Raw genomic sequence first — 122,193 nt, forward strand, 5'->3', positions numbered from 1 at the left:
GTATGCGTTATGTAAAAAGAGTTGTTTCTTTCAATACACATAATTTACGTTACTATTATTTGTTTTTCATCTCATGGTCTAATTTGCTCTACATGGCATTGACTGGTGTAAATGAGAATAATATCTATCTGCACTAAATCATATTTCACTTTAAAGGTTGACTTGCAACAAAATTCACATTACATTTATTTGGTATCACAAGATTCACCATGTCTTACTCGGTTGTGTTATAGGTGCAAAATATGTGGAAATGTGATTACAAGCTCTTAAAAACTCAAAAACGAAAAGCCTCTGTAGATTGGAATCTCTTTATTTATCTGACGTATTCATTACAGTTTGGATATTGTCTTGTCACGTGATGTTCTCAAGTGAGTTAAAAGGCCAATAAAAAGCTCAATATAAAACTTATCATAGCACTAGTTTATGACAAACACTTCGGGTTTTACCGAAGACCCCGTATTAAATATAGATGCTCGCTACTTTACAGTTTTGTTTCGGCTTGGTCTAATCGTCTAGATGTAATCTGATCATGTGACCCAATACTTCGCAAATAATTTTTGCAGCAATTTTCGATTATCACAGGTGACCAACAGGCTCGTCATGATTATCAGACAATGATATGTACTCCTTCGAGGTAAGGTTAAAAAATTTAATGAATTTTTACGGTAAGATATCACTGCTAGAAGTGACAGCATTACAATGACGATAAAACAGACGCGTAAGAACAATAGACATGGTTTTATTGAATGCGTGAAGTATATTTGTGAAAATATTTTGACGAATAAGGTTGCATGAAAGTGTAAACAGAAATCGTCTAGCACAACTACGTCACATTTGAGCCATTTTGGAAAGGGAATCCAAACTACAGCGGTGTCATGTGGCTGCGATTAACTGTTCGTTTTTGAGCTTTTAAGAGCTTGTAATCACATTCCTACATATTTTGCACCTACAATACAACAGAGTAAGACATGGTGAATCTTTTGATATCAAATCGGGCCTGTATTCACTGGTTGCAAGTTGGGGCGGCTAATATTAGGCGACTAGTTACGAACACCTGAAGGTGTTGAGAGGGGGCGGTGTAAGCCCCCAACAGGTTTCTCTTATGTAGGGCCTCAGCCGGGCCTCTCATGTGAAGTTTTAAAATTTTTTATCGGAAAGTATCAACATTTTTCTATTTTATGAGATTTGTTTTGTTTTAGGTGATGTGACTGACGAAACGTTTTTTAATTAAAATAGGCAAAACTTGACCGCAGTTTAAATGCTCAGAAAAAAGACATTTTTTTCTTTTGAGCGTTTTAACAAAGATCAATTTTGCCGATTTTATTTTAAGTTCATACGGAGGTTTCCACGCTTTCGATAGGACATGGCCAACCGGATGTTTGGTAAAACTTGATATTTTGCAAACCTTTATAAAGGTCGTTAACAAGAATATTTTTCCACTGGTGATGATAATAATGTTTCCTAAGAACTACTAAAAGTTGATGTTTGTCTCTATGGCTTGGAATAAAGTGATATTCTACAGCGATAAAAACCGTCTCCATAGCCGTTGGGCAAATAACTTTTCGAATAAACGATGTTGAGGTCGAGTTATCTGAAGCAATTTGTCATTGAGTGGGAACGGACCAAACAAATCCGTTCGAGTTAACCTTGTGTTTGAGATGAAATGTTACATTTATGCGAGGGCAAGTTATCCGAGTTTGACTGTACTTAGCCGTGGAAAGTTCCTAAAAAGCTGGGGCGGCTCAGCCGGCCAGCCGCCCCAGGGAATACAGGCCTGTATCAAATAACTGTAATGTGAATTTTGTTGCAAGTCAACCTTTAACTTTGTTGGAGAAAGGCATATACATATAAGAGATACGATGCTATCAGCCTTCTGTAGCTGAATAACACATTTGCTATCAATGAGAATATTATTTGAATTTGTAGAATTTATGTTTCTTTTATACTGAGTTGATCTAAAGACCTTATAAAAATAAGACAGAAGTAATGACATGCTTCTGTCATGTAGTGACAATGCTTGGTAGTGTTCTCATGCTCTCTAGAAACACACCACCAGGACTAGTTTTTTATAAGCTGCCTTGGGCGGTCCTAACACTTGTCTAGGGCTTCATCTGGAATTGTCAGATTAACCCGAAGGGATGCATTTTGCAACACGTCCAGTCTGACAGAGCCAGGTAGCCATTTCATTTGCCCGATGTGCAAAGGACAGAGGGGGATCTTTAATGTGCCCACATCGTCAGTGTGGTACATGGGGCCTCCAAGTTATGGTCTAGATCCGAAAGACCCAGCAATTTAGGGTTGAAAACTTGCTGAGGGCTTTTTTTCAGATTGGCATTAAGCAGAGCTCGAACCACCAACCCATTGGATGACAATCAAAGGCGCTACCACTACCCTGACACATTGACAATAAGACAGAACACAAGTGTATATAATTTTTTATAGCATACATGTATGTCTCCATAGTCACTGATTCCCTGCTTACTTGAAAATCATGAGTTTTTGGACTATGCCAGATAGACAGCAAGAAGGGATGCCACAATTTAAAGCATGAAATTTATATAAAATGTTTGTTGCATTTCTAAGTCAGTGTCCCAGCGAGTCATTGCTACTTTTTCACATATCAAAAGTAACAATACAAATTTTAATACAAATATATGAAATAAAGTGCCTGCTATAGATTATATTATTTGACTTTATTGTAATATGGTGCAGATTGTTTATCCCTATCTTATCATTTTGCTGTCAGAGTCTGAGACGGTTTTTAATTCTATTAGTTAGTGCTGCGAAAGAGCTTTTCATAGTAGAGAAAGTCAGCATATATGATTTATCGCTAACATATATATAGCTCACTAGAAAAACTGGTCACCATAATAATACAGGTAAAAAACACGCTAAAATACATGTACTTTATTTACAATCTAACAGCTTATTAATTTATGAAAATAAGTTTCAGAAAAATTAAATTGACAGCACAAACTAGTGTCAGGAACAGTGGAGCTTCTAATATATAGTAGCCAGAGATTTTCAGCTTTTGAAGCTTGAATATCTGAATATATCTGAATATATCTGAATATATGTATATTTCTTTTGTTTTCCATAGCTAGTACTATCTGCTCCAATTTCTTGTAGAGCTCTTGTATTTTAGTTTTACTTTACTATATTAACTTATAACATCATAGAACTTTAGTCATAATTATTACAACTAAAGTTTTACTATATTACACAATCAAAACAGCTTTAATCATTTATATAATTATTAGAACATGTGCATAACAATCTAGATGCCATGATTTTATAATGTTACATAGATCAAGCTAGTAAAATCAGGTTCTTGAAATACCCTATAACATATTTGTCTATTTACTGATCAGCATCCTGTTTTTCCATTGATTTAAATATTTTGCTTTCTGCATAAAACATATTATTTTCTAAACTTAACATACAAAAATTATTTGCTTCAAGGCGCTTGTCTGGGTTGTCAACTCACAATTAGGCTTGAGAAGACAATTGCAAGCATTGTTTAGGATTACGATCAGAAAAGGTAGGACAATCTTTAATTCTCATTTGCATTATGTTAAATTTTTATTTAATGCTTGTTAACAGTTTCCATATCCATTTCATTTTCAACTATTTGCACAGCTACTGTTTATCTGGATCAAAATGAAATTGCTCCCAGTTTTTCTCGAACATCCTAATAAAATTCTTTCGCTCTTTGTATTCATTGCACATGTGTATTTAACATTGGTTTTTGACTACATAGTTTAAAGCAATCGCCAGACATTTGACAATAAAATAGAAACGACCCAAAAAGTGATTATATCGCATCACAAAGAAGTTAGCTGTTAAATATTTGTCTTTGCGTAGACAGCGGTGAAGACACCATTCTCATAACTACTAAAGCGTTCGTAGCTTATCGTAGTTTAACTTTAGGGGTAAATATTGAAACGTCTTTAGACTCTGTTGAGCTCATATGGAAAGCTATTGGATGTTTTATACACTAAGTACTACAAGTAGTCATCTTATGCTGAATAGCATAGGGTAGTTCATATTGTCAGGGAGCATATGCATAGGCTCTTTTCTGGGTTTTGAATATTTTGTTCAAGTGAACCTGCATTGAATGAAAACAAAGATTTCATGGCCACAATATTAGCAACATTGATATTGGGACCTTGGGTTGAAAGGTTGCTTTTAGTAAATTTAACTTTAAATAGCTGTTTTAGATATACATACATTGTAAATGTATATATATATATATATATATATATATATGTATATATATATGCTAGCTGTGCTTCCCGGCATTGCCAGGGTATTAAAAATCAGTTTATAAACAATGAGAGGTAATGAGAATCGCCTGCGACTTGCTATTAGCCTGGCACATTGCCAATGGACATTTTGAGTAAGCTTACTAACAAGAGCCACTGCTTCTCATGACGCTGCGTCGTAACGGAAAGCAGCAGCATATTTACTCCCATATAGCGACATATATCACCTAGTGAATCCATCAAGCTCATGTGACTGAATTAGTAAGGTTTCTGCGTGCCCGCTTTGAACTCGTCAGCGCTTGCAGGCACGCTAGCAAATTTCCACTGTCCAATTTTAAAACCTAATGTTTCTATGAATCCTTCAACGACCATAATCATCGAGCTACAATGTTTTAATAATTTTACTAGTTCCAGCTGTATATAAGTAACCAAAACTGGTACAAACACTTTATCTGAAGATTTCTTTTACCAAGCATGAAACTAATAGTAGTCAAGTGTTTTATCTAAATTTATAGTCTGTTTTATTGATTTTATATAGATTATATATATATATTATTTTCCCTATATATGTAATAGAAGAAATGTTAGGAGTAAAGTGAATTTTTAGTAAAAGCACTACAAATCTGTTTCATGCGATGCACTATTTAGGCGCCGGTTTGACTAAAATGAAAAGTTGCATTGCGATGCAACTTTTCATTTTAGTCACACTGCGCCAGTTAGACAATTTATCAGCTGTTTAAAAACAACAGCATTGTATTTGTAGTTTTTATGACTAAATTTAATGATAAGAGAGATAACTCCTGTAGAACATTTGCATGACAATTTGTCCTGTGTTTGTACCAATTCTATGTTACAAGCTCTTGATCTCTTTTGACTGGCCGACTGTGGTAGACCACCATCTGAAGTTTTCTAGAACAAGTCCATTTGTTACAAATCAATTGTTGCAAAACCACATATAATTTAAAAGTATAGATTGTTCGCAGAATTGTTGGAATGGTAGCCATGTCCCGCTATGTCCTGCAGATAAATCGGCCTAATAACATGGATTTCTTGCCTGCATACGCGTACATAGCCTGTCTTCACAAACTGTTCTTTTTGCGGAGTTGTTCCACCGTCCGCGGTGTTGCGTTGCTCGCCCGCTCGACGGGGGACAACTCCACAAAAGCAACAGTGTGTCAAGACAGGCTAACGCGTACATCGTGTTTGATTTTACGTGAGCACGTGTTTTTGTTACCCGCTTCAAACGTTTGATGCTTGTCCAATCATATCCGATCTCGAAATTCGCTGCGAAACTACATCAACTTCCTTTCTAAATAATCTTCCAAAATGTCAAAGAGAGGTAAGTTAGTAATAAAATTTAAATCTCGTCTCATCTACTATGGTATTTAATATTTGCTCAAAACGTTGAAGTAGGCTGTTAAGTTGGTTTTTGCTGTTGAAACTACATGACATTTTTTGTATTTTTTCAAATTGAAAGAGCTACAAGTAGGTCTTTGAAGTAATTGTATACAGTTGGGCGACAAGGAACATGTCTATTTAATTTTGCACGATCTTCGATCTGATTGCTAGACATTACAATGGGCCGCTTGCATGGGGTTTCATGTAATCGTCATGTTAAATACTGTAATGTTTTGTGTGTGATATAATATAGGGCCTACGTGCGTGTAATTGTACTTGACATTATTTTTGTATCACTTTTGACCAGCAATTAGCCAACCCCCATCAGTGACTTGGTAAAAAATGATTATGTTCGTACAATCGCTAGAAATTTGTCTCGTTTTGGCTTTCCTCAAAAGTCTGGTTTTAAACTTGAAGCAATCAAAGATAGTAAAGTATAAATGTTCTGTTTATTGTGACAGTATTCTTTGTCAGCATGTTCTTCCACATGATCACCGTTAAGTGTACTAGCCAATTGATAACAAGATTTATATGTAATAATATAAAATTTAAATTTATGTACTGATATGTATCTACGAACACACGCCTAAACTGTTAATCTTAAAAAATTCAAATTCTCAGCTCTGCTTATATAGTACCTAGGAAACCAATTATCTAGTTTACCATGAACATGTATGTTTGCCATAAGTGGACAGTTGGTCCGAATGTTTAAATCTGCACTAAGTTTTATATGATCACCAAGCACTGAAATATTTGTCGAGTAATAGTAAATTGCAACTGAGTAATTGAAAATTGGCTTTGTGATATACTTTGTTCAAGTCTTTCTGGTAATATTTGTATAAGGGTTTTCCACGCACATTGGTGTGACAAAACTTCATGTTTTATTTATTGAAATAAAACAACAGCGGAACAGATTTGCTCGATGGAATTTTTTAATGTAACATGGTACCTTGTGGTCAAGGCCTTTAATTTGCTTGCAGGACGAGGAGGATCGGCCGGAGGAAAATTCAGGATAGCCCTGGGTTTACCAGTTGGTGCTGTTATGAATTGCGCCGACAACTCAGGTATGTAGAAGTCTAAAGTTGAAACTAGCCAATTGTAGTAGGTGTGTGTGAGGTTTAACTGTAGGATCTGTTGTTTTGGTGAATGTGGTTGAACTGCCAATAAAGACATCAACGGTGCTGATTATGTTTCTATCGGGTACTTTTAAATTTGAAATAATAGCATGTAATCGTCAACTTGCTAATTTTATACACCCACATGAACATTTTGGCTGCAGTGATTACATTGTTGCTGACCACTCTGTCAAAAGTGCTAAGTCCAACTACTTGTCTAATTGAATATTTATGCTAAAAGCTTACAAATATTGTTGTGGCACAAGCAGACAATTTACTGATGATACAACTACAAAATGTATGTGAAAAAGTCTATAAAAAGTAATTATATTTATGTATTCATCAACTTTTTCTTTGAGGCTGCATTGTTGTCTATCTGTTCCACCTTGTCTGAGATTTAAAATTGTAATCCTAAAGTTTACAACAGCCAAAAAATTCGGTTTTGCAGCCTTGGCTAACTTTGTATCAAATGATAATTAACATTGGTTCAAAGCGATTTTGTTAATATGATCGGGGTAGTTCTGGAACTAGCAATTCGTCTCGATAAGTATTCCTCCAAGCTATAAAACTGTAACGATTACCACTCGTGCTTTTACTAATGCCACGCATCTACTCTTATATGAATGGTCCTCATTTTTGATTTTTTTTATATATCAGTCTTATCAAACCTCTGCATATGAAGTTAATCCACGCCGAGATATACTTAGTACAGTGGAACCTCGGTTCTCGACCAATTCGGTTTTCGATCAGAGTTTTTTAGATTTGTTCTTCTCGGATCTCGAACATAAATTCGGTTCTCGACCAAACTGGAGCATGCGCATTGGAATTAGAACAGCTGCGGAAACAGCATGGAAACACTCATTTATAAATGGAGAAGCAATTTACGCTTCATAAATTCTTTACAAAAATGGTGGAACCATCTGGGACAACGTCTCCTCAACCGAAGAGATTTGCCAGGGAGATAACCCCTCTAGTCGAGTTACCCTAAATTGTTATGGAGGATTGTCTCTCAAAAATGTAAAATAAATGTGCTATTGCTGTTTATATTTTCTTTTTCTTACGATTTTTGATGTAACTGATCTGTTGCATTTTTTGCTGTTTCATTATCAATTTTTGGTATTGTATCTTAAAGGTTTACTTGCAACAAAATTCACATTACGGTTATTTGGTATCAAAAGATTCACCATGTCATACTCTGCTGTGATGTAGGATCAAAATATGTACAAATGTGATTACAAGCTCTTAAAAGCTCAAAAATGAACGATTAATCGCAGCCATTACGAAAGCACCGCAGAGTAGAATCTTTTTAATTTGCTGGCGTACTCCAGCCAACTTGGTTATTGTTTCGACACATGGTGTTATTACGTGAATTGAAAGGCCAATAATAACAGGCTCAATATAAAATGTCTCGTAGCACTAGTTCATGGCAAACACTTCAGGTTCTATCGAAAAGCCCGTATCAAATATAGATGCTCGCTATGTTACAGTTTAGTTTTGGCTTGGTCTAATAATCTAGTCGTAATCTGGTCATGTGACCCGTACATCTTGCCAAATAGCGTGAATAATTTCTGCAGTATTTTTCGCCTAACACATGTGACCAACAGGCTTGTCATGTTTATCAGAGGATGATACGCATTCCTTTGAGCTAAGGTTAAAAAATTAAATGAACTTTTATGGTGTGTTCTGAAATGTCAGTGCTCAAAGTGACACCGTTACAATTATGATGAAATAGATGCGTAAGGACAATAGACATGATTTTATTGAATGAGTGAAGTATATTTGTGAAAATATTTTGACGAATGAGGTTGCATGAAAGTGTAAACAGAAACCATCTTGTTCAACTATGTCCCATTTGAGCCGTTTTGGAAATGAATTCCAATCTACGGCGTTTTCATGATGGTTGTTATTGACTGTTCGTTTTTTAGCTTTTAAGAGCTTGTTATTTCATTTCTACATATTTGCACCTACAACACAGCAGAGTAAAACATGGTGAATCTTTTGATACCAAATAACTGTAATGTGAAATTTGTTGCAAGTAAACCTTTAACCTAGAATGTTTTCGATGTTTTAATAGCAAAACATACGAAATGTTTTCTTTTTGTGTTATTTTCATCATCATAGATACAAAATATTTTATTAAAAATAAACACGATCTATATCTACCCGTTTTTATTTATAGTATGTAGTACACAGTGCAGTTTTAACGTGTAAAATGTTGAAAAAATACTTACCGAAGTTGTTTTTCGCCTCGGAACGAATTAAAATTTACATACATTTATTCTAATGGAAAAATTGTTTCGGATCTTGAACAACTCGGTGTTTGAACAACCTTCTGGAACGGATTATGTTCGAGAACCGAGTTTTCACTGTTTGTTAAAACCGTCATTGAAAAGTGTATTTACTGCTGCTTTACTTGGAGACAGGAGAACATATGTGGTGGCTAAGTGATGTGTAGGTATTGAGGTAAAGGAAGCCATAGCGACACATGTCATAACCTACTCTAATGCTAACTAGGTGAAGTTTAAACCAACTTAATTTACACGTAACTGCTAAAACATCTTTGAATAAATAATTCTATACCAAAAAATATATGCAGCCAAATTAAAATTAGGTAGTAGCGTTTTGTCGATGGCCGCAACATCAAACAACAAGAAGTTAGATGCCATTTGCTGAAAAATTGACTGTTTCTCATATATTTTTTGCTGCTAACAGGCGCCAAGAACCTTTATGTAATCGCTGTTTTCGGCGTAAAATCCTGCCTTAACAGACTACCAGCTGCTGGTTCTGGTGATATGGTTCTAGCCACAGTAAAGAAGGGAAAGCCAGAGCTCAGGAAAAAAGGTGAATAGTTTTACTTCTGCTAACTCACATTCATAGGCTTTTCTGACTGATACAATTGTGATGTGACATCTTACCCTCATCATTCATTTGATTGTGTGTAAATAAAGTTATACATTGATCTGCTGCTACAATCCGCTTGTGAACTGGATGTTAATGCAAGTATTTCAATTGAATTAGTATTCTGGTATAAAATTGTTTCGTCAAGAATTTTACCAATTATGGTAAGTTTTGAGCAGAATGTGATAGTGTGATTCCACTGTCACACCTCTGTGCAACTGTGGTTAAGGTATGCGCTGATCTATCAGTGTAGCCTGCTACTTCTTTTGACAATAATACTTTTGTTAAAATCAGAAGTTTGCTAATACCTTCGCAGCATTTCTTTACATTTTTCTTAATAATATGAAGCCTGTCGTAGCTTGTTTTCTAGTTCGTTATTCTGTTAACTTTTCAAAATGATATATTTGGTGATTTTTGTCAAAACTTATCAATTGGGCTGCGACTCAGTTGGCTGTTAAATACATTTTCAAGTTGGTTAGGCCAGCGTATTTAGGTTGGTCATTCAGGCAGTCAGTTCATATAATTCAGGAATTCCGTGATTGGTAGCAGCATTCTATTAGTTAGCAATTTCCTGGTGTCTGACTGACAACATTTTATAATGTAAAACTAAACATTATATATTATATAGAAACCTATTATTTGTTACAAACCATAATTCAATAAAGCGCACCTGGCAATTTAGTACTGACTATTTCATGAAGTCAACTTGTATTTTTGTCACATGTGTATTCACCAAGAGTGTACTTTGTGCGTAATCAGCTATACGGTTTTGAGAGATCTATTGCAGATCATGTCGCAAACCTTCTTGTGTTGAATTCCACATAAAGCATTCTTTCAGATGTTGTAGTTGTGTAAGCAATCTCAGTTGAATCAAATAAGTCATTTTATCTTACATAGGTTTCTCACATATGAAAACTCAAAGCTATGAATAAAGAAAGATATTGTAAGAATGGCAGTAACGTTTTTGAGAATGGTTTTCAGTGCCATCCTGACGGCCTCTGTTGGTGTTGTGTTTAAAATTTCTTGCAATCGAAGCATGGCCATCACATAAAGTACAGAATAAAGATTGGTTTTAGTTTGAGATTTTGATCGCTGGTGTAATGTCGGTTGTAGTAAGCCTTTGCTCAACCTCCAAAAGGACTCAGTGTTTCGTTTCATTGTGAACCAATGTACACACTTGTATTGTTGGTGAAGAACAACTGAATACGAGTGTTTTTATACTTGTAGTAATGCCTGCTGTGGTGATCCGACAAAGAAAGTGTATTCGAAGGAAAGCTGGTCAATTTGTTTACTTTGAAGATAATGCTGGTGTCATAGTCAACAATAAGGGTGAAATGAAAGGTAAACTGTCAACATTTTCCTTGTAGTAGTACATCATTGTCTTGTCCCGTTTAAAACATAGCCTCGGTGGAATATGCATTACTTGACAAACCTCAAGCAATGGTGTCTATATTTTTATTATTGCGCATAAATATACTAATGCAGTAATGAACATACTAAAATAATCAAGCATCACATACAATAAAAATGTTCTTATTGGAATGATATGTAACCTCTCATTCTGCTCTTTTTGTTAGTTTTAACAGGAGTACAAATCCACCTTTTATGTTCCGTAAAGAATGTATCATGCCATATACACTACCAGCTCACTGAACTGTTAACATAATGTTCGGGAAAAAGTGTCTGAGAAGTTGACCTTTTTTCTCTAATGATTACTTCTAATTAGAACAGTCTCAGATTGACCTATCAGAGTGATTATTCTCGCTTATCTCGACTGAGATTGGTTTTTGTCCTGCCAGCATGGACTAAACTATTGTCACGTCATTCAGATTAATAAAAGAAACTTTAGTTATTGAAGTTGTAATTCTTGTTCACCTATTCATATGTGAATTGATCTGCCATTTGCCTGATGACACATCCATTAGTTGTCAACTATGCGTTATGACTAATGCTGATGAAATAGGTCATATATATTAAAATTGTTTTGGTTTATTTCTCTATTAATGTTGAATATATATCTTGTCATTGGTCTATCTAAGCAGTGAAATCATTGATCGCATGGTGATAGACCCTACTCGCTTTTTTTAGACTAAGTCATCAGCACATCTCTTATATCTTATAAAATCGGCCTTTTTTTAATTCATTTACGTTATTGTCAAATAATAGTCCGCGTGCAAGTAATATTTCTTCAAGACAGGCTCAAAATTGCTTTGCTTGCTTTAAGTTTTATAGTCGCTTGAATGCAAAAATTCTTATTCCATTTGCTGAACGCTAATTCTTATTACTTGATAAATGTGCAAATACTGAGCAGTTGGGACCGCCTTGACATGAGGATTCGTTACAATCATTTTTTACCAAGAACAACTGATTTGTCAGATTTCAACTAAAACAAGATTTCGGTTTGTTTCTTTTAATAAAGCATTTAGTTCTCAATGTTGTAAAGAGGTGCTTTTCATGCACTAAGTTAATGAAAGCTAATGGAAAAATATGTTGCGGTAAAGAAAAGCAGATTATGTCATTGACTTTATATCCTAATCTTTTCTAATGGTTGGGGAAGGCTCACTTACCGGAATTCATTAGATAATCCGCCACTCAAAAACTTTAGTTTCGATCAATGTCAAGTTTGCCGAATAATATTTTGCAATCATAGGCAAGGCGCTACAAAGTTGCAGCAAGGCAACGGTGTGGCCTCAACTAGCTTCAAAATGGCCGTAAATGACTAGATCAAACTAAAATGGTCTGCCACCAACATTCACTGATTCGGTAGTATTAGGTTTATTAAATCATTACCATTAAACAATTTATGCAAAATATTTTTTCTTGCAGGTTCCGCTATCACTGGACCGGTTGCAAAGGAATGTGCTGATCTATGGCCTAGGATCGCATCACACGCTGGTTCCATAGCCTAGTTTTCTCCAATTTATACACTTATTTTGTCACAATATACCATCTGACATACACGTTTGCCTTGTATTTCAATCAGACCATCATCGTTCAGATCTGTTTTGTTAGTCATCAAGGTACTATCATATATATAACAATTTGATTTGAAATTCGGAAAAGCCATTAATTGTGAAATGGTTTTTAATAGCTGAGAAGTCACATTGAGCCAATTTGAAACGGCCTTTCTCGTATGTGTTTCTCTAATGACACCAAAAATCAAACTTTTCACATCGCGACATTTTTTGTTGGCATACATAGCTTTATTATAAAAGTTAATCAAAATACATACAACTATGAAAAATGTACAACGTACTGGAAGGGGCCCATGATACTGCCATTAGTCCAGAGTGTACTACAAGAGAATGCATTTCTGGAACCAATAAATTAAAAAGTTTGTGACAGAACTGCAAATAAAGGAAATACAAAATAAACTCAATTTTGCATTTTACAACATTAACCTGGTACTTAGTAGTATATACTGCTAATGTACTACCTGAAAGCTAACCAAACATTTCCGGGCAAGTTATCAATAAGCTTACATGAGCCGGTGCTTCTACTAAAAATGGAGTTGCTTGCTCCATGACAACAATTACTAATCAGGTCATCGATGTAATCCAAAATATGTATTTAATTCTAACCTGAACAACAAAGTTGTAGTTGATTTATAATTATATTGCTTTAATTGTAGCTAAGTGACTGCATTATAACTAAGCATTTCAATGACTTCAAGTAATATTTGAAGAATACCACACCGGCTCATGGAAGCTATATGGTGAAGATGATTGTATCATTGGTAATTTCAGAGAGAGTGGCTGGCACGGGCAGTGATATTATCGCTGTCGATAATATATAATTGTATGTCAATATTTTAAAACTCGATGATGAGTATTAAACATTGCTAGGTAAAATGAGGTCCTGATATGAAAAACAACTCTACTACAGAATCTTCAGTTGGCCATAACAAATATGACATCATCTGTTTCCGAGTTCCTTCTCTCTTTCATTGCTTTTTTAGCAGCCATTAGCCTTTTTCTAGCCTCATCTCTCGCCTTGGCAGCGCCAGCAGGTTTGGTAGTACTAGTTTTGGCTTTGTTTTTGTTCTCTACAGCGACAGCATTTTGGTTTGAAATAAGCTTACAACAAATTGCATTAAAAATTGATCCAAAGCCTAAGATTAGCAAAAATCGAGGTTGTGTTGTGTTCTTGAGATGATGGACAAGCTTTAACAGTGAAAGCAATGCTCTTACAACACATAAGATCATGTTTGTGATGTTGTCACAAGTATTTTTACGCAAATATTAAATGCGGAGCTAAAAAATGTTATAGAATCAGAATATGCCTAGATCATACCAGAGCTAATAAAATAGAAAAAATGATTAACCTGCAAGGGTGCCAGCAATAGACTTGTTTCCTCGTGGAGAAGCAATTTTCTTTGGAAGATCCTATAAAAACATTTAAGTTTTTTTACTGCTGTTTTGCACATCACAATATAGCGAAGCTGTATAACAATAAAACAATGTGTCAGTTTGCTTATTCCTCATACTCACTGAGGCATTCGGGATCGATATCGGCATCCAACCATTACTTCGAAGAGTATCGATATCACTGAAGCTTGCCTCACAATTCTCTACTTGTATGTTAACTAAATCCCAGAAGCCAGCTAAATCTTGAGATGTAGTAGGGAAAGGTTCATCAGGCCCCTGTGTCTACAATCAGATTCCAGTTTTTAACTATTTAACACAGCCATCCATATATTTTCGAAAGCAGCGCAGGACCAGTGGTAGCCTGTCTTGACAAACTGTCGTTTTTGCGGAGTTGTCCCCCGTCGAGTGGAGCGAGCAAAACAACAGCTTGTCACAATACGCACTGCACCCGATGCATCAGCTGCACTGAAAGGGAGTTGTTCTCTTCCGTCTATGCGGCTTGGCTGCGATGTTATGTCGGTCGCTCCATTGGTAATCATAACGGATTTAGCCCAAAAATTTAGGTATAAAAAATAAGATACAAGCGTTTAACCGGAGACCAGTCTCTACGTTAAACTTTAGTAGAACATAAGAACTTAAGCAACAACAGCTACTAAACATGTTGTTATTTGTGCACTTAGTCAGTTTTATTTGTATTTTTGTATCAGTCAGTTTTATTTGTCCTTATTGATTTCATTTTTAATTAATTTTATTCTTAAGTTTGACTAAAGTTTACAACCGAGACTGGTCTTTGGTTAAACGTTACCATCTTAATTTTTTCTACATAAATTTTTGGGCTAAATCCGTTATGATTACCAATGGAGCGACCGACATAACATCGCAGCCAAGCCGCATAGACGGAAGAGAACAACTCCCTTTCAGTGCAGCTGATGCATCGGGTGCAGTGTGTATTGTGACAAGCTGTTGTTTTGCGCGCTCCGCTCGACGGGGGACAACTCCGCAAAAAAACAGTTTGTCAAGACAGGTTAGACCAGTGGCTACAATTGGCTCAGCTCATAGTCAAACAGAAAAATATCTTCCATACAAAGCTGGCTGATAGGTCAAAATTGTACTATTTCCATAAAACTTCTAATCAAATTAAGAGACACATGAAATCGCTAGTAAATGGCCAATCACTTATTACTAACTTATCATGAGTCTGTAACTCCAACATGCCAATTCGAAAGGCTGGCTTACAAGAACTTCAGAAAAGATGTATATATTATCAACTGGGTAGCACTGGTCATATGTTAACATGTGCGACGCAGAATGAATGACAAAAACAAGACTTTAGAGTTAGAGATCACAACACTAACCAAGTTCTTATTGCAGAGGTCCCTGAATTGTTTGAACTTTTTGTTGACAAGGAGATGAGCCTTTCCAGTAGCAGCACGAATCTGTCCACTGACTACAATAGCAGAAATGATCATTACCAATAATCGAATAGAATAACATCGTCTTCCCAACAGCAGATTCTAATGAACAATTGATATATCTACTGTAAAACCTCTAATTGAACACCACCTTTATTTGAATTCCACCTCCATTTGATTGCCACTTATGGGGGAGGGGTTGAAAAATAAAGCGCCATGACGTTCAAATAGAGGTTGTACGTTATATGTATATACTAGCTGCGCTACCCGGCATTGCCCAGGTAATAAAAAGGTCTGAACTGAAAATTTATTTGTATTTTACATATAACAACATTTCCCATGCTAACTTTCAAGCTTCATATAATGAGAATGGAGAGAAGTGTTTTGTGTAGTTGAAATAAATTAAGAGAAAAATAAAACCAACTGTGAAGTTTTTAAAACATTGTAAAACAACTGTAACTTTCAAACTATTAGCCTGGCACATTGCCAATGGAAAATTCCAGTAAGCTGCTAGGCTTTTAATGACGGTACTCCATGGACTCCATGACGTTGCGTCAGCATTGTTTTCCACTACAGTTATTCTACTAATAGCTATAGCCGGAATGCAGACAAACATACAGACATACTTTGAGAAATATATATATATATATATCAAGAGTTTGTCTTTTTGTTGGTCAAACTTGTGTCCTGCTATAGTGATTAAAATCTAGGAATCACAAATCCTTTTGGCATGGAATTTGATCTCGGAACCTCAAGGTCTAGAGGCAGCAAGCTTAACCATTAGACTACAATACCCAAGCATTAAATGATTGTTAAGACATTCATAACATCTATTAAAATACTCACACTTGGGCCAAAAACGCTTGGGGTCATTAACTAGCAAGGTTGACAGTTGCGCATAACAAAACGGTTATTAAGATGACGATTATTAAGATGTCGGCAAACTCAGCAATTGTTTTAGTAACTTTATTAGCTTATGAGGTAAGTTACTTAAATTCATTGGGTAATTATTTTATTACCCGTGCAATGCTGGTCATTCAGCTAGTTCTATGAATCAAAGTAAGCAACTAACTACAAATGATACTGACATGTAAAGGAGTTAAGATCTATCAAATAATGCCAAGACTGCCAACTTTCTAATGGTCCTTCCTGCTTAAAATAATTAAAATTGTTCAACCTCAGGTGTTAGGAAAGAGGAGCAACGTTAAAAAACATCAAAGAGTCAATTTATTCGAGTGTAGCCATAATACTAAATGGATTTTTGTGACTGTAAGGATGATGGCCTTATGGTATTCGCATTCGAACTTGCAAAAAACTGACAATCATATTAAAGAGCACACTCTGACCATTAGCTGTCGCAATAAAATGCTACCAGTAGATTCACTGTCATGTTGCCTGTGTTAGTATATGAACATTAGCCGAGATAGAATTTTTGGAATAAAATGATCAATTCATCATCTCTATTAAACTATTTCACGTGCTTACAAATACTGGATATGATTTAAAAAGATGGCCTGTATTGAAAACGAAAAAATATAATGTAAATTCATTGAATAGCTCGTAGTTCATTACAGCCTTTCTTACAAATTATAATAAACTTTCTTCACGCTACCATCTCTGTAACACATACTAAATAGCTGGGTTTGTAAAATACGTATACAAGTTTTATTATAAAGCAATAAAATTAATCAGTTATAAGGTTTGCGAAATACCACAACGTTGGTGTAACCTGGTAGACCGCTTAGCAGTTCTACACAGTTAAGAGATCGTACTCAGTAACAAAACACCTTTCTAAACAATTTTATACATTTGACTAAAGTCTAACACATGTAATAGTAGACTAGGTTCTGTGAATATAATGGACATGAAAAATGGCACGACTGGCAACGTGTCCGTAGACTTCCAACGATTAATTGAGAAATCATGTCAAGAGAAATGAAACTGATTTCCCTTTTAAACCTTCCAATGTTAAGTCTCTTACAACCACCTTCTAGAGACATGAAGGAGGACAAAACAACCAAAACAAAGAGTTGTGTTCACTTGGAAAAAGTGAGCTAGTCTCACCTTCTTCTGATAGTTCCTCCTGTTGTAAGTAGACTTCCACCTTCTCACACATGGACAGCAATTTTTGTTCTGCCAAGTCCGTTACATTTAGGAACCATTTGCCACTCTACAACAGAGCAATATAACAACAATATATACAACAGGTAAATATAATAATGCCTATGCAAGCAAGCTACTCGAGTATCAGGTAAGTGAGGTGACGAACCTATAGAGATTTGGGACAGAAATAGTAAATGGGAACTTTCTGATACAGGTTTAAATGGAGGATTCCTGATAAAAATGATCTACGGGTATGCATATTGTCAGACCGCTATAAGATTGATACTCAGTTTTAGCGGAGCAACGATATTATGAGAAGTTTGCACTTTTGCAATTGAGTGTAACAACTTTTTGGTATACGTACTCTCGTAAAACAAAAGCGTTGATGAACAATATAACTATTATCAGGAACAGCACTCATTTCAATAATACTCCCAAGTCAACATCTATTTTGAAAGTTTTGTGGCTGCAAAATAAATTTAGAACTAAATTTTAGGAGTTTTCTGCTCCTGAGGATTGCTGAGTTTTACTTGTTTTTGTAAATTAATAGTTATCAGCTTACAAAAAGTAATTTGCTAAAGAGCTGAGTCTAAGATGAGTTACCAGCCAATAGTAAGATCAGCACCATAGGTAACCTTAGACGCTGACTGCCTTCGGGACCACCCATTCACTCACTCAACAGCAGACGCCAATAGCATTGCCGTGGTAACAAATTAATAATATTTTACACAAAGCTTAGACAAAGCAGCAACTATTTATTACTATTTACATGCATGTCTACCATTTATGCACAATCCTATAAAGTTCTTTGCATCCACCATCAGCTCATATCCTTTTCCCTTTGCTTTTCCTCTTTATGAATATTCAGGGCATGACGGATGGTTGAGCGCCTTTTAATAAAGGCGTTTAGATTTAGATTATATTCTTAAAAAATTGTGTAAAAGATTCTGTAGAAACATGCAGATAAATGGCGATCAGTGCACAGATGACCAACATGTACATGTCATCAATACGAAGTTGTTTGCTCCTGTTTTTAAAGTAAACTTGGACTGAAAGTAACTTGACAATACGCCCTCGGGTTATGATGACCCTGTCATATGATTTTTTTCACCCTATGATGTAAAATACGACGATTTTTCGCCATCTCTATACGAAATATTTTTTGCAATCCGATATTAACCAAAATTTCTCTCGAAATTAAAATTTGGCAATTTTTGGATTACGTCAGAATAACAAATATGCTGATATGCTATTTACCGGAATTCCTCAGACGACGAATGAAAGAGATAGAATGCTTGATTTCACTCAGTTCGGCATTATGAGTTATTGTGAGAACGAAACCGAAAACATTTAGGTAATAAAATGGTAGCCGGTAGAAAAATTGAATTCAGTTAAAGTTAAAAATACATACTAAAACTTAACTTTAAATATGTGTTTAGTAAGTTAAATTCAACGTTTATGTTATACATCTGCCTCAAGAGTGGGACTTCCTTCAGTACGAACTGCACATAGTACATTGTAACATGACATTTTATTGCAGATAATAACCATTAAGTACACGAAAGTTACTGTAGGTAACTATATTTACTAAGGTTAACATACTATTTTGTTACTGATTTTTAATATGTACAGCACTTATATAAAATCTTGACAATTTTTACCAGGAGGGTATTTGCTTTAGATTATTATTATATGTTTCATATAGAATATTCGCCTGACGATGCCAGCACTGCAACGAATTAAAATCATATGGCGAGGATCTACTGTATTAGAAATTACTGATCCTGATGGTTGTTGCACCCCTTTCGAGGGAGATGAATTCTTATACCAAAACCTTATTATTTTACTTTAAAATTTTCTATAGCTGATATAAGTTAGTTTGATGCAATTGAAGACCTCAGCGGAAGAACGATCAATGTCACAATACTCAAACATGAGATATAGCCATTTTAAAGTTGAAAAACCTAAGACATTGGTCAGTTTTGCAAAGATAGTTTATTTTAAATAGGGATATCCCTAGACCTGGATCATTTTTGCTGAAAGTTTGTCACAGAGACGAAACTTTGTGGCCAGAACTATCCAATGGAAAATAATCCGAGTGTTTTGAGAAAATGTGACATTGATCGTTCTTCCGTTGAGGTCTTCAATTATAGATTTCCAATACACAAGACACGCGTGTGCGTGTGCATGTGGTCGCACATGATCGCAGAGAAGTAAAAGGTTACAACTAGCTTTACAAATTAATATCAATCCATCAAAAATTTTGCATTCACATTACCAAAGTCTAAACCTAAATAATGTGAAAACTTGCATTACATGCAACATTTCTGGTAGGCCATCAATAGGCTGCCAGCAAAGAGAATATTCTAGAAACCCGTGAAGACTTCTCACAGGCTGTTTTGTACGGAACTCAACCATGAAGTGTTGAAAGCGTTTCACTAAAAAGCATATATTAAATTTGTCTGAAAATGCCGTAGCAACCAAGCATTGCCACAATCCAGAGCATGACGGATGAAAAGTTTTGCAGCCATCAGAATCACCAGGAGTGTTTGTGTACAATGTGTTGAAACCGATTGCAACGGAATAGTTTGTTTTATTATAAAAACATCTTAACAGGTAATTTCTAAATGGAAAACAGTTTTCATTCTGCGCTTCTAGCAAATGCAACCCTTAAAGCCAGCGGACTTGCCCTACATGGATAGAGTGAGACCAACCTTCTTTGATGGTGAATCTTGGCTTGTATCTTCACTCAAACTATTTATGTGTTTGGTCTCCAGTTTTGAATGTGTTATAGACGGGGTAGGCAGAGACTCGTCCCGCAGAGGAAGGGTTAGTTCAGCTCTATCCACCTGATCGATGGAGCCATTGCTAATGTGTTTGTTTACCCTATCGCCCGCATGGTCGACTATCGTTACATCCACATCACCAGCAGACAACTCTCGGTTATTTTTTATGTCTGCTGCGTGATTATGTGAACAAGTTCCTAGGTGTGATCTGTCAACGCTTCCATTAACTTCCGTAGTTGTGCGTAAAACTTCAATATGATCCTGTGGAGTTGTGTTCACACCATTGTCAAGTGGCGAATGTAACCCATTGGTTAGTGAGTTGTCACTAATTGCAATATCGTCCTCTGTAGGCGTAGCACCATTCAGTTTATGTGTTGAGCAGTTTGGGTCAGTAGAGTTCAAGTTAGATATGTTTCCATCGCCTCCTCCATTTGTCGACTCAAAGCTTGGAGCATACGGGCTATAGCCACTAGCTGCGCATGTGAGACGCAGAGAGCTCTCCTGTCTTGACCGGGTAGAACTCGCTGGAGAGGCATCATCGTGGCTAGGTGACGCTGTGGGAGAGCCTAAAAAAGTATTAAAACGCCTTCATTAAAAGAAAGACACTTCATTGTTGTTAGTACTGAGTAAGACAGACATAAAAAGGGAAACACGCTGTGAGGAGTGACTGTTGGCTATCTTAAAAAGAATAAAAAGTCTGTAGTATAAAAAACGGCTAGCATGCCAGAGACGTTATCTTGGGTGTGGTATTATGAGAGCACAAAGGGAATCAGGGTTAGTAACAGCTGCTAGTAATGTTACCTTCTTATCTGACAGTAAAAGCAACACTGTCGACCATCTAAAGTGGTTGATAGAGATATTTAGCCCTTGATCCTACTAACAGCGCATAGTCATCAGTTGGCGTGTTAGTTACTCAGACTTGCAACTATGTGTAGGTCGAAGGGCCATATTGCAACAGAACTCAGTCTATTGATTGAGAATTCCAATGATTTCTCACATCGCCGCATCACTGAAGCCCAGCAGGAGTGAAGTACTATGTTATGTATAAACCTCTCAAGACACTCAAAGCTCTGTTAGACAGATTGGCTGGACAAGAATTACAGACCAACTAGTTCCAGTCTAAACCTAGTCACTGCTGCCATGGTAGCCGTTTGTGATAACATCTTGCAGTATTGCCGCTGCTCTCAACTGCCCAACGATAATCTATACAATTGATCAAAGAGCTGATTATTGATGATAGAATTTTCCAATTAAGGCTAACTAAAAAGGCAGCAACAAACCAGCCACTGCTCCACTGAATCAATCCCTCATGCACTGCGGTATTCATTCATTAGGAATATTTATTACAGCCTTCCGTCATTATTTATAAATTATACGAATGATAAGTACAAAAAATTTCTAAAACCTCAACGAGACCATGAGAAAATTACCAAGGGATAAAATACAAAGTACTCTGGTGATAATCTAAAAATAAACCTAGAATGTCTTGCTGTTTCGATCAGTAAGAAGCTGACATGTTGCGCAAGTCAGCTGATTGGAATGTCAGAAAATGCAGAAATGAACAGGCAGCTGCAGGCAATACGAATAAGTACTGACATACGCGTATGGTCACTGCAGAGAAGCAAAACCAAGTCCTTAGGATTTACACAGTAAAGCACTTCACTTGATAATAATGAATCATTTTTACTTGTCGCTATGCACAGCAATGGTCACAGTCGTGTCAGGGATCGGCACTCTTTCACCCAGAAGAATGCCGTCAAAGGATATCTGAATTTGCTAAAATCACAGTAGCAATAGAGGACATGAGCGATTTGTTATCATTTGAGCTGCTGTATCAATGTTGAGCTGCTGGAGTATTCAAAGCCATTAATAATTAATGTGCCCCAGTCAACTATAAAGGAGCTATTAAATGCAGGTGCCTGCTGACTATTCATCGTGGTTTAGGCGATCCCCTGCTCAGTTTAAATGCACCCGAAATTTGAAGCTGCCTGTCAAATACATGGGCTAGGACAGGCTATTGGATGAGGTGATAATTAAACGAATAGCTAGTATTAGTGGAACCCCTCCTCTGCGTTAGTATGCATAACATAGCCCACCCTGCCCATAGCCACCTCTGTAGGGCCTACTAGCAATACCTTCAGTGTGGTCTACGAGGTAGACTCACTACGACGCATGACAGGCAGGGCAGGTTGCTTAGTTGTCTGCTAGCTGATTATATTGATGGAACATTTTTAGTTACATGGCAACACAGCAATCTACTGTCTAGAACCTGAGAATACCTCAGCTGGGCTCTCCTTTTAATTGACATCAAGGCTAAAGGGAAAGAAAAAAATGTGATGTGGTTTGGATATGAAGATTTTGCCTGGCCCTTCAAGTATCATTTGAAGACATGAAAGAGAGAGTAGTATGCAGTGGCTGACACAAGTGGCTGACACGAGTGGACTGCATACTGAGGGAAATACAGTCAAATTGCTAGCATCAAAAAGAAACGGCAGCAGTTTAGAGACTTGTTATCTAGTGTTGAGCTGATGTTGTAAAAATCATCAATATCAGGGTGATTAAAGGAGATCAGATGAGAGTCTAGCAATGCGGTGGCAGCGATTAATCAAATAAGTGTTTATTCCCCGCTGACTCACAAACTAGCCAGAACTGCTACTAGGTCAGAGCTGTCAAAGCTTCATGTCCACAAATCCAATAGCCAACCTACATTGTATGGGTATGCGGTATGCTGTCAAAAAGACTAGGAAACGCTGGCATGTACCAGAATTCTCCAATCAAATGAGAGATGAATGATGGAATGTATAGAGCAATGACAAAAAACCTGCAGCTGGCAGTCTGGCTCTAATATGAACCATCTTTGACTTGTGAGTAAAAGCAAAGGCTATGATGCATAATTGCATGTCGTTTGACCAGAAAGTGTTAGTTCTGGGTGCCAAAGAATTTTCATCGGATTAACAGACCAGAAAATTTCTACAAAACAGAAAGCATGTGGTACAACCGTTGTGGTATGGGTGGAGAGACCAGAGGCCACACACAGCGACTGACGGGAGTAAGCAACAAAGTCATAGAAGAAACAGATACACAAGCAGTATATACAAGCAGTATATAAAATAAGTTTATGACAAAGTGAACAAGCTCTTAGAAACTAAACATTAGCAAAACTACTCTACAACCTGCATCTTATAAGATAAGATCTTACTGGCATACTACTTGTACAACAATATAGTGTACAACAATAAAATGTACAACAATAAGGTGTACAATAATAAAATGTACAACAATAAAGTGTACAACAATAAAGTGTACAACAATAAAGTGTACAACAATAAAGTCATGGCTACATAACACCGACAAAATACATAAACGATGGGCAGTCGATGTGTGCCTGGACATATGCTACGGCGACGCACTTCGACACTACCAAACAACGTGTTGCATCAACAAATGGATTGACCAATTAGAAATTACCTTTGTCGGATGAAAATGATCATAACCTGGCTGGATTTTCCATTACGGTTATTCGAGTATCGGCAGCATACTGATTATCTATTATAAGTCGTCAACAAGTTGTGATAGTAATAATGCTGGTAAAGCGATTTGCCCTGTTACATTATTTGCTCAGAAAAAAGATGCTTACCCGCTAATAATAAAACTCAGCAAACTACAATAATACTTTAGGTTCACAAAGTGAACCAAACAACAGAAGAATTTAATGCTTAATAGACTCGATCAGTTGAAGAAGGATGAAAGGTTTCATGAGAAGTCCAAGTGGCACTACACTGTGTCCAAGTGTACACTGTCCAAGTGTACACTGTCCAAGTGTACCCTCACATACCTGTTACACGTGAGAATATGTTTGTCTAAATATAAATAGTTATTAGGGCTAACACCTGCTATGATCACTTGAGAGCAAATCTCAATCACAAATGGCTGGAAATTACTAGAATAGAAATCATATTTGTCGATTTGCGATGAACTATTTCGGAAAACCAGATATACCTTAGCTTTTACAAACCTACAAAGATTAACAGCGTCATTTAGACTCACGACTCGTAGCATAGACTCACGACTCGTAGCATAGACTCACGACTCGTAGCATAAACTCACGACTCGTAGCGTGAATCGCTGTTTTCATGACGCTGTTAATCCGCACGTTTATGTCACCATCAAGATGGAAATGGCAAAAATCCGCAAGTCAAACAAGTTCTGTTACTCACTCATTTTACTAAATACTTCAGTCTTGTGAAAGATAGAAATGGCACTTGCGGATGATACCCAAGAAAATGCTGTGCAAGCTAATCCATTTCAAACATTTTTCACACTTCAGACGATCATTTCGATTTGAACAATTCCGAATGCGCCACTATGACCTCTGGCATAGGAATCTTTACCTTTTTTTTAACAAAACGCCCACATTAATCTGCATCATGAGATTGTCCATTGAAATACTTATCGCACGGTAACCCAACGTGCGCACAACTCCCAATTCGCATCATGGAAATAAAGTGAGGCTCAGTCAAACATTGACAGACGACAAAACCCTGCCTTAAATCGGTGTGTAGCTAGAGCTTTACAGATGTATCCAAGAGAACAATACAAAGTCTCTTCAGTGCAAGGTAAATAGTTATGGTTAACATATGGATACATATGGTGTTAGTATTTATACATAGATGCATTAGATGTTAGTATTTATACATAGCTGCATTAGATGTACAGAACAGGTTAAATAAAAGCAGCATGACAAGCACTATAATTGCGATTGAACGCATTTGCTCTTAGCAGATATCGTAGAATATTGTAGAGTTTCAGGGCAAAGAAAATTCTGTTGCTGAGGTGTGGTGCCAATTTAATATACAGATAGAGTGATGTTTACTACGGTTTGCAAAAGCTGCGTTGAACGACAGCTGATTCAATCACCATTTTCCACACCATGTTTCTTCCCATCCGAGAGATGACATCTACTGAAACTGATTAGCAATTCTCGAGGGGAAGATCAGATGGTATCTCTCTAGACAGGACTCAGCTATAAGATTAATTAACTGTAACAGCTAATCGAGTGTCACAAAGCGATTTTCTATTCTAGCCTTGAGACCGGCTCAATCTTGAGTGCCTGGCTGGTGCTACCAGGTTGAAAGAAGATACAGGCATCTCTGAAGCGGCATAAACGAGGGCCTAAATGGGTGGCAACCTCACAACTAAACTCATGTTTCTGAAATGCACCCATTTCTGATTTGGTTTACAAGAATCAATCAAACGGTTCCATACCGAGCTCAGGACTTTAATGTCTTTCATGGAACTTTATTTTCCACCTTTTTCTGTCCTCGTGTCGTGTGATTAAATCTGTTATGTTTTGAAGCACAATATAATCAACCATTCGTGATAAATATAGTAAATGCTGCGATCACTAGTAATACTTTAGTACATTATACTAGTAAATGCGAGCATTGGTTTCACAGGGCAAAACAAAATTGAACATTCGGGGCTTAAGCAGCCTTTCGGCTTTAGTTAGTTCAGTTTTCAACTGTACCTCCCAACGTCAAAAGCCTTAGTTCAGCTGCCGTGTGTTCCTTCTTTATTATAATCTAAGCTGTTTGTGGGACATCATTTACTATCTTTCAAGTTTAATACTCCAATTCAATAGCACTAATGCTAAGCCTTTCACAGGAGAACAGAGATGCTGGAACAAATGCAAGATGGTAGGAACTAAGGACATTGTCAAGGTTGAAGGTTGTGTAACACGGAGATGAGAAACCATCTGGTATCTGATACTTTATTATAAACTTGACAAGTGCCAAATTGTTCCTTTAAAAGAGACATTGGTAGATAAGTCAACTAGGAGAGGCAGAGTCCAGGGCCAGGAGTTACAAGGATAGTAAAGGAATCTGATTATACGGTGAATCATATAAAGAATTGTTCATGGTAGGGGGTGGCATCCTCAGAGAGTGTCTAAAGACGCTTATGTTAGAATCACAACTGTGTCAATAGTTAACCACAACCATCTCAAAATTGAGCGGTGAAAGCAAATCTATAATCGAGGTTATCTATCCCCTCTTACCCTTCAGCTTCCTCTTGTTCCTCCTCGAGTGTTTGACAAATGCGAAGCACCCGATGTGCTTCATCAAGCCGGAGGGCATCACTGTCAGGCAAGTAGTGAAGCGGTGTTACTAGCCAAGAGTGAGTGAAAGCATGTATGTCCGCACTAGTAGTTGAATACCAATGTACGTGTATCAAGTGTTACTGTCAAGGAGAGCGGTGACTGTGAAACTCTCCAGTGCGGTAAACAATAGCTGTATCATCAGGAATATCACCGAGTTGAAGAACGATTCATTCATCAAGGGAGTTTCCTGTGCGTATGACTAGCTGCGTCCTATCAACTGCTCCCTTTCATAGCGCTTACAGCTCATTTGAGCGACTATTTCTAAGGGTGTATGAGCATATTCAAGCGTGATGAATCACTCAACAATCGCTCAATGGAATATGATCTAAAGCTTAACTGTAGTTGCGGGAAGTATGCGAGACCAGACAGCCAGTAGCTGTAGCAACTAAGGCTATCACTGCAAGAGCTCACGTACAAAGGCTGTCCTCAGGGTCAATGTGACACGATATAAGAACAGCCCATAGCATAGTATGTGAGTTATCACACCAATATGTAAACTATGTTAACTATACACCAACCAATAGCTTTCCGAACTGGGACCAATCTTCTTACGAAACCGAATCCCTAGGATGCCTCAATATAAAGAGATATATATCAGACGCAGAACCATTTACCAGGAATGTAGAGACTATTTAAGGAATGTCTACAAGCGATAATAAATAGATGTTATGTGATTGCAATAAAAAGGAATTGGAAGCTTGCAGGCGCAGATAGTAAAATCGCCTGCACATGCTAACACGATGCAACAGGACTTGGCATATGGTCAACAGTGTTGCCATAGCTGCTGTCTAATGAGTCATACCATGCTGAGTCTAGCTTGTGCAATGACAACTACTGATAGTTTAAATAATCCATAGAGTCAGGTAGAAGTTGCGAATGGAAAGAGCACAGGCTACAATATAGCGGATAGAGGAATTCCGGAGTCAGCTAATTTTGAAAGTGTAAGCACACATGTCAAGAAGTGTTAGTAGGCGAAGAACGGAGAAGCTGTTAGTACAAGATAACTAATTGAAGAGTTTTCCACACATGTAATGTATTGCGCAATATTATGCTAAAAATTTTAATCACTGGAATTATCCCTAACACTCTGGTATCCAGCAGGAAGAAGGAGACTTGACACATTTGATTGTTGTTGTAATTCTGTATTCACCCTGCGCAATAAGGTGACTGTCCATGACACAACTTGGATCAACACAAGGCTGATAAATTAGACAATCAACAAAAAATGTAGCTATGAACTGATATCGCACCAGCGAATATCGTCAGAAATTGCATCAAGATTAGATCGCTACAATTTGAAATTTTTATCCTGTTGACAAAATGTTAGTCAAAGAAGAAATTCAACCTTAAAAGATCAACCCAATCGTACCAAAGAGTAGCAGCAGTAAAGTTGCAAGGTAATAAATATGGCAGACAGTTGCAGACAAAGGAGACTGGGTGACCATTGCAGTTACTACTTCAACACATCAATCAATATACAGAATGATCCGTGAAAAGGACTTGAAAAAGTAAAAACCTTGCGAAGTGCCATGGACCAGCTGACAAAAAAATTTATATTTTACAACGATCAATCTTTAGAAATTTGATTAAATTTTAGTACGGGTAGTTGGGGTGATCGCACACTCCTACTTCAGAACAGAGTGAAGCGCCATTAAACACATACATAAATGTGATAAAAACATAACTTCAGAAACTATGAAAAATTACAGTTATAACATAATTGGGCGGGTTTTTTTATATTCCTCACAATAGGCCACTCATTAAAATCTCTTTAAACCAAGTATAGCAGTGATGCAATGTTTCTATACAGTATTGCTGTATAGCTCTAATGTATGGGTAGTGTTTAGAGTAACTCTCTTACTCATTTCTCTGTTAATGTTTAGTTACGTATATTTGCTAGTATTTATGTATTAATACCCGTACAGATATTTGGCAGAACAGGACAAGGAATTTATTACTGCTATTGGTGAGGCAATGACATGATTCATTACAGTAAATGTCAGTGGTTTTTACTTGATTTTTGGAATACCAGGTTTTTTAGTGAAGTTTTTCAGTTTCAACTTTCCATTTATGCATTTCCATCGGCCTGCAGCATTGAGGTCAGACAAGGTCAAATACCCCTATAAAAAAGACCTGCTAGACAACCTTGAACAACTAGGTACTATAAAGCTAACCTGTTGTATTTAGTGGGTTAGGAACAACTTGAGACAATCTGAACCAACCAATGAATAGCCAGCGAGGCTAATTCATAGCGGCAGCAGGCAACAAGAGGTGATCAAGCAATAACAGTTACTGCACCACCCATGAAGACAGGCCAGTATCTGAGCAACCATAAACTCTGTTGTGTTACCATTTAAACTGCCTGATTTCCTGTGGCTCCTTTGAATTGCAGTGTCGCAAGTAGTTGCGCATTACTTTACACGCCGCTTTATGTAATAAGCGTGTACAACAGGATTTGGATAAGCAGGAAACTGATAAGAGGGTCTACCATTAAGCCTTAGTTTCATGAGCGTAGCTCTGTGCAAAGACCATTGGTTAAGAGGTTTTATAGGCAAACACGACTCAAATAAAAGAGGCCAGGAGAGCCGAAGAGGAAAACAGATTCAAGGAGCGGCCTGCAAAGGCACATAAAAGCATACACAATTATGATCAAACATTGTGCTGGTGAGGCGAGCCCATCGATAACACTGCGCAAATATTATACTATTGACAAAAGCATCTCTTAACAATATAGTTTAAACAATGTATTAACTCCAGAGTTTTCTATTTGTAACAAGGTAAAATATGCCTTCAAGTTACGCCCGCGAAAAACAACACTGGGACGTACACCCTATTTGATGAAACATGCTACTGCACCGTCTTCCCTATCGAGCTATCGCTCGCCAGCCCTTCGCCCACATCGCAAGGGGAGGTATGCCAGCCGGTTAAATCAAAAGTGGAGAGGCCATCACGCTAGCCAGAGCATATACAGGGTCAGATTACCTCATGGCTACAAAGACTGGCAACAATACCGAGATAGCAAACAATACTGATCATGCTAAGAAATGCGTGCGAGAGTCAAGCAACAAGCTCTACAGTTAGCATTACATAGACTGAGAGAGGCAAATACTGTGTAAAAATTAAGAGGGGACATGGCCTCTGTACCACGGAATTGTATTATAGTTCCTAAAGAGTTGAGGAAAAGCTAGTGAGCTAGTCTATCACGAGATGGCCAAAAATCTGTTTTAATCTGTAGCTTAAAGGCTGGTTCACACTTCGGTGATTCACACCGAAGTATTCACACAATACTTCGGTGATCGTCGATGATAACCATGTTCACACTATCACATACCCATCCGCGTTTGAATCAGGAAATACTCTGTGACGTAGTGTTATCTTTTTAAATTTTTGCGAAAAAACTTCTGTTGTCGCTTGCTAAAATCTAGTACCGCAGAGACTATCATAAACGGATATGAATAATTCACTCTATCCGAGACCAGGAATTACCATCACCGAAATGGTTTACATTTGAAAGGCGGTCGTCGATGCTCGGCAAAATATCAGGAAAATTTGACAGCAGCAAACTTACTCGACATTTCCGCGATACTTCATCGATACCATCAATTCACGGTTCATATAATTGACGATGGATACCGAAAGGGAAATTGCTGACAAACGGCAATATACCCGAGGACACTTGTGTCTTCGTCTCATCTAACTTTCGCGTTTTCGCGGAGTCATCCTCTCATGAAAATTTCATTAGCAAAACTAAACTATCATAACAAACGAGCGAAAACGCGGAATTAAATAGCTTTGTTCATTGATAGTCCAAGAAACAAATAGCAGCAAGCGATCAAATTGCATTATCGATCTCGCCCACACAATTCTACCTGTGGTTCACAATTACAAACTAGTCCCAAATAGAACCAAACCTGAGGAATCTAATTATGTTTGTTCCAGTGCATTAATCTTCACATCACTATATTTTCGCCCTCATCAGAGTTGCGAAATTAAGTTGCAGCAAAATTTTACTCTGTATGCTGCTCATGAAACTAAATACTAGCGAAATATAAGTGTCCTAGGGTAGCGTGAACCAGCCTTTAGCCTGAAAGTTGTACCAACTTAGTAAACAGTTACTATGTAGCGCGAAGGATATATATTACGGTGCTTACTTTAGTTATTCCTTCAGATAAGAGCTTGCAATTCCGAACAGCCTTACAATGCCTGTGAGCAGAGAGCAGTACGGACGATGCTGCTATGGTAAGTGGTAAGAATGCATCAAGAATGCAAGGAAGGCTGTCCCATCAATGCAACAATAAGAGCAAATGCTGTGTCTGGAGAGTAAACCAAATGAAACAACCACTATGCTTCCACTGTGAAGATGATGCTGATTTAGAGTTGTGTACACATTGAGTTACCTTGCGACAAGCGTTTCAATGGACATCCGTATGTTGCGGACTCACCCAAGCGCTTTATCAAAAAAGATAAGAAATTCTACGCCAGAGGTCATCTCATTTAGCAGCACGGTTCATACTTCAAAATCGGAAGTTGAAGTACGGAAAATGTTTATAATAGAATAGCTTGCATGGCATTTTTGCGTATCCTTCGCAAGTGCCGTTTTCATTTTTTGCAAGCATTTTTTCCTTCAGCGAAAAATTTTCGAGGAACAAAACTCGCTTGACTCGTGACTTTTGGCCGTTTCCATCTCACGAACATCTTAGCCACGTCATGGATTCATAGTGCATATAAGAGAGAATGGCGCAACAGGAAAGCAACAGAAGGAAAAAGCAACAGAACAGCATGAGTAGTGTTCAGCTGACCTAGCGCCATCCTAGCAGCAGCAGCACACAAGAACTAGAATATGATTTATGGTACAAGGATAAGGTACTGGAGCACCAACGACCTTTCAATCTGCTGACAGAAAGTAAGCGGTATGATCAGGTGTTACTCAATAGTAGACACAACAAAGGTGGCTGCAGGGCTTGCTGCGAAAACTTAAAACTACAAGCGACAACAATATCGCTAGGCAATCAGGGAGGGAAGCACTCCAGAACACAACCATTAGTTTTAATGAGGCCTGAATGGAGCTCAGCAACAATAGATGAGAATGTTTTCTAAGCAAACCAGTGACATGTACTACTGCTCTTGCAGGTCACAATAGCGTGGACACGCATTGGGTGCATCACATAGCCAAGCTAGAAACTATGTGGGCGTGTTTGAGTAGATTGGAGGCTGGCCAGGTTAGTGTTATTGTCTCTGCGCTAAACAATCATCACGTCACCGCTCAGCCACAGGCAACAGTTGCTGAGATAATGAGTACACAAAAACATCTAAGTTCTGTACCTACTGCTGGCTTGTGATGCTGTTACAATTGGTGGCTTTGTGAGCTGTTTTCCAAACTCAATTTCACCACTACGCAAAAGAGGATCATGGGCTAATAGTTGGTTTCACTTTTTTAACCCTTTGCGTACCAAAACCGACCTTTGTCGGTTTACGAGCAATGTCTCAGCGTACCAAAACCGACAAACCCGACATTTTTGCCGTTTTCGATAGACCTTTTTTAAAACGTTGTATTTATTTTAAAAACAACGCTAAAAATTAAAATTAAAAATTTGAGCAATTTCAGTAAGTTTTTTACTACTGTTTTGAGGCTAAAAATAATAAATTTTATGCGCATGTGCAAAAAGAACACGTTGTAAAGATTTGATCTTTCTTTATGGAAAGCTGATCAACATGGACGTTTGTGATTATTTGAGCTCGGCTAAAAAAATTGTTTAGTGGATGATATCGACTGGTTCGAAAGTGAAGAAGAGTATTTCAAGTCAGAAGAATGTGGGGAAGACGATGAAAGTGAAAAAGAAGATCGCCAGAGTGAATTGGATTGCGAAAGTGGGATTGAAACGGCCGGCGTTGAAACAGGGAATAATGACGGATATCAAAGAGGAGCTGATTTAAAACCAAAATAATTACATTTTGATGACAGCATGGCAGGAGATAAGTTCGAATACTTAAACAGGTAAGTATTTTTTATTATTTGAAGCTTTTTATAACATTGGCCATGATAAATGTAATATTTAACGAAACGAATAAATATGGCTTTCAAAAACATCGCGATGCTTCGGAGCCTGTTGATGATAAATATATGTGACGAGTTATTGGTTTAGTTTTGCATATAGGTATTCTCAAAAAGCATACTCTGTTGTCTTACTGTTCCACATTCCTTCATCATCTACGCGGATTTTTAATAAAATTGAAAGTAGAAAGAAAAATAGAAGCAAGTTTACCTTTTACTGACAATTTTGAAGACCCTGCTGGCAATAAATTGTTCAAGTTGAAAAGTGTTTTTGCCATGATATGCGACTGGTTATATTCTGTTTTGCTGCCTGATAAATTTCTATCTATAGATGAAAGCTTGCTGGCATGGAAAGGACGGCTCAACTTCAGACAGTGTATTCCATCTAACAGATATGGATCAAAGTTATTTGCTCTCCGATGCTGTCTCTGGCTATGTGCACAAGTTGTCTGTATACATGGGTGATGAGCAAGTAAAGCTGAAGGTACCGGCAGCAGATTCTCTTGTGGAATATCTCTATGCGAGTCATATTTTGATCCCGACCATGCAAAATAAATTTATTTACAAATTGTATTTTATTTAGTTTCTGCAAATGCTTCCTCGCTTTGTATTGCTAGCTTTTGTACATACGTTCGCTGAAATGTCATTATCTATTGTATTTGTTGTGTATTGATATGTTGTATTTGATGCCCATTGCCCTTATCACCCACCTTATCAAAAGAGTTCAGTTCTCATATTGCTTTGCCATCTAGCAGAATGATTTCTCCATCATTTGCTGTAACTGCTCATAATAAATGTTGCTTCCTGTCTTTTGCTGCTTCACAAAATGTGTGAATACAGGCTCACCACTCAATTCTTGTGCACAACCAGTTAATCCTTGCTGCAGCACACATTGATCTTAGCTGCATCACACCTGAATCCGTGCAATGAGTTTATATGCAAAATTGTTACTTGAATCTATAATCTCAAGAAATGCACATAAATCTGCCAGTAAAAAATCATATCTGTGAATATATTCATCTCAAGTTGCAGTCTCGACAAGCTGCTTGAAGGAAAATGTCTCAGCTTTCAGATGCATATTCATTTGCAGTCTTATGCCAATTTGCACGAGAGTTATAGCAGAGTTTGAGAAGCCATGTCGGGTAACAGTTGCACTGCTTATCGCCATGGCGATAGGAGCATTTCGAAGGTCTGCTCCCGGAATGCACAGAAGCACCTAACTCAACTTTTGATGCGCTTGAATAACCCAATTTTTTTGCAAACTCTTGTAAACATATGACACCGTGCATATGTTTATCATAAACCAGTTTTGGCAGAGATATTGCTTTTAAAAATATATTTGTAATCGACATTTCATGATAGAGAGGTGACAACTTTGTTAAATCAGAATTTTGACTAAAGTGTGCACAGCCGATTTGCAGGGAATAAATGGTTGTCCGTTGAGAAATTTCTAAGCTTTCAAATGCATATTCATTTATAGCTCCATGCTAATTTGCATGCGAGTTATAGCCAATTTTAGTCGGCCATGTCAAGCCTCGATTGTCGCAGGTCGTTAGGGTCACGCGGTGAAAATTTGGAAAGGCGCTCCTGCATTGTAACGGAGCTCATATCTACACTTTCAATGCTCTTTGACGTCCAGTTTTTTTTGCAAATTGTTGTGAAGATATGAATCTATGCAAAAATTATTTAGACAACCTTGTCAATTGCCTTTATCAATTTAAAAAATACAATTAAAAATGACGTACAAAAATAAAAAATTCATTGCTTCAGCAAATTGAGACTTCTGTTGGTGAATATTTGCAAGCTATCTACATAAAGGAAGCATCAGCTTGTAGATAAATTTCTCAGCTTTCCTATGCATGTCAATTTATGTAACTGCCACAATTTTGATGTAAGTTACTGCAGTTTCTATGCGGTCATGTCGAAAGCTCAAATCGCGCCAGTTATTGGCTGGTACGCTAGCGGTTTTTTCCATCGTAACCTCGCGGTCGCTAAAGGGCTAAACATTGTAGAAATTATGCTGATGGCTCCTACTCCGCTACTACTCTTACACGATAAATCTAAGGCTATGAAAAATCAACGATGCACTAATAGTAGCAAAAGGTTATGTTATCAACTTCTAAAATGAAATAAAAAATTCCAGCAGCAGAGTAGGCCTACCATTGGCTACTCCATATTGAATCCTATTGTTCATACAAAATAAGAACAAAAAACACCATATGAACCACTGTTGCAAATTGTGAATTGCATGGGAACCAGCATAGCATTTTTTTCAAGAGACCTGGTCGCAGAAGTTTTGCCTGAAGTTTCCTTAGCGTAGGTGTGTTTCTATACTGTGGTACAATTATAAGCTAGTGAATGTACCTTGGAAGTAATGCCACCATCAGCAATCCATGTTTAGATATTTCAGATACTTGCGTAACCTGGGTAAATGTGAGAAAGGACGGCTGGTGGTTGAAAGGATAGCATATCATTCACGAACGAGTAGATCTACTGGCCCAAAGTGACGGGGCAATGACAGCTGACAAACAAACCTGCTGACACCCCTCGTCCAAACATCATGTCTGACACAAACACCAACTAGGCAAATTATTATCGATTATAATCAGCCAGTAGCCCGCAGGAGCAGTAAGTTGCGCTCTCTTGTGTATAGAGAAGTCAGAGAGTAAACAACTCCTCACTGTTTCACTGTATCCACAAGTGAACACAATGTAGTGTTACTAACAACAATGAGAAACTACATTGTAAACAAATTGTGTGTAACTTACCCTATTTGAGTAAGTAACAGAACTGAAAGAAAGCACTTTTGAAACTTGTGATTACATTTCAAGGTACAAAACTGTGTGCTGGGTTAAGGTTAGACAGAGCTGCCCCATCTCAGTTTCACCGATATAACACTAATAATGGTGTTTGAATGTTAGTTGAGCGAACAGAGAGATCTAGAGGATCAATAGATAAAAGTAAAGAGATGGAAAAGAGAAGTCATAGCGGAGATGATTATTTATCAGGAACAAATGCATAACAAAGCAGGTATATTTGAGCGATAATTACCTTTTTGTTTTGAGTTACGACGACTCCTCGCTAACCTCAGAGGGCTGAGAGACTTTGTGTAGAGAGGATGTTTGATTGCGGGTGGCTCTGTGCTACCTTTTACAAGTACGCTAGTCCGACTTTCGCTGATTAAATTCTCTTGTGAGCCTTCAAAGAAGTTGATAATCTGTCTGACTCCGTGGGTTGTAGGAGATCTCCCTCGGCTCCTCTCCTGCAGCCTGTAAGAGCCAAGTAGTTAAGTCCACAGAGGAAACTGTACCACAAACAAGCATCTCTCCTATTCACTAATCACTCTGCTCAAGTATTCACATATATATTTGTTCCATATATTCTACCTGTAACAACAATCCCTTGTAAATTGAGTCAAAGGAGACATAATGAACCTCTTCAAACAGTGACTGTATATTTACAGATAACCATAATAGGAATTCTTGTAACGGAGCACTTCGAAATCACTGATAGACCGGTAATTATTATTAACTCCGCTGTCCTTCACCCAGTGATTACATTGTGATTAGCTTGAGGGGAGACATTCCCACTTTGAGCAAACCTCAGCATCGCTTGTCCTTCATTCGTTCAGCTATTGCTTGATTTCAATTTACTTCAAGACTGAGCAAAGTGCATTCCAACTGATTTCCCTAAAAATCAACTATCCACTTCTATATAGCAGGCTGTTTTCTGAGTGAACAGTGCAGGAGCGTAGCTTATATCACATTCCGCTGTGGCTTGGGTTCTGTCAACTGATGACTAGCTCTAGTGGCAATGTTATTTGCTCATCCTCTCCTGCCCTTATTAGACTTTCCATGCCTATTCTTTTCTCCCTCTCTGTGCTCTCTCTCTCCCTACTCTCTTCTCTATTCTCTATTCTCCTCTCTTCTCTGTGCTCTCCCTCTCTGTGCTCTCCCTCTCCCTACTCTCCTCTCTTCTCTATTCTCCTCTCCCTCTCTCATTGACACAATCCTGTGACTCGTGCGCAAGTACTGACACCGAGTTATTACCTGGTACAGTGTACAGTGGACATCAGCATCTTTGTTATTCCGACGTATGCAGCGCACCTGGTGCCAAATTTAAATCTGGAGAGACATTTTTGTTGATGTCGTATGGCAAAAAATAAGCCATAACGAGGGAATGAAAAAATATTGTGGTCCACATCGTAGAGCAAAATACCGTAAAACCGGGACAATGTAACCGGGGGGGGGGGGGGGGGGGGGGGGGGGAGGGGGTGTTTAATGTTTTTTAAAACATTAAAACTTTGCAAGTAAAAGTAAGAGGTCGTGAAAATAGAAATAAAATATGTATAGTCAATTTAAACTAAAGCTGGTGAAAGTTAGAGTGAGCTACGCCGTGTATTCCTATCACTCACTCCCTGAATCTACTCACTGACAAGCCTAAATTTTTTCCTCTTTGTCTAAAGTAAAATACAAGTAAAAAAAGTTTTACTGACTGTTTTATTAATTAATTTCTTACATATAGTTTAAGTTTTACATAGTCTCATATAACGTATTTGTTTCAATGCTATATGTACTTTGGGTATTCTCAATCGTCCATTAAATGCTGAAACAACTCGAACAGAACACATCATCCCCATATAATAAAATACTCACTTTAACATATAACAATTTTAATACATGAAGCAAATATGGAAAGGGTTTAATTTCCTATGTTGAGGTTAAACTGTACCTCAGACACATCTATTCTGCTTGCATTGAGAAAGTCTCCCTACCTGCTTCTACTGTTGCTGCGGATTTTACTATCCAGGAGGACCGGCCTGTTGAGGGGGTCAAACTCGCCTCTGACGGGGCTGTCGCTGCGCCTGGATGCAGTGGAATAGCGGGAGCACGGTGAGTCACTACGCTCACTACGAGTTGGACCATTCATGTCACGGTACCTGTCGAGGAGTGAGTCGTGAGACACGACGCCGCTGTCCACAGCTGAGATTCCACCGATGCTGTATTTTGTTGCTGTAGCTCTGCAACGAGTGGGTTTGCTTTGTTCAATACTCATTATAAGTAGCATCTAAGAGGTGGTGTGTGTGCTCAGGCTGAGTACGAATCAATGCCAATAAAATTAGGAAGGAGTAGACACCTAACAAGCTACACTATGGTAATACATGTAATATAGGCTCTGTGACGCGCAACACCGGATCACATGCATAATTAATTGACGCTAGATAATTGTGCAGGTGCCAGAGTCTGTAAGGAACAGACAACTCCACCAAACTAACAAATAATACAAAGGCACTTGTTGCTCCCAATTTAGGCTGCAAAACATTGGTAAAATAATTCTAACCGAATTCCTGGCATGCGAGTGAAATGAATCAGATTTTTACCAGGAAATTGTAGACAGCAGTCTTACACTCAAAATATTTAGCTATCTACAGCAGGAAGTTGTCCTTTCAACATCCAGTGTTTCCATAGCAGGAAATTGTACTCTAAACTTCTAAATATCTGGTGTTCCACAGCAAAAAGTGAACGCTGTTACTATACTGTTCATAAACACGTTAAAAACAGAAACACAGTAGTAGTAATACAACTGTGATTCGCTAGAATCCTTCAAGTTTGCCGTAAAGGCACCGAACAAATAAATAGCGGTCACGAAACCTGTAGTTGTTTTAACACATCATCTAATGAAACTTACCCGAAAATGTTGCCTTCGCAAGAAAGTAGTGGTGGGCCCAAAAAGCCCATTTTTAAACCATTAACAATGTGAACAAACCAGTAGTACAGAAATGGTTAGAATTGCGTCTGCTCATATAATATTATTCAAACAGCTTTATGTCAGTCAGAACCAAACTAGGCGTGCCATCTGTCCAGTTTCAAGCTTGTGCTTCTGACAAAGACTGACATCAAAAGCTGCAGGTCAGTTTCTCTATGCTACTTACTGTCCAGTATCATAGGCAGGCACATGAAAGGTCAAAGGACATTGGAGAAATATGCTGAAAATTCGGATGATTAATGCAATGGTCGATGATAGCGAATTCACTTGCAGCTAGCAGTGTTTTAATATTTACACAGGACGCCTTTGGCCCTCTGATGCGCTGCTCAAAATATAATCTCAAATGCTTCGGAAGTAATTCGATCTAAAATAAAAAATGACCCAATCCCAATCAACCTACAGCGCATAAAACTTGTTAAAATCATTTACTAGAAACTTTCCAATTTTATAGCGGGCTATATAACCAAGGTTAGTAGTTTGGAATGTTTCGACTATTTTAGCAATATAAAGTCAGAATAAAAATGTAGACAACTCAGCGCAAACCTAGTCATAAAACAAAAAGTTTACATTATCTAAGAACACTTGGGCAATACTCAATACTCGGCCATTGTATGACAACAATTTCAACCAACTAGAGAGCTGAGTATCGACGGAGTAGCACTGACTAAACATTCTGCACTGTAATCACCGTAGCCAATCTAAAGCGTACCAATCATAAACTAGAGCATTTGTGTTGTGGATAGTTTCATTACTAATTGTAAGGACAACTCCTGTACTTTCCTTTGAGTGTTTCATGTAAGATTTTATTTACTTTGTGGCCCTGCCGAGGTTGTGGTGAGGTTTACCTCTGCAGTACTGATGTTCTTCAAATGCATGGTAGGTCATCATAGCTGCATAAATGCTTGAAAATGGATCACCTTTGCGTAAATTATAAAAAAACCTTAAAATGCCCAAATGTGTGACAACTGTAACACCGTGTCTAGGCTGAGAAGAAAAGGCCGCATACAAAATCGAAAGGAATACATCAACGGGCATGACCCAGATGTACATAATCTCACCAACTACCAGCAGACTACATACAACCCTGCTTGTCCTACTACTAGCTAAAAGCATGATGAAAAACCATTGAATGACAATGAATAGAGCGGTCTCCCTAAATGTAAAACAATAAACAATCACAAAACTACCAGCATCATGTCAAACTGTGTTGTCTGGCTAAAACAGGTGACTCTCGTGATAATGCCATCAGGATAGTGCAAATATGAATGAATGGATCATGAAACATTAAACAATATATCAGTCTTCATGAAGTAAGACATCTAGTAGAGATTTGCTATACAGAATATCTGAGTGTGATATCTTAGATGTAGCATTAATTCTTAGAGTGTAGCATGAATAGCTGAGTGACAGTTATCGAACGCTAGACCAATATACTACGCTCTATCAGATAGGAAACTCAGTAAGTCCGCCTACAAGCTGTCATGGTTCACATGAGACACTCCACCACCTACGCATTAGTTCACATTAGACAAGTGGAACAAACTGTTTAGCCATGTCAAACATTTCCGCTTGTATTAATGTCTTACACTCCAATTGTCATCTCTATACCGGCATACCATCGAACCACATTAAAATTATTCCTAAAACAGGGCTTCTTTGCATGCCGCTCTGGTGGTCACAAAACGCTACCTTTCAATATTTTGAAAAAATAACATTATACAATTATACAGTGTTGTATCTATGCGTTTCTGTGACTGTGATTAATATATTTAATGAAAAGTTATATATAACAGTAGGCATAGCAACCGTAACCTGTTTCCTTACTTTAGTGTGAAACCATTAAGACTATTAACTCTATAGGTTCGTCTACAGGAATTCGAAAAACTATTAAAACAGCAATGAATCCTATTACTGTTTATTGCTATTAACACCTGGATTTGCTTTTCAAAAATAGAGCAGACAACTGCTAATAACTTTGACACGACAACCAGCAGGTGACATAATTATTGCCTGCTAGTGTCGCAAATATTTTTAGCTCATATAAAACTTTTTAATAAACTATGAAAGCTGTCTATAATTTTCCATGATCCAGAGATCCCGATGATTGGAGCCATTGAGCAGTTCATGATATACCCTACACTCCACGCCCTCCACACTGGCCTAGATTCCTATCGAGGTCTAGGGCACCCACCTGTCTGACTTGGTACAAACAGATGTGACACACGAGCGGTCAGAGTTGAGTCTCATGGTGCTTAGTAAGTGCTGGGTTTCTTCAGGATCCGAGTCGTACAGATTAGAGTCTGTCTTAGATGCCAAGCAGTCATACGTCTGCAAGAAGAGTATGCACGATAGTTAACAACACCCTAGAAACTAGCCGTACAAACATACCATGAATATAAATTAGTTTACAGAAGTGCGCTAAGACACTCTTTGGTTTTATTACCATCACATCTGCTGAAGCACATAATTCTCTTTTTATTATCCTACACAAGCTGCACTCACAAGATAGATGCTCACAACTAACTGCTTGTGCAACCATCAAAGAGACACCAGCAATGGCTGATTACGCCGTTTGCAGGCAGAGGTAAACATGTCTATACTTTAGGGTCGATTGTGGCTGATTGTGGGCAGAGGTAAACATGTCTGAAGGCTAGTTTTGCACAGCTCCTTTTATTCTGTCTGTCATAAACTTACAACTTTCTTCAGCGTGATTCGCTTCATCAGCTTTTAATAAGATGACAATTCGAAGTGTCAGGACGTATTGAGACTGAATTATAAACACCATATAATGCTCTCCATTAGTCAGACGGAGAAATATGGCTCCAGGCAGCCGACACTTTATTAATGTGAATTATAGATTTCAATATGATAAGGCAAAGCATGATAAGCTAGAATAAGACCACAATGTAAGTCATGAACTCCAGGATTGCTCATTTGTGGCCCACTATACCTGTTTGGGATGATTAATTTTGTTGAATTCAATGATAGGGGTGAATGGTTAGTGTTGGGGGTCTCACCTTCAACTGTTATTAAACACGTTAACTCTGTGACCAATTCTAGACAATAACGATATACAGCTTATCAGCAATCCGTTATAATTAAACCTACGCAAACACTATGGCCGCAAACGCTATGGCCGCAGGGTCTACCTTGCTGTGTCAGCCATGACTAAGGCAACCTGTAGAGTACTCACGCAGATCAAATGTACCGTCGTAGATGCTATGCTTATTAAAATACTAATCCCGGTTTACAGAACCTCCCCCACCCAAACCTCCGCTATTAATTACCGTTTGGATAGATGTCATCCAGGTACCTCAATGTAAAGTTTAACTAACGGATCAATCCCCTTACCATTTTCTCCGTCTATCAGTGTACCAGTAACATCTGCTGCAACCCAACAATAATTATAAGCGTATTATTAAATTGCGACGAAAGCTTCTGGTTACAAATCTGTCATAATCAATTTCGGATAGTACTGGATAATAATCAGATTATGTGATCATTTTTTTAGTAATACTTGTGTTATAATGATCAAAAATGTTCACGAGTTTATGTGTAGCCTATTACTACTTTAGGCGTTGGCAGCATTAGATGGCACCATTAGAAATGAGGAGCGAGCTCTGAGGTCTGAAGATTCCACATTGATTATATCTCTAACTCTTATTATTATTATAACTCTTCTCAATACTTGATAATCGCATGAACCAGAGCGTAAAAGGGACTCGAAAAGTCAAACTGTTTTAGTGGAGCCTTTACAACCTTTAGCATGGCTCATAAATCACACACAAAAAATTATGCTCATAAAGTAGAATGTTTAATAATTGTATGAACATACAAATCATTCATATACAAATGAAAAATTCGTGTTCTTGTTTAGGCTGATTTTAGATTCTCTTTGCACACGGCTACACATAGAGATACACGTATGACATTCAGTATATCATTGTGTAGCCATCACAGTTGTAGAACTATGGTAGGTTTTGAGCTGATTCGGATCCATGATAGTGTGGAATAGCCTAGTCAGGTAGACTACATTCTATCTCTCGATGCACCATTTAAACTCGGGCCTGATATATTTGTAAGTGGTTATCTCCTGTAGGTTACCATGACCGACTGCTTACCGTATAGCACATAAGCATGGGCGATGTGAATACCGGGCGATGTGAATAATGGACGATGTGAATGCCCCCTTAATTCAAAAAGGAGAGACTACAGCATAGACGAGAGTCAATTAGGCTCTGCAGCGGATTTGAAAGAGCACAATGGTCAAAAAGGCACAAGCCACAAAGAAAGAGGTACCAACTGCTGAGGTACCAGGAAGACCAGGAAAACCAGGAAGACCAGGAAGACCAGGAAGTCAGTCAATGAGGCAACCAATCAAATTTTATGCAATAAACAATGAGAAAGATAAAAATAACAAATGACCCAACACATTACACAATACTACTGTGTATGCTATGTCTTGTTAAGCTGAATAGTAGTGATATTAGGGCTGAATACAACTGACATGAGACTTGTATGTTATGTCTGAAGATGGCTCCGCTCTCTGCATTGCCCAACATTCATATGATGAGTCATCGACTAATTCATACCAAAAGGTTCCGCAGACATTCATATGGTGAATGTTATTAGCTTGGCTGTCACCATTATGCTCTCCAGACAGGCAGCATATAAATCAAACAACAGATACGAAAGATATTCATTCATTGTCTTGGCATGGCCAGAAGGAAGATGGGACACAGATATGAGCTGACTATTTCCCACTATAAGTCAGTGGGAAAAAGCAAACCATCCATGACAGTTAGCATCAACAGGTTTTCTGAGATAACTTTAATGAGTACACTTGTCAGGGCTTGAACATATATTCGATTTTAAGCTTGGAGGCAGACCTAAACTAGGCATTTTAGGGATGTAAGAGTGATAAGCAGGTAATACTTCTGGGTTCATGCATGCTGTTTGTAAGGACTAGTTGTTTGCTTTTACTTTTTCCTTATCTAATTTATTACGAAACAGCCAGAAGACAAAAACTAATTTTGCTTCGGATATCCGTGTCAATTGAAAAATAATTCTGAATGAGTCAAAATAGCAAACGTCAAGACTAATAAATAAGGAATGTTGTCTATGAAGAACAAACACAATCTGTCAATGATCATCTGGCTATGACAAATCATCTCTACCCAGCGCAGTTAAATTGCCGATACTTGTCAGCAAATAGGGTTAGCATGACTTGTCAGTTACCGTTTACATTGGGCGATTCGATAAAATCACTCAACAACTATCACCCTAATCTAAACCAATGTTACGAGGTGCACATGAACAACCTCTGCCATGCTAATGTTGGAATCAGTGTTGAAGAACAGAGAAGAGTATTCAACTAATACATTCTAGAGAAGCATAGAAAATGCCACGACTTTGGCATCCAATGTTGCGCGAACAGATGAAAGCATTAAAAACAGCCAGAACTGGCCTTGCGAACATTTAAAGAACAATGCTGTCACACACTCGTGTTTGGCTTTGGGCCCTACATGCTGTACATCAGAACTCATCAATTATTGTGTAAAATGTCAAAATAGTCCTGGTACAAAGTCTAGCCTCGCACCACCTATATAAATCTACTTCAAAACTTCATAGTGTAAGAGAGACAGCGCTATACGCCACAAAGCCAATAGCGCATTACAATAGACCAAGAATGTCACAGGAGCTGAGAGTGTCCGGTGACTCCTACAGAACAGCAAACTGTTATATCAAAAATCTATAATCAGTTGATAGGCAGCATTGACTAACTACTGGTTGTCATATAATAGCCTCAGGAACTCTAGTCTGTTAATGTGTGATTGTAAGGTGGGCAGCACTACGTCACATCACACCACAGTCTGCTTGCATTGTTAAATGAGACAACTGGTCCCTTGGCGGAAGGGCAGCGAGACTCCTGACAGTCCATTCGTGTAAGGAAGCGGCTCAGAATATTTTTCAAAGTACTAGACCCTTGAAAATGTTACTAAGGTCTTCAAGGGTTGAACAGAGATAAAATCAGACCTGTCAGTAGTAGATGTGTACAGTTGAAGGACAGAATGCGCAACCATTAATACCTGTAGCTGAGCTAGGCCATACACAAGGTCGCTTTCATTTTATCAGTTTGGTGTCACCTCTACCCCTTTATAGGCTGTGATTTATATGGTATAACACTGCAGCATTCCATTCGACTGTCAATGCACAGCCAATGCAAAAGCTCTTGTTATTAGCTGCACATATAATTTCACTTGGTCTATTTTTAGCTCTCCAATGACAATGGAATTTAATATGGAAGCGCTATTGCGGGTGTGATAGCAGAGGGCACTCCCACTTCATAAAAACCAGTGAGTCCAAAGCTTCAAAAATGCTGTTACAGCACCCACTGCTGTCATCCAACAGGGCTGCTGGCACACACAATGTTACGCAGAGATTTGCAACATTGAGATAAGTTTCAAGGGCGAATAGTAAATGTGAGAACCGATGAGACAATGGTCATTGAAAGCAAGGTTTATATGCAGATAGGCTTGCTTCAGGGCATGAGAGTCCCTTAGAGTGTATTATGTTGTGTGTTCATCGAGTGTAACCCTGAGTACTTATCCCACCTGACAGCAGATAGAGCTGATGATAGTGCTGAGCCAACACTGTCAGTCGTGGTTAAGCTGAAATGAATTTAATTTACCATATACCAAGAAAAAGGGTACCATATTCTACACTGTAATGAATGTAAAAGGGTTGATTCTGCGAATCTACCTAATTGACACCTGCTTACACCTCTCACTACCCCCTTCCTACTGCCCATCAACCTACTATCAAAGTAACTGCTGTCGCTACACCCTATTTATTCTCAGACAGTAATACATGGTTATTCATCATGCTAATGCCAAAATTCCTGGCATCACACCACTTTCCGGTTGACGAGGCAATAATAGGGCCCACAAGCCTAGCTATTCCTGAAATATACTTTGCACATCAGTCCACTATAACTAGGTTCCTGGTATTGTTATGTACTCAACACACATCTCATGGTGATACGTTATTGTTATGTACGATACTCACCCCACAGATCTCATGGTGATACGTTATTGTTATGTAGTCAGGCCTGTATTCACTGGTTGCGAGTTGGGGCGGCTAATGTTAGGCGACTAGTTATGAACACCTGGGGATGCGGAGGGGGTGGTGTAAGCTCCCCAACAGGTTTCTCTCATGTAGGGCCTCAGCCGGGCCTCTCATGTGAAGTTTTAAAAGATTTTTATCGGGAAGTATCAACATTTTTCTATTTTTTGAGATTTGTTTTGTTTTAGGTGATGTGACTGCCAGGACGTTTTTAGATTAAAACAGGCTAAACTTGAAGGCAGTTAAAACGCTCAGAAAAAATACATCTTTTTCTTTTGAGCATTTTAACAAAGATCAATTTTGCCGATTTTATTTTAAGTTCATACGCAGGTTTCCACGCTTTCGATGGGACATGGCCAAGCGGATGTTTGGTAAAACTTGACCTGTTGCAAACCTTTATAAAAGTCGTTAATAAGAATATTTTGTCGCTGATGATGATAATAATGACGCCTAAGAACTACTAAAAGTTGATGTTTGTCTCTATGGATTGGAATAAAGTGATAATCTACAGCGATAAAAACCGTTTCTATAGCCGTTGGGCAAATAACTGTTCGAGTTAATGATGTTGAGGTCGAGTTATCTGAAGCAATTTATCATTGGGTGGAAATGGACCAAACAAATCCATTCGAGTTACTCTCGTGTTCGAGATGAAATGTTACATTTATCCGAGGGCGAGTTATCCGAGTTTGACTGTACTTAGCCGCGGAAAATTCTTACAAAGTTGGGGCGGCTCAGCCGGCCAGCAGCCCCAGGGAATACGGGCCTGTGTACAGTACTCACCATGCAGATCTCATGGTGATATGTTATTGTTATGTGCAATACTCACCCCACAGATCTCATGGTGATACGTTATTGTTATGTACAGTACTCACCATACAGATCTCATGGTGATATGTTTTAACAATCTGGTTTTTTGCTTTAGTTTTATTAGTTTTGGAAGGTGAGGTCTGTGGAATGTAAGTACTAGCAGAACTTGTCATGTCTAGTATAATCAAACAGGGAGGTCCAGCTCAGCACCCGCAATGTAGCATTTTACACTGGCTCATTCTAAACCTACAATAACAAACATTTCATAGTATCTTCAAACACAACTCTGGACAGTTAATCTATCAGAAGCTATAGAAGAAGTTATCAGTACATCAGACAAGCAGAACCGTACCACCCAAGGGTTTGGAAGTTGTATGGCGCATGAGTTGTCATGGCTTAGGAATGTTTTACACATCAGCGTTAGCCTTTCTAAAGTGAGTTTCAAAATTTGATGCAGTCAAGCTGAACTGAATACAGCAAAATATATCAACAGAAATACATTGTGAGATACATCCAACATATTTGTGATGAGGGATGATGGGCTATAGTCAACTACCAAAACATCTCCATGAATGAAAACAACCAAACAACTCCATATTTGACTTAGAGACATCCTCGTTGATAAAAATACATGCCATTTCATAAAAACACGAGTTATGCTTTAAAAACTTATCCTTTTGAAAACAGGAATGGCTGTACTACGATATAACTTGTTTAAAAGACGTCCATGAATGTGGTCTCCAAAGACAGCATTATTTAGGACGACTCTTCCTTACAGATGAACTTACATGAAAATTTTAGTAGATTTTATCAGCAAGTGTCGGTATTTTTCTATCATTTGTGATTATTTTTTATGTTTGAGGTGATCTGGCTGCCAGGATATTTCAAGAATAAATTGACAAAACTTGATCGCAGTTAAAACCATGAAATCAAGCGAAAGTGTGATTATGACATCTATAGTTGTAAAGGGACAGACAGAATAGAGACATATCACATTCCACCGTCAACACAATAGCCAATATCAACTATAACTAGCGACATCCTTACGCACATATTTAACCGGGATGAAGTTTGTCGATTTTAATCTTGCAACATCCTGACAGTCAGATCACCTCAAACATCAAAAACAATCGTAAATGGTAAAAAATACTGATACTTTCTGATAAAATCTACAGTGGACCCTGGTCAAACAATTTAAATTCGTTCCGGTATTGGCATTGTAAAGCGAAAATGTTGTATAAAGAAGTATAGAAACCTATAGTGAATATCTATTGCAAACACCCCCTGTTAAAAATCATCAAAATTTGATATATGTACTGCACATACTAAAAAGTAATTGCACTATTATTTTGTTACTAAGTTTGACAAAATAATATATTAACTTTAGTAACTATAATTACCTACAGTAACTTAAGTGTATTTAATAGTTATGATCTGCAATAAAATGCAACGTTACAGTGCACTATGTGCAGTACCTAGCGTGGAGAGTTCTTACCTTCGATACAAACGAAAAACATAAACGTTTAATTCAACTTTTAATGTATTTTTAACTATTTTACTGAACTTCTAGCAATGAAAAAATTAAATTTTCTTGTTTATGGTTTCGTTGTTACAATAACTAATAACGAATAATGCCGAACCGAGAGAGATCAAGCATCTCATCTTTTTCATGTGTTGTTTGAGGGATTTAGGCAAATAGTATATCGGTGTATTTGTTAATTTGACACATTCAGCAAACCGACGGCCAAATTCGAATTTCTGGAAAAAAATTTGTTGATATCGCTTGGCGAAATATATTTCGAATGGAGAGGCGCAAAAATACTTCGTATGGAAAGGCGAAAAATCATCGCGCTCTACACCATACAGCAAAAAGATTGTATAACAGGGTCATCGTAACCTGAGGGAGCCCTGTCCAAAAATTTTGTGAAAGTTCATCTTTAAAATAAAAATGGCTTGTAGGAGTTGTTTCCACTACAAACTTACATAAATAATTTATTCGTTAGGATTATACAACTTGGATTCAAATCTGTATATGTGAACTTATATTCAAAATAAAGCCCATCATTTCCCTGATTTTTCATTCCAAAGCTTCATAAGAAGATAAATAATGTTCAGATTAGAATGGCTCATGGAAGATCAATGAAAAAACCCTAGTTTCTTGTCTAAACTCCAGAACTTATTGATTCCTCACGAAGGGAGCATTGAAAATGCAGATATCTCGTTGGTGGTAATAGCTTTACTCTCAATAATCAGTTATTATGTAATACCTCATAGCGCTGTTCATACTTATCTACTGGATTCATACAAAATTCAAAGGCTAGTAACTAAAACCTTAGTCTAGGAAGCAAACGCTTATAATCCTATGTATAGATTTTAGAGAAAATGTAATAACACTCACAAAAGACAGCTTGCAATTATACAGAAGGCGGATAGAAAAGTATGTGAAATCTATAGCTCAGAAAAACCTTCAATCATGGCTTTGCTACACACAAATTAATTAGTTGGTACAGTTTCTTCTAGAAATGCTAACTGAGTCATACGGTATGTTAACAGTTAACACGGTGATAGCCAGATGATGCTACGACATTGCTGCCGTTGATTGCCAGAGGTTTATGAAGGATGAGCGGAGGAGCCATAGTAACCTTAAATGTCACAGATAATGGGCCTTGTGTGGTAGTTAAGGATATCACCTAGTATAATAGCTCAGCTAATGAGCTAGAAGTATAAACTCTGCTAATCAGTAATGGAGTCAGCATCTTTTTGAGAGCATGAGCTGCACTGAGATTGCGGACTAACAGTTCATACATCAGAGTTTTTATCAGTTTGTGTATGCGAAGAATCGGGATGATCACCATTCTCTAAGTTTTTAAGTGGACTTGATCATAGTTAAAGAGATGGGGCTGTTTTCAATGTTATGGGCGGTTATGGCCTATGACTTCTTCAAAGCTGTATGCAAGATTAGACTCAGCAAAACGCATGGTGTTGGCTACTTGTAGCTTATTCAATTCTCTATAAATTCAATTTTCGTAATACCTGTAAATTCTTTCGAAGTCAGTAGCAACATATTCCGAAAAAAGATACCAAGTAGTATTCAACTTTAGTTCTGTGTTACTGTTAACTAGTGTACAATCAGGACCACATTCAGAGCAAAGAATGTACAAACATCTGTTAGTAAACTGAACTGTGACAACAGCATAACATCTTCACTTTAGTCATCGCATTGCCATGCCACAAAAGCATGACATTTGTATTATGCCCTTATGCTTGATGGTTGCATCAATGCACACCTTCTTCCATTATCCAATAGTTTGTACCACAAATTAAAAAAAAAACACTGAACGTTTATTCAAAACATCTTCATTCAAAAGTAGCAACTATTAAGTTTTTATTACCAAGTAATGATGACAAAAGCATAAATTTGCGTTAGTTGCCGTGAATGAATTATGACTGATAACAGTGTGTTCCTTTGCTAAGTTATATAAAAAAACGTTAAAATAACTTATCATACAAACTGGTGATATCTCCAAAGATACGTTAGTTCATCCCGTGCAACAGTAATAAATAAGTCAACACTTATCATTATTAATCATAAATATTTACATACCTTGAAATACTTGACTTGAATATTTCAAATGACTCTTTCTCTGCCTGAGACGAACGATACTAAGCGGGCATCGATAGCTCACTTCAAGCCTGTCGCGCTAGCTGGTCATTTTGGGCGGGCGCTTGTAGGTCGTACACAGAAGGCTCTAAAAATGCCCGATGGTTCAATAGCGTAGAACTTAGGTTATACATATACGTACTGTGCCTGCGCAAAAGGTTGTCACCTCTTGGTTTCAACGTGCAGACTATTTCAACGATTGTTCATCTTTTAATTAATTATGGTTTAAACAGCTGTTGCAGGATGTAACACAATATTTTATTGAAAACTTGAAAGCAAATACCATTAAGCTAGAAATATTTGCAACATTTTAAACAATGACTAGTAGTTATATATGACGCTGGTCTTTTTAGGAGTACACAACCAGTTTGGAGCTCTTTGTAATTGTTGATTCAATGAAAAATAGCTTTTACACTTTTACAGATTTTACACTCATAAAATGTGACCCTTGGTAAAAATAGTTTGAAAGTCAGAACACAATATTTAGCTAATATTTGTTTTACGTGTATAAATAAATACAATAGGTTGAAGAATAGTTAGCACTTAGCTTTCACCTGCTGTCAACTTCAAAAATGCAGTCATTCTTTGCATCTCGTTTTACTCAGTTTTAGAGTACAGTCTGTTGAGGGTATATACTGCATCCTTAGAAGTGATGGTAGTTAAAAGCTAAGCACTAACTAATCATTAAACTATATTTAAATGTAGCTCTGTACTTTATGTTGAGCGCTTGTGACCAACGTTGAATGTACTTGAGTAATTAAATTTTAGAGAACTATTTACTACAACAGTACATATATCTACATACTGTTATATATATGTATATATATATATATATATATATATGTATAAATATACATTTATATATACATTTACATATACATTTATATATGTATATATATAAATATATATATATAAATATAAGCATAAACGTTAATTGTGCTCAATTATATATATATAGACTTATATATATGTAATGTATATATAAACAAATAAAAAAATATATATACATGTATATTTATATAAATATATATATATATATTTATATAAAATCAGTAAAACAGACTATAACTTTAGATAAAACACTTGATTACTATTAGTTTTATGCTTGGTAAGAGCAATTTTCAGAATCTTCAGCAATCTGAAGATTGCTCTTACTAAGTAAAGTAAAGTAAGTAAGTAAGTAAAGTAAGTAAAGTTTAGTTGAACCATATAAAATAATCATCACAGAGTAAAAATGAATCTATTAAAAGCCTGTTAAAGCAAGGCTAGTAACTTGATTAGTTTGCAAACAACTTGACTTTCCTTTAGAGCAAAGACGCTGAATTTTTTATAATGCATCATTTCAAAGATGAACTAGAATAAATGGTGCAAGTTATTGCTCTATTGGCTGCGTCATCAGCCGCACCACCAGCATAGTTTTATTTGTTGAATCATAGCCCTAGGTAAAGTTCAAGGGCTCAAAATTTGCATAGCTTGTTCTAATCAGTCCGATGTAAACATCAGAACACTGATTCTAGTGAGTATAATGCTGTTTCTTTCAAGGATTTCCATTAGGAGGCTGGTACAAATGATGCTCAAATATCCTCCTTTATTGTTGCGAAATAATTTTTTAGATTCAAACCAACTAAAGATAAATGAATTTACTAATAATTAGGCATAGTTTATGTAAACTAGTTCATTAACACATTTATTGAACTGAAAAAAAGTCGAAATTAGGATTTTCTTACTCTTGTTAAAGCTGAAAAAGATAACTCTCAGGTTCAGCCAATTACATATGAAGAGATAATTAAACCTTTCAGTTCCAAAACCGATTGTATCGGGATAAGAGACTCGTCTCAGCGTACCAATCCCATAAAATCCCGTCTAAATTTATTCTTCAGTAGGCCTTTTTATTAAATTCATTGTTTCTTGACAAAACTGCATTATAACTTATAATTATTGACAGTAGCAATTACGATAGGCTTTGTACTACTATTTTGAGGCTAATAATTGTGCATATTACACATGTGCAAGAAGTATACGTTGCAACAATTTGATCTTTCTTCATGGAAAACTAGTCAACATGAATGCACACAATAATTTGAGCTCTGCAAAAAAACATTAATATAATGCTAGCCTGTTGCACAATAAACGACAGCTATTATTAACTTTTCTACTTTATGTTCATGTGATGATCAACATGCATTATTTGTCATCATCAGAAAACCATCAAAATATTAACACAAGTAGGCTTTGGTACTAAAAGAGATAGAAATCAGAGAAGAGGGTGACCAAATAGCCTGTGACCCTCAAAGAGTTTTAGCTCTGACAATAATAATCTCAGTTATTAAATAGAGCGCTGAGGTTCAGCTGTATGATGTAAGACGAGCTATTTAACTGCAGCAGTGAGCATTGCTGCATTGAGCATTGCTCAAAGGACAAAGAAAATCAAAATATCTGCGTAACCAAAAAAACTGCTGAGTTCAATTTTGGCAATGATTAAAATTAATTAATTCATCTTTTAACACAAACTTGCGTATCGAAAATGAAATAATTTTGAGTTATTCTCTCTTAATTTCCCGCAGAATTGTGAACTAACATTATTTTCATAAAAGAAATCATGATTGTCAATAGCCATATAAATAAAAACGGACAAAGTTGTTTTCTATGCTGTTTGTTCGATTGAGAAATTTCTTTCTCTCCAAGAGCCACCAGAAACACCAGCAATAACAAAAATCTTTATGGAGTTGTTTGCTCCTTTACAGTTTTTTTATGGAACTATATTTCGATAATAGTTGAATGAGTCTATTTAAATTTGGGACATCCGTCAAGTCGTTGGGCTATATTACTAACCGGATACAACAAAGCAAAAGACAGTGTACACATTTAACCATGGCTGATGTTGATGAACTTTTTGAGGTTAAAAATGCCTATTACACTGGAAATTTTCAACAATGTATAAATGAAGCACAGAAGGCGAAGGTATCGAATTACGCAGTTGTTTTCTGTAAGACTATTGATAGGAAAAGCTTTGTTGGCTGAGGTCATGAAGCCAATGTCATACCAAACGTTGCTGTTATTTTGTGTGAAAATTTATTAATAGTCCTGTATATATTTTTGTGTAATTTAATAACGTTTTATTTGTCAAAGCTATGTTTGGTAATTAGATTTTTGCTGATGAATATTTTATTTCGAACATTATTTATATTCGTTAGTCATTAATCTTCGCTTACGATTTTAAATAATTTGACCGCTTAGCTCTTGTTATGAATAATACAGGTTTGCAATTTTTGAAAGCAGTTGGCCAGTAACATATGGTCACCCATTACACAAAATTTAGTTATAACCTCGGATTGACTTCACTTCGAATTTGCTTGGCCAAGGAAATTCTACGCGAGCCAAGTAAAAAGGCACCAGAATCATTCGCATTACTGGGAAAATTCTTTATTTTATTTGGATTACGGTATAAACAGCCCAAATGTCTAATTAGTTTTCTCTTTATAAGCTTGTGTTAATGTTCATATGATGCCAGTGATCCGCATCTTACAGGGTGCACTTTAGTAATGACCTAGTTCATTTTTACCCAACCGGTTACCAATTCAAAATCACATTGACAATAGCCTCTTCATGTTAAAATACTGAATGTCTCAAATGTTTTATCAGGGTTTTTTACACGCAGGTTCTTTTAAATGCAATGCTTTTTCAATTAAAAAAACATGCGCTTGTTGATTTTGTTGCTGTAAGGAACGAATAATTAAATTGGACTGTGTAAGTAAAATGTTTCCCAAATTTGATAGCAAAAGTATGTCAAAAAGTTATATAGGTTTTCTAAAAAGGCAATACTGAATTTGTCTTCTGATGATTAAGTAGGTGTCTATTAAATCATAGTATCAGCAAAAATAGTCAAATCCCAATAGTTATTTAAGGCAAGTTGTTAACGAAGCTACGTGTAGGATAACATGATACCCATTTTACATACGGTTGAATAAGAGTGAGGGGAGTTTCATTTGACATGAACATTATCATATGTGCTGTTCACATTTATTCAACACTGTCTTATAGTTGCACTTATGATTACAATTTTATTATGGGTTTTGGTGTTCGGTAGTAGTCGTAATTTGCATGCATCATAACTTAGGTTTTCAGTACTATCTAAAGGCTAGTCTGCTTCATGAAACCTGTTTCAGAGTGCATAATGTTTTTGAATCTTTTGTCCATCATAACATATATTGTCCTTCCATACTTTCCAAACTTTGTGAACACGTTTTTTCTCATTTTGTTTTACATTTGTTTATCACTTGACATTATGTTCATTAGTGGTATATATATATAAATGAGGTCTTTTTAGTAAAATTTTATGAAACTTATAGTCTGCTTTCACGAAATCTCGCAATCATGATTAATCTTACTAACAGTATCTCTAAGAATTGCTTGTTTAGAGACTCAAATTTTACTACATGTCTTTATTTAAGTTTGCATGACCTTAGCCTGAGAGCCCTTAACTCTAAGGAATAGTCATATACTTGTGTTTGTAACTAGGCCTATATTATATTATGGAATAGCCATCTCTTCTCAAGTCAGTCTAAATTTATTTGTATTCGCTCAGAATACTGTAAGTTGAAATAGTTCTCAAAGGTAAATTTCCACTGATCACGCGGTGATGAAGCATTAGAGATTCATGTGGTTAGTGCAACTAACAGTATTCTTGTTATAAGCACAAATATTATATTATTTTAATTATTAATAGCCTGTCATGTCTGTAGCCAGTAACTCGTAACAAAATCTTTAGAGTCTCTCCGACAAGACATAGGCTACTGTTCGATTTATTTTTGTCTTTAAATAGTTATGTCAATGTTTTTGGGTTGCAGCCAAGTGGAGACGATGGAAGAACCCAGAGAGATGTGTTCATGTACAGAGCATATATAGGTCAGAGGAAGTACGGAGTAGTGCTCGATGAAATTCGGGCATCAGCTGATGAGGCACTTCTCGCTGTCAAGTTGCTCGCAGATTATCTATCTAATGAGAGCAAAAGGTGTGTTCATTATTGCTTACGTAGATATATATACCATTATTGCTTACGTAGATATATATACCATTATTGCTTACGTAGATTTATATATATATACACCATTTTTGCTTACGTAGATATATATATATGTATATACACCAGTTTTTGTATTTATTCCTTTGTATCAGCGACCGGGTCAATAATTCTACAATAATAGCTTCATTTTACTGAGAAATCAATCAGGGTTATAGTAGAGCCTACCTCTATTATGAAGAGTTGTTTTCTCTAAGCAAAATATTTGAGCATTAATCGATTGCTTGTGTTTGGTTCAACCCATTTGGAGAATTTGCATGTCTTTCACAGGGGTTTGTTTAGTTTATAGCCATCCTTCTATTCTATTGTAGCATTTGCCTGGTCTGTCTGGTTAGATCTACCAGCTTTGCACATGCTGTATCAGTCAATATGTAGTCTTGTGACATAATGGCTTCTTGTATGACAGGGCTAGGATTGTTACCGATCTTGATAAGAAAGTATCTGGCAGCTTTGATCTCAGCAATGCAACATTCCTTCTCATGGCAGCCAACATCTATTACTTTGAAGGTAATCTAGAGGCAGCACTCAAACTGTTGCATCAGTCAGACCATCTCGAGTGGTGAGTTCATTTCTCTTTTGTATGAGTTCCTAGCTTGCTACTAACATGTATGTATATATATATACATCTATATACAGTCAAACATGGATAACTCGAACTTCACGGGACCGAGCGAAAGTGTTCGAATTATCAGAGCGTTCAAGTTATCAGAGCACTGTCACAAGTCCATGTATTTACTTATTTATTAGTAGATACATGTACATATACAAACTATAATATAAATCAAAAGCACAAATGGCTTGTTTCAAATTAAATGCTTCTAATGTAAAGTTTAAAACGTTTTTATCAAAAAGTATGGAGATTTTTCTATCACTTGAGATTGGTTTGTTGTTTGAGGTGATGGTATTGCCAGGACGTTTTTTTAGATTGACATTGGCAAAACTTGATCGTTGTTGAAATGCTCAAAAGAAAAGACATATTTTTCTTTTGAGTGTTTTACCCACGATCAATTTTGCCGATTTTTCTTGAAGTTTATGCAAAGATTACCTCACTTTACCTTGCTTCCGAAGGGCGATCGCTAAGCGGATGTTTGGTATAAATCAAATTTCACCAAACCTTTAGAAAAGTCGTTGACAAAAATATTTTGCTGATGAATAACGACGCTAATAACGACGCTTATGAATTACGAAAAGTTGAGGTTTACCTCTATGGCTTGGAATCAAGTGATTTTTTAAAGCGATAACAACAGTTTCGGTAGCCGTTGGGCAAAAAACAGTTCGAGTTAACAGTGTTGAGTTCGAGTTATCTATAGCAATTTATCATTACGTGGGAACGGACCAAAGAAACCGTTCGAGTTAACCGTGTGTTTGCGCTATCCGTGGGCGAGTTATCCATGTTTGACTATATATATATATATATATAGATGTTTTTCTTGCTTTTAAATGGGCATCTAGTCAGAGATTTGTGTCTCAATATGATTATTCAGCTGTTCCAATGGAGACAATAGCTAGATGAGGAATAGTCAGTTAGAGTTATTTTCTCTTGGGAACAGTATTTAGTCAGGGAGTGGCTACCATAATAATGTTATAGTCAGAAGTTGTTTTTCCACAAGTATCCAGTAAAGTATTTATTCAGGGCTATTGCTCTATGAAAATCTATCTAGTTATGCTTAAATGTTCCATGGTAGCATGGCTAGTTACTATCTCAGATCAGTATGTCTACATGGGAGTTATTGCTACACCGAACAGCGTCTAACTGGAGTCACTGTATCAGCGTAGTGTATTAATTGGTAATGTGTTACGTGCAATTTGGAGTTGTTCGACAACAGTATATATATTTGATATTTTAGCTTGCACGCTGTCCATCCTAATTATTATATTACGATTTGTTCCTTGGAAGCATCGTATAGCAAGTAGCTATACTGGTTGTTATTGTATTACATGAGAGATGTGCACCGTGTAGCTCTAATGTGTGCTACTTACCTAGATGGTATTTAAACAAGTGTTCGTTTTGTATGAGCTCATCCCGAGGATGAACGAGTGGTACTCCTAACACTTGCTGTTGTCTACTCCAGACACAGAGTCGGTATACATAGGTTTTTATCTTCTTATGGTGAGAGTCACAATAGAGTTGGATTCTGTTCGTTTTGCAGCATTGCTCTGATGATACAGATCTACCTGAGGATGGATAGAGTTGACTTAGCCAGGTCAGTGTCAGAGCTCGGTGACTGTAATATATGTTTTATATGGTTGTCGACTGTAATATACGTTTTATATGAGTGTCGACTGCAGTATATGTTTTATATGGGTATCGACTGTAATATATGATTTATATGCGTGTCGGCTGTAATATACGTTTTATATGAGTGTCGACTGCAGTATATGTTTTATATGGGTATCGACTGTAATATATGATTTATATGAGTGTCGACTGTAATGTATGATTTATATGAGTGTCGACTGTAATATATGTTTTATATGCGTGTCGACTGTAATATATGTTTTATATGGGTGTCGACTGTAATATATGATTTATATGAGTGTCGACTGTAATGTATGATTTATAGGAGTGTCGACTGTAATATATGTTTTATATGGGTGTCGACTGTAATATATGTTTTATATGGGTGTCGACTGCAATATATGTTTTATATGGGTGTCGACTGCAATATATGTTTTATATGGGTGTCGACTGTAATATATGTTTTATATGGGTGTCGACTGCAATATATGTTTTATATGGGTGTGTTAGTTTGTTGTCATATGTGTTTATGGTATATCAACAGGAAGGAGTGGGCTAAGATGCAGGAGAAGGATGAAGATTGTACAATTTCACAGCTAGCCCAGGCTTGGATATATATTGCCATGGTAACTAATAAATGTTGTTTTGTAAATGTACAAAGCTGTTGATTATCTTACTCAGTTATGCGATTGGTCTTTCGAGTAATGGCTAATCAAGCTAATCAAACTGTGATTGGTCAGTTGAGTTTTAATATGATTGGTTCATCAAGCAATGTAAGATATGGGATTGGTCTGTTGACTTGTGTGCGACATGTCATTGGTCAGTCAAGCGTAAGACGTCAGGCAAAGCTTTGGGCAAGTTTTGTTGTAGTTACAACATTACTGATGTGTCTGTTGATTTTAGCTGCATCAGCTCAGTTATTACATCAGCTTTGGTTTCAAGAGATGATATGTACCACCTCAACATGACATGTAGAGGTGCCACATATTTTACAGGGTTCAGACAAACTAAAGGATGCCTACTATATATTTCAAGAAATGGCTGATCGCAACACTGCCACGCCTCTCCTACTCAATGGCCAGGCTGCTGCCTATATTGCACAAGGCAAATACGATGATGCGGATACTGTGCTGCAAGAGTCTATGGACAAGGTGCATATTACATGTCAATGTACATATATATTGTACATGTATATCAGGCAAACTCGGATAACTCAAACTTCACAGCACCGAACGAAAGTGTTCGAGTTATCAGAGCGTTCAAGTTATCAGAGCACTGTCACAAGTCCATGTATTTATTAGTAGATAAATGTACATATACAAACTATATATAAGTCAAATGCATAGATGGCTTGTTGCAAATTAAAAGGCTTCTACTGTGAAGTTTAAAAGAAATTTCATCAGAAAGTATAGATACTTTTTTATCACTTGAGATTGGTTTGTCGTTTTAGGTGATGTGATTGCCAGGACGTTTTCAGATTAAAATTGGCAAAACTTGATCGCTGTTGAAATGCTCAGAAGAAAAGACAGCATTTTCTTTTGAGCGTTTTAATCCAAGATCAAGTTTGCCGATTTTTATTTAAGTTTATTCGAAGGTTAGCACACTTTTACTTGCTTTTGGAGGGCCATTGCTAAGCAGATGTTTGGTATAATTTGATTTTTTGCAAACCTTTAGAAAAGCCGTGAACAGAATTATTTTGCCGACGATGGTAATAACGACGTCCAAGAACTACTAAAAGTTGAGGTTTATCTCTATGGCTTGGAATAAAGTGATATTTTAAAGCGATAACAACCGTCGCAGTAGCCTTTGGGCAAAAAACTAGACCAAGTTGAGGTCGAGTTATCTAAAGCAATTTATCATTGCGTGGGAACGGAACAAACCAATCCGTTCGAGTTAACTATGTGTTCGAGCTATCCGAGGACGAGTTATCCGAGTTTGACTGTATATCTGTCTGTCATTATTCAGTTTGTGCAGGAATAGCTATTAAAGCTAGGAATGAAAGATCCGCGTCGTACTGGATTTGATCTTGAAACCTCCCTTTCACCAGACGATGAACTAACTAATTAAGCTACGCTAGATGCAACGGATTCATTAGGCAATATGAGCCGCTATATCGGTTAAAGTACACATAATTGTCTGCAGTACGCAACGTCACCAAAGCTTGCTCTCACGGCTCTTAGTAAGTTTAGCACTACGATAGTAGCGTACTCAAATTAGTCATTGGCGATGTGCTAGGCTAATGGCAAGTGACAGGAAGCTACATTACCTGCCACTGTTTATAAGCTGTTTTTAATACCCGTGCAACGCTAGGCATTCGGCTAGTATCACATATATGTATATTCAAATGTAGTGTACAAACTATTGTTTTATCTATATATATAATATATAGTTATGTAGTTCTAAGAATAGTTTGTACATACATTCCACAATCCACATTCACCTGTGAAATGGAAATTTTCGCGAAATAGAAACCAGATTGAGCCGTAATCGTAACACTTCAGAAAACTTCAACTGCTGTTTTAACCTTCACAGTTACTATGTATGTACGTGTCTCTGTACGTTTGTTGGCGGTTCTCTGTATATGTAAGCGAGATGGGTAACTTCCATTCAGTAATGGCAAAGTGATCTAGAGCTATTTCTTGGTAGTGATTCTATTTTTAGCACTGACATCAACCAGCTTATTGCTAGGAAACTTTCATATTAATAGAGTGCAAGTTCCTGTTCATGTCCCAGAGACGAGGCTGCCAGTGTATCACAGTGTACCACATCGTATCACTGTATACCACAGTGTATCACAGCGTATAAATATACAAATGCTGGCCACCAAATAGCAGCAAAACTGCAATAACTCAAGTCATGAAGTTTGCTGTATATACATGTGTGTGTGCCTGCATGCGTGTGTCCTTGTTCACTTGTACGGCTGGACTGAAATATTTTTAAAAGTATTCCTTTGGGGTGAAAGTTGGATTTGACAGGAAATGTGCCATTTTCTTGTCCTATAAACAGATATCTGATGTAGAACTCTTGCACGTGAAAACTCATTTTTAGCAGTAGTTATTGTCTATTTCTATAAATAGGGAATAGTGTGTAGTGTTCATGCCCATGCCCATGGGGTGGCATTTGGATACCTGTTCATACATCAGGACATCTGTTTATGTCTGTCACAGTGTGCTAAGACACTTGCTCATCTAAGTCACTTGGCATTAGGATACTTATTCATGCCTAGAATTCATACCAGTTGCTTGATATTAAGGCACTTGTTCATGTCTGTCGCATGACGCTAGGACACTTATTCATACCAGTTGATTGATACTAAGGCACTTGTTCATGTCTGTCGCATGACGCTAGGACACTTATTCATACCAGTTGCTGGATATTAAGGCACTTGTTCATGTCTGTCGCATGATGCTAGGGCAGTTATTCATACCAGTTGCTGGATACTAAGGCACTTGTTCATGTCTGTCGCCTGATGTTAGGTAGCTTCTCTACACTACTGTTGTTTTTGCGGAGTTGTCCCCTGTCGAGCGAAGCGAGCAAAACAACAGCTTGTCACAATACACACTGTACATGATGCATCAGCTGCACTGAAAGGGAGTTGTTCTCTTCCGTCTATGCGACTTGGCTACGATATTATGTCGGTCGCTCCATTAGTAATCATAACGGATTTGGCCCAAAAATTAATGTAGTAAAAAAAATAAGATGAAAACGTTTAACCGGAGATCAGTCTCTGTGGTAAACTTTAGTAAAACTTAAGAATAAAATAAATTAACAATAACATCAATAAGAACAATTAAAACTGACTGAGTGCACAAATAACAACATGTTTAGTTGCTGTTGTTGCTTAAGTTCTTAAGTTCTACTAAAGTTTACCACAGAGACTGGTCTCTGGTTAAACGCTTGTATCTTATTTTTTCTACATTAATTTTTGGGCTAAATCCGTTATGATTACCAATGGAGCATCCGAAATAACATCGCAGCCAAGTCGCATAGACGGAAGGGAACAACTCCCTCTAAGTGCAGCTGATGCATCAGGTGCAATGCGTATTGTGACAAGCTGTTGTTTTGCTCGCTTCGCTCGCCGGAGCACAACTCCGCAAAAACAACAGTTTGTCAAGACAGGCTAGTTGCTAGGGCATTTATTCATGCCTGTTGCTTGATATTAAGGCACTTGTTCATGTCTGTCGCATGATGCTAGGACACTTATTCATGCCTGTTTGATATTAAGGCACTTGTTCATGCCTGTCCAGAACACTCCAACGTATTCCTCTATTTTTGTCACAGGATAGTAACAATGCAGAGACGCTCGTTAACATGATAGTACTTTCTCAACTGACAGGCAAAGCCCCAGAGGTCAGTCAACCACGTCTGCTTTCTTTTATTTCTTCCTTTTGACTTAGTCATTGACACTACAGCTGAGTGGATAACATTGCTGACATGGACATTAAATCAACTCAATTATTTAGCATTCTTCAAACTTTGTTCTTTGATCACAGGTGGCCAACAGGTACTTGTCTCAACTGAAGGATTCTCACCGGAGTCACACTTTTGTTGCCAACTACTTCGCAAAAGAGGCCGAGTTTGATCGCCTCTCTACAAGTTACTCCGCTTCTGTGCAGACATGATCCAAGGAAAGGCGAAGAATTCTTGTTTTCTCGTATTGTCACATGAACCATCACATTAGCATTACATTACAATGACTTTATAGGAATTAATTAGTGGAGTTTATAATAAATACACAGCATCTTAGAACCCATGTGCCGTTGTTATAATTTATATAAATATTTGAAATGGTAATAAATATAAATCTAGTATCGTATTATGGTATAACTGTGTCGTAGCATGGTAGGTAGGAAAAGTTTTCTCTCACTAACGTAGTGAGTTATGGGCGGTATTATATATATTAGTGACAATTGCAGTAAAGTCAATAAACAAAAGGTTGGTGTAGAATATGAGATATTTATATATATATGCAGAATATGAAATATATATATTATTTTACATCAATCTCTGCGTTATTCATTTTACTGCAATTCTCGCCTTACGGTGGTTTTTATCTTCTAATTCTTTGACTTGGGTCGGTGTAGCAGTACACCATTTTTTAAGTTGTACGTAATGTATATCTATCGGTTAAACTCTGAACTCTGAGATGCTGAATTATGGAACTCTTCATCAGCCTTCTTAAATGCTGACATAGAGAGAGATTGTCAGCTGACATTGTAGAGAGCTCTAATGGCCCTTAATGACCTGTACTAAAATGTCACAGCTCCAATTTACTGTCATAGTTTGTCTAGAGCATGTGATTGGTGCCATAGTTTGTCTAGAGCATGTGATTGGTGCCATAGTTTGTCTAGAGCATGTGATTGGTGCAGAAAAGAAGCATCGCTTGAGGCTGTCTCCTACATATTCTCTACTCTTTACATTACAACACTTTTAATTGGTCATCTAGCTATGCTAATTGCTTACGGAAACCCCTCATAATATTAGTATGCAATGTTTGCCCGGCTATTCATCTTTGTCTTTTGATTGCCATATACAAAGAATAAATTATTTTAAGTGCTTGCAACAATCTGAATGAGATGTATAGCGGTGTATGAGATCCTTTCTGCTTGTATTGATCGCAAGCACGTTTATACCAAGTAAGTGAGTGGCTGATACTTAGTCTGCTCGGCAGCGCTCCTCTGACTCGTATCATCTTTTACCAGGCTTCCATCGTTACTTCACTCTCTCAACTGTATTGCGTTACAACGAGTCCCTCTCTTATCTAAAACATTGTAAGTGGTAATTATATTACCTGTTTATACAACTAAAAACCTTTTTTGTTTGCCGTTGAAAAATAAGAGTAAAACGTCATGAAAAATGTATTTTTCAGATCGCTTATCTTGTCTCGCCGTGTAACTAAGCTGTGCAGTATATTTTTATGAAACCACATACATGGTTCATGCAGCAATGTTTACTGGGTAGACAGCAATTTTCACTGCATAGGCAGCAATGCACTCTATACAGCTACCAAGAGAGTACCATCTTTTACAATAGAAGACATGGGCTGTTCTGATATCCTGCTACTCTCTGTAAGGCTTGAGGCATTTGCTAGATGTAGATATTGTAGGTCATTCACCCTATCTCACTCATGGTCTGCTGCGTAACATGACATATTCACAAAATCAGGCTCCAGATTGCAGGATATCTTATTCATACCTATAGCTTCATTTAATTACACATTGCTAATTACATAAAGATCCCTATTTTGTTTGCACACTCTCAGAAAATATTATTGATTTACTAATAGAAAACCTTGATGTGGATTTGAATCTAGGCGACACATAACATGTTACATTCCTGCCTGGCTGTATATTTTGCAAGGAATGTCTCGCGTTGGTATTAATTCAATAAAAACATTTTACTAGGATATGAGTTCTGCATACTGGATCTTGGTGAGTATTTGACTGCATGCCCATTGCAGCAAATGTATTTATGGAGAATCTGCTTTGAAATAATAGCGTGTAATTCCAGATGGCATCAGAGAACATTTTGAAGAAATATAGAGTAGAGTCTGGTGGCTCCAATGGTTGGGTTAAACTGTCAGCTGCTCAGTTCATGGAGGTCTGGAATCACTTCGATGCTGATGGTCTGTGATATACCTTTTTCATTACAATTCACTGGAAATAATTGTTTATTTCTCAGATTTTATCTTCTTCACTTTGCACAAAGTTGTAAGAATTGCAGTTGTGAATAAAGTTAGAAGTTAGGCTAGTTGTGAAGTTCCTTGATTAATACTTCTATTGTAGAACTCTTAGCCGAGAGAACACAACTACTGGTTTTACCAAACTTATTTTTTTATAGGAAATGGTTACATAGAAAATCAAGAGCTGGACTCATTTGTGAGCGAACTGTTCGCTTGCATGCAAAAAGGATTGGCCTTTAAGGAGGTCAAGGTTAGTGTTGATCTCGCGAATCTCTCGCTGTCATACTCACTTTATTGTTTTTCCGTACTAATTTCCTGACACATTGTTGTATTGAGCTCTTATTTTACAAAAGGGACTCAAGAAGTTGTTTGTGCAGTCATGAGTAAATCAATAGCTCCATTTGATGTCACTCTTGCCTTGTGATTACAGCCTCCTCAGAAACAAGAGCTCGTAGCAATGAGACAGCAGTTCCTGCAGGCTTTTGATGATGACAAAGATAATAGGATTGATATTAGAGAGGTACTTTCGGTTTAAATATTTCCCTTTTAGGGAGTCATGCTACCTTTCTTTATCCGCTATTTTTTCACTCTATATGCAGCCAAATTACTATTGACGTCGATGTCATCAGTAATATAAAACTCTAATTTAACCCATTCATGACAGTATACTGCGTAACACTTGCTAGACACAACCGATGAGCGTAGCTTATGAAAACTAGTGCACACAGTTTTTGCCTTAACAGGAAGATGATCTCAATTATTTGCTTTATTGATTAGGTGTTTCTTGATATTGGAGCTGCTCGTGTATAAGCCACGCTTGATAGTCCACTCTGTTTACTTACCCATTATTATGCTTCATTGTTTTAATAAACTAGTAATATGATAATAATGATTTTCTCATCTGCCGCAGAGCGCGTTGTAAATTTGCATATTTATTTGATTGTGTTGACTCGTCAGGTTTTTTATTAACAAATGGTAAAAAGATAAACATGAGACATATACCAGGTCTTTTGTAGATGGCACAGGTTCTTCCGACAGATGAGAATTTCTTGGTCCTGTTCCAACTAGATCATCCGCTGGACTCAAGCGTTGATTTTATGAAGGTAAGACCCATCCGATTGCTGCTTCAGTGTCATCCATATAAAAAACTAATGTTTGAGGCGGAGACAATGTGTCAGTTTGAGTATAGCCTGCATTAGTTCATCTCTTAGTGTCAAGTATACATGTAAAAAGCTGAAAGCTTTAAGACAAACAAAATGGTTGTGATAAAAGTTTCAAATATTATCTACCACCTTTAACATGCCATTCATAACCATCCGCTACAGTTATTAGGCCTGAAAACCAGAATGGTTGGACGAGAATCTCTGAAAACCAGAATGGTTGGAAGAGAATTTCTGAAAACCAGAATGGTTGAAAGAGAATCTCTGAAAACCAGAATGGTTGCAAAAGAACCTCTGAAAACCATAATGGTTAAAAGAGAACCTTTGAAAACCAGAATGGGAGGAAGAGAATCTCTGAAAACCAGGATGGTTGGAAGAGAACCACTGAAAACCAGAATGGTTGGAAGAGAACCACTGAAAACCAGAATGGTTAGAATAGAACCACTGAAAACCAGAATGGTTGGAGGAGAACCAGTGAGAACTAGAATGGTTAGGAGAGAACCGCTGAAAACCAGAATGGTTAGAATAGAAACACTGAAAACCAGAATGGTTGGAAGAGAACCACTGAACACCAGAATGGTTAGAATAGAACCACTGAAAACCAGAATGGTTTGGAGGAGAACCACTGAAAACCAGAATGGTTAGGGGAGAATCACTGAAAACCAGAATGGTTAGAACAGAACCACTGAAAACCAGAATAGTCGAACCTTCTCAGACCCTACATTCTTTTAACTATTCATTTCTATTCGCATGTAATAGTCTACAACAACCTTCAGAAATACATTTAAAAAAACTAAAATAATAAAGGTGCTTAAAGCATCAGCTAGACAAACAAGTTTTTATCAACTCTGTTTATATCTTTTAGAGTTTGTTCATACTAATGTAGAATAATGTTAGAATCACAGCCATGTAGCTCATTGGTCGCGTGGTAGGATCACAGCCATGTAGCTCATTGGTCGCGTGTTAGGATCACAGCCATGTAGCTCATTGGTCGCATGTTAGGATCACAGCCATGTAGCTCATTGGTCGCATGGTAGGATCACAGCCATGTAGCTCATTGGTCGCATGGTAGGATCACAGCCATGTAGCTCATTGATTGCACGGTAGGATCACAGCCATGTAGCTCATTGGTCGCATGGTAGGATCACAGCCATGTAGCTCATTGGTCGCGTGTTAGGAGCACAGCCATGTAGCTCATTGGTCGCGTGTTAGGATCACAGCCATGTAGCTCATTGGTCGCGTGTTAGGATCACAGCCATGTAGCTCATTGGTCGCGTGTTAGGATCACAGCCATGTAGCTCATTGGTCGCATGGTAGGATCACAGCCATGTAGCTCATTGGTCGCATGGTAGGATCACAGCCATGTAGCTCATTGGTCGTGTGGTAGGATCACAGCCATGTAGCTCATTGGTCGCGTGTTAGGATCACAGCCATGTAGCTCATTGGTCGCGTGTTAGGATCACAGCCATGTAGCTCATTGGTCGCATGGTAGGATCACAGCCATGTAGCTCATTGGTCGCATGGTAGGATCACAGCCATGTAGCTCATTGGTCGCATGGTAGGATCACAGCCATGTAGCTCATTGGTCGCGGAGTCATTCTATATGTTATTGAGACAAACAGAAAGAAAACAAGGAAATACTAAATATAGCGTCGGCTTCATACACACCAGAGACATTATAAAAGTTTGTAAAACCGAAGTATTCATACTATCTTCCTGTTTTGATTTGTTGAGTGGATTGCAGGAAAAAGATAATGCTTTGCAGAAGGTCACTTTCTTGACAGTGGCTATATCTTGTCTTTAAATAGTGTAAACCTCTGGCTTCTCTCGTATAATAGGGCCTAAATTCTACAACAAAACTTTTGGGTTATGACTGCTCTTTCTTTCTTGTCCTGCCCTAACAGAGCCAAAATAATTTCAACAATAAACCCATTGAGGAAAAGAAATTTACTCATGGCAGATAGGCAAAGTATGTGTGTTATAGCATAGACATAGGTAGCATAGACATAGTACGATGGAAATATTTTATATTGTGCAGATATTTAAACTCTATACTTCTCATCAATAGGCCTTTTTATTTTTATTCGCATAACAGATCCTATTAATAGCTTTATATCGGAGTAGTCTTACCTTTTTTATCTTACAAGATTTACCGACTGAAGCGTATGAGTGAAACTTCTAAAGTGAGAAGTAACAAAAGCTGAGTATTCTTTAAAACTATTTTTAGGTTTTCATATTTTTAATAAAATTGTCTCATTCATATTTAAAAAGATTTTATTCTAGTTATACATACTTTAGGCTTTTTACTGATTCGAATAGTCCCATAAGCACCCATACTCCCCTCTCTCTCTTCTTTTTCCTCCCACCCTCTGCCACTCTTTGCTGATTTTAACCACAGCCATAAATGAGCTTTCTTGGCATACAACTATAAGTAACCTCTCCTCCATAGATACACAGAGCGCCTGACTGTCCCCTACTTATTTAAACAGTGAAAGTCGTAGATACTTGGATTCAATAATAAGACAGCAGCTATGAGAGTCATTCTATACGTATTAGATTCTATAATATTGAATTGCAAAAGGTGAAAGCCATAGATGCTAGAATTCAATAAAAAGGCAGCTGCTACGACTAGTCCATGTCAGCATTTATACCATCTGTGTTATGAGCGGCAGCGTGTCTGGTAATCTATTGCAAGCTGTGACTTTCTATGTGAACTTCATTAAGTACATTAAAAACAAGCGGAACATCAGCTGTCAACAAGCTTTGCAAATTGTGTAACTTAACTAGTTTGTGCCATAATCATAGAATGTTCTAGAAAAACATAACTCTGTTTTTTACATTCTTTTCTTTAATTCTACGCTTCTCACATTCAGTTCTGAGATTTAGGCAAAAGCCTTTCCTTCCACATAATTTGTAATAAAGTATGATCTCTATATGTGAGTCAACATAGCTTGTGCATCATACATTTGGTTGTCAATGCATACTGCTATCAGGTATTAGTATTAAACTTGCGTGGTACAGAGGCACTTTGTAAAGGGAGCTTTTTGAAGGGTGTCAAAGCGTGTAGTATTCGCTTCAGAATGCAATGAAATTGCGAACAACAATGCCTGATAGTTTAATGATATTGGAAAGACGGGCAGGTCAACAATATGCTATGTTCTTCAGGTCTGGAAAAAGTTTGACACAGACTGCAGTGGTTTTATAGAGGCAAACGAGCTGAAGAACTTCATTAAAGAACTGCTAAAGATCTCTGATCACATAAGCATCGTCTCAGAAGATGATGTGATTGTTTACGCTGACACAATGGTTGGTTTTTACAATCTTCTATATTATGTTACTAGCTTAATCTGCTCAACTTGTTCTAACAATCTCCGCACGGGACTGAGAGATCATGTCTTTGACACAGTTAAAATCATATTCATCTTGTGTAATGCCAGACAGCATCAAATTGCAGATTTGAGATAGGTTCGTCTATTTAAACCAAAGTTGTTGTCAGATATAGGTCAAGATTAATCCCATTTTTGATTGGTTCCTCACACATATAACTGATGGCTAGATTGCGGCACTGGTATTCACATATTCATTAGACATTTCACACCAGCGCTGTCACAAACTGTTTTTAATAATGATTTTATTGTGCAAAATATAAAATTATATATGCTATAAAAACACAATGTTGTCTGTTTGTAATTGAGTAAAAATTTGAAATCTTAATTAAAAAGTTTGCTAACTGCTTTAGCCTTAGACATTTTGAGGCTATGCATTATAAGTTTCTGAAGGAACTGAGGCTAGGCTTGCTAAATAAATTTTTATGTTTTGCCTACATTGTTTACAAAAGAATTTAGTGCAACTTACCACTGTTGTACATAACAGCTTATAGCCTACCTTATATGTACCACAGAGCTTTCATTTTAACTAACAAAGTTTTACCTGCTATTAATATAAGCACATTTCTATGAATTGTTGCAGCTGAACCTGTTTGATAGGAATGGAGATGGAAAACTTCAACTGAGTGAAATGGCGAGACTTATTCCCGTGAGAGAGAACTTCCTGCTGAGACCTGCATTCAAGGTAACTTTTGACAGTAAATAAATATTTCTCGCCGCGAGCACTCTGCGCTGCCTCTTCAATTATTACTGACTTATTTCTGGCTGTACAATCTGGTGTACTTATCTGTGTGTACGTTGGCAGCATCTAAGGTAGTATAAGAATGATGATGCTAAGACTATTAATATATTCAGGCACTATTGATTTTAATTTGCATAATTCAATATTTTGTCAGTTCACTTTTGAATAATTTCAAACCTTAAATTTATGTATACATAATTAGCAAACTGCAGGACCTTTTCAGTATCGTCAGTTGACTCTGTTAATAAATATTTAAGAAGCAAATCAATTTTTTTGTAAATGATTTTTATGAAAGTGGATTTATTTCTCCGTAACACTATTTGCTGAGTTGTATGGATTAGTGAAAGCATATTATGAATATCGTAAATGTGTTGTTCATGATATTGTGACACGATTGTCGCAGTTTTGGTAGGTTAAGCGTTGTTCGTGTCAACCATATTACTTTTGGGAAGCATTTTGCGAGGTAGATAATCTATAGGCACAATGGCGTTTTTAATGAAAGCTATTTATACTGTTCACTGCAGGAATATGGTTATTTTGGCCACCGCAGAGAGAAATTCTTTTTGATTGACAATTCACAGATTCGTCACATAGAAAACCCAAGTCTAACTCCATTATTAGTTTTTTTCTCTAGTCGTAGACATCATGAACGGTGAATCTCACCGCCCTGTAAGTAAAGAAGTAATTTGTATTGTAGAAAGGTACTACCATTACCGAAGAGGATATCACTACCGTATTTGAGAACTATGATAAGGTAGGCGCTCACCTTTCATTCTCGTAACTATTCCCAAAGCTAGTTTACTGGCAGCGTCAGCAGAGCTTAATAGTAAAAAGATTTTGTTTGAAAAAAACAGCATGTCATTTCGTAAAAAGCTAAATATAACTGAAAAATTGAAATATAGGTCTATGCTTGGTGTTATCTTACTATTTGATATAATTATAATGCCATCTCTAGTGGTGCAGACAAACTATCCTTGCTCATTTGAGATGTTGAAAAATATTGAAATACTTATACTAAGAAATAAAAGGCTTGCTTATATAAGTAGGTCTACCGTCTACACTATTAATGTTCCTAGTAATTTGACGTAATTTTGTCTTTATTTACAAGCTAATGCTGATGAAAACAAATCAGATCATGTGGAAAAATGAAACAATAACCAAAAAACTGGATAATACTTGAAAAAGAAATTAATGTTGCAATAGAAATATTCTCAGAGAAGCTCTATATTTTTATCAGGATGGTTTTTTATTTGCTTTTTCTGTATTTTACGAGCCAATCAGATAATATAAAATATTACCTAATTTATATAATATATAAATTTATTATATTTTGTATAATAAATATATAAAATATTTTAATATGTGGCAAAAATATAAAATAACTTTTACTGTAACAAGAGCCATGTCTGTCCATTGAAGCCAGAGTTCAAGGTCGTGAAAAAATTGCATTATACAGGATTTGAGCTCTTAACATTTAGCTTCACACCCCAGAATGCTATCATATGCTCCAATCAACCTCTCATAGGCATTCCAGAATAGTTATACATATAGTTATTACACCTGATGATTTCTCACGGTACACTAGACTGCCAGGGTAGCAGTAATATTAACCTGGAAATTCAGTAGTATTTAAAAAGAAATTTTTATGATATAAATATGTTCTAGATATAGGATGAGTAAAATGTTTAGCACACCACCCACTTCGTAGCTATACCCCACCAACATAAACTACTCAACACATCAGACCAGCAATTTGTATGGCCTGTATCTAGAACATTCTAATATCATATAATCTAGCCACTGCACATGCGCTATTAAGTTTTCCAACCTGAAATTATTGGTCACCAAACAAGTCAAAGGTTTGCTCCTTTGACTTCAGCAGTATTTGCTGGCAGGGGTTCGCCTTCCCTCTGGGAGTCCACCTTCACGACCCCTTGCATGTATCACATAGAAATACCCTTAGGCAATACATCATCTGTTGCTCGATACACTGTGCTAAGGGCAAAGTCCATCATAATGTCATGACATTAAATGTATTGCTTTGTTTCTGCTAGCAGCAAGCAAGATTGTAAAATATACTCCCATGTCACTGACAGACCAGGGGCTGCCAGCCTTAGTGTTCCTCCTGGTGTTGTACAATGTAAAATATATCGATCCAAATTCTGCTGAGTCAAACATCAATAAACGTTATATATCTAAAACAAAAGTGCTATTCATAAGTGTGGGCGTCTGCATTGTATGGGTTGAGTGCAACAGAAAATGTCACATTTCAATGGGTTGGTAGCATAACAGCATCCGCTATCACCCTAGTTTTATCTTTTTGATGTCGTCACAAAAGATTTTAGAGTAAAACTGTTGTTTCCGCTTTGCTTGTCTAATAATTTTTAAAAGTGGCTGCCCGATTAGGTGAAACACTGACATTAAAGGAAATAATGTGCGTTGTTATGTTTGCTCAGATCAGAGCTCGCTTCACCTATGCTCTCACAGACAGATCAATCGTTAGTATCTATATGATGTGAACATTTAGTAGTTTATATAGCCAAGATACTTTCGGCAATCGTACAACAAGGTCTTTGATTTTTCAGAGTTTTAGATTAAGGAGATGATAAGCTAAAAAGTGCGGAGCATATTCATATTGATGTCAACCAAAACCAGGAGGTTTATATCAATGCAAGGCTCATTAATTTAATGATTATAATATAAATAGAGTGTGAATTTAATTAATGCTTTATTTTAATAAGTATACCTAAACAAAAACCTAATTAACTCACTTCATAGCTACACCTCACAAACACAACCTACTGAGCACACCGGATGTAAACATATTGCCAGTCCTATAAATAGAACATCCTTATATTATAAGAATTCTTTTTTAAATACTTTAGAATTTTAATGTTATTTTTTTCCCATAGCCCGATGTGCTTTTGTCAACATTAACAGATGAAATAAAGTTAAAATCAGATTGAAAGTCTTGGATTGGAACAGTGATTAGTCTATGCCATTGCCTGCATAGACTGATGCAATCTGATAAAGTATTTACCGTAAAACCTCCAATTGACCACCACCACTATTATAATAGAGGAAAAATTGAAAAATAGAGCGCCATGGCATTCAATTAGAGGCTTTACGGTAGTTTAAAGAGAGATTATTAACTAAACTATCAAACCTCATTTTTATGCAGATTAAACATCTTCCATGAAAAGTATAAGGGCACATTTGCAGCTTCAAATATCGCTGGTCTCCAGGTATACTCATCAACTAAATCATCCTGGCCGAAGCCAACTTCAGTGTCTGCGCTGCATGTACAGTCAGCTGATAATTAGTTCTCCACTCGGAGTTTTCAGACCTTCTAAGCATCTCTTGAGAGCAATAGGCATGACGGATGATTCAAACACCTGGATTGAATTTGAATCTTGGTCACCTAATTATTATTACACATCATTAGTACACAAAACATCCTTATATAACACATTTTGCTAATATTGTCTATTTATAGTCATAATTCTGAAGTTTGCATTTTGATAGCTGTGGTAAGCATTGCGTCTGCGACTAAATGCATTTCTTCTTAAGCTCGAGAATTTGAATGTAATTTTTAATATGCATTTTTGCAAGTCTAATTTTAATGTAAACGCAAGCTTTTAAGTAACTGCTTGGTTTTGTAGAACCGTAATGGAACCATAGAGAATGAAGAGCTCCATGGCTTTGTTAAAGACCTACTTGAACTTGCCTATGAGGTGAGACAGTGCTTCAACATGCCAAGACATATATCGAACTTTGTCCATTATAAGAGTAAAACACAGAGGGTAGCTCTTCCAAAACACCCAAAAACTAAAGTTGTTTTCTCTTATTTTATGCTTCACGTTTCAGACTTCCGGCGCTGCTGCGTGTTTAGTGTATCAGCCAGCATAATTACCATTGCTCATTCATATAGCCAATCAGAGGAATGCTTTAAATATTTATTGGAAATTTCTTTGTCTATTATAACTAAAAAAAATTTTGCATTTCGGTCACTTGAAGATTATTTATTTTTTGGTAAGTATTGGCTCTGTGCCAAAATATATATTAAATTAAATGCTATTGAGTTTAACCTCTCATTAAAATAAAATATTTTAATAACAATAATAACAATTATTGCTGAAATCAACTTATTACTCTATGTATTATATTCTTTTTCTTATTCTTAGGATTAACATATCTATTAAAATAACTCAATTATATTTATAATGCTGGCCACTTGAAGGTGATTATGAAAATCATACACTATCTCATGGTGTTTGAATAGTTTATTGATAGTGGCATAATATGACTAAATTCCATTATTTTTCTTAGATTTCATGAGATTTGACCTCTAGACCAGTATTTGAAGATACAACCACAGAGTATAGTACTATTCGTGTGATATTAATTAAGGTGTAATGGTAATGTAACTGTCATTTGAATTCACTTCATTTGTTAATTTCTCATTTTTTTTGCTTAGCCAGTTTGTAGTGCCATCAGTTGAACTTCTTTGTGTATATCGTTCTACGCAGATTCTGAGTTTGAATATTGCAGGAATACGATTCGCTAGACCTGAGTATGCTAGAAACATCTCTTATGAAGGTCATTGACATCAACAAGGATGGCAAGATAAGTAAGCAAGAGCTCTGCCTAGTCCTTAAACAGTTGGACAGCGTCTCCAAGAAATGATAAGACACCCGTTGTTGCCCGGCCATGACAGAGCAGACTTTTAAAATATTACCTTTTTACGTATTCTGTCACTTTGTTAAAATTATTGATATACATATCCTAGTCACTAGTTCCCTCATTGTCTACGAGTGTTATAGACGTTTTAACAGGTGAGAGGCTAAAGCGACGTATCGTACTATTTTACAATATCCATTTTCTATACTGTGCAGGAAATGCTTTCATTTCCTTCTAGTGTAAAAATGAATGACTCTACATGTAGTTGTACCTGTTTATGTAGTTCAGGATTTCCCAAACTTGTCAGCTGCTAATTCACGACTCAAATGTCTTTATTTAAGTGATAAAACTCGCAAGAGTAACAAATTTGTTTTTTGTTTGGAGCTTCCGTGTATTTCAAATTTGCTCTAATAAAAGTCAAGGTTGTTGAAGCAAGAGGAAACATATTTTATGCTTTAGCCAAGGTCATTAATGCAAAGTTAACATTAAATTAAATCATTTCAAAGCAATTACAACAATTTTGTAATAAATGAAGTTCTCTTTGCTGCGCTTCTGCAATTGATATAGAGCACACTTTGTTCCTCTAGCTGGTCCAAGTTTGGGAAAGACTGCTTCTTAATTATTTCTGTCTCAGAGATGACAGATTTTTACAGTAACTTGTAGTAGTTGGTAATTCATAGATCATTTTATAGATGACAGGTATGTGAGACATGCAAATACTCTAGGAAGAGCTGACATTTTATAAATACATGGACATGTATATTGTGCAGACGTACCAACCAGTTTTAGATGTGCATTTTGTTAAAATGGAATCTTCATAGATGTGTAGTAAATAGTTGAACAGATGAAGATGTATTCACATATGTGCTGCTTAAATATGCACTCGCTTTGAGGTAAAGTTGGTTTTGCACTTATATTTAGGAATTACGAAGTCAACTTAAACAATAAGACAACTCCATTAGTTAAACCGGGTTTCATCTATTTCACGCTGGTACTGCCTATGGCAACCAAGTGTGAGGCGTGAGTTGCTTCCCCTTGTTTTAATGTTGTAGCTACAATTGCTTAAAACAAAGTTGTACAGTGATTTCAACACAGCTAGATATATGGTCTGGTAGAATATAAACACGTTTATGCATGGCCATGGGGAGGTTTCAATATATCAAAATATCTTTGTAGTTTAGGCCTTATTTTAGAAATAGCCTAAGATTTTGCTAAATTGAACAAATAGAGTACACAGCTTCCCATTCAAAATAAAAATGATTTAGTTGTTGTAGAAATAGGTGAATATTGATCACTTATTATAACACTGCCACAGAGAGTAGATAGCATTATGAAACACATTTAAGGTTACGTCTTTTTGCATGAAAATATTATATTAATGCCATAATATTTGTGTATATTCTGCAACGTGCTCAGAATAACAACAATCTGTTTCAAGCTGATATATAATATGAAAATAATGCAAATAATGCACTATACATTTAATAAAACCTGAAATTAACAAAATTGACAAAAATCAAGACTGCAATGAAAAAATTCATCGCAGATTATGCTTCATAACAACCGCACAATAGGATTAAGTAAAATATTGTATAAACAGATCAATAAAGAGATATGCCCTAAGCACTACTGGTTCAGTTTGCTGGATCGACATGGTCTCGCAACTCCGATATGAGTTCTTGGAAATCATACACATACCATTTAGCTAGAGACTTGACTGACTCACGCACTATGTTTCCCCCAAATCCAATAAACGCATCCTAGAATAAATAGAGGGAAGATTGAGACTGACCTCAAGGCACAAAGCCTCAACCTTTACATAGTATAAGGTAAGTACAGTCATATCTCGACATACGATGCATTCCAGGACCGAGCTCTTATGTCAATTCCTTCATGTCTCAAATCAAATATTCCTACATAAAATAACTAAATACAAATTAGTCCATTCTCAGCCTAAAAAAACACCTAAAACAGGATGATAAAATTGAAAATGCGTTTTTAATTGTTCTCATTCACCATCTAAACTCAGAAAGTTACAGATACAATTACTATCTAATGATTATAATTTGCAATAAAATGTAACATTATTATGTACAATACTGTATGGATCTCTTATCTTCAAGACAGACAGTAACAGCGGTATGAGAGAGACTTGGCGACAGCGAGTTCAGTAGGCTATACCTTTGTGACAATACGCAATATAACATAAACTTTAAATTTAACTCAAAAAAACTTAGCTTACTCTACACACACTTGAAAATAAGTTTAAGCCTTACATTACTATAAACTTAATTCATTATTCAGTTTTTTACTTTTCGTCTGGCTTGGCTCTTTTTGCTTCGCGTTCACTTTTATTTTTAGCCGACCTGTTTAACACTTTTTTATTAAACTGATCCGATGAGAATGATAGCATAACTGGAAGTGTTCATGAATCAACTGATTGGATATAACTAGCATTCAAGGAATAAAAGTAAGTGGCTACCAACAAACATGTAACATGGACTTAGACTCCGCATCGTCATACTTACTGCAGGAGGGGATGCCTCGGCGTCTGTCGCTCCATCACCTATGAACACAAGCTGCTTGTAGCCTTTAGTGTCCTTAAGTATTTGGGCTACAGTAGCCTTTCCACCAGAGGCTGAGGTAGGCTGGTCAGTATCAAAACCGCTGTATTTACCTGTTGAGAGTATTAGCACCGTAGAGCCTTGGGACCTGCTCGAGTTACTATTATATACACCACATCTATATGATATGAAACTACATCAGCGAGAGTATGAGAGGAATTGTTATCACCTGATTTCTTTAAGACCGGTTCACTCAATGAAATAATTTTGATAACGGAATAAACGGAAGAGTCTGGCACGAGTTTTTTGCTAGCAATACGCTGTCAAGTTGTTAAGTTACTACTTTGGAATATACAACCAAACCTGTTACTCAGTATTACTCAAACGTATCAAGCCCAAAAACTCAAGAAGAAGTGAGTTATATAACAAAGAACAGAATGAACATTGCAGCTAAACGCCGGCTCACTTTATGTCGTCGTATGTCAGGGTTATCCTCTCGACGAGTATGCCGAAGGCATGGTCGAGGCAACGCGAATACTTCGGGAAAGTTTGTAGCTGTTAAACTTTCCCGATTGATCGCTGACATGCCCAACATCCCGTGTAATGTGTACCACTTCAGCGATGGTGATTGGCTATATCACGGATTGCTCGATTCATATTTTTATGACAGTTGATGCAAGACTAGTATTTCGTCGTTTCCGTGACCGCATTGTACGATGAGAACATTATGCCACGAACATGTCACTGATGTAAGCGGATTGGTTTATGACAGTGCGAACAATGTTATCACAGACGATCACCGCAGTACTGTTTGATTAACACCAACATACAGAAATAAAGTGTGAACCAGCCTTGAAAGTTGACCTATTAGATATCAATTGGCACTCAGTCAACATTACCTATTACATATTGAAACAAATAACACAATAACACTAATTGAATTGCTTGAAGAATATTCCCAAATATTCTCATAAAACTTTACCGCAGTTTGTTCCACCGGCCGAAACTTTGAGAGAGGTTATCAACAAATACTCCAGATGATTATGCACATCACTATCATGATATTATATAACACAACTATAAAAATACTTCACTATTAAAAGTAACAATCAATAAGAGGTTTTCACTGCTACTTCATCTGAGAGATGAGCAAATGGAGGCGTAACCTTGGAAATGCAGGAAACCAACAGTGCATATGTAAAGGTGATGAGAGAGACGCACAGTATAACTTCCCCTAATTTAAACTATATGAACTTGAAACTATTTAGGGTTATTTATCTGTTTTGATTTTTTAGAAGTTTCTCCTTCAGCTACTTGACTTCTGAACCTTTAAATTAGAGTGAAACTTTACATTCTGGATGTGGAAAATTACTTCAGGCGTCGAGTTGAGTATTTGCTCAAATTGTGCATCGTATGTTGGCGATATCTCATGTATGTTAGACAATCGTAAATAGAGAGCTGACTATCTATCAGGTTTTCATGTAGTTTGAAATAGCGTGAAGTCAGTAGTTAATTATTCTGTCAGGTCAGTGGCTACTATGTGACTCAACTAGAAACAGTTAATCACTGTATCTACCTAGAATGTCCTGCAGCATGAAGCTGTACTGGGTTGTCAAACTCAATTCACGTTGAGAACAGTATAGCTTGCCTACTGAAGAACATAAGAATTTATTGGTGATTCCTCAGTGTGAAACTAATTTACAGCGCATTGTATTTCAGCATACTCGTGATGTGATATCATTATATCTGTAGATCTTTATGGTGCTCTTTCTGAAGTCTTTAATAGAAAAATTAAGATTTTTTGCATTTCATGCGAAACAAAATGTACGGTTCTACAGATGGTTAAAGAACAAGTTACATGAATATACTTACAAATTAGGCACGTGAAAATTTATGTACATGTATAAACTGTATTCTTGTATCATTAGACCAAAGTGGAGTGTAAACATGAATCAAACTTGGCTTTTTACTGGATCCCTGGAAAACTTGGGTTTTCTACGAGCTATCTTCGATACTTGGGTTTTCCCCAAGATATCTGAGAGATTTGGGTTTTCTGCGAGATATCTGGGAGACTTGGATTTTTTATGAGATATCTGGGAGACTTGGGTTTTCTACGAGATATCTGAGATACTTGGGTTTTCCCCAAGATATCTGAGAGCTTTGGGTCTTTACGAGATATCTGGGAGACTTGGGTTTTCTATGAGATATCTGAGAGACTTAGATTTTTTATGAGATATCTGGGAGACTTGAATTTCCTACAAGATATCTGTGAGACTTGGATCTTTCATGAGATATCTGGGAGACTTGGGTTTTCTACGAGATATCTGAGAGACTTAGATTTTTTATGAGATATCTGGGAGACTTGAATTTCCTACAAGATATCTGTGAGACTTGGATCTTTCATGAGATATCTGGGAGACTTGGGTTTTCTACGAGATATCTGGGAGATTTGAATTTTCTACGAGATATCTGGGAGATTTGAATTCCCTGAGATATCTGGGAGACTTGGATTTTTTATGAGATATCTGGGAGACTTGGGTTTTCTATGAGATATCTGGGAGACTTGGGTTCTCTACGAGATATTTGGGAGAATTTTCTACGAGATACTTTGTTTTTTTTAGTAGCCATCAGATCTCAAACATTCACCTCAAAATCTTAATCATTCCCGCGAAACACTTTTTTGTTGCACTGCTCATGAAAATATTTCCTCAAAGCCATCTCACTTCTCAATATTTTTTTACATGCGATGAAAAATTGCAAAGTTGAACAGCCTAAAGGATTCACATTATCAGACTTCCTGTCAACTAACCATCAGTGAAGATGAGCTGATTAGCATATATATTCTCTTCAGGAATGTTGAGTTTCTGAGCCAGAGGTCGAATGAGAGATTTGAAGCCACCAGAGACCAGATACACATCTATGCTCCTCGCCTGTAACTCCTTCACCAGGTCCCTGAAGTCAAGCAACTTAGACTGAGGTTTTAAATTAGACTGATCTACGCACTATAAAATGCATCGTGAGAGTACTATGCCAACGAGCCCAAACTACATGCTATAAATACAGTCTAGTCAGTTTCAAGCCATGATACTCACTCAACTCCCGGGGTGAAATGCAGCACCCCCTGCTCCTTGAACTTTTCAACATCTTCAAGACTAGGTGCAAGAATATGAAGCCTGTTGGTCAGCGACTCCCGGAAAGACATTTGTCCACCCATAGCCTGAGAAGTCCTGAACAAAAGAATTTGAAAAATATTTTTGATTGGTGGAACAGTAATGACATATAATACCACATTATCCAAGTTTTATGTAAATGCAAAGCACAAAGAGATCATCATAGAAATAAAATAATGCCTAGAAGCACAGCTTATTTCCATTACGAAGCCAATAACTTCCTTAGGCTAGTCACGATAAAAAACAAACGAAACACATTCATAGATATGCTGGTACCTGTACTAGCTGTCACTATTAATCTGGCTCTGACTGACACGCTGAGATATTTGAAACCTTACTATTTGTATAGTTAGTAAAAATGAACTTGCAGTGATATAAATATAACAAATTTTCAGAACAAGAGCTTTAAGTTCTACAATAATTTATTTCTGTAAAAGCTATGCAGCTACAATAATACAAAAATTGAAATTTAACAATAAGATCACGCCTAAACATATTTCCAGGTCTTGACTTCACGGATACGTACAACTTAGCTATCTCGTCCCCCTTGCCCATGAACCTAGCCAGTTCATCAAGTCCCTCCTCTGCTAGCACCGTTGAATCCACATCAAAACACACAGCATCACACTTCCTCCAGATGGCCTTCACCTCATCTAAACAGCATAAACATGTATGAACAAGTTCTTATTGAATTCCATAAGTTACTGGACTGATGACATTAAACATTCGCACTAGCATGGATTTCTGCAGTAGCATGTCAAGGTCAATTCACAGAGCTATCTATGATGCTATATTGGATAGAAATGGATATTTATTGGATATTCATATGCATATCTATTGGATAGAATGGAGATTATGCTATACTGACCCATGTTTGCTTTAAAAATCTGTCAATTCTCCTCACTCTGGAATGAAGAGAGAATAAATAATTAATAGCAGGGCTGGAGCACATTTACAAGTAAGCCTACTGTTAATCATCAGAGGTCATTTGTTATAGAGTTGTTAAAGAAATACAGTGCAGTAGTAAAAAGCATGGATGGCTCACTTGCGCGTGAGGTTTAGTACCCCAGTATAATTCACACTTGCCATAGCTCAAACTGCATATAACACTCAAGTATACTATAAAGAAACACGCATTCCAAGTTATCCTCCCACACACTCACTACCCTGAAAGTAGAGTTATCCTCTCACACACTCACTACCCTGAAAGTAGTTTTCAAGATATTTTATTGGGAACTCGCAGCCTTAATAACTGATTGAAAAAGAGAACTCAACTTTTACCAGCATATAAATGAATGCAACAACATAATGTAAAAAAGGTAATTGGCACAGTAAGTTGACATTTAAAAAAAATATCAGTATATAAGCAGAAGTTCCTGCTCACATATTTGATAACAAATACATGTATATACAGCATACCATGGCTATACCGAGTCTGGCTCATCTAAACACATCACCATATCACGCCTTTAGTCAAATCACAAAATTCCTTCCTTAAAAGGTTACTAGGCTAAAAAAGCTAGACGTGGCTATATGAAACTACTAATCACACCCAGAGAGCTAAACTGAGTCAGCAATAGATCACTGTGACAATTCTATGAAAATCTGATTAATTTGACTCTTGTAACAGGCTTTATAGATTTTAGCTGAGTATATTGTTTTCTAACGCTGTTAAACCTTTTTTAATTATCAACTAGTACACTTGGCAGTTCTGTGCACCTTGAACGATTGTAATGAGCAATCACTATATGTATAATTAATGTGTGAGGTGGTAAGGTGGCCGAGTGGTGCAGCAGTTAGCGCTCCGGTCAGTACATCAGAATATTGGTGTTTGATTCCTGTGCGTAGTAATTTTTGAATAATGATCTTAGCATGGCTTCGGACCGACAAGATGGGCACTGATCTTATTATAGTAAAGATTGGCTATAAATGCTGAGTGTAAATAAATGTAGTAGACAGGTGTTTGTAAATGTATAACCAAAGCTAAAGAATAATACTCTATTCATGGTAAACTACAGTTAGTTATTAAGGTAACACTAACTATAGACAACAAGTGAAAATGTCCACATAGCATAAATTACAAATCATTTTGTGAAAAGCAGAGCTATAGAAGCAGCACTATGAAGAAAAGATGCAATAACTCCTTTGAGATAAATGGTGTTATATTGTGGAGGACTGAGATTGTATACCGATTATTTACACTTATTATATTCTTATGAACACTTGCCTGACTGTATCGAATTGCCTGAACTTCATTTCCTATTATGTAATCTTATATTTATCCTACGTGTGCAATCTTATTATAACCAGTGCATTTCTTTGTGATGTAAGTAGACTGGTGGGCGGAGTTTAGACCGCTATATAAGCCAGTGCATGAGTTGCACTGGCGTGCTTGATACCACTGGACTTCGCGTATACATGTACTTAGCTATCGAAATAAAACTATTAAACTCACAGAACTGCTTATATTAACGCTTGCCTGGTTGGCTCAACAGTTGCAGAAGCAGGCTCATTCTAAGCATCAGACGGAACTGCCAGGGTGGCTCTATAGGGCTAGGGATCGATCAACAGTTTTATCTAGACTTGATCAGGTATGCCATGGCATAAGAAATCAAGTCCTAGAGCGAACTGCTAGTGGGTCTAGACTAGCCTGATATAGAAACCTAGAGGGCAGGATTGGTTTCAGAGTAAGCCTGACAACCAGGTACTTATCGTGAACTGACTTGACCACCCTCGGGCGCGTCAAGCAGGCCTCAGATAAGGCATACCAGGAATTCAGGTTACGTCCCCCCTTGTTAGTGAAGTAAAGCTGACTCAGCTACCAGAGTCAGATCCTTTACAATATTCATAGATTCTGACAGAAAGCAGATGGATAAGTAAAAAAAATGTAACAATAAAGAACCACAAGCACTACACTTTATACCAGAAACCAACACTGCCAATTTACATTATAGAACAACATTATGCAAGAGCTTTTTTTCAACGCACATAATTTAATTTACTATTTTTTGTGTCATGGTCTAATTTTCTCTACACGGCAATAACTGGTGCAAATAAAGGTAATGTCTATCACAACCAGACATAATGCTCTTTTAGATTATTATATGGTGAAAATAACTAAGTCAAGTTATGTTAAAATTAAATAACTGTTGTAGATATATTCTATGTTATGAAATGAAATAAATTGATAGTTAAATCTATACCTGTTGCCATATAATCTGTATATGAAGTTATGGATCTTATGCGGTGATATCTTTTACATGCATGTAAATTTAAGGAGTTGACGCAAAACATACAATTATATATAATGATTTGAGCTATAGTGAACTACAGCCATATGAACCTGATGAGACAGTCAACTGTAGTGTGTTAGAGAGCTATGCTACAACCTGAGTTCTGACCATTTTTGATTGAGTTTGAGAACCGCTAATAGTTCCAGAACAAACAACATCAACTTGCGAACAAGCTTGTGTTTAGACACAGGGCTGTCAGTAGTACACACTAGATTGGTATGAGACAGCCAATAAGCAGAAAAAAAAACTGTAAAGACTGTGTTCTATTGCACTTTAATTGCAGGCAATAGCTGTAAAGAGTATATAATATTGTTATTGGTTATCCCAAAGACTCAAAAAGAAAGATTCCCAATGCCTTGCATGACTTCAGCGTTTAGTCAGAAAACTCCAATGAGCGGCAACATTGGATTTGGGACCAATCAGAAAAAAACAGCGCATGTTAGAAAGCTCTTTGGCATGCAATTTACTCAGCACAAATGATCTGAATCAGCACCAAAAACCATTACAAACAACAGCTACTCAAATTACCGTAAACCATGGATGTATTATTTAATTATTGAGCAAAGAAGGGTATCAGTTTCTAGCTAAAGTTAAAACAAGACAGAGTGGCTGAAGTACAACTTTGAACAGTTTCTCACACATATGCTCAGAGATTTTCGCTGGAACTTGTAGGCTAGAGCAGGTTATTTCGGATAATTGTCAAGGGTTAGCAGTTTTTAATTCAAAGAGCGATGCATCATTTGATAATAAACATTAAACAAACTCACAACTCTTGTTATCAATCCAGTAAACACTCGACTCGCTAGGAAAAGGGGTATGGAGATAATAGAGCTAAAAGAACTACAACGACACTATTGGTGAAAAGCTGCCCCCTCCAGATGCTATTATGCGTGAAAGAACTCTCACAGATGTTTTGACAAAACAAATAAACTTACTATAAAGTCAGTCTATGAAATATAAATGTAAGAAACCAACTGGAAACATTGTATACTCAAGCATTCTCATAATCATAAACGAAATACAACCGATGTGTAACAAAAACAAAGAGCCCATCATAAAACATGCAAAAACCATGGATAAAAATCAGACTGCCCAGCTGGCAGAGATAGATAACTCCACATAGAACTGAGGTTGGGCCCCCATACTTTTAATAAACAAATACAAAAACCTTCGAATAAATATTGCAGAGTTTTTACCGTATTTCGACAACAGTAACACATTTGTCACACCAATCTCTCCCTCTGGAATACAGTAAGCAAGTTAGCATTCGAATCGAGGAGAGCGAAAAGAGCTTGCAGTGAAGAATCCAAAAATGTCGCAAACTCACTAGGCTAATACTTAATGCTAATAAGGCTCTACAAAGTTGTCTATTAACTACCATGTTAGATAAATTAAAAATCAATCTTGCAAAAACTAAGTGATCATTATATTTGCATAAACCCTGAAAATCTTTGCATCTATGCATGCAAATAAGAAATTATTAATGCGATTGGCAGAAAAATGACAAAAAAATGGTGAGCTAAAATATGCTTGGCGAAAATCTTTTAGCCTAAAATTGCTCTACCACAGCGCAATGAAAACTTTTGTAGCCATACAAGGGTTAAAAACAATTTCAATATAATGCTATACTCTATATAAAATAAATAGATAGTATATAAAAACAGATTTCAATAGTCTTTTTATAAACCTTTCCATAACATCATAAAAATGGCTATTAATTCAATTTAGGCCGATTCCTTATCGGAGAAAAGTTGAAAGTTAGCTTGATCCATTTTAGTAACCAATTAGCATGGTATAAGAACTACACCGAGTAGCAGAAAAAGCAGAGCCAAGCTTGTAGTGAATGGAAGCCACCTTATATCCTCCAATAAACCAGAACCTCAATAGTAATAATGTTTAGAAAACCGGAACAGCCAAGTGTTGATTTAGTACTCTTTTAGTACATTTATCACCTCAAGCGAGATTGAACTTAAAAGCAATTCAGAGCATAAGTCCAAACAAAAGCCACTATTTTTTGAGATTGTTTGATTTAACATGCACCATTGTAACAGCATATTACTTTCTAGAAATGTTGCATATCATTTGACAGCCCTCCTATATAACAGATGGTTCAAGGTAGACAACTTTGGTGGTATCTTTCTCTGTTTGCAGCTAAAAATACTGGGTCTCCTCTAGCCACTGCTCTGATTCTTAAAGTATGGTGGTTCCAGTCTCATGTACTCTCACCATATCCTTTGAAAAGGGCATAATGACATTCTTCATACTAGAAAGTCCATACAAAGAGAGGCAATAGTTTTTCTTTATGTTTCAAATAATCTTAGCCTCATGACCTTTTAAGCTAAAGATGCTTTTGACATGCCATTCAAGACTTTTGGTGAGGTACACATCGTTATTGTGTATAATATCAATAGTACATATAACACTTTTGGTAAGAGAATGCCACACTACATCAGACAGAGACAGAGCAGAGTGGCTTCTTTGGATGCTCCATATGCGAAGGATTTTTTGCCTTATAAATTTGGTTTGATTACCTCCTAGGCTTGGTACACTCCTCATGTGAGATGTTGGTTTAGTTTTATATGTGATTGCATGAACAGACAAATATGTCAATTTGGTCAATTCAAAGGGTGAAGAGCCAAATATGTATGTTGCTTGGTAGCCTTATTTCTAAAGCACACCACTTGGCACTTCTCAGTGAATGACATTTTGCAATATTGCAAAAATGTGTTTTAGCAGGATAAGTTAACAGAATACAAGGTTGTTGGCTTACCGGATAAGCCAACAGCCACAGACAGACCATTTATGTACTAGAGAAATAGAAACACAAAGCAGATCCATGTGACAACCCTGATGTGATATTACTGTTCTGTGACCATGTTTTTTTCGGCACTGCTGTCCCCTGTTTCTGAAAAAATTATTAATCAATTTGGAACTTTTTTGAATATTATTTCAAGTCCACAACTATGTCGGGCATGGTACGCTTATCATATGTAACTTTAACAAAGTAATTGTAAGTAGCACAACAATGAAATGACATTTGGCAAGACAAGTCCTTTTTAAAAACTATGCTGTCCATGTTGGATAAGGCTATCGACAGTTTCATTGAAGTATTACAGTACAATACGCTCAATTATGTAGTTGTTAGTTAATTTGACATCTCCATCTTTATGTGTGAGGCAACATTCCACATAGTTTATGTTTTGAAAGGTTTACCTGAATTTAAGAGACTTTGAAGATTAGTGAGAGACAAACAGTAGTTGCTATAAGTCATCTAGTGTGTATGGCTTTCTGTTTTCATTAGGTCAGGATAATTTGGAATTAGGTAGTTTAATATCTATAGCCAATAACAATCATATCAATACTCATTTTAGTTCCCTTGTATTTGATACTCACTGCTTGTTTGCTTATACGCTATAGTCATTGCTTACTTAACGCAGAGTTATCTTCTCTCACTACATTACATATCTGTTCAGCAATAGTGCTACCCATATATTGTTGTTATGAATTACTTGTACAATATGTTATCGACGTTAATACACGCCTGCTGGAGTCCCGGCTGTGCTGATTGTTACTCGAACATGGATGGTTGTTAATTTATAAACACTGAAGTATATCTAAACCGTCTAACACGCAACATGGTGTCCCAGGTGAGCTGTTGAATAGAAAAGAACCATTCGACCACAGAGCAACTTTTAGCACCCAAACCAATAGCAGGTAGACTTGATTTACTCAATCAATGGAAAAATTTCAAGCAAAACTTTGAACTTTTTTTAATACCTATATCGAAAGAAGATACGAATGCCAAAGTAAAAGCAGCCCTGCTGCTAGGAACAATAGGTAGAAGAGGTAATCAATTATATAATTTACTAGCTGTGCTACCCGGCGTTGCTAGGGGAATAAAAAAGTCTTTGGACAGAATATTAATTTGTATATAACTTGTTCGACTGACTAGAGGGACAGTGATAGCTCACGACTTGCTGGTTTATGGCTCTACCCGACAACAACATGACAATAACTTGCGCGCACTATTAGAGCGTGTAAGAGCTATAGGCCTAAAACTCTATCAAGACAAATGCAAATTCCTACAAGACTAACTGTTCTGACCAACGCAATATTGAACCAAATTCCTACAAACCAATATGCATCACGAAGCCACAAAATTGTGTATCCATAGAGCTGGAGTGTCTAGCCATTGTCTTTGCAGCTGAGCGTTTTGATCAGTTTATATTTGGACACCAAAAAGTAAGGATACAGACTGACCATGAGCCATTAATATCTGTATTCAAAAAGTCAATACAAAGTTTCACGACGACTCTAAATGATTTTGCTAGATTTACAGAGATATCCCAACATAAAAGTCAGTCGTCAGAAGGGATCTGAACAGCACACGACAGATTTATCATCTCAAGACTCGTACTTTGAATTCTTGCAGTACCAGCAACCACCAAAACCTCTCTTTGCTATTCATGACGACAACGATGACTCGCCGTTACCAGACATCATGTTGGAAGATATCCGTTCAGCAACTACCTGAGGTGCAGAACTATAAGACTTGACACTTGTTATACAAAACCATTGAGAAAACATAAATACACATGCATATAAAAATACAAACATTTTTTAGGAGGTCACCGTAGAAAGAGGCAATGTATACAAGGGCACTGGTATTGTCATACCTAAAAGCATGCAGAAGAGACTTCTCGAACTACTCCATAACTCTCACAACAGAATCAACTCGACACTACGCTGTGCACGTCATACAGTATTCTGACTAAATGTGACAACCGACATCACAGAACAAATCAAAAACAGCAAAAGAAAAATCTACAAAGTCATGTAGTACTTAAAGACCCATGGACCAAGGCTGGCATAGACCTAATCGAGTTCAAAAATACACATTACATAGTTATTGTTGATTACACTACTGACTACCTGGAGTTTGAGCGACTCACTAACCATTTGAAACAGCCGATCTTCAGCACTCTAAAAAAGGACTTCTCACCAGTTTACTGCATTTAGCAAGGAATATAATTTTCATCATGCCACCACCTCACCATATTTTCTGCAGTCAAACGATAAAGCCAAATCCACTGTCAAAATAGCAAAACTGCATCTGCAATCTGCATTTTATGCAGATGTCCAGAGCCTGAACTCGCATTACTAAAATACTTCAACACACCTAGAGAGCCCAATGCTAGCCCAATGCGCCAACTCATTGGCAAGGCAACACGATCAATTATCCCACAGCAACAAACGATACCGTCCAAGGGGTCAACATGGAGCCAAAAACAAGAACAGAGAGTGCAAAAACACTACCATAAAACCACTAAAGATCTGCCTCAATTGAACGAGGGGCAACCAATGCTCATACGTGATTGATAGAATCATCATTGCCAGTGGAGAGTGCGTTGTTGAAAGACAACTCAGCATTAGGTCTTACTTGCTATGTATAGATGACAATGTGATAAACCACAACAGAAGAGATCTCCGTGCGATACATCCAATGCCTATGGATGTAATATGCATCCAATGCCTATGGATGTAATATGCATCCAATGCCTATGGATGAAATAAATTGATATTTAAATCTATACCTGTTGCCATATAATCTGTATATGAAGTTATGGATCTTATGCGGTGATATCTTTTACATGCATGTAAATTTAAGGAGTTGATGTAAAACATATCGTTTGTTGCTTGCTGTGGGATAATAAGCAGTTGATCATATCAACTCTTCGATATGATCAACTGCAGCCTAATGTTGAAGCCGACTCTGATAAATGTAACAGTGACACTAATCAGGCAACCAGGCACTCATCGCTCTCAATGTATCAGGAACCCTCCTTATTGGTTAAGTGACGATGTTACAAAATAGTTTTATAGACATACAATTGCCGAGAATGGAAAGGATGTTTGCTATCTATAGCTAATAATAATCATATCAATACTCATTTTAGTTCGCTTATATTTGATACTCATTGCTTGTTTGCTTATACGTTATACTCATTGCTTACTTAACACAGAGTTATCTTCTCTTACTACATTACATATCTGTTCCGCAATAGTGCTACCCATATATTGTTGTTATGAATTACTTGTACAATATGTTATCGACATTAATACACGCCTGCTGGAGTCCCAGCTGTGCTGATTTTTTACTCGAATATGGATGGTTGTTAATTTGTGAACACTGAATTATATCCAAACCATCTAACACACAACAGGTACCTTAATGAGTTTTGTTGAGTTTAGCTATCTGTTTCGCATCGATGTTCATTCAGGTGGATACACTAGCAATATCTTGCAAACGAAAAAAGTTTTGAAATTAACGACTGAAAAAGCGATGCACTTTGTTCAGGTTCATTCGTCAACTCACCACTCTTGACCTTTAATAACATTTGTAAACTTTGTACAGGCTTAGAGTTGTATTTTGAAGAGGTTGATAGATGCTGTTAGAGCAATACATTCTACAGAAGCCTCAATGCTTTTTTTGCTATCTCTTCTATTCTGGCTAAATTTGCTTTTATCAAAATCGTCTAAAACCTGTTGTGCTTTATTAGAGGCTTTGCATAGTTGGTTCTCAAGTTTTACAACTCGTTACAACCATTCAAGTATTGAATGATGTTGAGTCATTATCTCTTAGATGGGTACATATTGGTTTTTTATTTCTGCAACGAGATAGATCTACAAAGTAGCTTTTAGTTGCAGTATGTTTAGACATTCTTTGCGACCAGTCTATATCATTTGTATGTATCATCATACAGCGTCTATTGCATCTTTGAAAACTTCTGTTCAAGCATCTATCGAGGTTATATATGTTAGTGTTTATATATCAGTTGATTGTTTTTATTTCAAAATTTCATTAAAACAGACCAAATTCTGGACGAGACTCTTTTCGATGTTGGCCATAATACTCACAATCAAATGTTCTGAATTATTTATTAATACAACACAGCCAAAATTAACAGATAGCTTCATGCTAATAATGAAAATGGAATCAAAGGCGACAGAAAATAAAGGTATTCGAATGCATCTTTACTGCAAAAACTTCTTTGATTGCAGTCACGAGCACTACGCACGTAGTTGTTTTGCAAATTACTAATTACTTTTATTAAAGACTATAAATATACTATCACGCATGCGCATGAGAACGGTGTGCAAGTACCATTTTTTACAAGGAGAGCAATTAATTAGCAAGCTTATCTTTTAGGCCTGGCCAGGAAACACTTTATAACGATATTCTGAAGCTACAACTAGTACCGTACAGGATGAATTTATTCGCGGAGTTATATTTCGCGAAAATTGTCTTTTCATGCATATTCGCGGATGAATTTATTCGCGGCTGAAAACTGCCACTCTCTAGGAAAAGTTAACTCTATTGCGGCTAGTGATAGATATTCCTACGCATGCGCACATCGCGTGTTTCCGGTTTATATTTAGCTTCCAACTGCGAGGCGATCATGCTATTCTACGGTAAACAATTTTGCTGCGTCCAGAGGTTTTCACGAATATTCATCGCTTTGGAGGCCTTTGATAAGCCAACAACTTGTGGTAAGTAATGAGTTTTGTACATTTACTAAATTAGTTGAATTTTACTTTGGTTCTTCGGTAAAACGCAATACTAATTTTTTCCATCCCTACTGCTTCATTATTTGTTTTAGTGTGAGAGAGAGATTTTTCATCATACACCGAAGAACAATGATTGCAAGGGTGGTAGATGTCATTCTTAGAAGATCACCAATCATTCAGGGAGGTCTGGAAGTTGAGGTTGAAGTGACCGCAGCTACTTACGAGAAGAATATATCTGTTTTTAAAAAGGAACAAAAACGCCTTTACGAGCACAAATCTTTGGCCAACTGGCAGAACTTTGCAATAGTAAGCCACGAGGAGAGTTCTGATGATAACTTCCTTACCAGCCATGTAGTAGCGAGAGAATCGCCTCCAACACCTACACAAGACGGTGACAGCGACAGAGCTGCTATTACCAAAATAACTAGTCAGAAAGCACCATTACACGCTAGTATTCACACATCAAGAGTACCAGTTTAATTTTATTGCTAGACAACCGCCATATGGACTAAACTGTTTATATTTACTCCATTCATCGTTTGTAAAATTTTATTTGTATTTGAAATATTTTATTTGTACACTCAAGTTTGTAATAAATTCTAATATATCTATACATGAAATAAAATATATAATATAATCATGTTTGCTGCAGCGATATCAAGGAGTTGTTGTCGATGAAGGGGTCTAGGTTGACTGGTTGCCTCTCTGCCAATATTCCTGCCTTGATGAATATTACTACTTGTCTCTAGTTGTCGTAATCGGAGTAGGTTGTTTTATTCTCAATCTGCAGTAAACACAAAAAGAAAAAATAATATCGAGTGTTGAGGAAGTAAAAAACAATAGCTGAAGTATTTGATGAAAGCGATCAGTTTTTAAACAAAAGAATTAACTAATGCAGTTGATTATGGAAAAACGTATCTGCACTGCAAATCAAATACATACCATAATGTCCAGATCAGAATCATGATCGTCCTTGACTTCGGTATTAGAGATTGATGGAGTTGATTCTAATGTAAAAAGACTAGAAGAGCTTTTTTGCTATGCTGAAGCCATGCCGAATAACTTGTAAAAACCTTGAATAATTTTGTAAAGTTTGACGCAATGGCAATAAAGCTCGAAGCCTGGCGATGATTTTAAAGAAGTTTTGGAACTCGGCTACGTTTAGTACTTCTGCCTCGCGGCTATTTTCGCGATGACGCCATTCTGCATATCTTGTGACAACCTCGAACAATTTTTGTAAATAAATGTGATGCATTGCCAATGGTGTTAGCTCAAAGCTCAGGCAATGATTTTAAAAATGTTTTGGAACTCAATTAAGTTTAGTATTTACATTAAAAACTAGGCTAGCGACTAGTTTTCAATTTGATGCAGTAGTTACTCTCTCTTGTGATTAAAAATAGAACTAATTATTCACTGAATTTAATAATTCGCGGGATTGACTGTTCGCGAAATCGCGAATTTTTATGACCAACGAATATTTTCATCCTGCACGGTATTAAACTATGTACCTATGAAACCAACATAGCACAGGTTAGCTAACAAAACATGGTGTCAGGAGTAAACACTTAACCATAGCCTAGACTAAAGCCTACACATAGAATCCTGACTACTAAGATTTAAAGGAAACTACATTTGATAAAACTTACAACCTAGATCACTCCATTAACACCGCTTTTGAATAGGAATGGCTCGTAAATTTGACCCTCTGCGTCCCATGGTATTAGACGAACATAAAGAAGAGGCGCTCCGCGTGTTCAGAAAACAGTAGGGGAGGTATTCAACTGTAACAAAGCTAGCTGATGAAAATTATGCCTATCGAGCAGCGCTGTTAATGTACACAATAGGAGGGCCTGCGGTGAAAATAGTGGAATCTAGCAGAGTTGAACACGCAGAAGTAGATCAGATCTTAGGGATCCTAGAAGCTCATTGCATAGGAATTAAGAATGAGCTGTATCATGACTTTGTATTTGGCACAGCTCACCAAAAAAGTGAAGATTTTGATACTTTCCTTGCAAAGCTTAGAAGCCTAGAGTCAATTGGCGGTTTTGGCGACGTCAAAGACCACATGATCCGAAACAGAACTGTTCTAGGAATCCAGAGCAATGAGACAAGACGGAAGTTGCTAGCCTCATCAGTACAGACCCTTGAGGCTATCACAAAGCTGTGTAAGAGTGAGGAGAGGGCAATGACTACATTGAGGAAAATAAAAAACAGATGAAGCTGTAAGCGTACATGCAGTATCTAACAAAGGGCCCCGACGAACCTCAGAAAGAAAGCACGACAACCATAAGTCGTCGAACTGCAAATATTGTGGTAGGATCCACTCTCATAAAAAGTAAGCTTGCAAAGCCTTTGGGAAGACCTGTAACTACTGCAAGGTTCTGAATCACTTCGAATTAGTATGTATGAGAAAAAAAGTTGAAGAGCGACAGGCCTCTAATCATGTTATAACTGCTGGCAACAGTGACCACGAATCAACTGACCAAATAACATCCTCAACAAGTGCTAAAAAGATTACGACTCGTTTAGTAGTGGTGAAATCTGCTTTAGAAATCAAGTTCCAAGTGGACAGTGGCTCGACTGTAAACATTCTAAGGCATGGCATGCTACCACAAGGTACCCCAATAGTACAGGATGGAACAGCTCTGACGTCATGGCCGAATGACTCTCAGACCTCCATGGGCACAGCTAAAGTGATGATACGAAATCCTACCAACAAGAAGTACAAGGTGCGGTTTCATGTAGTATCTGGGAACAAGACACCAATACTTGGCCTGCGAGCGTCCATAGCCATGGGCATGATCACTATCAATCAAGAGAACATCAATACAGTAGTCTCAGATGGTCCTCTAGATATAAATAAAGTGTTTCCCAGCGTGTTTGATGGCGAACTCGGGGAACTCCCTGGGATACAGAATTTGCAAATATCCTCAAACGCAAAACCGCATGCATCACCAGTTCGCAGGGTACCACACGCTATTCACTCTGAGGTGAAGACTGAGTTGGAGAAAATGGTAGAAAAAGGAATAATTGCGCCAGTGGACACTCCAACACCGTGGGAAAGCAATATGGTAATGGCTAAGAAAGCCAATGGCACATTACGAATCTGCATTGACCCGCAGCAATTGAACGAAGCACTGCAAAGAGAATCTTACCTCATGCCAACAGTAGATGATGTTTTATCCAAGTTTAAACATGTTATTTTTAGTTGTAAACTTGAAATCTGGATATTGGCATATACAATTTGATGATGATTCGGTTCACATGCATGAATACTCCGTTTGGTCGGTACCGATGGCTGAGGATGCCCGTTGGACTGAAAGTATCCTCAAAAATCTTTCAAAAGCAACTGCACCACGCGCTTCGTGACATTGAAGGTGTAGTATGTGTTGCAGACGACATTGTGGTGATAGGCTTCCGCCTCAATGATGATAATGCTATGACAAGCATAGCTCAAGAATGAGAACATTACTGAAAGTTGAACAGTTACTAATTACTTTTATTAGAGAAAATACAGAAATACTATAAATATACTATCACGAATGCGCATGAGAACGGTGTGCAAGTACCATTTTTACAAAGAGAGCAATTAATTAGCAAGTTTATCTTTTAGGCCTGGCAAACACTTTATAACGATATTCCGAAGCTACAACTAGTATTAAACTATGTACCTATGAAACCAACATAGCACAGGTGAGCTAACAAAACAGTAGTAATCGTGATCGCAACACATCAGTTACCGATACCAGAATTTGTCAATGGACACTTCTGTCTGCTGCAAAAGCATTTAGGTAATACGTAAAATCACTGTTACTGCTTCGCTTGGCAAAGTGAACCATCTGACATTTATCCGTATTAAAAATTTTTGTCTCTCTGTCACCCACTGCTCCGGTCAAACAAGATCTTGTGGAAAAATTTCTTTATCAGTCTGAGTTTTTACAGGGCGATATACTAATGCATCGTCTGCAAAAAAGTCTAATAGATGTTGTTGGGATTTTTGAAATTTTATCAACATATACCAAAAAAAAGAAAGCCCCAGGACAGAGCCCTGAGGTACTCCCGATGTAACATTCAAAGAAGTGGACGTAGCTCTCTCCACCACCACTCGCCGACTCTTGTTTGATACAAAGTTTGCTATCCATTTGATTATGCTAGTGCCGATATTCAATTCAAATAATTTTTTATTAGCAAATTGTGAGGCACTTTGTCAAAAGCTTTAGAGAAGTCAATGACCACAGCATGTACCACAATGTTATTGTCAACCATTCTCATGATGTCATCAAAGGTTTGTAGTATTATTGCGTTTGGCTAAAGGTAGAATTGTAGAGTTGCGGTTTTATTCGTAGTTTATTGCGTTAACTTGCGCCCAGAATGATCACCGATGTCAAGGTCAAAAACTACGTAACATTACATAAGCAAGGAAAGACAACACTTAGCGTATAGCCAGCCTAGTTCCACTACATCTCCCCTTCTGGGATTAGAAACAAGCACCAAATGCAACTTAAAGTGTGTACAGCAAAAGATAGGGTATACAACAAAAATGATTATCAGTAGGATTTATCTCAGTACAAAAAAGTACATCATAGGATATATATGTCATAATTATCCGAGGGATGTTTGGTAGTTTTTTACAAGATATGGCGGTGGCTTGCGATCACGTCGCGGTCTACTGTTGATGTTCGGAGACTGAATGTCTTGCCCCTTTTCCGGTATATCCACTGGTCTACACTGTAGCTTAGCTGGTGTGATCACCTGAGTATCTGAGGGGACTGTCATTGGAACGAGGGCTGATCTATTTCGGCGTACTGTGTTGTCTGCTTCATTAGTTATAGTGTAGGAACGAGGAGCTACTCGTCGTAAGACTACTCCTGTGGCTTTCTGATCACGGATGTATACCTGTTGACCTGGTTTCATCTCTGGAAGGTCTTTAGCACGATGACGTTTATTGTAATGCTCCGCTGCATACTTTCGTCTGTCCTTCTCCCGGCTGCAAATCTCTTGTTGATTGGCAAGAGCAGGCATAAGGTGATCCGGAAGGACCGGTATACGTGTTTTGAGGCGTCGGCTCATCAGAAGCTGTGAGGGAGAGGATCCATTTTCCAGAGGGGTTGATCGATAATTCAACAGAGCTGTGGAGAGGTCCCCTGTCTTAACCATTAGGCGTTTCATGGTGCCCACTGCGCGTTCAGCCTCACCGTTAGCTCGTGGATAGCGGGGGCTCGTGGATAGCGGGGTGATGAGGTAATGAGTGTAAAATTGTTGTCTCTTGCATATCGCTCAAAACTTTGTGATGCAAACTGAGGACCATTGTCTGATACGATATAGTCTGGGAACCCATGTGTTGCAAAGACTTTGTCTAGGATGGCTACTGTGTTAGCAGAAGTCTGGTTCTTCGTGGTTTCATGAACCTCAATCCAACGACTATAGTAGTCTACAATCAGAAGGTAGACCTTCCCGTCTAATTCAAACAGATCCATCCCGAGTCTCTCCCATGGGCGATCAGGGAAGGAACTGGGTGCCAGTGTCTCTCTTGGGGTAGGCAGAACTTGTTGGCAGATGTTGCATTGACGAACTACCGCTTCTATGTCACCACTCATACCTGGCCACCATATATCTCTCCTTGCTCTCGCTCTACATCTCGCTATGCCCTGATGGCCCTCGTGTACGAGATTGAGCATCTCCAGCTGAAGACCGCCAGGTATTACAAGTCTCCCATCATAGAGCAACACTTCCTTATCTACAGTCAGATGGCCCTGATGATCAAAATAAGGTGTAAGTGATGGATGTTCACTTTTGTAGGCTGGCCAGCCACGTTGACAGAATTCTATTACCTTCCGCAGGATTGGGTCATCGTTTTGAGCATCCCGTATGCGATTCACAGATGAGTGCTTTGGTATGAACACCTTATTGAAGTATTCCACTTCATCAATTAACTGCACTTCGCTAACAGTAGTCGGCGCTCCATTAGTCCTTGATAGATAGTCTGCTACATGGTGTTTCGACCCTGAGATATAGGTAACTGTGGGAGAATACTTCATCAGACGAAGACGAAATCGAAGAACACGGGCCGGCATATCCGCAAGATTCCTTGAATTAAGCAGCGTGACTAGAGGCTTGTGGTCTACCTCTACGGTGAACATTAGCCCGTGTAAGTACTGGTTGAATCGTTCACAGCCCCAGGCTACTGCCAGCGCCTCTTTCTCGATGACTGCATATCTTCCTTCAACCTCCGTTAAGGATCTTGAAGCAAAGCTGACTGGTCGTCGTGTACCATCAGCTTGAATCTGAAACAAGGCCGCTCCTACTCCGCTGTTACACGCATCTGTGGCAAGTACTGTCTCCAGTTTTGGGTCATACGGAGCAAGAACTTTGTCAGAAGCCAGTATTCCTTTCAGTCTTGCAAATGCTTCCTGCTGAGCCGTGCCCCAGACCCACTCTCGGTTTTCTCGGAGTAACTGACGAATCGGTGCCGTGAGCTCCGCTAGATTAGGGATGAACTTCATTAGCTGATTCAACATACCGTTTAGGCGTCTGATGTCTGATTGGTTCTGAGGTTCAGGAAACTTTAAAATGGCCTTGGTCTTCTCTGTGTCAGGGTGTATACCCTCCCCATCTACGATATGTCCAAGAAATTGGACCGATGTCTGCCTAAATAGACACTTTTTCCTATTTAGAGTCATGCCTGAGTGAGCGATACGATTAAGAACCTTCCTGAACCGGTCATCGTTGATTTCCCTAGTAGCGGCATGGATCAGAATATCATCCATGTGAATTATTACGCCCTCGATATCACCTAGTAGTTCATTCATATATCGCTGAAAAACCTCTGGTGCGGCTGAAATTCCAAATGGCAGTCTGTTGAATGCATATCTACCAGACGGTGTAAGGAAAGTGGTCAGCAATCGAGAGTGTTTTGTAAGGTTGATCTGATGATACCCAGAATTGGCATCCAGACGAGAAAAAACCTTACTCTGTCCAAGTTTGGCCAGGCTGTCCTCGACACAAGCAGTTGGGTAAATCTCTCGCCTAACTGATTGATTTAGGTGGGACAGATCCACACATATGCGCACGGATCCATCTGGTTTTGGTACCGGCACCATTCCACTACACCATTCCGTGGCCTCCTTCACCGGGGATATAACGCCCATTTTTACCATCTCCTGGAGTTTATCTTTAACCTTCGGTAACAGAGGTTGTGGTACAGAGCGGGCCGTATATATACACATAGGTCGGGTATCTTCTTTGAGACTTATTTCGTAAGAGTAGTCCTTGACAAAACCCAGTCCATTGAAGACTGTAGGGTATTGCTGATATATTGTCTCTATGTCTGTCTCAACCTGGTACACATTGCATGTTAGCAGCCCAAGGTTTTTGCAGGCCTCCCGACTCAGTAGGTTGGTGTTCTGGTTAGCTATCACATATATAGTCTCGTTGGTAGATTTTCTGCCATATCTGAGGCACGCTGTAAAAGTTCCTAAGCAATTAATGCTGTGGTTTCCAGGACCACGAAGACGAGACCGGGCTTGGTCTAGATTGACCCTTTGAACCATGGGTTCCGTAATTTTCATAACTGAAGCATCTGCGCCAGAATCGAGCTTGAATTTCACTGGTGTCTTATCAACTTCTATAGTAGCTGACCATCCTGGATGGTTGTGGACACTATCAATCTTGAGGTCCTCGCAGAACAGAGTTTCTTCGGCAGGGCCATCAGACTCTGTTTCAGCCAAATTGATTCGCTTGGAATAGATCGCTGATCTGCAAGCCTTTCCCCAGTGGCCAACTTTGTTGCATTCCTTGCACCTATCTGACCGAGCTGGGCATTGAGACCTTGGATGTGTTGTTCCTCCACAGTAGCCACATGTGCCTGACTTGCCAACACTTGGTTTACTGACATGGGCTGGTTTTTGTCGTCGTGATGACCGGGAGACAGCTTCGACTGGTTTAGTTGGCAAATCAGAGGCGAGTGCTTGTGAGCTAATATCTTTCATCGCCCTGGCAGCCAATTCTTGTGATCTGCAGATTTTTACGGCCTCTTCCAGTGTGAGATTATTCCCGAAGGCTATCAGCTTTTTCCTAGTACAGTCTTCGCGGATGCCTAGAACAATCCTGTCGCGGATGAGGTCTGATTCTACATAACCGAATTGGCACTTCTGAGCCTTTTGGCGCAACTCAAGATAAAATGCCTCAAATAACTGTCCTTCAGTCTGTGACGTAGAGTTGAATAAATATCGATCATGGATGACATTACGTTCTCCGACACAGTATAAGTGTAAGATTTTAAGAATATCGTCCACTTTACACGAATCTTCCTCATACTGTGGGCTTGTTTCAATGATTTTAACCGCTTCAACGCCTACGCAATGTTTTAGCATAGCCACTTGGTATTCCTTTGGCCGTTTGTTTAACTCGGTTAGTATATAAAACGTTTTCCAGCTTGACACAAATGACCTGTAACTTTCCTCCTTGTCTTGCAGTAAGTCAATTGCAGCAGGCTGTTGTATGACAGGTTGATATACAGTTGACATGTTGCCGGTCGACTCAAAGCTCACAAAAACAGTTTGGTCAGTTGCTATATCTTCGGTACTTGAGTTCAATAATTGGCTCTCTGGTTCAACAGAAAACACTGGACATGGGAATCACCAAACCAACTCGCTGCCACCATGTAGTATTATTGCGTTTGGCTAAAGGTAGAATTGTAGAGTTGCGGTTTTATTCGTAGTTTATTGCGTTAACTTGCGCCCAGAATGATCACCGATGTCAAGGTCAAAAACTACGTAACATTACATAAGCAAGGAAAGACAACACTTAGCGTATAGCCAGCCTAGTTCCACTACAAGGTTGTTGTTAATTGTGTAGTGCAGGAGAGACCTTTCCTAAAGCCATGCTGGTTCGAACTCAAGTCACTATCTAGTTGTTGGTTAATGTTACTAAACAGTATGTGTAAAATTTATAATATTTCTATCAATATTTACAATAAACTAAATAGCTATGTAACCTAAAAGGAAAATTATGACATGTCATTGCATGCTCGCAAAAGAAGAATCCTTCACTTCGCAAAATAGGTTTTTTAACCGACAGGATACAGCTTTTTTACAACGAGTCTAATGAAATACAAACTTAACAGCGATTAATCGTCATAGATAGAGAGGGGTTCATTTCAATCATTTTGTCTCTAAATGTATACCGGTATATTTATTAACCATCTACAAGAAACTCGTAATACGCATTACCAAACCCGGGCTCGCACCCTACAAGCGACTTTTATTGGTGGGTTTATGTCATTGTGCATCTTAATTGGCGCAACAGCTAGCGAATAACATTTGAGAGTAGCTTTTATGACTTTATCAAACAAAAGGTTTAACCGCCGTTCATCTGTTCGTGTGAAAATGTTTAAATTTTGATTTCCGATGCTCCCTCTCACACCGCTCCTCTCTCCCGACTCACGAAACAAAAGCTTACGAGAAAAGTGCTTTGTTGTTGAAGGTGCGTTTTGCGAGCACAATCTTAGATTCAGCATTTCCTGTTTTCTTGGGACCACCCATATAATGGGAATATTGCGGGTATCTGAAGCTATGATTTCCAAAGATTTGTTAAAATAACAAGCTCAAGAGACATTATCAGCTATGCATTTTTCTATACCCGACACACAAGAATTTCAAGACCCAAATAATTCTTCGAAATTTACGGTAATTGCAGTCATGGACAGACTGACATTTCTTGCCAATCCAGCATAATGCTTCAACGGCATTTCTTCGTATTGGATGGTGAAGCAAAAGCAACTTATTTGCTTTATCATTTGCTTGCTGTATTTACATTATCATGTGTATAGTTGTATCGAACGGGTATGAATCTGTAAATTAAAGTTAGTCGGCTAATAGCACCCATATAAAACTTTGAAAACATTTTACTGGGAACTCTTATAATGTAGTTCAGATTAAATAATTAAGTTTTCTTATGATGCTTCATGATTCAACTCAACGGCTATGCAGTTCTGCTTTGGAAATAGGTATACCATAAATTCTAGCATAAAAATGACTCGGGTAAACAGAATTCTTTAGAGCAGTACGACACGAACTTATCATTTGCAAAATTGTTTACCTGTTAACGATTAATGTAGCTTAATATTTTAAGAGCTTAATATTTTAAGATTAAAGAGCTTAATATTTTTTAGTCTATACATAGTTGCACGTGATTCACACTCATTTATTAAACTGTTTGTTTTTAACACTTACAACATGTGATGCATCTTATTTTATAGGCTTTTAATATACATGTCAATGGAGTGTTTCACTGTGCTGTTAGGTTCAAGCAGCTACACAACTTTCATGAGCAGGTAAGATTGCTGAATAATTCTTATGAAGTTTGTTCACCTGCACGTACTTGTCTCATTAATATATTGTACCGTATTTGTCGATAAAAAATGTAGATTATTTGTACTAGCAGTACTATGACACAGATGCTATGCAATACATATGTGGGCCATATGTGATCATACAAAATTTGTGGACATGGTATGAGAATATTTGGAGCGATGTTTTTACTCTGATTCTACTGTGATGCTACCATCAATCATAGCTTTTAGGGTTTCCACATTTTGTAGCTTCACGCTATTAATATGATTTTTTTTCATTTGTATATCATGGTTGATAATATGGAATAGACCTGGATAGTTAATGCGTGTTTCAGTTGCTAATATTAAAAGATCTTATTAAATATTTAAATACATGTATAGGCTACTGTTGGCCCTTTTGGCAGTCTAGGCTTTCTCTGAGGCCAAATAAAATATTACACCGGGAAGATATTTTGGGACGTGTATTGCAGTTAGAATGTAGCTTACTAAATATTGAGGCGGATTTTATAATTTAAAATCTTATGCAAATGCTTTTGACTTCTGTTTAAAATAAAAAAAACATTTAGATCAGGTTGACAAAGCTTGGCAAGGTGGCTCTGATAGTCAGTATCAGGCACTACCACTTTGGTTGCTTTCCTTTGAATATTCTTTAGCTTGTCTTTAAATGTCTTTGAGGGAAAGATGTATTGTGCAGAAGATGCATATGCTACCACAGAGCGATTATTTGTTAGATAAAATGTCTTGAGTCCATTAGCATTCAGACCCGCAGGTATATGCACAAGGTTTTTTGCTGTTAAATGTTAGCTTGCTATCGATCGCAACTCCAAAAAGCTTTGTAATTTTTACTGTGGTTTGAAATATACAAAGATGTGTTTTTTCTAGCTTTCAAAAGAATTTGGTAATGATGACAAGATTCCTCCATTCCCGCCCAAGAAGCTGTTTAGTTTGAATGCGCAGGAACTTGAGGACAGAAGGTTACACCTGGAGAAATACATACAAATGAGTGAGTTTATTAGAATGCTAAAAATATATGTGTTGATTTTAAATAGCCAAACAAAAATATATGCGTACAAAAATATTTCAAAGAAAAAAGTATCGATAAACATTTATTTAGGCTGAGAAAAAGTGGTTGTGAAGCCTCATTACTGCGACTAATCAAAGCACAAGATTATGTGAAAACAACAATAATGCGCTAAACTAATGGTTCACATTATCAAAAGACTTCTTCTTGGGCATCCCACCTTCAGCCATGAACTTTAGCAATGGGCAATACAAAGAACACAGTGCCTGAAAAATTGTGATTGGAAAGATTGATGCAAATGGTTCTGTTCCAATTATTCTGGTTCGAAATCAATGAGACTAATGTAAATCGGATTCAAAAATGATTCACACATCTTAATATTTTATTTACTTTTTATTTAATATTTTATTTGCTTTTTATTTAATGTTTTATTTACATTTTATTTTTTGTTTCATTTCTTTTATATTTATTTACTGTTTTCTCTACTCCTTACGAGCGAATTACCTTAATTTCAAAGGATACTTTTTAGAATAGGCATATTTTATGCTAGGATTTGGCATATATTTTAGGTTCTGTTAAGTGATGCAGCGTGTCCAGGACATATTAAATGTGAAGCGAAGGTTTTCATATCGTCACAAGGCTATGGTTGAATCACTATATTCACACAGTAAAAATTTTTTGGAAACTGCAATTGCTATCAACTTTCTTAGTTGTTGTCCAGGAAACATATTTTTATGTAATACAATGAGTTGTATCTGCTATATCACTTTTATTTAATGTGATATCAATGTCCGTACATTGTTTCACCGTTTCTATTGCCAAAAAGCATTGTATCTCAATGAGAAAGCAGTTCAGTTCGGTGCAATTCATTTAGCTTTCGAGTGCATGATGACACAAATTGGAAAAACTGACCAGATAGCCACTTACGGTAATTATAAGTTAACAAGCAAAGATGCCAAAAGTCAGTAGTAAGGATTGCAACAGCCAGTTTTTGCCAAAAAGTGTGTGCTTTTCAGCTGGTATAGGTATGTCTAGCATGGCACTGCGGTAGCACTAATAGAGTTAATAATGAAATATGATGAGAGATTTTAACTTGTCTTGGTTTCAATATCTATAAAACTACTTGGCCCTTGTTATGATATGAAAATGCCCCAAACTTAATACGCATGGATGAAATTTAGGCCTAATTCAACTTTTTTTGCTCATCTGCATGAAACTCATAAATATTAACCCACCAAAACACTAATTCAATATTTTTAAGAACCTGCCATTAAATCCTATCTAAAACCACTACTAAATTTTAAATGTAAATTTTTGTGAAAAAGTATCAAGTTTTTTGAAGTGGCTTCCAAAACGTTTTTATATCTCGTTGTTTTTTAATGAATAACTAGTATTAGTTTTTAGTAACTAACTAGTATGTTATCTAGAGAGCAGTCGTGACCTGTGGTCTAGAATTCCTACCGGTAAATTGCAAACAACAGGTTGGGGTTCAATTCTTACACAAAAGGTCATTAATGGTGACAGAAATGACATCCTAGCTCTCTGTTGCTCTCTGTAACTGGTCATGTCTCCAGTTGTCAAGGTTCGCTTACCACTAGGTTCAGACAAGTCTGGCCAAGATCACAGAGTCATTGTTTATACAACAAGGGCTCTTAAGAAACATGCACAGCCTCTGCATGCAATAAGCTAAGCAGACACCATACTTGCTCTTAGAGGCACTTCTCAGCATGTCGTGTTAACACAGTCTTTGAGCTACTTCAACTTTCTTTTGACAATGTTTATTCATTAGCAAGCTACTGTAATTCACAGAAATTTGTCTCTATTTGTTGTGAGATTGTTAAAAAAGAGTACAATTCTTTAAGTGTATTAGGTAAAAAGGGGAAAGTTGCACGATGTTGATCGTTACAGATTTGCTCTATGCTTATGCTGTAACTTAGTCTGTGGTCATGTTAGCTCATGGTGCAATAAACAAGAGTTGGAGAACGGGCGTGGCCAATTAGATCTGATGTGCAGCTGGAGCGACCTACATGTAGATACATACTCGTATCATTCAGATTACAAGTTTATCATGCTTAAATAAAGTATCAACAAGTTTTCACCTTCTGTTTGTTCAAGGGTTCGATGGCAGTTCAGGGCATCAATGACTATCTTGTTAAAAGTCTTTATGCGGGTTTTTGTGAGTTCATTCAGAAAAAACTTTTTCGCATTTGCAGTCAGTCAAGACCATAAAATACAGAATCATCAGATATTCACTGGCTTCTTCCTTAACGCTCAACACGAGACTCAATCAGCCCCAGGAGAGGAGGTTTCTCTTGATGTATTTCTCATGAATGGACACAAGATAACTGTAAAAATCACATCCACAGGTATGTTGCTAGCCGAACCAAGCTTCCTCTAGTCTTCAGCTTCTTGAAGAATCTTTTCTCAGAAATTCTCTGCTTTAACTCAGTAAGGTTTTACTGCTTTCTTCAGCTTTCTGCATGTTCAGTTATTATTGCAGATCAAACTGATCTGGTCCATGAAGCCGTCTGCTCATCCATTTCGCTGAATGATGATTTTGTGTACTACTTCGGCCTCTATCTCATCAAGAAGGAATCAACGGGGGACAATTCTAGTATGTCACCTTATTTTTATTTGACATCTTTTGCGTTCCATCTTTAGTCACTGTTATGTATATATGCACTTAAGCACAGATGAGTAAAATATCACTGTGTTTCCATGCTTTGAATTTGTCTCGACTTACCCACTGCCGACGAATTCACATCCTACGATTCAAAGTTGCACTATATAGACCTTTGCTAGATTCGTAATGTATCCCTTAGAATAAAACTTGTTACAGTTAACTCACTTTTTGATCACGGTCGCAGTGAATGCCTGTGCACAAGTTTATCAGAACAAAATAGCGTTGAATGTGTTTGGCTTTTACCTTTTCTATGATTTGGAGTGGAAGCAACTCCAAACCCATTCGAAGCATGGAAATGCAGAGTATGTAAAAAGGCTTTCATCATTCGTGTTAACCAATGCGGGAAACCCTCAGCTTGAGTTTCTTGCTAAAAACATGAAGGTTCAGCACTCACCTCTATATCTCAGTTGTTCTTAACAGCGCACACAACTGTTTTGTCATTTTTGGTAATTGTCTGACCTTAGCGCAGTTATTATACCTACCACCGCTTGTATTACTGTTACTTTTACAAGCCAGCATCATTCCATCTTTGATGACAGTTTTCCATCTTTGTTGTTATCAAGTAAAGTTGTCTATTGTTATTATACGAAGTCGTACCAACTGTTTATGAATCAGTCTGCAACGTTGGAATTTGTAAGACACATTAAGAAGGAATGAAAATCTAACAAAACAAAAGCTCTTCCCTATTACATGTAACAATGGAGAGCTTTTGTTCTGTTGCGTCTTGCCAAGCAAGTTATGGGAAAAGAATCTTCCTCTGCGAATGTATTGTATTACGTACCATTGTCTATTGCCTTCAAGAATCTCTTCAGTGCAAGTGGTTCCCCACCATCTTAAAAGTTGCTGTCATGCTTGAAGAGGGGCGATTCTTGGTGCAATTCTTTGCAAAGTGCAGCAATAATAACATGGTTACCTACTAGTATTACATTTGTTGGTTTGGTTTTTAACAAAAAAAGCTTTCTATGGACAGCTTTGCAGTCAGATCGTCAGTGCGATTTGACACTGGAGCTTGCAGGGAGTAGTGGCTGTGAGTCAGTAGCCACATTGTCTCACTGGTCAGGATAATTTAATTTCCAAATCAATAAGCGGCTAGAAATGTCTTGATGACCAGCTTAGAGTTACCTCTTTGGACTCTGGCTCTCTCAAAATTTGTTCTGGCATTTGCAGTTTGCTAATTGCAGTACTGTCAGATGATGAGCAGCTTGCTAGTTGCAGTACTATCAGATGATGAACAGTTTGCTAGTTGCAGTACTGTCAGATGATGAACAGTTTGCTAGTTGCAGTACTGTCAAATGATGAACAGTTTGCTAGTTGCAGTACTGTCAGATGATGAGCAGTTTGCTAGTTGCAGTACTGTCAGATGATAAACAGTTTGCTAGTTGCAGTACTATCAGATGATGAACAGTTTGCTAGTTGTAGTACTGTCAGATGATGAACAGTTTGCTAGTTGCAGTACTGTCAGATGATGAGCAGTTTGCTAGTTGCAGTACTGTCAGATGATGAACAGTTTGCTAGTTGTAATACTATCAGATGATGAACAGTTTGCTAGTTGCAGTACTGTCAGATGGTGAGCAGTTTGCTAGTTGCAGTACTGTCAGATGATGAGCAGTTTGCTAGTTGTAGTACTGTCAGATGATGAACAGTTTGCTAGTTGCAGTACTGTCAGATGATGAACAGTTTGCTAGTTGCAGTACTGTCAGATGATGAACAGTTTGCTAGTTGCAGTACTGTCAGATGATGAACAGTTTGCTAGTTGCAGTACTGTCAGATGATGAACAGTTTGCTAGTTGCAGTACTGTCAGATGATGAACAGTTTGCTAGTTGTAATACTATCAGATGATGAACAGTTTGCTAGTTGCAGTACTGTCAGATGGTGAGCAGTTTGCTAGTTGCAGTACTGTCAGATGATGAGCAGTTTGCTAGTTGTAGTACTGTCAGATGATGAACAGTTTGCTAGTTGCAGTACTGTCAGATGATGAACAGTTTGCTAGTTGCAGTACTGTCAGATGATGAACAGTTTGCTAGTTGCAGTACTGTCAGATGATGAACAGTTTGCTAGTTGCAGTACTGTCAGATGATGAACAGTTTGCTAGTTGTAGTACTGTCAGATGATGAACAGTTTGCTAGTTGCAGTACTGTCAGATGATGAACAGTTTGCTAGTTGCAGTACTATCAGATGATGAACAGTTTGCTAGTTGCAGTACTGTCAGATGATGAACAGTTTGCTAGTTGCAGTACTGTCAGATGATGAACAGCTTGCTAGTTGTAGTACTGTCAAATGATGAACAGTTTGCTAGTTGTAGTACTATCAGATGATGAACAGTTTGCTAGTTGCAGTACTATCAGATGATGAACAGTTTGCTAGTTGCAGTACTATCAGCTGAGGAACAGTTTGCTAGTTGCAGTACTGTCAGATGATGAACAGTTTGCTAGTTGCAGTACTGTCAGATGATGAACAGTTTGCTAGTTGCAGTACTATCAGATGATGAACAGTTTGCTAGTTGCAGTACTATCAGATGATGAACAGTTTGCTAGTTGCAGTACTGTCAGATGATGAACAGTTTGCTAGTTGCAGTACTGTCAGATGATGAACAGTTTGCTAGTTGCAGTACTGTCAGATGATGAACAGTTTGCTAGTTGTAGTACTGTCAGATGATGAACAGTTTGCTAGTTGCAGTACTGTCAGATGATGAACAGTTTGCTAGTTGCAGTACTATCAGATGATGAACAGTTTGCTAGTTGCAATACTGTCAGATGATGAACAGTTTGCTAGTTGCAGTACTGTCAGATGATGAACAGCTTGCTAGTTGTAGTACTGTCAAATGATGAACAGTTTGCTAGTTGTAGTACTATCAGATGATGAACAGTTTGCTAGTTGCAGTACTATCAGATGATGAACAGTTTGCTAGTTGCAGTACTATCAGCTGAGGAACAGTTTGCTAGTTGCAGTACTGTCAGATGATGAACAGTTTGCTAGTTGCAGTACTATCAGATGATGAACAGTTTGCTAGTTGTAGTACTGTCAGATGATGAACAGTTTGCTAGTTGCAGTACTATCAGATGATGAACAGTTTGCTAGTTGCAGTACTATCAGATGATGAACAGTTTGCTAGTTGCAGTACTGTCAGATGATGAACAGTTTGCTAGTTGCAGTACTGTCAGATGATGAACAGTTTGCTAGTTGCAGTACTGTCAGATGATGAACAGTTTGCTAGTTGTAGTACTGTCAGATGATGAACAGTTTGCTAGTTGCAGTACTGTCAGATGATGAACAGTTTGCTAGTTGCAGTACTATCAGATGATGAACAGTTTGCTAGTCGCAGTACTGTCAGATGATGAACAGTTTGCTAGTTGCAGTACTGTCAGATGATGAACAGCTTGCTAGTTGTAGTACTGTCAAATGATGAACAGTTTGCTAGTTGTAGTACTATCAGATGATGAACAGTTTGCTAGTTGCAATACTGTCAGATGATGAACAGTTTGCTAGTTGTAGTACTATCAGATGATGAACAGTTTGCTAGTTGCAGTACTATCAGATGATGAACAGTTTGCTAGTTGCAGTACTGTCAGATGATGAACAGTTTGCTAGTTGCAGTACTGTCAGGTGATGAACAGTTTGCTAGTTGCAGTACTATCAGATGATGAACAGTTTGCTAGTTGCAGTACTGTCAGATGATGAACAGTTTGCTAGTTGCAGTACTGTCAGATGATGAACAGTTTGCTAGTTGCAGTACTGTCAGATGATGAACAGTTTGCTAGTTGCACTACTGTCAGATGGTGAGCAGTTTGCTAGTTGCAGTACTATCAGATGATGAGCAGTTTGGTAGTTGCAGTACAACACATTTATAATCAGTTATGAGCTCGTAATGTTGTTTTCTTGCAGTTGTGAGAAAGTTGCAAGATTTTGAGTCGCCCTACCTTTCTCTCAAGGCAGCTAATCAGTCAGGAGTACATCGTCTGGTGCTCAGAAAATCGTAAGTCTCTCATCCATTTGCTGTTTAAGTTATTTATTCAGACTATCAAAACCGACCATTGTCACACTATAATACCATTATTCTACCATTACTAATTATTAATACCATTAATAGTTCTATGTAATCACTATAAATTTATATTTTCACAACCAACATCTGCGGTTCGCCATAGTGGGGCAGAACCGTGCTACGGTAAGCTCAGCCTACCAGAGAAGGCTTATATTATAAAATCATACAAAGCATCAAAGATACAGATGCAAGACAATCCATCTCCGTTTATTACTAACATTTGTTCATTGGAAGAGCCTGTTGCCTTCATACTCAGGGAAACATAGCAATTCTTTCAAGAGCCAACGACGAACATGTAATGTCACTCTCGTCTGTTTCTTATTACTAACATTAATGATGCATATATTCACGCATGATATATTTTCATTTGTAAACTCTTGTATGGCTAATCACAAATTGTTATCATTTTTTGTATTTGGCTTGAAAATAATTCAGTTGTTTGCTTTGCAGTCAGTAGTAGTTGTAGTAGTGGATGGTTTCTTCAAGGTTTTATAAAGCTTAAAATTCTAAGTTATTTATGAAGCAACCATATGACTTAACTTCACTATAAGTTGTTAGTGTTGTTAATGCTAGTACATTGGTAGTTCTGTGGGCAGTGAGAAATCATCGGGTGCAATACTTATGTACACAATTATTCTGTGATATGCAAGGTGGTCCAATGGCGCAGGTGGGAGTATGCTTGTCTGTAAAACTCGAGTATCTGAGTTCAGTTCTGATATAATGCTGATATTTCCTTCTAATGCTTTAAGCGTAGTTACAGACAGGCGGACAGACACGGTCCTTGTTATAGTAAGGCTAATAAATGCCCGTGCAAATGGGTAATAAAAAACAGCTTATAAACAGAGGCAGGTAAAATGTAGTTGCCATTGGCCAAGTTGACTAATTAGCCAATGGCAAACTTAACAAATTAGCTGATTTTGGTAACTAAAGCTTGCAACTTCAGCTGGTAAGCTAGTAATGTTACTATAATTACTATAATAAAAGTCGCAAAGCCAACTGTAATTGTTACGTGCTCACATTTTCGCAAGCACTTCAAACGTGCGTATTTTAATTGATGTAATGAATATGATCACAATTATTACTTTGTATAGCATTGTAGCAGCTTGGCCTAGTGGATATAATGTTTGCCTGCAAAACTGTAGGTTCCGAGTTCAAATCCAGGATTTTTCACTCCTAAAACTTTATCCCTATAACTAGACACCATTGGCAAACACTGAAATTTATATAGATTTGAAATTGTGTGCTTTGGCAAATTTTATCTCGTTTTCAGAATACTGCCTTAGCCACAGTTGGCTTTTATCAATTTTTAAATAGTTGTAAATTTGTTTATACAAAATATTATTGTATGGCTTAATGGCATATCGTCTTCACAATAAAGTGTCATGTCCTGCAACTTGTACTTGCAACTGCAACTTGATTCTTTCAAATACATTTATGTAGGAATATCCTATCATCTGTTAATAGCAAAAAACCGACCATTTCTTAGCTTTTCGCAATCTGTTTTCACCACGGAACCATCTGAGCATAGCTTGTATACTTTTTTCCATACTTCAGTCTCCATGTCGGGTGAGTAAAGTATCTCATGTGACATAAATGGATAGAACTGGAAAGCAGTGGTATAGCAAAATTTCAAACATTTTACATTCTGTTTAGATTTTGGGACACGAGTATGGACGAGGATCTCATAGAGGATAGGGTGGCCATGAACCTGCTCTATGTGCAAGCTACAAGTGACATCGACAGGGGCTGGGTAGTTGCTGACAAGGAGCAGCATAAGAGATTGGCAGCTCTACAGCAAAAGAACTCAAAGAAAGAGGTGCATCACTTACTTCAATACTGGCTACCAGTAGAAATAGCACTGTGTAGGAACATTTGCTTGTTTAACAAACTATGTGTCGGTCACCTGATCTACTTACCGAAGTTAATAATTATGGGCTAACATTGATATTACACCTAACATATTGAATATATCTACAAAAGAAATGTTGATAGAAGAACAGTAGTTGCAGAAATTGATATGCCGAGAGTAAACAACTCCATACAGGTTTCTGGAATTTGGCCAGTTTCATTCGCATTACCAGCCCAAAGATTTAAGCAGTTTATTTGACAGTGTATAACAGTCTATAGGCATTCGTGTCAGTAAGAATTCTATTGCTAGTAGTATTGGTGTCTTGCAGACTGTTCAACCCCCTTAAGAGTAGAATATTTATTACTTGCAGTACCTGAGGCTGGCGCGTACACTGAAGTTCTATGGACACTTACAGTTTCAGCCTTGTGTATCGGACTATCCAGCAGTTGATACGAGTATTCGTGTTCACGCTGGGCATAAACAACTCACTTTTCACATCTTAGACGGACCGGTCAGTATCCTTAGTACTATTATTCCCCATTATTCCTTTGTCACACTCTTTGGTATGACGGTGGCGGCCATGTTCAAGTATGACTGCTACATCTGTCAAGTTACTCCTTTTGTAGAATAAGAGCAAGGAAGGAATATTCTTGGTGACGAGGATGCGCTGTTGGAGAATAACATCACTGCCTTTAGACAGCACGGCTGGTGCTGGCAGCTCCAGTAGCGGGAGGCGCATGGAATTGGCCATAGAATATCTACTTTCTAAGGATAACCTCAAGTGGATAACGCTACAGACGAATCAGGCGATTCTCATAAGCATGTGCTTGCAGGTGTCTTCCTCACTTTCCTTATTTATTGACATTCAGTGTTTATATTCTTCTGATGAATATTCAGTCTTAGCAAAGTTTGTATAGATTTGTACAACCAGCTAAAATCACACTTGTCTGTAACTATACGAGTAGGCGAAGTGTCTATGGCATACATCAGCAATTCTGTCAGAAATAGCACCTACTACATTAGGTGCACGTACTGTAGTAGGCGCTATTTAACTATTCAGTATTTCACACTCCTGTTTCCGAGCTGCGGTTAATCCGCGTTAATCCGGTTAATCTGCAAGATGAAAACAGCAAAAAACTCATAGGTCAAGGTCAAGCAGGTTTTGTTGCTCCGACATTGTCGAATGTTTCATGCTTGCTTAAAATAAAAATGGCACTTGCAAATGGTGCGCAAGAAAATGTTCGATTGTTCTATTTCGATTTGAGCAAAATAGGAATGCGTCGCTATGACCACTGGCGTAGAAGTCCTCATATTTTTTAACAAAGTACCCGGGTTGATCCGCAACATGCGAATGTCCAATGAAACGCTTATCGCAAGGTAACTCAACGTGCACACAATTCCAAATGCGCATCATCCGCTCGATGGAAGCGTAGTGATGCGCGGCTGTTACAGCGGCAGACGCTCTGGTTTATCCTTATCACAATGTTGTTTTAAGGTCAGTGACCAGCAATGCTGCCTTTGTGATCAGTCTAGCATAGCAACAGCATGCGCTGACTGCACTTCCTCTAATTTAGGACAGAGTGTGTATTTAGCATCACAGCAGACTATCGTGCGCGTGATGCCCAGGTCATTTCATACAAGTGTTTTCTCAGGTTATGTAAAACAGGCTACATATTCAATGGCTATAAAATGAAGCTCTATAAATAGGCATGTGTAACCCGGTAACAAGTGAGTCTCCTCATACATGTATCATTAAACAAAGGCTTGTCTGTAATGTCCAGGCTATGGTTGATGAACTGATGATGAAGAAGTCAGGTCGGCGTATGCGACGACCCCAAGATAGAGAAAAGTCAGGTTTAGGGGCCACGTTTATGAAAAGGGATGGGACAGTTCTTGGGGAGCCCGAACAGGAGGATAGCGTAGCGAAGCGAATATCGGTAGGCGTTACCTGTTTATTGAGATATAATTTCTGCCATTAGCTAACTGGTTGTTGGTCCAGAGCCATAGCTGTTGAACAGCACACCAATTCTATCACTGCAAGACTTGACTGAAATATTCTTAAATTTTTACTAATATTTGGCTTGTATATTGTTATTTTCCTAGACTGGTTATAAATAATTTCATCAAACTTGAATGAATACATAAGTCAACAGACTTTGACTGTTCTATGTTCAACGTTATAGAGCTCTTCTAAATCAGGGCTGCTTGAGGGCGTTACTAGGATGATAGCTGGAGGGTCAGCAGTATCTATTCGTGTTGCTCTGTAAGACAAGGAAGTACTTCTGGAAGTACCTCCATGTTCTTTTGCATTTTAAACTTGTCTATCCAAACCCTTATCACCATTGTTGAAGAAATATTTGACACTTTCTGAGATAGGTTGGCATGTCGGTTTAAATAAGCTGTGAACTGCTCGATCGGTGCTATTTCAAACTGCCCTATCTGTGTCATTTTGTGCAATCTTTAAAGGAACTTCGTGCACTATAGAAAGCACCGCTTGACCAGCATTCAATTTGTTTTCTGATCTGAAGCATATGAACAAAAAAGCAAACATAACTTCGACTTGATTTTGTACTGAAGTTTTATTTTTATTTATTTTTAACTTTTCTTGCCATCTGCATCTTTGGTCTATAATTCTTATCTTACTGTTTCACGATCAGAATATCTCTTTATATTCTGGCCAGAAAATGCTGATATGAACAGATCTCAGTTTTTTTTATATTAAAAGCGTGCACTGTTATATCAGCAATGCGGTAGGCCTATATTGTTTATTAATGCCTTTAGGACAAACTCTCCTCTCTCAACCTCATGGGGAAGGCACCACCCGCACATTCATCTTCACACAACGGCGAGTCTTCTTCTAATTCAGCTTTCGGAGGTATTGGAGACGATGACTTGTAAACAAGCAAGGCTGTTACCGGATGTCGGGGGTGTTGGCTTATAAGGAACCAAGGCTATTACAGGATGTTGAGGGTGTTGGCGCTTAAGGAAGCGAGGTTATTAAGCTATCATGACTCGTAAGCAGGAAAAAAACTTATTTTTTTTACTTATTTTTTTAAATGACTGTTCAGTTGATCCTGATTGGTCCTTAATCTTTGATGGCACATCCATCTTATCGTCATGATGTCATATCCATCTTATCGTCATGAGAACAATGAAGTCATAATTTCAAAAATTATTTTATATTTCCGATGTGGACTCCTTTGGCTTTAGTGTACTTGTATTCTAATCGATGGCTTGATTTAAGGAGTAATGGACTCCTTGGAATGCTCATCAACATTGGATGTGTTACTTTGTCAAAATGAGTATTTTGTTATTCAGCGAGGAATAGCTTTTTTTCTATACGAGTCAATACTCTATAGTGATGTTTCCATTCAGTGACATAATATACAAGCCTCTCTTATATATTACATCACATATCCATGTCTGCGGATGCGTCTCTTTAAATTTAGCTGTTATTCTTCTGCTCAATTTCAACTTCTGTTGCTTGAAAAAACAGGTAACCTGTTACTAGTGACTTATATGTATACAGGCAGCTGGTTGTTAGTGAACCGTATGTTGCAGTTACCTGGTGTTGATCTTGTTTCTTCTTTTTGAGCTTATTACTGACTTTGGCTACACACATGATTAGCTTATTCTAGCTGGTGTCTTTAGATGTTACGAGTGGAAACAATTTTTGTGCATAGTTGATGTTGACTGATTATTCCTTGCTAACATTGTTTTATCAGGTTGGTCGTAGCAATCGGCACCCTGCAAAAATATACTTATAGGGCCTATATACACATTGAAGGTGTTACTTGCACTGCGTGTAGAGTCTGTATGTATTAAAGTCAAATATATATTTTAAGTAAATTTTGAGAGGTTAGTTAATGCTAGCTATATGCATGGTGGGTTAGTCTGACAGTTATGTAAATTACCTTTATGTGAATTACCCTTCATCACCATAATTTCTGGGCATACAAATAGACGATCAATCATTTACGGTTCTCCAAGCCATGACAATTTTATTATCCCCATAACTGGACTGTCAACTCCTGCTCTAATTCAGCTCAGGTAGGTATAAGACAAAAAGGCCTATCACTATTTTACCAGAATCGTATATTGTTCATCATGTCTTATGCTGCTCCAAGCTGGTAACCCTTTGCATCAAAAACTGAGAAAGAAAAATTAGAACGTTTTCAAAAAATTAGGTATTACTTATTAGGTTTTCAAAAAATTAGGGTTACGCTGCCTGATATGTTCAGTTATGACCAGCATCTAAATGCCCTTAATGCGGAGGAGCTAAATGTGTTTTTAGATATTTGATGTTTAAAATACTCAAATCGTATCTCCAATTTGCCTGACCATCCATTTCCTTCCTACTTGCCCAAAAAAACTACTACATCTTATACCAGACACCAACCACATGTTAATCCACATGTTAATCCACATGTTAATCCACATGTTAATCCACATGATAGAACAACGTTGTGCAAAAACAGCTTTTTCTTTCAATACACATAATTCACTTCACTGTTTTTTGTCTCATGGTCTAATTTGGTCTAAACTGCATTGTCTGGTGTAAATAAAGTTGATAGGCTATATACCAAGAATACGAGTAGGCTACAGTTTAATTCCTGTGACAATTTTATAATTAAAGAAATGGTTGCTAACATTCACAAATTGTTAAAACTAATTAGCAGTAGCCTCGGCCTATTAATTAAAAAATGCAATTCTTTGAGTTGTGAGGAATATGAATAGAGTTTTGTAGGAAACAACTCCACAATACTCAAGTCGTAGTGTTTCATAGCGCAAGTAGTCATGATGGACAGTATTGATGAGTTTAGTGTTTATCTGCTTAACCTTTCAAGCAGCAAATGCTTAAAACTGGCTGGATAGAAAAAAATTTTTTTATTGTCTCCAATGCATTTTTTTGTCCATACAATTGTCAACCATGTTAAATTATAGCAGTTGTGTCTGAAAGATATGAACCTAGCACGAGATAGAAGTATGACTATGAACTATGTAATCTGCTCTGGGAAGAAGCATATGTGGCTGACCATGAACATTATCTCTTTGTTTTGACACCCTATCATCTAGGAAATGGCGTTTTACCAGCTGATTTGGTTTTTGACATTGTCTACTGTGGTGTCAACTGGAGGTCATTCAGAAAACGCTTCTAATTTATGATTTTTCCTACCTATAATTCCATGTTCAGCATTTTAAAATTTTTGTATTGCTTACATTGAGAAGGTAGGGAAGTGTACAGCAGTATTGCGTGCAATAATAGCCTGTCAAGGTATGACGGAGCAGCTACAAGAGAAAATGGAAGTTTGCGTCATTGCATCAGCTGTATATTCACAGAGACTCAATGATAAGGTGCATCACATCGGAAATAACTCAACACTGAACATTTGTCGACTGCTTTTTAGATCCTACAATCACCTCACCATCCTCTGGTGTCACGCAGAAACAAGCTCCTGCAAGCAGACAAACAAAAATCGTTCAATCGCTCATTCAAATCGCTAAACAAAGAGGATACTTTTGCTACACGCTATGTAGTCTACAGGACCAGGGATGACTGGCTGGTTTACTAGTTGGCATAACTAGGTTGAAGGACACAAATGAAACTTACTATTTTAAGATATTTAGTACCTGAAGCAATAATCTCCTGAGAGATGGCTAGCCAATTTCTATATAGGTAGCCTATACTCACTCTATTATGAAATTATGTTAAAGCGCTTGAAATTTGACCCTTGGACATTACAGAAATATCAACAAAGGTCAAAAGTCACTCCTTGATGAGCCTCGGACTGAGCAACAAGCGTTGCTAACTTGATGAGTTGAGATTTCTAAATATAACCTTGTTCAATGAGTCTATTCAGCGAAGAAATGGTGTAAAAAAATGACTCCCCTAGTCATGTGTCAGTGAGAGATTAGTTTACCACACTATGGACGATTAACAGATACAATTTTTTTTAATCATTCTTTCATCAAAACGAATAAAAAAGAAATCTGACACTGACTTGCAACCAATTTCAAGCATAAGTATAGCCCAGATACTAACTGCAAGTTAGCTTAAGTGCAAGTTAAGGGTGTGTTTGTGGCCCTCCCGCCTTGAGTGCATTAGAGCTTTGATACCGCAATGACGATTGTATGTCTAGGCCACCACTCGGTTGTTCAAGTCAACCTGATGGCTCTCCACAAGTTTTGCCTCCTTCTAAAACGGTTTCCATATTAATCACCGGCTTTGCGGGTTGTTTTCAATGACATAGTGCAATCAATGCATTTTCATATTGCCATAACGCCGAGTTTGCATGAATTTCTGCAAAGGACTTTTTAAAGATATACATTGGATTTCAACAATCAATGGTTCCTATGACGCTCACTCCAACTGTTTAACGCCACCCAATTCGAATGACGTGGTGCATGTCTCAAAAGATGACAGATATTACAGCTAGCGGAATTGCTTGTACATGCTTATAGCTGCCAGTCATTACGCAATGAAACGGGTCACATGGACCTAGTGTATGAAGGCATAATGTTCCTTTTAACACTTGAAATGGAAGTATCAAAAATGTGTCAATATTTTGGATTTAAAGGTTTTCCTATTAATACTAGGGACTATCTATGAAATTATGCAAGACAATATTTGTGTACCGGATACATGCTTACATAAGGCTACACGCATAATTAAGTTTGGCAAAGAAAGTCATTAAAACGATGATGATAAGATTTTGATAATGTACGAAAGCTTTAATGGGCACTTTATTTACACTATAGAGACCTTGTGGGAAACTTGTAGGTTATTGTCCTATTGTATTCTACTAGTGGATCCTTGTTGCTTGTACTATACAAGCCTAAGTGACATAACAGCATATTTTATGACCTCTGCCCTCCCACATTCACACCAAATCTTGATACAAAACCATGATGAGATACCACAATACCATGATACAACCATGAATGAAAAACAAAGGTGATTTTAATAGTACTAATAATACTAAAGTATTTTAGAGACTTTCTCAAACTTTTGTCAGCTAGCAATAATGTGCACAACATTTAAGCAGTTAAGAAGACAGAATTGAATTACATTCAGTATAATATATAATTATATTGAATATAATATATAGGCCTATTATATTATATAATTCAATATAATTCTCTCTTCTGCTCAATTTGTACATAAATTTGTCCCAACTTAGCGAATTTATCGATTAACTTTTTCATAGATCTAATGTTAGTATTTTTATCTTTTCCATTGATGAATAAGGATGATGACAACTGCAAATAGCCTGCATGACATATGTCTATGTCCTTCAACAAACAGTTATTGATATCCATTATACTGTACAATAGATAGATTGTTTTCTCATCTCAATTTAATTAGACCCCTATACTAAAAGCTCAACTTCAAACCAACCATCTAGGAGCTTGAATCTCAAAAATTCAGCAATTCTACGGAGAGCATTTTTTCAACCCGCTGTCCACCACCGAAGGTGTTTGTGTAAATACTTCGGCCAAAAATTTTGGGTTCACTAAAGACACGGAGCTTGTATTTGACTGAAACTTATACTTTGTTTGCTCTAAGACCTTGATCAAGAAAATTTATGCTCTACTATATATTGGAGCATTAGCCATGTCATGAATAATTGCTGAGTGCCACAACTCTCTACTAGTGTAAGACGCTAGCAATCTTACCTGTTCCATTGGCATTGGAAATAATAGTGTAGACTAACAAGTAGATCAAACTACTAGAAAGAGAACATCTATAAAGCAACATACATAATATTTCTAGTTTGTTTCGTTTTCTAGACTTTGGTCCTATACAAGTCCAGAATGTGCAACACTACCTCTGACTTTTTATAGGCATGTAAAAATAATTGAGATCTGTTAGTGTACTATAAAGCATTCTAGCACCGTTATAGCTTCTATAGATATGGAATAGGCAATTTTGTTGACTTACTAGAAAGGATATTATAATGCATTGGATATATTAAAATGAGCTTGATCAAAATCTTGCTCTACAAACTGCATTGTTTAGAGTAAAACTTCTAAAACGATTTAATTTAATTATCATAAGTGCACTTTAGCCTAAAATCCAGATTGACCAATTTGAGATGAGTGTATATTAAAAGATTCACAGATATTGCCACTTTATATTCCTACTAACCTACATAAAGTTAACAAACACAAGCTACATACTAACAGTAGAATGCTACTATTAGCCTAAACAGCTACCTTATTTATACACATACCTTATAAAAACTTATGTATCAACAATAGTAGCGCGGCCTTTTCAAGTCTCACTCAGAATAGAACTTGTCAAATAACAATTTAACTCAAATATCAAATGCTTTTAGCCTAAATCCAGGCTGACAGATTTAAAATGAAAATCTGTGTATTTTAGAGAATTGACGAGTACTGAAGCAAAGGCTGTAGCAACAAGTATAATGAAGAATCATAACTTTAGGTATAACAGTGCTACTGTAAACCCAAAGGTAACTTTATCTAGCTAAAAGTGCTTCCTAGGCGTACCAGAGTTGTAGGATTGTCATTAGCTGCTACAGGCTGGAGTAACATGAGACTAAAATAATTAATGTAATCGCAGAGCTGTGTCATGGTTCAACAGGTTCAATCATTGACAATTGTCAAATAAATTAACTTTAATGAGTGTTCACAGTCCTCGGGTGGAATATTTTGATGTTTTGATAGAGTAAGCTCATATGAAAAGAGTAGCGGTTTAAATAAGCTGTGTCAAGATCGGCCCTATCACTTTGGTGTCAGAAGTAAGCACAGGCCAGCCACTAATGCCACAAAGAACACAACTATCTCTCCTATTATGAATCACAAGGGTAGTTGAGCTCATAAGGCAGGACGTGACCTCATAGGAACTGTTGCCCAACATATAGTACCTGTGTTATCACACTGCTTTGGCTGAAATCTTCCATCGGTAAAGCACTTGGGTGTCCACTGGCCCTTCCATATGGCAAAGGAAATCATTCGAAGCATTCTCGTCTGTTCACACTGGGTGTAAGCTCTTCCTACACAACCAAATCGATCTAAAGTTTGGGTCTGAATCTTCAGCCTCTAGAATGAAACCATTTTTAATTTAACACTAGTTAAATTAAAAATGGTTTTTAATCTTAATTTTTAATTAAAAATGGTCTTGTAGTTTAACACTCAGATATAGCTGATTCGTATGGATAATGTCTCTAAATTTATTTTAAATTTTACTTAGTATGGTAAAAAATCCATTAGCGTTTGAGCTCTAGTAATGGCAGAAGTGATATGAACATAAGCACATTTCCTCATATAGTTTACTGAAGGCAGTTAATGTAATTTTGGTTAAACTCATCTTGGACTGTCAGAGTTAATTCTGTCATAATAGAAATATCAGGCATAATGACTTCGCAATGTTTTTTGCTCCACCACTCCTCTTTAATTCCGGCGAAAATTACTCACGAGTGGTGGGGACGACCTTTGGCCGGCAGACACCTTTGCTGCTAAGGAGAGGCATGAAGCTTAGATCGCTGTCTGACTGGGCTTTCACACACTCATAACCATCGCTGCATCGAGGACTCCGGCTCACCCCTAGTAGAGCTAATGCTGGCTTTACAGGAAGTTCACACGCCTCTCCATCTACCTGTTCAGAACAATCAGGAACTTTTGTGTTGAAACATAACTAAATTATGAAATGTCTCGGCAATCAATATTAACCGTGCACAGTGTTGTCTAGAGGCAGTGTACAATTACAATGAAGCTCGTAAAAAGTGCTAAACAATGTTTTGGCAATTATAGAAAGCTATAAACTGTCAGATGCTAATATTGATGGCTAGCCAAGCCCTTTCAGGAAGGATCCCATCACTGCAGCGGCAGCGCTAACAGATCATACCTTATACAGAAAGACTGACTGAGCCTAATGAGTTTGCACTAGAATTGGCAAGACATTGATTATACATGCACACAAAGAGCTAAGCGTTGTTACCCCAGCGCAGACGTCTGTGCAGCCGCAGAAACCACCACCTTTGATCACTTCTCCTTGACAGTTCAATTCTGGCTGTTCAACATTTTCGCAGAGCATAGGAGTGCAGACGATGGCATGAGAGCCTGCTGCGAATAGTAGAACTAGGAGAGATTGAGTGAGCATATTGTCGGTTGGACTTCTCATGAAGTTATGAAGTTTTAATGAACTAGTTTGTTGCAGGTGTTTTGATTCCCACAGCATTGACAGAAATATGGTAAAGTGTGTCACGTGATAGCCCGATGGTGAAAGACTGTTAGGGTATGTCACTCAATAGCTCTATGGTGAAAGATTGGCGGGAGGGGGGTATGTTACTCGATAGCTCTATGGTAAATTATTGATTGGATATGTCACTCAATAGCTCTATGGTGGAATATTAGTGGGGTATGTTACTTGCTAGCTCTATGGTGAAAGATTGGTAGGGTATGTTACTTGATAGCTCTATGGTAACAGGATGTAAAGATTTTAGCTAGCTAATATTGCAAAACATGTTCAATATTTGTTTAGCACACATTTAAAAGTACCATCTAAATCAAACCATGAGCCCTTCCCTTCACGCTCTCTCCAAGTGATAGTTGATAGCTTTTGATGTCATCAAGAAGGGGCTCTCTGAAGGTGCCAGCCTGATGTTCCACATTTTGACCTACTTGACACATCGTTGCAACAAATAAGTTTAGGCTGGCTCCACTTTATATTTGGTGACTACAAATGCAACTCAGGAGCTATTTGCAAATTTGCTCAGAACTTGATGGAATTTCGCTAATTATGGAAAGGTTTCTTTTAGTAACTGTTCCAAGAATTTTGAATACTAATTTAATGGGAATTGATTAAATAAAACTGTGTGGTTATTTTTCATAAATAGCTCATCACACACAGCTTCCGCCACCAACGATGGGAAGTTATGGTTCCTTTGGAAACAATATGAGAACTCATTCGAGTGAGTTTCCTGAGGTTATGAAGCACGTTACCTCCTTATTATATAATGTATAATTGCAATAAGTTTGTCACAAGCCTTTAGAGAATGGACAATTCTAAATTTACAAAAGTTGTTTGGTCAGTTTTGGCGTTAACACTGTTAAACAGTAAGTTTACTTAGCATATAGTTACTCCTCTTCACATATAGTTAATCTTGTATCTTTACATAGAGTTAATATTGTAAACTCTACATAGAGTTAATCTTGTATCTTTACATAGAGTTAATCTTGTAAACTCTACATAGAGTTAATCTTGTATCTTTACATAAAGTAAATCTTGCATCTTTGCATAGAGTTACTCTTGTATCTCTGCATAGAGTTACTCTTGTATCGTTGCATAGAGTTAATCCTATATATATTTGCATGGAGTGATCTTGTATTTTTGTATAGAGTTAATCTCAAGGATTCTTAGTGAGTATATTTATAAATTTCTTGGGCTATGACTATTAATTTATCAAAATATACTTTATATACAAATTATTATGATACTTCACCGCATTTTAATCTAAACCTGCCCTTTTGACAAGATGCCTCAAATGTAGTACAATCATGTTTAAAGTGACTCTATAGAATTTTTAATGTGTTTAAAACTGTTTCACTGTTGATGCAACGAATAACAAACCCATTGTTGTACATCTGTTATGGAACAATACAATTCTCGTTTGTGAATTCCTTTCATGAATGTTAATTAGATTGAGTTGCTATATACAGATAACTAGGCACAATATATAAATTGAGTTATTTAACTTTTAGCGTACAAGTTAGTCACGTCATAGCGTTTAAATAAAGTTTTCC

At 37.3% G+C, this 122,193-nt stretch overlaps 7 protein-coding genes across 7 annotated transcripts; 4 read left to right on the plus strand and 3 right to left on the minus strand.

The window, feature by feature from the left end:
• Nucleotides 1–5,530: 5,530 nt before the first annotated feature.
• LOC137386980 (large ribosomal subunit protein uL14) lies at nucleotides 5,531–12,636 on the plus strand. Its single transcript, XM_068073235.1, has 5 exons — nucleotides 5,531–5,604; nucleotides 6,644–6,727; nucleotides 9,491–9,619; nucleotides 10,904–11,017; nucleotides 12,503–12,636. The coding sequence occupies exons 1-5, from the start codon at nucleotides 5,592–5,594 to the stop codon at nucleotides 12,583–12,585; spliced, it is 423 nt and encodes a 140-aa protein (XP_067929336.1). The 5' UTR covers nucleotides 5,531–5,591; the 3' UTR covers nucleotides 12,586–12,636.
• Nucleotides 12,637–12,849: 213 nt separating this feature from the next.
• On the minus strand, nucleotides 12,850–49,976 carry LOC137386979 (uncharacterized). Its single transcript, XM_068073234.1, has 11 exons — nucleotides 49,856–49,976; nucleotides 46,317–46,497; nucleotides 40,511–40,647; nucleotides 37,328–37,573; nucleotides 35,605–35,822; nucleotides 20,273–20,910; nucleotides 17,520–17,625; nucleotides 15,399–15,490; nucleotides 14,167–14,325; nucleotides 14,001–14,061; nucleotides 12,850–13,721 (listed from the first exon to the last, which is right to left on the minus strand). Exons 2-11 carry the CDS (start codon nucleotides 46,422–46,424, stop codon nucleotides 13,567–13,569), a joined length of 1,920 nt encoding a protein of 639 aa, XP_067929335.1. The 5' UTR covers nucleotides 46,425–46,497; nucleotides 49,856–49,976; the 3' UTR covers nucleotides 12,850–13,566.
• Nucleotides 49,977–52,743: 2,767 nt separating this feature from the next.
• On the plus strand, nucleotides 52,744–62,047 carry LOC137386917 (coatomer subunit epsilon-like). The gene is made up of 8 exons (XM_068073139.1): nucleotides 52,744–52,873; nucleotides 54,760–54,923; nucleotides 55,399–55,551; nucleotides 57,143–57,196; nucleotides 57,776–57,857; nucleotides 58,227–58,382; nucleotides 61,513–61,581; nucleotides 61,725–62,047. The coding sequence occupies exons 1-8, from the start codon at nucleotides 52,784–52,786 to the stop codon at nucleotides 61,851–61,853; spliced, it is 897 nt and encodes a 298-aa protein (XP_067929240.1). The 5' UTR covers nucleotides 52,744–52,783; the 3' UTR covers nucleotides 61,854–62,047.
• An 899-nt stretch (nucleotides 62,048–62,946) lies between these two features.
• On the plus strand, nucleotides 62,947–74,134 carry LOC137387557 (calbindin-32-like). Its single transcript, XM_068074015.1, has 10 exons — nucleotides 62,947–63,002; nucleotides 63,742–63,856; nucleotides 64,072–64,163; nucleotides 64,344–64,433; nucleotides 64,930–65,016; nucleotides 68,239–68,379; nucleotides 69,043–69,144; nucleotides 69,899–69,955; nucleotides 72,864–72,935; nucleotides 73,753–74,134. The coding sequence occupies exons 2-10, from the start codon at nucleotides 63,742–63,744 to the stop codon at nucleotides 73,885–73,887; spliced, it is 891 nt and encodes a 296-aa protein (XP_067930116.1). The 5' UTR covers nucleotides 62,947–63,002; the 3' UTR covers nucleotides 73,888–74,134.
• Nucleotides 74,135–75,125: 991 nt separating this feature from the next.
• On the minus strand, nucleotides 75,126–80,522 carry LOC137387455 (phosphoserine phosphatase-like). Its single transcript, XM_068073884.1, has 6 exons — nucleotides 80,484–80,522; nucleotides 80,142–80,268; nucleotides 79,538–79,672; nucleotides 79,255–79,397; nucleotides 76,410–76,558; nucleotides 75,126–75,641 (listed from the first exon to the last, which is right to left on the minus strand). The coding sequence occupies exons 1-6, from the start codon at nucleotides 80,485–80,487 to the stop codon at nucleotides 75,516–75,518; spliced, it is 684 nt and encodes a 227-aa protein (XP_067929985.1). The 5' UTR covers nucleotides 80,488–80,522; the 3' UTR covers nucleotides 75,126–75,515.
• A 19,476-nt stretch (nucleotides 80,523–99,998) lies between these two features.
• Nucleotides 99,999–114,199, plus strand: LOC137386851 (sorting nexin-17-like). Its single transcript, XM_068073024.1, has 11 exons — nucleotides 99,999–100,163; nucleotides 100,736–100,810; nucleotides 101,711–101,831; nucleotides 104,063–104,215; nucleotides 104,350–104,463; nucleotides 108,416–108,506; nucleotides 110,229–110,391; nucleotides 110,795–110,935; nucleotides 111,051–111,257; nucleotides 112,206–112,361; nucleotides 113,206–114,199. The coding sequence occupies exons 1-11, from the start codon at nucleotides 100,101–100,103 to the stop codon at nucleotides 113,320–113,322; spliced, it is 1,401 nt and encodes a 466-aa protein (XP_067929125.1). The 5' UTR covers nucleotides 99,999–100,100; the 3' UTR covers nucleotides 113,323–114,199.
• A 1,477-nt stretch (nucleotides 114,200–115,676) lies between these two features.
• Nucleotides 115,677–120,558, minus strand: LOC137388215 (uncharacterized). Its single transcript, XM_068074718.1, has 4 exons — nucleotides 120,389–120,558; nucleotides 119,866–120,046; nucleotides 119,316–119,444; nucleotides 115,677–115,880 (listed from the first exon to the last, which is right to left on the minus strand). The coding sequence occupies exons 1-4, from the start codon at nucleotides 120,548–120,550 to the stop codon at nucleotides 115,801–115,803; spliced, it is 552 nt and encodes a 183-aa protein (XP_067930819.1). The 5' UTR covers nucleotides 120,551–120,558; the 3' UTR covers nucleotides 115,677–115,800.
• Nucleotides 120,559–122,193: the final 1,635 nt, after the last annotated feature.

This window comes from Watersipora subatra, chromosome 2 (assembly GCF_963576615.1).
Source record: "Watersipora subatra chromosome 2, tzWatSuba1.1, whole genome shotgun sequence".
In the NCBI taxonomy this organism is placed as follows: domain Eukaryota; kingdom Metazoa; phylum Bryozoa; class Gymnolaemata; order Cheilostomatida; family Watersiporidae; genus Watersipora; species Watersipora subatra.

Excerpts from the sequence above, each read along its gene's own strand:
- LOC137386980 (XM_068073235.1), top strand. Across the intron at positions 9,620-10,903 it reads GCCAGAGCTCAGGAAAAAAG|TAATGCCTGCTGTGGTGATC; the intron begins GTGAATAGTTTT and ends TTATACTTGTAG. Across the intron at positions 11,018-12,502 it reads CAATAAGGGTGAAATGAAAG|GTTCCGCTATCACTGGACCG; the intron begins GTAAACTGTCAA and ends TTTTTCTTGCAG.
- LOC137386979 (XM_068073234.1), bottom strand. The coding sequence starts at position 46,424 with ATGACAAGTTCTGCTAGTACTTACATTCCACAGACCTCACCTTCCAAA. Across the intron at positions 14,062-14,166 it reads TATCGATCCCGAATGCCTCA|GATCTTCCAAAGAAAATTGC; the intron begins GTGAGTATGAGG and ends ATGTTTTTATAG. Across the intron at positions 13,722-14,000 it reads TATTGCTGGCACCCTTGCAG|AGAACAAAAACAAAGCCAAA; the intron begins GTTAATCATTTT and ends CTGTCGCTGTAG.
- LOC137386917 (XM_068073139.1), top strand. The coding sequence starts at position 52,784 with ATGGCTGATGTTGATGAACTTTTTGAGGTTAAAAATGCCTATTACACT. Across the intron at positions 54,924-55,398 it reads CTATCTAATGAGAGCAAAAG|GGCTAGGATTGTTACCGATC; the intron begins GTGTGTTCATTA and ends CTTGTATGACAG. Across the intron at positions 61,582-61,724 it reads TGACAGGCAAAGCCCCAGAG|GTGGCCAACAGGTACTTGTC; the intron begins GTCAGTCAACCA and ends CTTTGATCACAG.
- LOC137387557 (XM_068074015.1), top strand. The coding sequence starts at position 63,742 with ATGGCATCAGAGAACATTTTGAAGAAATATAGAGTAGAGTCTGGTGGC. Across the intron at positions 63,857-64,071 it reads GAATCACTTCGATGCTGATG|GAAATGGTTACATAGAAAAT; the intron begins GTCTGTGATATA and ends ATTTTTTTATAG. Across the intron at positions 72,936-73,752 it reads TACTTGAACTTGCCTATGAG|GAATACGATTCGCTAGACCT; the intron begins GTGAGACAGTGC and ends TGAATATTGCAG.
- LOC137387455 (XM_068073884.1), bottom strand. Across the intron at positions 79,673-80,141 it reads GGGGACGAGATAGCTAAGTT|GACTTCTCAGGCTATGGGTG; the intron begins GTACGTATCCGT and ends TCTTTTGTTCAG. Across the intron at positions 76,559-79,254 it reads TCAGCTCATCTTCACTGATG|GTAAATACAGCGGTTTTGAT; the intron begins GTTAGTTGACAG and ends TACTCTCAACAG.
- LOC137386851 (XM_068073024.1), top strand. The coding sequence starts at position 100,101 with ATGCATTTTTCTATACCCGACACACAAGAATTTCAAGACCCAAATAAT. Across the intron at positions 104,464-108,415 it reads ATCAACGGGGGACAATTCTA|TTGTGAGAAAGTTGCAAGAT; the intron begins GTATGTCACCTT and ends GTTTTCTTGCAG. Across the intron at positions 112,362-113,205 it reads GCGTAGCGAAGCGAATATCG|GACAAACTCTCCTCTCTCAA; the intron begins GTAGGCGTTACC and ends TAATGCCTTTAG.
- LOC137388215 (XM_068074718.1), bottom strand. The coding sequence starts at position 120,550 with ATGCTCACTCAATCTCTCCTAGTTCTACTATTCGCAGCAGGCTCTCAT. Across the intron at positions 120,047-120,388 it reads GCACAGACGTCTGCGCTGGG|GTAGATGGAGAGGCGTGTGA; the intron begins GTAACAACGCTT and ends TGTTCTGAACAG. Across the intron at positions 115,881-119,315 it reads AAAGCAGTGTGATAACACAG|GAGCTTGTTTCTGCGTGACA; the intron begins GTACTATATGTT and ends GTCTGCTTGCAG.